Raw genomic sequence first — 143,591 nt, 5'->3', positions numbered from 1 at the left:
CCATTATCTGTGACAGATCCTGGAAGCAAGATTATAAGGTGAGCTTTTCAAATAATCTTTTTTTTATATATATATATATATATATATTTTTTTTTTTAATAAATTTTTATTAATGTTAATGGGATGACATTAATAATTCAGGGTACATATATTCAAAGAAATCATGTCTAGTTTATCTTGTCATTAAATTATGTTGCATACCCCTCGCCCAGAGTCAGATTGTCCTCCGTCACCCTCTATCTAGTTCTCTCTGTGCCCCTCCCCCTCCCCCTAAATCTCTCCCTCCCTCCCTCCTGCGTCCTCCCTCCCCCACCCCTGGTAACCACCACACTCTTGTCCATGTCTCTTAGTCTCATTTTCATGTTCTCCAATGTATGGAATCATGTAGTTCTTGTTTTTTTCTGATTTACTTATTTCACTCCGTATAATGTTAACAAGATCCCACCATTTTGCTATAAATGATCTAATGTCATCATTTCTTATGGCTGAGTAGTATTCCATAGTGTATATGTGCCACATCTTCTTTATCCAATCTTCTATTGAAGGGCTTTTTGGTTGTTTCCATGTCTTGGCCACTGTGAACAGTGCTGCAATGAACATGGGGCTACATGTGTCTTTACGTATCAATGATTCTGAGGTTTTGGGGTATATACCCAGTAGAGGGATTGCTGGATCATAAGGTAGTTCTATTTGCAGTTTTTTGAGGAACCACCATACTTTCCTCCATAGTGGTTGTACTACTTTACATTCCCACCAACAGTGTATGAGGGTTCCTTTTTCTCCACAGCCTCTCCAACATTTGTTATTACCCGTCTTGTTGATAATAGCTAATCTAACAGGTGTGAGGTGGTATCTTATTGTAGTTTTGATTTGCATTTCTCTAATAACTAATGAAGATGAGCATCTTTTCATATATCTGTTGGCCATTTGTATTTCTTCCTGGGAGAAGTGTCTGTTCATGTCCTCTTCCCATTTTTTTATTGGATTGTTTGTTTGTTTGTTGTTGAGTTTTATGAGTTCTTTGTAAATTTTGGATATTAGGCCCTTATCTGAGCTGTCGTTTGAAAATATCAGTTCCCATTTAGTTGGCTGTCTGTTTATTTTGATATCAGTTTCTCTTGCTGAGCAAAAACTTTTAATTCTGATGTAGTCCCATTCATTTATCTTTGCCTTCACTTCTCTTGCCATTGGAGTCAAGTTCATAAAATGTTCTTTAAAACCCAGGTCCCTGAGTTTAGTACCGATGTCTTCTTCTATGTACTTTATTGTTTCAGATCTTATATTTAGGTCTATGATCCATCAAATAATCTTTATACCCATTTCTAAAGCGCTTTTCAGAAACACAGCACTGATTTACATTTCCATCAGAAATATGTGACAGGGACTGTGTCACAGCATCCTTTCCTGCTTTGGGTATTTTTATTAATAAAAAAATTTGACATCTGGTTATTATCTTAGCAGGCAAAAGAAGAAGTTCACTGTCATTAGTATGTCCTTGATTACTAATGTAATTGAGATTTCATATTAATGGCTACTGCATTTTTCAATGACGTACTGGTTAATATCTTTGTTAATTGTTTCACAATTGGGCATATAGAATAATTATGGGATAGAAAAATCCAAGTGGTTTTCCTATTGATTTGTAAAATTTCCTGATACATTAGGGGAGTTGATGATAGCATCTTGGTCTTAATTTTTAGTTTGTTATACACATTTTTTTCTCTGTGTTAACATTTTTGTATCTAATGTTTTATAATATGTGTCAATTTATAATCCGGCCAATGTTTTTTCCAATAAATTAATTTTTATATTCAAAATTTGCTTACACTGTTACACCTAATTAATTTTCTAAAAGGTTTTAATTTGTTAAATTAAGAACTAAGACAAAATGCTTCGGAGGTGAACAAAAGCTACACAGTGATTTGCTGCTGGCCTTCCAAGTCCCTGCCAGAAATCTCTATTAGGCCTGTTTCCCTGGTCAAACTGACCATCTCATTAGGCTGCTCTGCATCTCGCCACATGGAAAGGTGCGGTGCATGTGTGGGTGGCAGGCTCTACTCACAGCGGTTTTATATTCCTGGTGTCAGCCCACCTACCCCACCTGGGCTCTGTTGGCATCCTTGTGGCTGTCACCTCACTGAGCACAGGGCTCTTAGAGAACACCCCTCCCACCTGAGCCTAGTCTTGGAGGGTTGCTTTGACAGGAGCAGGTCCTCAGTCACCACATGGGAGTAAATTGATTTGTGGAATCAACAATGGGCATACGAGTCAATTTGAGTCCATCTGCTTAGGATTTCAGTGCAGACACCATAAACAGTGCTTTGAAATAATGTATTGAGCTTGAAACTTGATTGAATGTGCTCCTTTTAAAAAGAACAAAAGCAGAAGGGTGAGAACAGTAGTACATCTTTGTTATAATTATGAATGTGCACAAGAGAAAACATGAAGTATAACAAAGTTCATCAACAATGAACATTGTATGTAATAGGGTAAAGAGATTTAGAAGTGAGTTTGAAGTCTGGGTTTTTGAAACAATGACTCTACTTTTTCCATGGCTATTTCCAGATGTACAACCTTTTATACACAAGGTCTGTATCTATCAGTAGACCTGAATTGCTTGATTTTAGTCAGTATAAAAATATTCTCTAATGAAAGTGCCATTGCCAAGGACAGTTTCCCAACTCTAATTTTCATTAGGTCTCAAGTTCTGCCATCATGAGTTCTATGTTCCTGAGGGCTTCCAGCAGCCTAAACCCTGCAGGGGGGACTAAACTGTGGAAATCACTCTTTCCAAGCTCACTGTTGGTGCGGGTAGAGGTGAGGGGATGCTCAGTGGCTTTGTTTACAAATGTTTATAGTCACAAACATGAAACTCTGTTTGGCCCAAGCCCATGGCTGATGTCCTCTCCTCTGTCATCCAGAACGACATAGCCCACTCATTCGTCTCCAAGGAGAAGTTCATGGAGAAGACTCAGGGCTAGAGATGATCTACCTCAACACCAGGTGGCGTTGCTCCACACTGGTCAGTGGTCACGATCTGGCCGGGACACCCTAAGCTGCCTCCCCTCCAGCTACAGCCACTGTGCCTGGAAGGTCACTCTTGCTGGGACCTGAGTCAGAACCCATCAGAGAGTTCCTGCTCCCCTGAAGATGGGGAGATGGAGCTGGTCCTGTCTTGCTTCTTGGTGTGGAAGAAGGGGAGCCATTTTCCTGGGCTCAGGGACTGGAGCCTGTAGAACAACTCACGCAGGTACTCGCGGAACTTCTCGCCAACAAAAACATAAATAATGGGGTTGACACAGCAGTGCATGTAGGAGATCACGGCTGTCACTTTTATGGCCAGGGCTAGTTGGTCTTTGTGGTTACAGTAATTGACTGAAAGGACGTCGTCAAAAGCATAAATAGACAGAGTCAGATTGAAGGGTGTCCAAAAGAGGAAAAAGATGATCATGATGACAAAAATCAGACGCACGGCTTTGGACTTCCTCTCATTGGGCCGTCTGAGCAGAATCTTTATGATCCCCGTGTAGCAGACGATCATGATCACCAGAGGCAAGACCAGCCCCAGGATATTCAGTTTCAGAGCCAGAAACTCTCTCCAATGACTGTAGTATGTACGAGGGATAAATGAGGTGCAGATGTAATGACCTCTAATGCTCAGGGAATGTGTAAAGAAAACGTCTGGAATTGAAGTCAGGATGGCCAGGACCCAGCTGACTACGCTGGTGATGATACCAAATGTGACAGTCCGGACCCGAACGGCAAACACAGCATGGACGATGGCCAGGTACCTGTCGATGGTCAGCAGGATGATGAAGAAGATCTCGCTGTACCTACCTAAGTATAAAATCCCCGACAGCAACTTGCACATGACATTGCCGAACACCCAGTTATCTGTCCGATAGTGGTGAATCCGGAAGGGCAGCGTGAAGAGGAAGAGCAGGTCAGAAATGGCCAGGTTGAGGATGTAGATGTTGGTCATGTTCTTGAGCCTCTTGTGTTGCAAGAGGACCAGGACTATTAGGATGTTGCCGACCAGGCCAATGACAAATACCAGGGAGAACAAAGGTGGCAGCAGCCGAGCTCCTAAAGACCTTAAGGTTTCATATAGGCACAGGGTTGTATTCCCGTAGTTGACTTCTGTGGTCCCATCATAGTCCTTTGAAATGTTTGAAATTTCCATCCTCCTTTCTCCTGCGGGTCCAGGTAGATGGTTTTTGTATTTTCTTTGGTGGTAAAGGCAGGGGGCTCTGGACAACAGAGACAAGGCAGTTATTATATGGCATCAACCACATGACAACCGTTTATTGAGTCAAAAGTGCCGACTGTGAACCATGTACTGGGACACAACCTTGAACAACGGGGCCCCAGGTCTTCTTCACTGTCATGGAAATTGTACTTTAATGGGGGGGATGTAGGGGTGAGGGAGACAATAAACAAATGAGTGCACAAACCATGACGTCAAATCCTTTGGCAATGACTGTTGGGAAGGGAACATCTGGTGGATGGAGCACCCAGACAAAGGGAGAGCAACCTCATTCTTCATCACCAACGCTTCCCTCATGATTCCCACGGACCTGTCGTTGGACTCAGTGTTAAAGAATCCGGGAAGGGCACCATTTATGTCTCCCATTTTACACATGATGACAGAGAGTTTGACAGTAGTAGGACACATCTGGGACAATGAGAGCTGGAGCTCACATCCAGTGTGTATCATTCTCACGTGCACTCTTGAAACCACTTGAACTTTAGCCTCCAATCACAGAGCAGGGACCTTGCATTTGGAAGTGCACAGGAGGACATGGGAAAGGAATCTGTCCTGGCTGAGTGTCAAAAACTGACCAATGGATCTTAATGGCCTTTGGAGCTAAGAAGGTTCTATTTTTTTTTTTTTTTTTTTTTGTATATTTTTGAAATGAGAAACGGGGCGGTAGAGAGACAGACTCCCGCATGCACCTAATCAGGATCCACCTGGCAAGCCCATAAGAAGGCAATGCTCTGCCTATCTGGGGCTCTTGCTCCGCTGTAGCCAGAATCATTCTAGCGCAGCAGTTCTCAAACTGTGGGTCGCGACCCCGGCGGGGGTCGAACGACCAAAACACAGGGGTCGCCTAAAGGCATCGGAAAATACATATTTATTATACAATACATTTTTAAATACAATATGTATTTCTGACGGCTTTAGGCGACCCCTGTGTTTTGGTCATTCGACCCCCGCCGGGGTCGTGACCCACAGGTTGAGAACCGCTGTTCTAGCACCTTAGGTGGAGCCCATGGAGCCATCCTCTGCACCCAGGCCAACATTGGTACAATGGAATCCTGGCTATGGGAGGGGAAGAGAGAGATAGAGAGAGGAAAGGGTGGAGAAGCAGATGGGAGCTTCACCTGTGTGCCCTGACCAGAAATTGAACCCGGGACTTCCACAGGCCTGGTTGAGACTCTACCACTGAACCAATAGGCCAGGGATTAAGGAGGTTTTTTGCTGAAGTGACATAAGACACTTGGGGCACATGACTCTGTGTGGCCATTTGATCTATTTAGTTGTCACAAAGCCTAGAGGATGTTTCTATCACTTGGTTGTCAGGGGCAAGGATGTCCTACCATGCACAAATTATCCCCCCAAGCCCCAGTAGTGCTGCCACAGTGCAATCCTAGGAGGCCAACTCATTTCTTAGTTGAGAACAACGAGGCCACCAGAGTGGGCTCAGCCTGGCCCACGACACACAGCCCTAATGGGGTATAGGTAGGTCTGCAGACACTAAGTTGGCCCCTGGGACAGCTGTGAGGACTCTCGGGAAAGCCAGGATGCGTGAGTGGGTGACCTGGTGAGAAGAAGGGGGTTCTTGGGAGGACTGGCTCAGTACAGCCTGAAGCCATGCGGTGTTGCACATCCAGGTGGAAGCTGGAATTCTCAGAAATGAGCTCTGGAATAGTTTACCCAACGTTGCCTTGAAACAAATAAACACAAATGAGAAAGCACCACTAGATGGTTTGCTTTACATGACTTCCCACCCTAGCTATTCAGTCCTCTTTCAAATCCTTACTAAAGATGCCTCCCCTAAAGGAGCATGGGCTTTGGTGTAACCGACCAGCTGTGTGAACTTGAAGGAGTTCATCTCTCTCCCTGAGCCTCAGTCTCTCATGTGTTACGTGAGAAAGTATCAGTAACCTTGAGGGAGTACTGTAAGTAAGGTAGACAAAAGCCAGGACATTAGTAAACATCAGGGGAGCTCCTTACTTGAATCTACCCTTCCTTCAGGACTCTAGACACCCAGAATGTCCAGGCTCCCATCCTATTCTGGCTGATGTACCTGCCCCAAGATCCCCGCCAGGTCTCTCTGTAGTTAATCTAGAAAGGGAATTCTGCTGGATGATGGACAGGAGTGGGAGCTGCATTTTCAGATTTTCATTATGTTGCCGCCAGTTTGAAAGCTTTGATTTAGACACCGATCGTGTAGCAACACTTGCCTACATCATAATTCCCTTCGCCCCGGAGTCTCTGGGGCTCCTCCTTATGTACCGCTGCGTAAATGTTTCCTGCTGAGGAACTTATATTTCTGCAGTGGCCTTAGAAACTTAAGACCCACGACGGGGGATGTTGCACAACTCAGCTATGGCCCTATGGTTTCCTCCCAAATCCATTTCTCTGGGTCCTTCCTCCACCTCTGGCCTAGCCCTGTGACAGAGTAATCAGCACTCTTCCTGGAGAAACCCAGGCTGGACATCTGTAACAAAGCTGAGTGACAATTTCTGATTTCTGCAGCCATGGCCAGGGCCGGCGGATCAGCTGACAGTCAGCATCATGGGGACCACAGGGCTTAGAGACAAAGCAACAGGCAGCGGGAAGCACAAGGAGCAGCTCCTGCAACACTGACCCCGGGAGCCCCGTCTTTGGGGAAACTTTGATAAAAGAAAAGGCACGTAGAGTCAGCATCATCAGATGCCATTAAACAAAGTAGCCTCCATCCCCCTGGCCTCCTAGTCCATTCAATGGTTTTTCTACAGGTGCGCACCATGCAATAACAATTCTCCCCAATGGATCGGGGCTGGTGCGGGGACTTTAGGGAGAATCGAAGGACTATGTTGCAGCCAACCAGCCCACTATGCTGTCCTGTGTCTTTAGCATCTGCCCCAAGGTCATTACACAATGGTCAGTTATGGCCCTAAAGCCTGGGACCTTCCAGTGCCATCATGCTGCATCCGGGGAGTAGGTGAGCCTCTGAGCAGGGAGGGCCGTCTGTGCGGGTAAAGACACCAGACCTGAGGTTCGGGGCAGCTGGCTTTTCCTGGGTCATAAGAACCAATCGTGTGCATGTGTCCCCAACCCCACAGTCAGCATATTGGTAGCTTGAAATCCACCACATTGGGCATGTTTACATACAAATACAGCAACACTGGAAATCAGGGCTCGCTTTATAGGAAAGCCTGCTATGGAATTTTCAGGGAAGCCCATTATAAAATATCGAGTAGCACATCAATGCCCACCTGCCACCCCCCCTACTCTGAATAGCCTAAGAGCTGTCCTGCTGGTCAGAGTGAGAACAAAAAGGTCGATGAGTGACACAATGCCTGGTGGCAGGCTATGCACACTCCTTGGAATTTCTAATCTGGAAATGTGAGAACATCCAGATTTTGGGGCTGGGGAAACAGTTGAAGAAGATACCTCCAAGTAGCCCCAACCCCACTATTCTTAGAACAAAATTCTGCTTCCACTTTCTCTAGTAGGACAGAAAAAATGCATCCCAAGAGGTCACCAGGACCACTCCCTAAATTCAGAGGAGAAAATCCTACCTCTTCCAAAGTCAGCTCACAATGTGAGTTGGCGAATCCTTGGTTCTACTCTTCTTAAGAAGATAGTTGAGTTTCAAACCATCCCGCATCTGCAAAGACTTTTCTATTCCTAGCTCCCTCCTGCTACACCATGTATGATGTTCATTTCCATGCAGTTGATTTGCAAGTAATTTCCTCTTGAATAGCCTTCCACACAAAGTTGCTCTTGTTCCTTAATGCTCTGACAACTTTCTTAATCAGTCAGTCCCATCATTCAAGAAAGCTATTCTTTTTTAATAACAACAAAAAATGATTATTTCCCATCTGATTGCCCATCTTATAAATCCTCCCATTCTCAGCATTGCTACGCAGTTCACTGCCTTGCAGGTGCATGAAGGGGCCATCAGACGCACCGCGTGCACGGATTCATGCAGATTGTCCTCCATAGAAGCCAACTGGACAGAGAAGAGAAGTGCCACTTACTCTGGTGTGAAAGGATTTTGAGCACAAATTCTTTGTTTGTAGAATTTTTATAGTCTTTGTTTTCCAGGTTCAAGGTTTTGATGGAGTAGGAATTCTTTCATTTCCTGTGTAACCATGGAGACAGGACTCTAGGGATCTCAGTCATTCAGAATGCAAAGTGGAGGCAAATTCTTCTTTTTACATAGGTGAGTGTGCAGAAGTAGTAAGGACACCAAACACTGCCATGATGCTGAGTTCCACATAAACTATTTTCTGTGGTCACTTGGTGGCACTTCTCTCTGCGGGTTCTGTCTTAAGGGCATTGAGGGCAGGTAATGAGGTGGCGTTGTTTGGGGTGAGGGAGGTGGCAGTAAGGTGTTTTCCAGAACTTGTGGAGCCACTGAAGGCTGGGAATGGGAGGGGGACTGATGTAGGGCGGGAGGTCTCTGTGCTGGCGTGCCAGCCCATGCTAAGGACCCCTGACCCAATTTAGCTGAATGCTTAAGAGGAACTAGTTTATAGCTACAGCTGTAAGTGAAAAAGCTGAGGGTCCCAGCAGATCTAATCTTGCCAACAGAGGCAGGATGCGTTCCTTGTGCGTCAGCCTTGCAGATATTGCAGGAAGGTGGTTTATTCTCCTTAAAACTTTTGCTAAGGTATTGTACAAAAGTGCTGAAAAAATTGTAACCTTGTGGGGTTTCCCTTTAATACCCCTCTCCCCTTGGAGCTCATCGCTGTTTGTTGCTTTCTCAGTGCAGCAGACAGACCACTGGCCAGTGAATAAAGCTTCTCAAATTCAATCAATTTGGTGTTTGGTTCCGTTCAGTGCAGTTGCACCACAACAGTCTCTATGACAGTGAGCAGCCTGTTCTTTCTCTTTTTCATTTTTGCTTTCTTTCTCTTTCTTTATGTTTTTCTATCTTCCTGTCTATATTTCTTTTTTTTCATTATCTTTCTTATTCATTCTTATTTCTTCTAAAGATTGCAAGTAAAAGTGTTTAAAAGAGAATCTTGTATCCTCTGTTCTTCAATAACCTGCTAGTAACCCAGGGGGAAGCGGCAACTTCTCTTTGGCGCCCCTAGTCCTCCACTGTCACTGCTCACTGTCACTGCTCACTGTCCCTCTGGTCTCCCCCGTCTGCCCCAAACCCACAGAGCTGTTTGACACAGAGAAAACCGCAGCCCGGAGTGAATACAGGTCTGTAGAATGGAGCTTGCTGTCTCTCTGAGCCCAGGCTCCTGTCAAGATCAAATCCCAGCTCTCCCCTTGAGACCAGGGCAGATCACTAGCTTTCCTGTGTCCTGGCTCCCCCTCCATCAAATGAGAACACTGGATGCTTAGGCTCGTAGGAGGATGCACAAGGTCAGCTTGTATGAGTGTTGGGTACAGGAAAAATGTCTCATAAATGATGTTTATTCCGGTATTCCTCACAGTAGCCAACACCTGCTCTGTGCTGGTGTCTCTTTGGGTCCCACCTGCTTTTCTTTTAAAGGAGGACTGTGCTAACCCCTGTCACAGGCATGTTGTAAAGTACCATTCAGAAATCATATATGTGACCATGTTTGAAAATGTCCCTTCAGGCTCAGTTTCCTCATCTGTAAAAATGAAGACAATAGAGGAGGTGCCATCGTAGAATATCCCGTGACTCTGCTGGGTGGGGTCTCCTCCTTTGGCAGCCTGTCTACAGAGAGATGGCGGGAGAGAGAGGCAGGACGGGAACCAGATTGACAGCGATGGTTACGGGCCTGGAAACGTGCCACCTTGGTGCACAAAACAGGGCATGTGTGTACAGGGGTTAATGGGAAGGCACATCAGTGACGAGCCTTTCAAATCATTCCCATCACAGGTCTACCCTTTACTGACTTTGGGCTTGTTGTGTAAGCTCCCAAGTGTCTCTTTCCTCCTCTGTAAGGCAGGGTTATAATGCCAACGTTACAGAGACAACTAAAGGAAGATACAGACACACATATATGAATGAATGATTTGGTGTAGTGCTCAAGACATTAATGCTTCCTGTCCTAATGTGGGGTGTCCATTGAGGTGCAAATCGTGAGCCCGGATGCAGCTGCATGCAGTGAGTGTGCAGGGGTCCCAGGAAACACCACAGGGTAGGGGATAGTGGGACAAGAAAAGGAAGGAGCTGAAGATGAGAGCCACAGAGTCCCTGCCGCTGTGGGCAGCAGGGTTCTGCCTACTGGGAACGCAGGGGCCCTGCTGGGTCATCCACTTCAGGCCTGAGTTGTGAGGACACCAGGCAGTGTCCATGAAATCTGGACCTTTCCACACGGTTGAGGGTTGCTTCCTGTGCTATTCTGGCTTCCTGTCTGCCCTGCTCACCAGGCAGGGTGCCCCGTGTTTTCGGAGGGGCTGCAGCGTGTAGACGTGCATGCTGAGGGGCGTGCCCACAGGGTGATCAGGAGACTCAGATGCACGCCAGTGTTGGCACAGCTGAGCTCCCTGCCCCTCCCCCACTAGGGCACTCTGCCAAGTGGTCATCAGTCAGTCCTACCCCCAACAGGAAATGGAAGGTCTGTGTGTGTCTGCTTATCTGTTGTGCTTGGCTGGTGGGTTGGTTTCAGAGAGTGAGGCTACTTCCAAAAGTAAAACACCTCATGCACAAAGTCTGTGTCTGGTCCTCGACCTGAATGGTTTGATTTTATTGAATACAAAAAAATTCTCTAAAACAGAATTTCAATGCCAATGATAGCTCCCCAATTTTATTTCCCATTTGGTTCAAGTCCTTCCATCATGAGTTCTATGTTCCTTGTTTTTCCAGCAGCCTAAACCCTGTAGGTGGGCGTGGAGAGTTTGGTGGAGGCAGCTGCTGCCTCCTGATTGGCTCTGGGCTCTGAACCAAGTCAGCTGTGGAAATCCCAGCTTCTAAGCCCATTGGTGGTGGGGGTAGAGGTGAGGGGAGGCTCAGTGGTTTTTTTTTTTTTTACAAATGTTCACGTTCAGAAATGTGAAACCCTCATTGGGCCAAGCCCTTGGCTGGCACCCTTTATTATTTCGTCTGGAATTACCTGGCTCACTCATTCATCTCCAGGGAGAAGTTCACGAAAAACACTCAAGGCCCAGACGTGATCCACCTCAACCCCAGGTGGCGTCACTCCACACTGATCAGAGGTCACAATCTTGCCGGGACACTGAAGCTGTCTCCCCTCTAGACACCGTGTCTGGCAGGTCACACTTGCTGGGACCTGAGTCAGAACCCATCAGAGAGTTTCTGCTCCCCTGCGGATGGAGATGTGGAGCTGGCCCTGTCCTGGTTCTCGGTGTGGAAGAAGGGGAGCCGTTTCCCCGGTCTCAGGGACAGGAGCCAGTGGAACAGCTGATGGGGTACTCGTGGAACCTCTCGCCAACAAAGACGTACATGATGGGGTTGACACAGCAGTGCAGGTAGGCGATCAACTCTGTCACTTGAATGGCCAGGGATAATTGGTCTTTCTGCTTACAGAAATTGACTAAAAGGATGTCATCAAAAGCATAAATAGAAATAGTCAGATTGAAGGGCATACAAAAAAGAAAAAGCATGGTCATGATGACAAAAATCAGACGGACGGCTTTGGACTTCCTCTCATTGGGCCGTCTGAGCAGAATCTTGATGATCCCTGTGAGGCAGTCGATCATGATCACCAGAGGCTAGAACAGCCCCAGGACGCTCAGTTTCAGAGCCAGGATCCATTTCCACTGATTGCGATATTTAGGAGGGAAGTAAACGGTGCAGCTGTAATGATAGAACTCATCCTGGGACTCTGAAAAGTAAAGCCCGGGATGGCAGCCAGAATGGCAAGGACCCAGCTGACTAAGCTGGTTATGATACCAAATGTGACGGTCCGGACCCGCAGGGCAAACACAGCATGGACGATGGCCAGGTACCTGTCCATGGTCAGCAGGATGATGAAGAAGATCTCGCTGTACAGACCTACGTAATAAAGCCCCGACAGCAACTTCCACGTGACACTGCCGAACACCCAGTTATCTTTCTGATGGTAATGAATCCATAAGGGCAATGTGAAGAGGAAGAGCAGGTCAGAAATGGCCAGGTTGAGCAGGTAGATGCTGGTCATGTTCTTGAGCCTCTTGTGTTGCAAGAGGACCAGGACCACCAGGATGTTTCCGACCAGGCCAGTGACAAACACCAGGGAGTACAAAAGGGGCAGCAGCTGAGCTGCAAAGGACCTCCAGTCTTCTTTCTGGCACAGGGTTGATTTCCTGTCCTCAAAATCTGTGGTCCTGTCATAGTCTATTATACTGGCTAGAATTTCAATCCTGCTTTCTCCCGTGGGTCCAGGAAAGAGATTTCTGTTTTTACTTTGCTGTTAGAGGCAGTGGGCTCTGAAAAATAGACAAGGCACAGATTATGTCTCAACCCCTTCACAACTGTTTATCGAGTGCCCACCGTGTACCATGTCCTTGGACCCAGTGTTGAGATAGGGTTCTCTCTGCGCTTATGGAAACTACAGTTTACTGTCGATTGGGGGTGGGATAACAATTAACTAATGAGTGAACCTAGCATGATATCAGATATTTTGGCAAAGAGGGCTGTGAAGGAAACTTCTGTGGATTGAGCTCCCAGACCTCACCACATTCTTCACCACCAATGGTTCCCTCGAGCTTCCTATAGACTTATCACTGATCTTAGTCTTAAACTATCCTGGAAGGTACAATTCACTTTTCCAATTTTAGAGGTGATGACACAGAAGTTCAGAGTGAGCGGGACACATATCCGGTGACAACCAAAGCTGAGGCTCAAACTCGGTGTGTACACTCTCACGCCTGTCCCTGAAACCACTCAAATGTCCTGCCTCCTATCACAGAGCTGTGACTTTGCCCTTGGTAGTTCACAGAAAGACATGGGAGTACAAATATTCTTAGCTGACAGTCTAATACTTACCAATGAACCTGCATGGCATTAGAGATTAATGGTGTTTTTGTTGGTGTGACATAGGGTACTGAGAATGTCACACTGTGTGGTCATGTGATCTTTTTGGATGTCACAAAGTCTAGTGGATGCTCCTGTGATTTGGTAGGCATGGGCACAGATGTGGTACATTGCAGAGATCATCTCACCAAAGCACAGTACTGCCACCACAGTCCAATTCTAGGAGGCCAGCCCATCCCTTAGTGGGGGACACTGAGGACACCAGAATGGGCTTGGCCTGGACCACGGTACTCGGTCCTGACAGGACACAGGCAGGTCTGCAGTAGCTCTGTCATGTCAGAGCAGGTCAGAAATGGTTAGTTTGAGGACGGAAATGTGGGTCATGTCCTTGAGCCTCTTGTATTATTGCTAGAGGACCAAGACCACCAGAATGTTGCCTCAGAGAGCTCTGAGGACTCAGGGGAAAGCCAGGCTGGGTGAGCGGATGACCTGGTGAGAAGAGGGGGGTTCTCAGGAGGAATGACTCAGAACAGCCTGAAGCCATGCAGTGTTGCTAATCCAGGTGGAAGCTGGAATGCTCAGAAATGAGCTCTGGAATAGTTTTACCCAACATTTCCTTGAAACAAACAAAGACAAACACAAACGAGAAAGCACCATTAGATAGCTTGCCCTACAGGACTCTGCACACCTGCTCTTCAGCCCTCTTTCCAATCCTTTCTGACCACTTATTGAGGACACTGCCCCAAAAGGAGCATGGGCTTTGGTGTAACCAACCAGCTGTGTGAACTTGAAGAAGTTCATCTCACTCCCTGAGCCTCAGTCTCTCTTCTGTAATGTGAGAAAGTATCCGTTACCCTGAAGGATTTCTGTAAGGTAAGGTATGAGAACAGCCAGCCCTGGCCCTTGCCAGGACACCAGTAAACATCAGCAGACCTCCTTCCTGGCATTACCCCTTCCCTGAGGACTCCAGCCACCAGGAATGTCCCAGTCTCCAATCCTATTCTGGCTGATGTCCCCTGTCCTCCATGTTCCCCGCCAGGTCTCTCTGTGGTTAATCTAGAAAGGGAATTCTGCTTGATGATGGACACAGCCGTGGGAACTGTATTTTTAGATTGTCACTATGTTGTCACCAATCTGAAAGCTTTGACTGAAACACCAGTCATGTAGCAGGACTTGCCTGCATCATAATTCCCTTCACCCCGGAGTCTCTGGTGCTCTTCCTTATGCTCCGCTGAGTGAATGTTTCCTGCTGAGAAACTGACATTTCTGCCGTGACTTTAGAAACTTAACGCCCATAAGGGATGGATGTTGGACACCTCAGCTAGGGCCCTATGGTTTCCTGCCAAATCCATTTCTCTTTTAGGGCTGGCGGATTAGTTGGCAGTCAGCATCATGGGGACCACAGGGTTTGAAGTGGAAGCAATAGGCAGCTGGAAACACAGGGGTGGCTCATGCAACACTGACCCTGGGAGCCCAGTCTTTCGGGAAACTTTGGCGAAGAAGAAGGCACGTTGATTGAGCATCGTCAGATGTCATTAGTGAAGTAACCTGCATCCCCCCTCTTACTCCATTCACTGTTTTTCCTATAGGTGGGCACCATGTAATAACAGTGTTCCCAAGGGATTGGGGCTGGGGCGGGTCCTTGACGGAGAAATCAAGGGCCATGTTGCAGCCAACCTGCCGGCCATGCTGTTGTCTGCCTCAAGAGTCTGCCCCAAGGTCATTGCCCAGAGGTCAGCTCTGGCCCTGGAGCCTGGAACCTTCCAGTGCCAACATGCTGCATCCTGGGAGGAGCTGAGCCTCTGAGCAGGGAGGGCAGTCTTTTCGGGTAAAGACACCAGGCCTGAGGTGTGGGGCTGCTGGCTTTTCCTAGTTCATAAGCACTAACCGGGCGCATGTGTCCCCAACCCCACAGTCAGCATATTGTTATCTTGAAATCCAACACAGTGGGCATATTTACATGCAAAATTAGCAACACTGGAAATCCGAGCTTTCTTTTCACAAAAGCCTGCTAGGAAATATTTAGGAGTACATCAATGCTCACCCACCTCCCTGCCAGTATGAATAGCCTAATAGCTGTCCTGCTGGTCAGAATGGGGACAAAAAGGTCAATGAGTGACATACAGCCTGTAGGCAGGCTATGCAAACTTCTGGGAATTTCTACGCTGGAAATGTGAGACTCTCCAGATTATTTGCCAGGAAGAAACAGTTAATGAAGATATTTTCAAGGAGCCTTAACCGCACTATTCTCAGAACAAAATTCTGCTTCCACTTTCTTTAGTAGGACAGAATAGATACATCGCAAAAGCTCACCAGGACAGCTCCCCCCATTTGGGAGTGAAGTTCTACCTCCTCCACAGTCAGCCAACAGTCTGAGTTTGTCAGTCCTTGGTTCTATTCTTCTTAAGAGGATGGTTCAGTTTCAAACCATCCCGCATCTGCAAAGACTTTTCTAATTCATAGCTTCCTTCTGCTACAATGACTTTATACGTCATGTATGATTTTCATTCACATGGGGGAAATTTTGCAAGTAATTTCCTCTTGAATTGCCTTCCACAGAAAGAAACTTTTGCCTCTTAATACTGAGCCTACTTATTAATCAGTCAGTAATGACCCATCATTTCAGACAGCTTCTCTTTTTAGCAAAATAAAAGCTTATTTCACATCTGATTACCCATCTCATAAATCCTCCTATTCTCAGCATTGCCATCTTGCTCACTGCCTGGCAGGTGCATCAAGGGTCATCAGACGCACTGCGTGCACGGATTCATGCAGACTGCCCTCCATAGAAGCTGACAGGACAGGAACGACAAGTGCAACTTACTCTGGTGTTGTTGTAAAGTACCGAATCCACAATTCCATGGGTTTTTCATACAGACACCAAGTCCAAATGAGTTTTGAAGAGTTTTATTAAAGAAGGAAATTTATTAAATGCTGGCCTCATATATCATACATGGGGCAGTCCCAAATCGTGTGTGAGTATAATATTCTAGGGACTGGTTATATACCCTTAATTATACATGGGCAGGGAAAAAGCCTGACATCACGACATAAGCTTATACCCTTTGTTTTCCCCTCTACTGGTTTGGGAAAATGATGAAGGTTGGGGGGATGGGACACAATTCATTAGCAAGTTTATAACATCTGTCTACAGGATTCATAAAAAGTTGCTTCTACATTTTAAAACTTACAAGGCAACACAATGGTAAAAATGTCACTTTACATATTAGAAGACATTCCTATATGTTCTAGTGTTCACTTGCTATTCCTTTGCCCAGAGATACATATATTAACTATATGCTTTCAGGAGGGAAGAAGTAGTTTCCATGGGGACAAATGCCTGTAAATGGCCCATTAATATAAGAAAAGTTTTAATTTAATCTTTCTTTGCCCACACCTGGCTAGTCACCCATTTCCCCACAGGTGTGGTGGAAGGTCAGAGAATCCAAGTCTCCTTCCCCTTTGCATTTAAAACGCACTGCCATCGGCCTTCTTGATTTTATGCTAATCACACAAGTACAAAAATCTCTCTGCATGCCTAGCTCAAATTAATAAAATATTCTGCAAGCTCCTTAAAATATTAATATTAATTCTGTAGCTTTGGTACCTTACAACAATCCCCTCTGGCTCTATTTCCTAAGTCAAATCCTTGACTTAATTTACTGAAGAGCATAAGGCTGTCGTCTAGGAATATTAACTTATAACATGGAACAGATATTTAACAGACAGCATTAAGAACAATACAGTTCACTAAAGAAACAAATATTACTACTTGATTCTCTCTATATTGTACAATCTTTTCAAATTTACATAAAACTAATTTGCTTTTAGAATAATTTACCTTTAGTTAGAATGTTTAATTTTAAAACTTTTAACCTTTGTGACAATCAAGTTGGCTTTCTTTTTACCCTAGCTTCCCCTTTCCCAAAGTCTGATTAAAAAGAGTCCTTAGTTTCTTCATACCTTCACTGTACATAGACCAACCAGCTTCCAGTTTGTGGTTGGAGGAAGGCATGCGTTCTATTTTGGCAGCAGTGGGAGTTGTCAGGATCATGGTATGTGGGCCTGTCCACATGGGAACTAGTCCCTGGGTAATGCACTGGATCTTTTAATAACGCTGGAAGCACCTCTTGGACAGTCTTTTGAACAGTTTGCTGAGTAACCTGTAAATCCTGCAAGTACTTAGGGAAGGGGTGGTTACGTTTCTTTTACTATTTGATTCATATAATTTACTTGCCCTGAACCTTTGGGTACAAAGTAAGTTCACATTAGTTTCTAATTAATATTGGGTTCTTTTTCTACTAGCTTTGAGGCTATGGACACAAATGAAGGTCCAATACTAGAATGGGCAAGCTAAACCTGGAAAGAACCATATATATAGAAATTTCCTAACAATCATCAATTATTTAATTAAAGTCTATTTCTAAATATTCTTAAATGTTTACCTGAGAAGATAAACTTTCTTCCCAGTTTTTAAATCTTTTCTAATTGGTATTGAATAAAGCTTTGGCAATAAGGGTCCCAAAACCCCATTGGTTCTGGGTGGCATCTATTCATTTAAATTATTATGTTCTGATTTTGAGGTAGACTGGAAGAATATATACAATTAATAAAAATACTATAACAAGCATCTTAATACAATAAAGTGACTAAATCCCATTAGACTTTTAAAGGAAACAAAGCTCTAACTAATATAACAGAATTTAAAATAAAATTCTTACGGTTACAAATGTTCTTAACATGTTAATGTAATTTCACTAAATCTATGTTGACACTATAACTGCTTTATATCATTTACAAATGTAACCTAATTTCTATTTCAGTCTGAGAAATATCCTAAAGAGCACGAGTCATACGTATTCAGAAAAAGTCCACAAGGCAGTTGAACTGTGGTCATATTTCTACACTTTGCAATTAGAGTCCAAGTTCTAATGACCAATGTTTCTAGCTGGAAATAGAAGCAGGTCCCAGCCTACAATAGGCATGGGGCATTGGGAAAAGAAGAATAAAGGAGACACTATACATTAAATAAAGCAACAGAAATCAGACTGTCATTACCCCTAGTAAAGATCTTCAAGGGATAAATAAAACTCAAATATTTAGGCAAGGCATAGGGAATGGCCCTCATGTTTACAAGAAATGAGTTTAGTTTTACCTGCTACTTGGAAGAAATACCTTAGGCTCATAAATGGTGTTGTGAGATGGGGCCAACCTTTAATTCTTGAGTGGCAGATCCCAGCAGGCTGGACAAGGTCAGGTCACAGGTAGCTGGAAAGGGCTGGAAGAGACTGAACCCTCCCTTCATGGAGCAAGGGGGCAGCTTGCATTTTTGTGTCCCTTTTCTTTTCACAGTAAAAGCATGTCCCCCGGTGGGGCAGAGAAGCCTGGCCTCAGCTCAATGACCTTTCTTTCTACTTTTGAATCAGCACCTTGACAGAATCCTATGAAGCCCCTTTGGGGTGCTGGAGCCTTTAAGGGTATAGGCCAAAAGCTGGTATTTTCCTGATCTCTTTTGGGCCTTAAGCCTTTTCTGTTTCTATTTTGGTCATTATTGACCTTAAAAGCCATGCTCACAAGATCTTGCTGAGGGACTTGAGAGCCCTTTTCTATCTATATAAACTCTTGGAAAATGACAAAAGCAGTGTTATTAGCTGAATTAAATCAAGAAAAACAGGTTATTGGTGTCTCCTTTAGAATTCCAGAGTCTCTTTGCTGCTGAATAACTCAGTACATTGGTATTCAAAAGAAATGTTAACAAAACCGTGATAAGATAGACTTGCAGGAGTTCCAGGACATGACTCTTTTCCTTATATTACCTCGCATTGAACAATATTGTTGCAAAATGACAATAACCTAAACATTACATAAAAAGACATTATTAATAATTCCTAATATTTAAACTAAGATTTCAATCTCACAAGGATATAAAACAGTAAAGAATTAGCAAAAGGCGTTTAAAATAACATATATATTTTAACCTGGAAAATATATATATATTGTGTGTCTGTAGAGTCATGGTGCACTTTTTACTGGTCACAGGAAAGCAACAGAAGACGATAGAAATGTGACTTCCCTCCCTGTGCTTGTTGCTAGGCAACAGCATGCACAGACTCACCCACTAGCTCCCACAATTGCAAACTATCCGATTGCTAAACAAACTCTTATTCCTCAGGATCCCAGACTTTCTCAGTTCCCGGAGTCCTTACGTCCCAGTAGTTTTCCTCAGTGCCTGGAGATAAAAGAAGAACTGAACTCTTCCCCTCAGGATGTCTTTAGATTCAAACAACTTAAGTGATCTTGTCTATAGATGCTTAAAAATACACATCTATTGAAAAAATGATATTTTATTTCATTTTTAAATAATCCATGCCAATGGGATATGTACGCCTGATGGGCAGATGTTGGAATCCATGGGACACTGTCCCCTCAGTTCCTGTTCCAGACTGATTGATCTCAAATCACCGGAAACCCGACTTTGCAGATACACGCCCACTTTGAAAGGATGCACCACAATCTAACATTGAAACTCTCCTACTTGTAGTTCTCAGGGTGTCCAGGAAATGTCAGGTTCAGTGTGGAGCCCTTAAAAATTGGAACTGGGAGTTCACTGTGGCCCCTGGGTGCCTTGGCACACAGTTTGGAAACCCTAACCTTATCTCACGTCATGTCTCTGATTAAACTCTGTGATGCACACATAATCCCATAGATATTTGGAGGTCTATTTTCTCCCTGTCTTTGTCTTCTTCATATATATTATAAAATATAAACCAGAAGATTCTGTATTTTTCCTTTTTTTTTAATATTAGCAATATAAGCATATTGACATGTCAATAAATTTTTTTAGAAGTCATTCATGTCGGTATCCTAGCTCATAATAAGAGTAGTTATTGAATTCTTCCTCGGTTATTGATCTTTCCAGATGTGCTGCTTTTTACCATTATCTGTGACAGATCCTGGAAGCAAGATTATAAGGTGAGCTTTTCAAATGATCTTGATACCCACTGCCAAAGCGCTTTTCAGAAACACAGCACTGATTTACATTTCCATCAGAAATATGTGACAGGGACTGTGTCGAAGCATCTTTACCTGCTTTGGGTATTTTCATTAATAAAAAAATTTGACATCTGGTTATTTTTTTAGCAGGGAAAAGAAGAGGTTCACTCTCATTAGCATGTCCTTGATTACTAATATAATTGAGATTTCATATTAATGGCTACTGCATTTTTCGATGACTTACTGGTTAATATCTTTGTTAATTGTTTGACAATTGGGCATATAGAATAATTATGGGATAGAAAAATCCAAGTTGTTTTCCTACTGATTTGTAAAATTTCCTGATACATTAGGGGAGTTGATGATAGCATCTTGGTCTTAATTTTTAGTTTGTTATATACAATTTCTCTCTGTGTTAACATTTTTGTATTTTATGTTTTATAATGTGTGTCAATTTATAAGCCAGCCAATTTCCTTTTCTTTTTTTTTTTATATAATTTTATTTTTTTAATGGGGTGACATCAATAAATCAGGATACATATATTCAAAGATAACAAGTCCAGGTTATCTTGTCGTTCAATTATGTTGCATACCCACCACCCAAAGTCAGATTGTCCTCTGTCACCTTCTATCTTGTTTTCTTTGTGCCCCTCCCCACCCCCTATCCTTCTCCCATTCCCCCCTCCCCCCCGTAACCACCACACTCTTATAAATGTCTCTTAGTTTCACTATTATGTCCCACCTACGTATGGAATAATACAGTTCCTGTTTTTTTCTGATTTACTTATTTCGCTTCGTATCATGTTATCAAGATCCCACCATTTTGCTGTAAATGTTCCGATGTCATCATTTCTTATGGCTGAGTAGTATTCCATAGTGTATATGTGCCACATCTTCTTTATCCAGTCATCTATTGATGGGCTTTTTGGTTGTTTCCATGTCCTGGCCACTGTGAACAATGCTGCAATAAACATGGGGCTGCATGTGTCTTTACGTATCAATGTTTCTGAGTTTTTGGGATATATACCCAGTAGAGGGATTGCTGGGTCATAAGGTAGTTCTATTTTCAGTTTTTTGAGGAACCACCATACTTTCTTCCATAATGCTTGTACTACTTTACATTCCCACCAACAGTGTATGAGGGTTCCTTTTTCTCCACAGCCTCTCCAACATTTGCTGTTACCTGACTTGCTAATAACAGCTAATCGAACAGGTGTGAGGTGGTATCTCATTGCCGTTTTGATTTGCATTTCTCTAATAGCTAAAGAAGATGAGCATCTTTTCATATATCTGTTGGCCATTTGTATTTCTTCCTGGGAGAAGTGTCTATTCATATCCTCTTCCCATTTTTTTATTGGATTGTTTGTTTGTTTGTTGTTGAGTTTTATGAGTTCTTTGTATATTTTGGATATTAGGCCCTTATCTGAGCTGTCGTTTGAAAAAATCATTTCCCATTTAGTTGGCTTTCTGTTTATTTTGTTATCAGTTTCTCTTGCTGAGCAAAAACTTCTTAGTCTGATGTAGTCCCATTCATTAATTTTTGCCTTCACTTCTCTTGCCATTGGATTCAAATTCATAAAATGCTCTTTAAAACCCAGGTCCCTGAGTTGAGTAACTATGTCTTCTTCTATGTACTTAATTGTTTCAGGTCTTATGTTTAGATCTTTGATCCATTTTGAGTTAATTTTTGTACAGGGGGAGAGACTGTAGTCCAGTTTCATTCTTTTGCATGTGGCTTTCCAGTTTTCCCAGCACCATTTATTGAAGAGGCTTTCTTTTCTCCATTGTGTGTTGTTGGCCCCTTTATCAAAAATTATTTGACTATATATATGTGGTTTTATTTCTGGACTTTCTATTCTGTTCCATTGGTCTGAGTGTCTATTTTTCTGCCAATACCATGCTGTTTTGATTGTCGTGGCCCTATAATAGAGTTTGAAGTCAGGTATTGTAATGCCCCCAGCTTCATTCTTTTTCTTTAGGATTGCTTTGGCTATTCGGGGTTTTTTATAGTTCCATATAAATCTGATGATTTTTTGCTCTATTTCTTTAAAAAATGTCATTGGAAGTTTGATGGGAATTGCATTAAATTTGTATATTGCTTTGGGTAATATAGCCATCTTGATTATATTTATTCTTCCTAGCCAAGAACAAGGTATATTCTTCCATCTCATTATATCTTTTTCGATTTCCCTTAACAATGGTTTATAGTTTTCATTATATAAGTCCTTTACATTCTTTGTTATGTTTATTCCTAAGTATTTTATTTTTTTGTTGCAATCGTGAAGGGGATTATTCTTTTGAGTTCCTTCTCAGTTGTTTCATTGTTGGCATATAGAAAGGCTATTGACTTCTGTATGTTAATTTTGTATCCTGCGACCTTACTGTATTGGCTTATTGTTTCTAGTAGTCTTTTTGTGGATTCTTTGGGGTTTTCGATGTATAGTATCATATCATCTGCAAAAAGTGATACCATTACTTCTTCTTTTCCGATATGGATGCCTTTTATTTCTTTGTCTTGTCTGATTGCTCTGGCTAGAACCTCTAGTACCACATTAAATAAGAGTGGAGAGAGTGGACAACCCTGTCTTGTTCCTGATTTAAGGGGGAAAGCCTTCAGTTTAGTGCCATTTAATATGATGTTAGCTGATGGTTTATCATATATGGCCTTTATCATGTTGAGATATTTTCCTTCTATACCCATTTTGTTGAGAGTCTTAAACATAAAATTGTGTTGTATTTTATCGAAAGCCTTTTCTGCGTCTATTGATAAGATCATGTGGTTTTTGTTCTTTGTTTTGTTGATATGGTGTATTACATTAACCGTTTTACGTATGTTGAACCATCCTTGAGATTCTGGGATGAATCCCACTTGATCATGATGTATTATTTTTTTAATATGTTGTTGTATTCGATTTGCTAGTATTTTGTTTAGTATTTTAGCATCTGTATTCATTAGAGATATTGGTCTGTAGTTTTCTTTTTTTGTGCCATCCTTGCCTGGTTTTGGTATGAGGGTTATGTTGGCTTCGTAAAATGTGTTTGGAAGTATTGCTTCTTCTTCAATTTTTTGGAAGATTTTGAGTAGAATAGGAACCAAGTCTTCTTTGAATGTTTGATAAAATTCGCTGGTATAGCCGTCAGGACCTGGACTTTTATTTTTGGGGAGGTTTTTAATGGTTTTTTCGATTTCTTCTCTACTGATAGGTCTGTTTAGGCTTTCTGCTTCTTCTTGACTCAGTCTAGGAAGGTTGTATTTTTCTAGGAATTTATCCATTTCTTCTAGGTTGTTGAATTTAGTGGCATAAAGTTTTTCATAGTATTCTACAATAATTCTTTGTATATCTATGGTGTCCATGGTGATTTCTCCTCTTTCATTTTGGATTTTGTTTATATGAGTTCTTTCTCTTTTTTCCTTGGTAAGTCTTGCCAAGGGTTTGTCAATTTTGTTGATCTTTTCAAAGAACCAGCTTCTTGTTCTATTAATTTTTTCTATAGTTTTTCTGTTCTCTAATTCATTTATTTCTGCTCTGATTTTTATTATCTCCTTTCTTCGGCTGGTTTTGGGTTGTCTTTGTTCTTCTTTTTCTAGTTCCTTAAGGTGGGAAGTTAAGTGGTTCACTTGGGCTCTCTCTTGTTTGTTCATATATGCCTGAAGTGATATGAACTTCCCTCTTATCACTGCTTTTGCTGCATCCCATAGATTCTGATATGTCGTATTGTCATTTTCATTAGTCTGTATATATCTTTTGATCTCTGCACTTATTTCTTCTTTGACCCATTCATTTTTTAAAAGTATGTTGTTTAGTTTCCACATTTTTGTGGGATTTTTTTCCTCTTTTTTGCAGTTGAATTCTAGTTTCAAGGCTTTATGATCAGAAAATATGCTTGGTACAACTTCAATTTTTCTGAATTTGCTGATGTTGTTTTTGTGGCCCAACATATGGTCAATTCTTGAGAATGATCCATGTACACTGGAGAAAAATGTATACTCAGTCACTTTGGGATGAAATGTCCTGTAGATGTCTATCATATCCAGGTGCTCTAGTGTTTTGTTTAAGGCCACTATGTCTTTGTTGATTCTCTGTTTGGATGACCGATCTAGAGCCGTCAGCGGTGTATTGAGGTCTCCAAGTATGATTGTATTTTTGTCAGTTTTTGTTTTAAGATCAATAAGTAGCTGTCTTATATATTTTGGTGCTCCTTGGTTTGGTGCATATATATTAAGAATTGTTATGTCTTCTTGATTCAGTGTCCCCTTAGCCATTATGAAATGGCCATTTTTGTCTCTGAGTACTTTTCCTGTCTTGTAGTCAGCATTATCCGATATGAGTATTGCTACACCTGCTTTTTTTTGGATGTTATTTGCTTGGAGTATTGTTTTCCAGCCTTTCACTTTGAATTTGTTTTTATCCTTGTTACTTAGATGAGTTTCCTGTAGGCAGCATACAGTTGGATTTTCTTTTTTAATCCATTCTGCTACTCTGTGCCTTTTTATTGGTGAGTTTAATCCGTTTACATTTAGTGTAATTATTGATACTTGTGTGTTCCCTATTGCCATTTTATATCTTGCTTTCTGTTAGTTTTGTGTCTTGTTTGATCCTTCTCTTTTGTTTTTCTATCTTTTGTTTTTATTTGGTTGTATTCCATACATCTTTCCACTGTTGCTATCTTTTTTATCTCATGTGCTTCTGTGGTGGTTTTTTCAATGGTAGTTACCTTTGAATAATGAAAAGGGTCCCTACCCTGTTCATTGTAGCGAACTATTTTGTGAGTACTTTTGCACTCCATCGTCCTTTGCTACTGTTAATCTCCATCTTCTCCCCCTCTTTCTTTTTGTTGTTGTCACAGTTTAAATTTGGTTTTATTGTGTTCTTCTTGGAGCTTTTACTTGTGGCTCTGTTTTTTTTTGTTCTTTGTATCTGATTGGAGAACCCCCTTTAGTAATTCCTGGAGTGGGGGTTTTCTGATGATAAATTCCCTCATCTTTTCTGTATCAGTGAATGTTTTTATTTCTCCTTCATATTTGAAGGATAGCTTTGATGGGTATAGTATTCGTGGCTGAAAGTTCCTCTCTTTCAGGACTTTAAATATTGGGGTCCACTCTCTTCTCGCTTGTAGAGTTTCTGCTGAGAAATCTGATGATAATCTAATGGGCCTTCCTTTATATGTTGTATTCTTCTTTTCCCTGGCTGCCTTGAGAATTTTTTTCTTTGCTGTTGGTTTGTGTCAATTTCATTATGATATGCCTTGGAGTAGGTTTGTTGGGGTTAAGAAAACTTGGAGTTCTGTTTGCTTCTTGAACTTGAGGCTTTAGTTCTTTCCATAGGCTTGGGAAGTTCTCATCTATTATTTGTTTGAGTATGTTCTCCATTCCATTTTCTCTCTCTTCTCCCTCTGATATACCTATTATTTTTATGTTATTCTTTTTGATGGAGTCAGATAATTCTTGTAGGGCTATCTCATTTTTTTTAATTTTTGAGTCTCTTTCTTCTTCTCTCTGTTGTGCCTCAAGTTGCTTGTCTTCTATTTCACTAATCCTCTCTTCTATCTGACCTGTTCTATTAGCTAAGCTTGTTACTTCGTTTTTCAGCTCGTGAATTGAGTTTTTCATCTCTGTTTGATTTGTTTTTATAGTTTCAATTTCCTTGGACATATATTCTTTGTGTTCATTGAGTTGTTTTCTGAGCTCCCTAAATTGCCTTTCTGTATTTTCTTGTATATCTCGGAGGATTTTTAGGATTTCTATCTTGAATTCTCTGTCATTTAGCTCCTAGGTTTCCAATATATTAAATTTTTTCTCCATAGATTTTTCCTCATCTAGCTGTGTTACCTCTCTTTCTTTTGTATCCATGATATTCGATTTTCTCTTCCTTAATGGCATCTGAGGGTGGTTTTGTTGATAGTATTAATGAGATTTAATAAAGAATAAAAAGTTTGAAAAATAATTTAAAAAAATCAGAGTTGTTTTTTTTAAAAAAAATTAATAATGAAATAAAGAAAAATAAAATAAAATAAAAATTAAAAAAAAAAAAAAAAGAAATTATTCCCCCCCTCCTTTTTTCCTCTCCTCTCCTCTCCCCTTTTTCTTGATAAAATCTTGTGGTGGACTGTGAATTATAACAAACAATGCCTGTGATGGAGGGCCTGAATTGGGGAAAAGTAATAAAGGGGCAAAAAAAAAAAAAAAAAAAAAAAAAAAAAAAAAAAGATAAGAAAGAAAAAATAAAAAAAAAAGGGCGTATGGACCCACAAAAAGCAAATAAGGAAAAAATTTGGGTCAAGAATAAAATGATTTGCTTTTAGGTGTTGGTTGTCTAAGAGTTATGATGAGAGGATTAAGAGGAAAATGGAAAAATGGGGGGACAAATTAAAAAATTACTATTGTATTTAGTGGAACAAGAACTAGATAATATGGAGAGCCAGGGATTGGAGCACTGCTAGTGAGTTAAAAAGGTGAAGTAAAAACCCCCCAAAATGCCACAAACATGAGTTTGAGTCCCAGATAAGATAATTTGTTTGTTATTGAGGTTTGAATGAGAGGAGATGTAAAGGAGAAAGGAAGAAACTAATATAGAGGGAGAAAAGAAAGAGAGAGAGAGAGAAAAAAAGAGGGAACCACTAAAAGAAGAAAAAAGAAAGGAGAGAGAGAGAGAGAGAGAGTTAAGGGTTTTGGAGTGCAACCCTCATAGAGAGAAAGGAAGAGAAGAGAAAAGATAATGGGAGATGTAACACTTATGGGTAGTGTAGTTCAAGGAGAGGAGAGAGTAAGACCGGTAGAGAGTTAATCGGCCAAATTGGAGGAGGAAAAAAAAAGTATCAAGAATGAAGATAAGAGAAACAAACGAACAAATATAATAAAATGGGATAGGTTATAAAGTCTGCAGATTATTCTTGATTTTGAGAGGTTATCTTCTTGCTTTTTCTTTTCTCTCCCTCTTCCTGGTCGGTGACTCTGTACCCCGGGTTTTGCCCCTTTGCCACGCTCAGGTGGAGGTTTGCAGTTGATAAGTCTCTATGGCAATGTCATGTATTGTGCTTTAGTCTCGTTGGCAGTCGAGGCTATTAGCATTTATAGGCTCCGACAGTGAGAGAGTCCGTGTTCCTGGAGCCTTTCTCCTAGTCTTTCCTTCCTCAATTAGTAGCCTGATAATCCAGCTATGGGGTTGCTGCTGCCTCTGCCTGGATAGTAAGAGGCTCAAAGAGCTGGCAACTCCCCACTCTATTTCCACTCAGCACAGGGCTCTGGGTAAGGCTCAGTCAGTCAGAGCTGCTAGCATAATCAGGCGGGCTTTCCGGCCATTCAAAGACCTCTGGCTCTGCCACTCTGTCCGGTAACACAAGCGGGCGCCCACTTCCGGGGCGCTTGGAGGAAACTCTCACTCACTGGCTGCGCGCGCAGACCAGGATATCCGGCCAGCAGTCTCACGCTCTGAGTGAAACCCCCAACCGCAGGGAAAAGTTGCAGCGTTGGAACTGAGTCTCGCTCCGTCCCCGTGCGCGGCTTTTGCAAGGCGCTGGGGCGGCCCGAGATTCCGCTTTGGCCCACACAAAGGCCCCTGACTCTGCCCCTCTGTGCGATAACACGGGCGCGCACTGCCGAGGCACTCGGAGGAATCGCTCACTCCTTATCTGCTCGCGCAAACCAGGATATGAGGCCGGCCACGTTTCCCTCTGAGTGAAACACCCTCCAGTACGGAAAATCTCCACCGTTGGAATTAGTTCTCACTCTCTCCCGTGCGTGGCTTTCCCAGGGCGCTGGGGCTGCCCAGAGACTCTGCCCTCGGCCCAAAGAAAGGCCTCTGACCCTGCCTCTCCGTGGGGCAACACGGGCACCCACTTCCGGGGCTTAGGAAGAAATCTCTTGCCCACTAACTGCGCACCAACCAGGAGACCGGGTAAAATGTCCGCGCCGCTTGTCTTTCTTTGTTTGGGTTTGGCGCGAGTGTTAGCTTGTATTGCCCGGGTTGCCACAGGATCAGATTTTCCTCGGCTTGGATCTCCGTGCCACAGCCTGGTTCGGCCGTTTGTGTCGCGGCCTGGATGTATTCACCCCCTTTGCCCGCCTCAGTTTCTATATTCACAGTTACCAGAGAAAGCCGCCCTGTTTAGGTTAGTGAGGAAGGCGGAGCATTTCTTACTCCCTATTTCCTTCGGGGTTTGGTTATATATTTAGCCAATTTTTCACTCAATCATACCTTTGGGTGTATTGCGAAGCATCTGGAAGCTCCAAGTATAGGTTTTTCTGTTTCTGGTTGAAGATCTTGTTGAGTTTTGGGGGAGATTTATCGGTATCGCTTCCTACCCCGCCATTACTCTGACGTCATCCCCAATTTCCTTTTCAATAAATTACTTTTTATATTGAAAATTTGCTTACACTGTTTCACCTAATTATTTTTCTAAAAGGTTTTAATTTGTTAAATTAAGAGCTAAGACAGAATGCTTTGGGGGTGAATAAAAGCTACACAGTGATTTGGTGCTGGCCTTCCAAGTCCCTGCCAGGAATCTCTATTAGGCCTGTTTCCCTGGTCAAAGTGACCATCTCATTAGGCTCCTTCACATCTCAGCACATGGAAGGATGCGGTGCATGTGTGGGTGGCAGGCTCTACTCACAGCAGTCTTATATCCCTGGTCTCAGCCTTACCCACCACACCCGGGCTCTGTTGGCATTCTTGCGGCTGTCACCTCACTGAGCACAGGGGTCTTAGAGAACACCCCTCTCACCTGAGCCTAGTTTTGGAGGGTTGCTTTGACGGGAGCAGGTCCTCAGTCACCACATGGGAGTGAACTGATTTGTGGAATCAACAATGGGCATACGAGTCAATTTGAGTCCATCTGCCGAGGATTTCAGTGCAGACACCATAAATAATGCTTTGAAATAATGTATTGAGCTTGAAACTTGATTGAATGTGCTCCTTTTAAAAACAACAAGAGCAGAAGGGTGAGAACAGTAGTACATCTTTGTTATAATCATGAACGTGCACAAGAGAAAACATAAAGTATAATAAAGTTCATCAACAATGAACGTTGTAGGTAATAGGGTAAAGAGATTTAGAAGTGAGTTTGAAGTCTGGGGTTTTGAAATAATGACTCTACTTTTTCCATGGCTATTTCCAGATGTACAACCTTTTATACACAAGGTCTGTATCTGGCACTAGACCTGAATTGCTTGATTTTAGTCAGTATAAAAATATTCTCTAATGAAAGTGCCATTGCCAAGGACAGTTTCCCAACTCTATTTTTCATTAGGTCTCAAGTTCTGCCATCATGAGTTCTATGTTCCTGAGGGCTTCCTGCAACCTAAACCCTGCAGGGGGGACTCAACTGTGGAAATTACTATTTCCATGCTCACTGGTGGTGCGGGTAGAGGTGAGGGGATGCTCAGTGGCTTTGTTTACAAATGTTTATAGTCACAAACCTGGAACTCTGTTTGGCTCAAGCCCATGGCTGACGCCCTCTCCTCCATCATCCAGAACTACCTAGCCGATTCATTTGTATCCAAGGATAAGTTCATGGAAAAGACTCAAGGGCCAGAGATGATCTACCTCAACACCAGGTGGCGTTGCTCCACACTGGTCAGTGGTCACAATCTGGCCGGGACACCCAAGCTGCCTCCAAACCAGCCATGGCCACTGTGCATGGCAGGTCACTCTGGCTGAGACCTGAGTTAGAACCCATCAGAGAGTTCCTGCTCCCCTGCAGATGGGGACATGGACCTGGCCTTGTCCTGGTTCTTGGTGTGGAAGAAGGGGAGCCATTTCCCCGGGCTCAGGGACTGGAGCCTGTAGAACAACTCACGTAGGTACTCGCGGAACTTCTTGCCAACAATAACATAAATAATGGGGTTGACACAACAGTGCATGTAGGAGATGACGGCTGTTACTTGAATGCCTAGGGCTAGTTGGTGATTGTGGTTACAGTAATTGACTTGAAGACCGTCTTCAAAAGCAGAAATAGAGCCCTGGCCGGTTGGCTCAGCGGTAGAGCGTCAGCCTAGCGTGCGGAGGACCCGGGTTTGATTCCCGGCCAGGGCACATAGGAGAAGCGCCCATTTGCCTCTCCACCCCTCCGCCGCGCTTTCCTCTCTGTCTCTCTCTTCCCCTCCCGCAGCCAAGGCTCCATTGGAGCAAAGATGGCCCAGGCGCTGGGCATGGCTCTGTGGCCTCTGCCTCAGGTGCTAGAGTGGCTCTGGTCGCAATATGGCGATGCCCAGGATGGGCAGAGCACTCCCCCTGGTGGGCAGAGCGTCGCCCCTGGTGGGCGTGCCGGGTGGATCCCGGTCGGGCGCATGCGGGAGTCTGTCTGACTGTCTCTCCCTGTTTCCAGCTTCAGAAAAAAAAAAAAAAAAAAAAAAAAAAAAAAAGCAGAAATAGATATAGTCAGATTGAAGGGCGTCCAAAAGAGAAAAAAGATGATCATGATGACAAAAATCAGACGGACGGCTTTGGACTTCCTCTCATTGGGCCGTCTGAGCAGAATCTTTATGATCCCCGTGTAGCAGACGATCATGATCACCAGAGGCAAGACCAGCCCCAGGATGATTTGTTTCAGAGCCAGGAACTTTATCCAATGACTGTAGTTTTTTAAAGGAATGAATGAGCGGCAGATGTAACGACTTTCAGAGTTCAGGGAATCTGTAAAGAAAAAGTCTGAAATTGAAGTTAGGAAGGCCAGGGCCCAGCTGACTACACTGGTGATGATACCAAATGTGACGGTCCGGACCCGAATGGCAAACACAGCATGGACGATGGCCAGGTATCTGTCGATGGTCAGCAGGATGATGAAGAAGATCTCGCTGTACAGACCTATAAAATAAAACCCCGACAGCAACTTGCACATGACATTGCCGAACACCCAGTTTTCTCTCCGATAGTAGTGGATCCGGAAGGGCAGCGTGAAGAGGAAAAGCAGGTCAGAAATGGCCAGGTTGAGCAGGTAGATGCTGGTCATGTTCTTGAGCCTCTTGTGTTGCGAGAGGACCAGGACCACCAGGATGTTGCCGACCAGGCCAATGAGAAATACCAGGGAGTACAAAGGGGGCAGCAGCTGCACTGGATAAACCTTACAATTTCATATAGGCACAGGGCGGTATTCCCGTAGTTGACTTCTGTGGTCCCATCAGAGTCCATTGAAATGTTTGAAATTTCCATTCCACTTTCTCCCACAGGTCCAGGTAGATGGTTTATGTATTTACTTTGCTGGTAAAGGCAGTGGGCTCTGGACAACAGAGACAAGGCAGTTATTATATGACATCAACCATATGACAACCGTTTATTGAGTGAAAAGTGCCAACTCTGAACCATATCCTGGAACACAACTTTGAACAAAGTGACCCCAGGTCTTCTTCACTGTCATGGAAATTGTACTTTAATGGGGGGGGGGGTGTAGGGGTGAGGGAGACAATAAACTAATGAGTGCACAAACCATGAAGTCAAATACTTTGGCAATGACTGTTGGGAAGGGAACATCTGGTGGATGGAGCACCCAGACAAAGGGAGAGCAACCTCTTTCTTCATCACCAACGCTTCCCTCATGATTCCCCCGGACCTGTCATTGGACTCAGTGTTAAAGAATCCGGGAGGGTACCGTTTACGTCTCCCATTTTATACATGATGACAGAGAAGTTCACAGTGGGTAGGACACATCTGGGACAATGAGAGCTGGAGCTCACATCCAGTGTGTATCATTCTCACGTCCACTCTTGAAACCACTTGAACTTTCAGCCTCCAGTCACAGAGCAGGGACCTTGCATTTGGAAGTGCACAGAGGACATGGTTGAGAAATCAGTCCTGGCTGAGTGTCAAAACTTACCAATGGATCTTAATGGCCTTTGGAGCTAAGAAGGTTCTGGGTTTTTTTTGTTTTTGTTTTTTTGGTATATTTCTGAAATGAGAAACAGGGCAGTAGAGAGACAGACTCCTGCATGTACCTAATCAGGATCCACCTGGCAAGGCCATAAGAAGGCAATGCTCTGCCTATCTGGGGCTCTTGCTCCATTGCAACCAGAATCATTCTAGCACCTTTGGTGGAAGCCATTGGGCATCCTCAGGACCCAGGCCAATATTGGTACAATGGAATCTTGGCTATGGGAGGGGAAGAGAGAGATAGAGAGAAAGGAGAGTGGAAAGGGTGGAGAAGCAGATGGGTACTTCTCCTGTGTGCCCTAGAAGGAATTGAACCGGGGACTTCCACATGCTTGGTCGAGACTCTACCATTTAGCCAATAGGCCAGGGATTAAGGAGATTCTTTGCTGAGGTGACATAAGACACTTGGGGCACATGACTCTGTGTGGCCATTTGATCTATTTAGTTGTCACAAAGCCTGGAGGACGGTTTTATCACTTGGTTGTCAGGGGCAAGGATGTCCTACAATGCACAAATTATCCCCCCAAAACCGCAGTATTGCTGCCACAGTGCAATCCTAGGAGGCCAACTCATTTCTTGGTTGAGAACAATGAGGCCACCAGAGTGGGTTCAGCCTGGCCCACGGCACACGGCCCTAATGGGGTATAGATAGGTCTGCAGACACTAAGTTGGCCTCCCGGGACAGCTGTGAGGACTCAAGGGAAAGGCAGGATGCATGAGCGGGTGACCTGGTGAGAAGAAGGGGATTCTCGGGAGGACTGGGTCAGAACAGCCTGAAGCCATGTGGTGTTGCACATCCAGGTGGAAGCCGGAATTCTCAGAAATGAACTCTGTAGTAGTTTACCCAACGTTGCCTTGAAACAAACAAACACAAATGAGAAAGCACCACTAGATGGTTTGCTTTGCATGACTCCCACCCTAGCTATTCAGTTCTCTTTCAAATCCTTACTAAAGATGCCTCCCCAAACGGAGCATGGGCTTTGGTGTAACCGACCAGCTCTGTGAACTTGAAGGAGTTCTTCTCTCTCCCTGAGCTTCAGTCTCTCATGTGTTATGTGAGAAAGTATCAGTAACCTTGAGGGAGTACTGTAAGTAAGGTATGACAAAAGCCAGGACATTAGTAAACATCAGGGGAGCTCTTACTTGAATCTACCCTTCCTTCAGGACTCTAGACACCCAGAATGTCCAGTCTCCCATCCTGTTCTGGCTGATGTCCCTGCCCCAAGTTCCCCGCCAGGTCTCTCTGTAGTTAATCTAGAAAGGGAATTCTGCTGGATGGTGTATAGTAGTGGGAGCTGCATTTTCAGATTTTCATTATGTTGCCACCAGTTTGAAAGCTTTGACTTAGACACCAATAGTGTAGCAACACTTGCCTACATCATAATTCCCTTCACCCCGGAGTCTCTGGGGCTCTTCCTTATGCACCGCTGCGTGAATGTTTCCTGCTGAGGAACTTATATTTCTGCAGTGGCCTTAGAAACTTAAGACCCATGAGGGGGGATGTTACACACCTCAGCTACGTCCCTAAGGTTGCCTCCCAAATCCATTTCTCTGGGTCACTCCTGCACTTCTGGCCTAGCCCTGTGACAGGAGTAATCAGCCCTCTTCCTGGGAAAACCCAGGCTGAACATCTGTAACAAAGCTGAGTGACGATTTCTGATCTCTGCAGCCACAGCCAGGGCCGGCGGGTCTGCTAACAGTCAGCATCATGGGGACCACAGGGCTTAGAGACAAAGCAACAGGCAGCTGAAAGCACAAGGAGCAGCTCGTGCAACACTGACTCAGGGAGCCCCGTCTTTGGGGAAACTTTGGCAGAAGGCACGTTAAGTCAGCATTGTGAGATGCCATTAAACAAAGTAACCTCCATCCCCCCGGTCTCCTACTCCATTCACTGTTTTCCCTACAGGTCGGCACCATGTAATAACCTGCTCCCCAAGGGATTGGGTCTGGGGTGGGGACTTTAAGGAGAAATGAAAGACCATGTTGCAGCCAACCAGCCCACTAAGCTGTCCTGTGTCTTTAGCATCTGCCCCAAGGTCTTTACACAATGGTCAGTTATGGCCCTAAAGCCTGGGACCTTCCAGTGCCATCATGCTGCATCCAGGGAGTAGGTGAGCCTCTGAGCAGGGAGGGCCGTCTGTGCGGGGAAAGACACCAGGCCTGAGGTGCGGGGCAGCTGGCTTTTCCTGGGTCATAAGAACCAATCATGTGCATGTGTCCCCAACCCCACAGTCAGCATATTGGTAGCTTGAAATGCACCACAGTGGGCACGTTTACATACAATTACAGCAACACTGGAAATTGGGGCTCTCTTTTCAGGAAAGCTGCTATGAAATTTTCAGGGAGGCCCATTATAAAATATCGAGCAGCACATCAATGCCCACCTGCCACTCCATCAGTCTGAATAGCCTAAGAGCTGTCCTTCCAGTCAGAGTGAGAACAAAAAGGTCGATGAGTGACATACAACCTGGTGGCAGGCTATATACACTCCTGGGAATTTCTACTCTGGAAATGTGAGACCCTCCAAATTCGGGGGCTGGGGAAACAGTTGAAGAAGGCACCTCCATGTACCCACAACCTCACTATTCTCAGAACAAAATTCTGCTTCCACTTTCTTTAGTAGGACAGAAAAAATGCATCCCAAGAGGTCACCAGGATATCTCCCTAAATTCAGGGAAGAAAATCCTACCTCTTCCATAGTCAGCTTACAATGTGAGTTGGTGAATCCTTGGTTCTACTCCTTTTAAGAAGATAGTTCAGTTTCAAACCATCCCGCATCTGCAAAGATTTTTCTATTCATAGCTCCTTCTTGCTACAATGACTTCACACACCATGTATGATTTTCATTTCCATGGAGTTGATTTGCAAGTAATTTCCTCTTGAATAGCCTTCCATGCAAAGTGGCTCTTGTTCCTTAATGCTCTGACACCTTTCTTAATCAGTCAGTCCCATCATTCAAGAAAGCTTTTCTTTTTTAATAATAACAACAAAAAACTTATTTCACATCTGATTGCCCATCTTATAAATCCTCCCATTCTCAGCATTGCTACGCAGTTCACTGCCTTGCAGCTGCATCAAGGGGCCAGCAGATGCACTGCGTGCACGGATTCTGCGTGTGCAGATTGTCCTCCACAGAAGCCGAGTGGACAGAGAAGAGAAGTGCCACTTACTCTGGTGTGAAAGGATTTTGTGCACAAATTCTTTGTTTGTAGAGTTTTTAGAGTCTTTGTTTTCCAGGTTCAAGGTCCTGATGGAGTAGGAAGTCTTTCATTTCCTGTGTAACCATGGAGACAGACTCTAGGGATCTCAGTCATTCAGAATGCAAAGTGGAGGCAAATTCTTCTTTCTACATAGGTGAGTGTGCAGGGGTAGAAACGACACCAAACATTGTCATGATGCTGAGTTCCATGTAAACATTTTTCTGTGGTCATTTGGTGGCACTTCTCTCTGCGGGATCTGTCTTAAGGGCATTGGGGGCAGGTAACGAGGTGGCATTGTTTGGGGTGAGGTGGGTGGCAAAGGTGTTTTCCAGAACTTGTGGAGCCACTGAAGGCTGGGAATGGGAGGGGCACTGATGTAGGGCGGGAGGTCTCTGTGCTGGCGTGCCAGCCCATGCTAAGGACCCCTGACCCTATTTAGCTGAATGCTTAAGAGGAACTAGTTTATAGCTACAGCTGTAAGTGAAAAAGCTGAGGACCCAGCAGATCTAATCTTGCCAACAGAAGCAGGATGCGTTCCTTGTGCGTCAGCCTTGCAGATATTGCAGGAAGGCGGTTTATTCTCCTTAAAACTTTTGCAAAGATATTGTACAAATGTGCTGAAAATATTGTAACCTTGTGGGATTTGCCTAGAAATACCCCTCTTCCCTTGGAGCTCATCGCTGTTTGTTGCTTTCTCAGTGCAATGTACAGACCACTGGCCAGTGAATAAAGCTTCCCAAATTCAATCAATATGGGCTCTGGTTCTGTTCAGTGCAGTTGCATCACAACATTTGGGGGCTCATCAGGGATGCACCAGATTTTTCTGGTGATCAGAACCTATTTGGGCCTTCAGGTGCCCCGCCTATGGGGAGATCTCTGAGAGACCTTCCTCAGCCCCACACAGAGGCAGCGCTCCATTGGACGTTGAGCCGCTCAGGATGTCACCAGTAAGCAACAGGGTCCAGACAGGTTGGGGCGCCCCTAGCGGGGTCGGCGGCCTTGCTGGATGCAGCATAACCTCCGGGACCCAATCCGGGCACAGGGCTGTAGCCAGTGATCTCAGGTTTGGTTGGTCAGTCAGGCTTATCCGCCACTCAGGTTTCAGGTTTGGTTTTTGTCTGGTTGTGCATTCTCTGGAGTGTTTGTCTAGTTGTCTTTCTCAGTCTAGACCTCATCAACTTCGTCAATATGGGTCAGTCTGCTTCTTGTGTTAAATGTATGCTGCTTGAATGTATTTTGAATAATATCTAGGACTTCAAGGAACGAACTGCGGATTACGGAGCTACTGTTAGCTCCGGGAGACAATGCATACTCTGTGCGAGGTAGACTGGCCAGTGCTCCCCCCAGGGGACTGGCCTTCCAAAGAATCTACTAAAATCTCTCTTACTTATCAGGTTCAATCAGTCATCTTCAGGGGTCCTGGACACCCTGACCAAATTCCGTATTCACATATTTGAATTGATGTTCTCACTGAGCAGTTAAAGTGACTCAAAGACTCCTCCCACACCTTTATTTGTCGACTCGATGGGATTAGGTGAATTCAGGGTTGTATAGAAAAGCTAATTTTAAAATTGTCTAAAGATACACCGAAAACTCTCTGAAATATAAATGGCCAACTCTAGAGCAGAATAGCCAAATCAAGAATTGCTAGACCCAGAGAAAGCTCAGGCAGGCGGTCTAGCACACTATCACCACGCACCCACCCGCAAATGGGTGGTGAGCCAGGATGCAGCCGAGTACGGCAGCAGAGGCTGCAGAGGTAGAGAAAGTAAAGGCAGCTGGGCTTCAGCTGGCTGCACGAGAAGTGGCGGAGAAAAGGAATAAAAATAGGAATGGCAGGCTCCCTTCACTGTTCCGGGCACCTGCCCCTCCCCCTTGAGCACCCGGCACCCTGACCAATTCCCTTTTATTGTATAAGAAAGAAACTTTTTTCTTTGCTCAAGGGCTGCGTTAAGTAATTAAGGCAAAAGATAATAGCGCAGTAAGCTAGAGGCACGCTACCACCACCTTGCTACAGCCTCCCCCCCTGCTTTGGCTCCAGGGAATTCCTGCCTCCTACCTAGAGTCAGACTCAGGAGATTTAGAGAATACTGCCCCTTCTAAACCCACTCCTTAAGACATAATAGTTAAGAGTTGTAAGAAAGGGTCCTCAGGGAATTAATTATAGGATTACTATGTCCCTGAGAAAATTGAAGAACTTATGTAAACTAGAATGCCCCACTGTTAGGAAAATGAGTTTGTAAAATATGAATTCTTTGAGTGTGCTACCCCGGCTCTTATATTGACTTAATGTTGTAAAGCACTGTAGGTCAAAAAAGAGAGGGTTAGCATCTCTTTGGCAGCTGGGTAGCCACGAAATAGTAACTGCATTTTGACCATTTTTTATTTTTCTCTGTAAATCAGTAGTTCATTAGGGATAGCAGTTTATAATCCTCTTATTGTAAATTGTGCTAAATTTGTACTAATAATGAGGCATATAGAATTGTATAGTCTGCCAAATACAAAGACTTCCTTTTTGTACCAAGGATCAGTTGTTATAGAAAAAATATTTTCTATGTTAGAAATGTATGTTATTTCAAGAGTCTTTTGTTAATTCTCCTTTTTATTTGCTATTTCATAGCCCTGTGATGTTGAAATCTTGGTTTGAATATCAGGGGATATGTAATGATTATTAATGTAATGACTCAGTATTGTTCAATGTTGGGTCACCAAACCCAGAGTGACAAATATTAATGTTGATTAGTTTAACAGTAAAATTCTCAACATAACAGGTAGAAAGGAGAAAAGAGAAAATAAATGACTAATTATATTAGCAGGGAACATTTCGGTTTTGTGTCCAGATAAAAGGGCTATAGCATGTGAACAGAAATCTGTCTCTCTTGAGCTTTTAGACATTATCTGTTAGGGTAAGTAAAGTTACAGCATAAATAAATAAGGTATGTTTTCTTAGAATGTAAAAGGGTTATAATTAAGTAGAGTGTAAGCTTTATTTGATGAAATATTAGTCCTTTCAGTTAGTACTTTTGACTAGATCTTTAGAACTTGAGGCATAGATGTAATAAGAAATAGTGTAAATTCTTTTTTCCAAGTGACTTATAGAATTAGAAAGCTCAGAATCCCCTTTCTTGGGGAAGCCTCAAGTCCTAACAGGACTGTTAGAATCTGTACCGCACATACACTGCCCCACTGAGGACAACCGAGACCATGTCAAAAAAGAAAAAGAACCATAAGTTTCTCTAAGGTGTCAGAAGTTATTCAGGATCCTCGAAAGACCCTTGCAGCTTTCTTAGACTATAGAAAGCTCACAGAGTCTATGCACCTCTAGACCTAGAGGCTCCAGAAGATACTAAGGCATTGAACTTAGCCTTTATATAGCATTCAGCTCTAGAAATTAAAAAGGAAATGTATTCTAAGTTTTTAAGAAGAAAAAACATTAGCTGCTAAAAATCTAAGCATTTTGGAAGGGACATTGCTCCTCCCTCACTCACATAAGTAACTCTGTTTGGCCCCTAAGATGGCCGGTTAGCCAAAGACAGGTAAGATTCCTGAAGGCAGGAACAACCTAAGCCAGGCACAGTCGAAGAGGAGCCATCAGGAGAAGGCTTAAGAACTAACAAAGGTGAGGCTCAAACCCTCGCCCCAGAGAATGCAAGAGACTGCTCCCCTGAAATAGTGGCCATAATCCACTGTCCAGAGCACCTAAAGAGGAGAACTCCATAGAAATTCTAGAAAAACCAAGCAGCTGATGGCACTACCAATAAAGTAGCCCTAAAAGCAATGGGATTTTTAGGAAATTTTAGTAACTTTACTAGAACCCAGGTTGTCAAAGGTTTTTTTTGCAACCAATTAGAAAAAGATTTTGCCGGTACAAAAGGAATGATTAAGAATAAGAAGAAATAATTAGAAAAGTCAGAATTAGAATCTAATGAAGAAGGCAGAATGTATGAGTGTTTAGTCTGCGCCCAGATAAATAGTAAGCAAAGTAAAGAAATTATAAAGAGAAACAGGCAGAGAGAAACTTTCCCAGGTGAACATTTAGAAATAGATTTTACTAAAGTAATTGACAGATAGGTAGAAGCCTTTTCTACTAGAAATGAGACTTCAGTAACAGTTGTTAAGAAATTGCTGTATGAAATGGTTTCCAGATTTAGCTTGCCCATTAATATTGGGTCTAATAATGAGCCTGCCTTTGTATCCAAGATCTCACAGCAAGTAGGAAAGGCACTCAATATTAATTAGAAATTACATTGTGCCCACAGGCCCCAAAGTTCAGGGCAGGTAAAACCCATGAATCGGATCATAAAGGAAACTAACTAAATTAATTTTGAAACCAGTAAAAAGTAGCCCACCTTACTCCCCTTAACCCTCCTTAGGGCAAGGTGCACCCCCTACAGGGAAGAATTCACTTATTTTGAAATAATGTTTAGGAGACCCCCACTTTTCCTACCGAAACTCGAGGAAGAAATAAAAGCTGAGTTAAGAGACCACTCCTTCCTTAAGTACTTACAGGGTCTACAGATGACTCAGTAGGCTGGCCAAAAGACTGTCCAAGTGACACCTCCAGCACTGCCAGGAGATCTGGTATATCCCATCCAGCCTGGGTAAAGACTCAGTCTGGGTAAGAAGTACATCACCCAAAGACTGACTTCAACGTGGACGGGTCCACCACAGCCGGTTGAAGCCTGCAGTCCCAACAGAATCACCCTCGTGGACAGCAGAGACTGACTCCGCCAACCCTTATAAGTTAAGTTGACCCTGAGAAGAACGGCATACCCAGCTGCAGCCACAAACCGGAAGCTGGCTAATACCTAGAGAAACTCACTGAGGACCTCCTTTTATTTGGACTTTGGGGAGGGAGAAAAACTAAGATCAAAGGAAAGCCAGAACAAGTTGTCTTAAGGGTTGATGCATGTACTGCTATGAGTCATACAGAGGGAGATATAAGTCCCTTTGCTAGAAGGGAAGATACAAGGTAAATGAAAAATATATATGCTTATACTTAACCTATAAATACTAGCTACTTAGAGGAAGGACATCTCCAAAAGGAAGAAAGCAAGGTGTTATGAAGCCACTTATCTCTTTAAAAGATAAGAAAGTTCATGAAAGTTGAGGGGTATGTAAGTTGCAGAAGGTTTGTACAGGTTATAACAGGGTTAGATAGGGAAGAAAAACGCAAGGAAGTAAGAAATTAGTATGAAAGTTTATTTTCCTCATCTCCTTGGCTCACTATGTTGCTTACTGCTCTTACCGGGCCCCTCATTTTACTTATAGTAGGAGTCCCCATTGGTCTGTGTATTATCAACTGCCTCTTGCAGTATGTACAAAAGAAGAATTCAAGCCTTAAAGCTTCTAGTATTAAGGGCACATTATCAGCCCATTCATACCGATAAGGAAACAATGATTTATTTTCCCGATAAAACCAGTGGGGAATGTGCTGTCATGCCAGCCCACCCTAAGGACCCCTGACCCAATTTAGCTGAACACTTAAGAGGAACTAGTTTATAGCTACAGCTGTAAGTAGAAAATTCTCACGGCCCCAGCAGATCTAATCTTGCCAACAGAGGCAGGATGCGTTCCTTGTGCATCAGCCTTGCAGATTTTGCAAGAAGGCAGTTTATACTCCTTAGAACAGTGTGTGCTTTTGCAAAGATATTGTACAAACATACTCAAAAAATTGTAACCTTGTGGGATTTCTCTATAAATACCCCTCTCCCCCGAGCTCATCACTGTTCGCTGCTTTCTGGGCACAGTGGTCGGACCACTGGCCAGTGAATAAAGCTTCTCAAATTCAATCAATTTGGGGTTTGGTTCCGTTCAGTGCAGTTGCACCACAACAGTCTCATTGCAGTGAGCAGCCTGTTCTTTCTCTTTTTCATTTTTTCTTTCTTTCTCTTTCTTTATGTTTTCCTTTCTTCCTCTCTATCTTTCTTATTTTTTCATTTTCTTTTTTATCCTTTATTATTTCTTCTAAAGATTGCAAGTAAAAGTGTTTAAACGAGAACCCTGGATCCTCTGTTCCTCCATAACCTGCTAGTAAACCAGGGTGAGGCGGCAACTTCTCTTTGGCACCCCTAGTCCTCCACTGTCACTGCTCACTGTCCTTCACTGTCACTGCTCACTGTCCTCCACTGTCACTGCTCACTTTCCCTCTCCTCTCCCCTGTCTGCCCCAAACCCACAGCACTGTTTCACACAGAGAAAACCCCAGCCCGGAGTGCATACAGGTCTGTAGAATGGAGCTTGCTGTCTCTCTGAGCCCAGGCTCCTGTGAAGATCAAATCCCAGCTCTCCACTTGAGACGGGGCAGATCACTAGCTTTCCTATGTCCTGGCTCCCCCTCCATCAAATGAGAACACTGGATGCTTAGGCTCGTAGGAGGATGCACAAGGTCAGCTTGTATGAGTGTTGGGAACATGAAAAATATCTCATAGATGATGTTTATTCCGGTTTTCCTCACAGTAGCCAACAACTGCTCTGTGCTGGTGCCTCTTTGGATCCCACCTGCTTTTCTGTAAACGAAGGACTGTGCTAACTTTTCTCACAGGCATGTTGTAAAGTACCATTCAGAAATCATATACATGACCATGCTTGAACATGTCCCTTCAGGCTCAGTTTTCTCATCTGTGAAAATGAAGACAATAGAGGAGGTGCCATCATGGAACAGCCCATGAGTCTGCTAGGTGGGGTCTCCCCCTTTGGCAGCCTGTCTATAGAGAGATGGTGGGAGAGAGGCAGGTAGGGAGCCAGATTGACAGCGATGGCTACAGGCCTGGAAACGTGCCACGTTGGTGTACAAAATAGGGCTAGTGTGTACAGGGGTTAATGGGAAGGCACATCAGTGACGAGCCTTTCAAATCATTCCCATCACAGGTCTACCCTTTACTGACTTTAGGCTTGTTGGGTAAGCTCCCAAGTGTCTCTTTCCTCCTCTGTAAGGCAGGGTTATAACGCCAACGTTATAGAGAGGACTGAAGGAAGATACAGACACACAGACATGAATGAGTGATTTGGTGCAGTGCTCAAGACATTAATGCTTCCTGTCCTAATGTGGGGTGTCCATTGAGGTGCAAACCATGAGCCTGGATGCAGGTGCACGCAGTGAGTGTGCAGGGGTCCCAGAAAACACCACAGGGGAGGGGATAGTGGGACAAGAGAAGAGAGGAGCTGAAGATGAGAGCCACAGAGTCCCTGCCGCTGTGGGCAGTAGGGTTCAGCCTACTGGGAACGCAGGGGCCCTGCTGGGTCATCTGACTTCAGGCCTGAGTTGTGAGGACACCAGGCAGTGTCCATGAAATCTGGACTTTTCCACACGATTGAGGGTTGCTTCCTGTGTTATTCTGGCTTCCTGTCTGCCCCCTCACCAGACACGGAGCCCCGTGTTGTCGGAGGGGCTGCAGCGTGTAGACGTGCATGCTGAGGGGCGTGCCCACGGGGTGATCAGGAGACTCAGATGCACGCCAGTGGTGGCACAACTGAGCTCCCTGCCCCTCCCCCACTAGGGCACTCTGCCAAGTGGACTTCAGTCAGCCCTACCCCGCAACAGGAAATGGAAGGTCTGTGTGTGTCTGCTTATCTGTTGTACTCGGCTGGTGGGTTGGTTTCAGAGAGTGAGGCTACTTCCAAAAGTAAAACACGTCATGCACAAGGTCTGTGTCTGGTCCTCGACCTGAATGGTTTGATTTTATTGAATACGAAAAAAATCTCTAAAACGGAATTTCAATGCCAATGACAGCTCCCCAATTTTATTACCCATTTGGTTCAAGTCCGTCCATCATGAGTTCTATGTTCTTCATTTTTTCCAGCAGCCTAAACCCTGTAGGTGGGCGTGGAGAGTTTGGTGGAGGCAGCTGCTGCCTCCTGATTGGCTCTGGGCTCTGAACCAAGTCAGCTGTGGAAATCCCAGTTTCTAAGCCCATTGGTGGTGGGGGTAGAGGTGAGGGGAGGCTCAGTGGTTTTGTTTACAAATGTTTATGTTCGGAAATGTGAAACCCTCATTGGGCCAAGCCCTTGGCTGCCACCCTTTATTCTTTCTTCTGGAATGACCTAGGTCACTCATTCATCTCCAGGGAGAAGTTCACGAAAAACACTCAAGACCCAGACGTGATCCACCTCAACCCCAGGTGGCGTCGCTCCACACTGATCAGAGGTCACAATCTTGCAGGACACTGAAGCTGTCTCCCCTCTAGACACCGTGTCTGGCAGGTCACACTTGCTGGGACCTGAGTCAGAACCCATCAGAGAGTTTCTGCTCCCCTGCGGATGGAGATGTGGAGCTGGCCCTGTCCTGGTTCTCGGTATGGAAGAAGGGGAGCCGTTTCCCCGGCCTCAGGGACAGAAGCCAGTGGAACAGCTGATGGGGGTACTCGTGGAACCTCTCGCCACCAAAGACGTAGATGATGGGGTTGACACAACAGTGCATGTAGGCGATCACCTCTGCCACTTGAATGGCCAGGGATAATTGGTCTTTCTGCTTACAGAAACTGACTAAAAGGATGTCATCAAAAGCATAAATAGAAATAGTCAGATTGAAGGGCATACAAAAAAGAAAAAACATGGTCATGATGACAAAAATCAGACGGACGGCTTTGGACTATCTCTCTTTGGGCCGTCTGAGCAGAATCTTGATGATCCCCGTGTAGCAGACGATCATGATCACCAGAGGCAAGACCAGCCCCAGGACGCTCAGTTTCAGAGCCAGGATCCATTTCCACTGATTGAGATATTCAGGAGGGAAATAAACGGTGCAGCTGTAATGATAGGACTCATCCTGGGACTCATCCCGTGATGGCAGCCTGGAGGGACAGGACCCAGCTGACTACGCTGGTGATGATACCAAATGTGACGGTCCGGACCCACAGGGCAAACACAGCATGGACGATGGCCAGGTACCTGTCGATGGTCAGCAGGATGATGAAGAAGATCTCGCTGTACAGACCTACATAATAAAGCACCCACAGCAACTTGCACATGACACTGCCGAACATCCAGTTATCTTTCTGATAGTAGAGAATCCAGAAGGGCAGCGTGAAGAGGAAGAGCAGGTCAGAAATGGCCAGGTTGAGCAGGTAGATGCTGGTCATGTTCTTGAGCCTCCTGTGTTGCAAGAGGACCAGGACCACCAGGATGTTGCCGACCAGGCCAATGACAAACACCAGGGAGTACAAAGGGGGCAGCAGCTGAGCTTCAAAGGACCTCCGGTCTTCATTCTGGCACAGGATTGACTCCTGTCCTCGCAATCTGTGGTCCTGTCATAGTCCACTGTAATGGCTGGAATTTCAATCCTGCTTTCTCCCGTGGGTCCAGGAAGGTGATTTGTTTTTTCTTTGCTGTTAGAGGCAGTGGGCTCTGAACAACAGACAAGGCAGAGATTATGTCTCAAACCCTTCCCAATTGTTTATCGAGTGCCCACCGTGTACCATGACCTTGGAACCAGTGTTGAGATAGGGTTCTCTCTGCCCTTATGGAAACTGTAGTTTACTGTAGGTTGGGGGTGGAAAAGACAATTAACAAATGAGTGAACCTAGCATAATATCAAATATTTTGGCAAAGAGGGCTATGAAGGAAACTTCTGTGGATGGAGCTCCCAGACAAGGGGAGACCTCACCACATTCTTCATCACCAACGCTTCCCTCATGCTTCCTATAGACTTAGCATTGATCTTAGTGTTAAACTATCCTGGAGGGTACAATTCACTTTTCCAATTTTAGAGGTGATGACACAGAAGTTCAGAGTGAGTGGGACACATATCCGGTGACAACCAGAGCTGAGGCTCAAACCCGGTGTGTACACTCTCACGCCTGTCCCTGAAACCACTCAAATGTCCTGCCTCCCATCACAGAGCTGTGACTTTGCCCTTGGGAGTTCGCAGAAAGACATGGGGAATAGAAATATTCATAGCTGACAGTCAAATACTTACCAATGAACCTGCATGGCATTAGAGATTAATAGTGTTTTTGTTGGTGTGACAAAGGGTACTGAGAATGTCACAGTGTGTTGCCGTTTGATCTTTTTGGATGTCACAAAGTCTAGTGGATGCTCCTGTGATTTGGTAGGCATGGGCACAGATGTGGTACATTGCAGAGATCATCTCACCAAAGCGCAGTACTGCCGCCACAGTCCACTTCTAGGAGGCCAGCCCATCCCTTCGTGGGGGACACTGAGGACACCAGAGTGGGCTTGGCCTGGCCCACGGTACTCGGTCCTGACAGGACACAGGCAGGTCTGCAGTAGCTCTGTCATGTCAGAGCAGGTCAGAAATGGCTAGTTTGAGGACATAAATGTGGGTCATGTCCTTGAGCCCCTTGTATTATTGCTAGAGGACCAAGACCACCAGGATGTTGCCTCAGAGAGCTCTGAAGACGCAGGAAAAAGCCAGGCTGGATAAGCGGGTGACCTGGTGAGAAGAAGTGGGTTCTCAGGAGGAATGACTCAGAACAGCTTGAGGCCATGCAGTGTTGCTCAACCAGGTGGAAGCTGGAATGCTCAGAAATGAGCTCAGGAATAGTTTTACCCAACATTTCCTTGAAACAAACAAAGACAAACACAAAGAAGAAAGCACCACTAGATGGCTTGCCTTACAGGACTCTGCACACCTGCTCTTCAGCCCTCTTTCCAATCCTTTCTGACCACTTACTGAAGACGCCTCCCCAAACGGAGCATGGGCTTTGGTGTAACCGACCAGCTGTGTGAACTTGAAAAAGTTCATCTCTCTCCCTGAGCCTCAGTCCCTCTTCTGTAATGTGAGAAAGTATCCATTACCCTGAAGGATTTCTGTAAGGTAAGCTATGAGAACAGCCAGCCCTGGCCCTTGCCAGGACACCAGTAAACATCAGGTGACCTCCTTCCTGGCATTACCCCTTCCCTGAGGAGTCCAGCCACCAGGAATGTCCGAGTCTCTAATCCTATTCTGGCTGATGTCCCCTTCCCTCCATGTTCCCAGCCAGGTCTCTCTGTAGTTAATCTATGAAGGGAATTCTGCTTGATGATGGACACAGCCGTGCAAACTGTATTTTCAGATTGTCACTGTGTTGTCACCAATCTGAAAGCTTTGACTGAATCACCAATCATGTAGCAGGACTTGCCTACATCATAATTCCCTTCACCCCGGAGTCTCTGGGGCTTTTCCTTATGCACCGCTGAGTGAATGTTTCCTGCTGAGAAACTTACATTTCCGCAGTGGCCTTAGAAACTTAAGGCCCATGAGGTGTGGATGTTGGACGCCTCAGCTAGGACCCTATGGTTTTCTGCCAAATCCATTTCTCTGGGTCACTTCTCCACCTCTGTCCTAGCCCTGTGACTGAGGAATCAGCCCTCTTTCGGGAAAAACCCAGGCTGGACATCAGAAACAGGGCGGAGTCGACAATTTCTGATCTCAGCAGCCACTTTTTAGGGCAGGAGAATCAGCTGGCAGTCAGCATCATGGGGACCACAGGTTTTGGAGTGGAAGCAATAGGCGGCTGGAAACACAGGGGTGGCTCATGCAACACTGACCCCGAGAGCCCAGTCTTTGGGGAAACTTAGGCAAAGGTGAAGACACGTTGAATCAGCATCGTCAGATGTCATTAGTGAAGTAACCTGCACCCCCCTGTCTCTTACTCAATTCACTGTTTTTCCTATAGGTGGGCACCATGTAAAAACTGCTGTCCAAGGGATTGGGGCTGGGGCAGGTCCTTGAAGGAGAATCCAAGGGCCATTTTGCAGCCAACCTGCCGGCCATGCTGTTGTCTGCCTCAAGAGTCTTCCCAAAGGTCATTGCCCTGATGTCAGCTCTGGCCCTGGAGCCTGGAACCTTTTAGTGCTAACATGCTGCATCCTGGGAGTAGCTGAGCCTCTCAGCAGGGAGCGCAGTCTGTGAGGATGAAGACACCAGGTCTGAGGTGCGGGGCAGCTGGCTTTTTCTGGTTCATAAGAACCAACCGTGCGCATGTGTCCCCAACCCCACAGTCGGCATATTGGTAGCTTGAAATCCACCACAGTGGGCATGTTTACATGCAAAATCAGCAACACTGGAAATCAGGGCTCTTTCTTCACAAAAGCCCGCTATGAAATATTTAGGAGCACATCAATTCTCACCCACCTCCCCGCCAGTACGAGTAGCCTAATAGCTGTCCTGCTGGTCAGAATGGGGACAAAAAGGTCAATGAGTGACACACAGCCTGTTGGCAGGCTATGCAAACTTCTGAGAATTTCTACTCTGGAAATGTGAGACTCTCCAGATTATTTGAGGGAGGAAACAGTTGAGGAAGATACCTCCAAGGAGCCTCAACCCCACTATTCTCAGAATAAAATTCTGCTTCCACTTTCTTTAGTCGGACAGAATGGATGCATCGCAAAAGCTCACCGGGACAGCTCCCCCCATTTGGGGGTGAAGTCCTACCTCCTCCACAGTCAGCCAACAGTCTGAGTTTGTGAGTCCTTTGTTCTGTTTCTCTTAAGAAGATGGTTCAGTTTCAAACCATCCCGCATCTGCAAAGACTTTTCTAATTCATAGCTTCCTTCTGCTACAATGACTTTATACACCATGTATGATTTTCATTCACATGGGGGAAATTTTGCAAGTAATTTCCTCTTGAATTGCCTTCCACAGAAAGAAACTTTTGCCTCTTAATACTGTGCCTACTTCTTAATCAGTCAGTAATGACCCATCATTTGAGACAGCTTCTCTTTTTAGCAAAATAAAAGCTTATTTCACATCTGATTACCCATCTCATAAATCCTCCCATTCTCAGCATTGCTATCTAGTTCACTGCCTGGCAGATGCACCAAGGGTCATCAGACGCACTGCGAGCTCAGATTCATTCAGACTGCCCTCCATAGAAGCTTTCAGGACAGAAACAACAAGTGCAACTTACTCTGGTGTTGTTGTAAAGTACCGAATCCACAATTCCACAGGTTTTTCGTAGAGACACCAAGTCCAAATGAGTTTTGAAGAGTTTTATTAAAGGAGAAAATTTATTAAATATGCTGGCCTCATATATAGTACACGGGGCAGTCCCAAATCGTGTGTGACTATAATATTCTAGGGGCTGGTTATATACCCTTAATTATACATGGACGGGAAAAAGCCTGACATCACGACATAAACTTATACCCTTTTTTTTCCCCTCTACTGGTTTTGGAAAAGAATAAAGGGTGGGGGGATGGGACACAATTCATTAGCAAGTTTATAACATCTGTCTACAGGATTCATAAAAAGACGCTTCTACACTTTAAAACTTACAAGACAACACAATGATAAAAATGTCACTTTACATATTCGAAGACATTCCTATATGTTCTAGTGTTCACTTGCTATTTCTTTGTCCAGAGATACATATATTAACTACATGCTTTCAGGAGGGAAGAAGTAGTTTCCATGGGGACAAATGCTTGTAAATTGCCCATTAATATAAGAAAAGGTTTAATTTAATCTTTCTCTGCCTGCACCTGGCTATTCACCCATTTCCTCACAGGTGTGGTGGAAGGTCAGAGAATCCAAGTCTCCTTCCCCTTTGCATTTAAAACGCACTGCCATCAGCCATCTTGATTTTATGCTAATCACACAAATACAAAGATCATTTACAAAATCTCTCTGCATGCCTAGCCCAAATTAATAAAATATTCTGCAAGCTTCTTAAAATATTAATATTGATTCTGTAGCTTTGGTACCTGACAACAGTCCCCTCTGGCTCTATTTCCTAAGTCAAATCCTTGACTTAATTTACTGAAGAGCATAAGGCTGTCATCTAGGAATATTAACTTATAACATGTAACAGATATTTAACAGACAGCATTAAGAACAATACAGTTCACTAAAGAAACAAATATTACTACTTGATTCTCTATAAATTGTACAATCTTTTTCAATTTACATAAAACTAATTGGCTTTTATAATAATTTACCTTTAGTTAGAATGTTTAATTTTAAAACTTTTAACCTTTGTGACAATTAAGTTGGCTTTCTTTTTACCCTAGCTTCCTCTTTCCGAAAGTCTGATTAAAAGGATTCCTTTGTTTCTTCATACATTCACCGGACATAGACCAACCAGCTTCCAGTTTGTGGTTGGAGGAAGGCATGCCTTCTATTTTGGCAGCAGTGGGAGTTGTCAGGATCATGGTATGTGGGCTTGCCCACGTGGGAACTAGTACCTGGGTGATGCCATGGATCGCTTAATAATGCCGGGAGCATCTCTTGGACAGTCTTTTTTTTTTTTTTTTGTATTTCTCTGAAGCTGGAAACGGGGAGAGACAGTCAGACAGACTCCCGCATGCGCCCGACTGGGATCCACCTGGCACTCCCACCAGGGGGCGATACTCTGCCCACCAGGGGGTGATGCTCTGCCCCTCCGAGGCATCGCTCTGTCGCAACCAGAGCCACTCTAGCGCCTGGGGCAGAGGCCAAGGAGCCATCCCCAGCGCCCGGGCCATTTTTGCTCCAATGGAGCCTCGGCTGCGGGACGGGAAGAGAGAGACAGGGAGGTTGAAGAGGGGGAGGGGGGAGAAGCAGATGGGCGCTTCTCCTATGTGCCCTGGCCGGGAATCGAACCCAGGACTTCTGCACGCCAGGCCAACACTCTACCACTGAGCCAACTGGCCAGGGCCTTGGACAGTCTTTTGAACAGTTTGCTGAGTAACCTGTAAATCCTGCAAGTACTCAGAAATATTACTAATTGATTCTTTATATATTGTACAATCTTTTTCAATTTACATAAAACTAATTGGCTTTTAGAATAATTTACCTTTAGTTAGAATGTTTAATTTTAAAACTTTTAACCTTTGTGACAATTAAGTTGGCTTTCTTTTTACCCTAATTTTCCCTTTCTCAAAGTCTGATTAAAGAGAGTCCTTTGTTTCTTCATACATTCATTGTACATAGACCAACCAGCTTCCAGTTTGTGGTTGGAGGAAGGCATGCGTTCTATTTTGGCAGCAGTGGGAGTTGTCAGGATCATGGTATGTGGGTCTGTCCACATGGGAACTAGTCCCTGGGTAATGCAAATCCTGCAAGTACTTAGGGAAGGGGTGGTTACGTTTCTTTTACTATTTGATTCATATAATTTACTTCCCCTAAACCTTTGGGTACAAAGTAACTTCAAATTAGTTTCTAATTAATACTGGGTTCCTTTCCTACTAGCTTTGAGGCTGTGGACACAAATGCAGGTCCAATACTAGAATGGGCAAGATAAACCTGGAAAGAACCATATATAGCAATTTCCTAACAATCGTCAATTATTTAATTAAAGTCTATTTCTAAATATTCTTAAATGTTTACCTGAGAATATAAACTTTCTTCCCAGTTTTTAAATCTTTTCTAATTGGTATTGAATAAAGCTTTGGCAATAAGGGTCCCAAAACCCCACTGGTTCTGGGTGGCATCTATTCATTTGAATTACTATGTTCTGATTTTGAGGCAGACTTGAAGAATATATACAATTAATAAAAATACTATAACAAGCGTCTTAATACAATAAAGTGACTAAAGCCTATGAGATTATTAAACGAAACAAAGTTCTAACTAATATAACAGAATTTAAAATAACATTCTTACGGTTACAAATGTTCTTAACATGTTAACGTAATTTCACTAAATCTATGTTGACACTATAACTGCTTTATATCATTTACAAATGTAACCTAATTTCTATTTCAGTCTGAGAAATATCCTAAAGAGCATGAGTCATACATATTCAGAAAAAGTCCACAAGGCACTGGAACTGTCGTCATATTTCTACACTTTGCAACTAGAGTCCAAGTCGTAATGACCAATGTTTCTAGCTGGAATGAGAAGCAGGTTCAAGTCTACAATAGGCATGGGGCATTGGGACAAGAAGAATAAAGGAGACATTATACATTAAATAAAGCAACAAAATCAGACTGTCATTACCCCTAGTAAAGATCTTCGAGGGATAAATAAAACTCAAATATTTAGGCAAGGCATAGTGAATGGCCCTCGTGTTTACAAGAAATGAGATTAGTTTTACCTCCTACTTGGAAGAAATACCTTAGGCTCATAAATGGTGTCGTGAGATGGGGCCAACCTTTAATTCTTGAGTGGCAGATCCCAGCAGGCTGGACAAGGTCAGGTCACAGGTAGCTGGAAAGGGCTGGAAGAGACTGAACCCTCCCTCCGTGGAGCAAGGGGGCAGCTTACATTTTTGTGTCCCTTTTCTTTTCACATCAAAGGCATGTTCCCCGGTGGGGGCCAGAAGCCAGGCAGGCCTCAGTTCAATGACCTTTCTTTCTACTCTTGAAGCAGGACCCTGATGGAATCCTATGAAGCCCCTTCAGGGTGCTGGAGCCTTTAAGGGTATAGGCCAAAAGCTGGCATTTTCCTGATCTCTTTTGGGCCTTATTAGCCTTTTCTGTTTCTATTTTGATCATTATAGACCTTAAAAGCCATGCTAAGAAGATCTCACTGAGGGACTTGAGAGCCCTTTTCTATCTATATAAACTCTTGGAAAAAGACAAAAGCAATGTTATTAGCTGTATTAAATCAAGAAAAACAGGTTTTTGGTGTCTCCTTTAGAATTCCAGAGTCTCTTTGCTGCTGAATAACTCAGTACATTAGTTTTCAAAAGAAATTTTAACAAAACCGTCATAAAATAGACTTGCCAGAGTTCCAGGATATGACTCTTTTCCTTGTACTATCTCGCATTGAACAATATTGTTGCAAAATGACAATAACCTAAACATTACATAAAAAGACATTATTAATAATTCCTAATATTTAAACTAAGATTTCAATCTCACAAGGCTATAAAACAGTAAAGAATTAACAAAAGGCCTTTGAAATAACATATACATTCTAACATGGAAAATATATATATATTGTGTGTCCGTAGAGTCATGGTGCACTTTTGACCGGTCACAGAAAAGCAACAAAAGACGATAGAAATGTCTTTTTATATCCTCCATGTGCTTGTTGCCAGGCAACAGCGTGCACAGACTCACCCACCAGCTCCCACAATTGCAAACTATCCAGTTGCTAAACACACTCTTATTCCTCAGGATCCCAGACTTTCTCAGTTCCTGGAGCCCTTACAGTCCCAGTACTTTTCCTCAGCGCCTGGAGACAAAAGAAGAACTGAACTCTTCCACTCAAGAAATCTTTAGATTCAAACAACTTAAGTGATCTTGTCTATAGATGCTTAAAAATACACATCTATTGAAAAAATAATATTTTATTTCATTTTTAAATAATGCATGCCAATGGGATATGTACGCAGGTGTGAAGATGTTGAAATTCATGGGACAATATCCTCTCAGTTCCTGTTCCACACTGATTTATCTCAAATCACCGGAAACCAGGCTTTGCAGAGACACGCCAGCTTTGAAAGTAATGCAGCACAAACTAACCTTGAAACTGTGAACTTTCTCCTACTTGTAGTTCCCAGGGTGTCCAGGAAATGTCAGGTGCAGTGTGGAGCCCTTAAAAATTGGAACTGGGAGTTCACTGTGACCCCTGGGTACCTCGGCACACAGTTTGGAAACCCTAGCCTTATCTCACGTCATGTCTCCGATTAAACTCTGAGTGATGCACACATAATCCCATAGAAATTTGGGTTTATTTTCTCCCTGTGTTTGTCTTCTTCATATATATTATAAAATATAAACCAGAAGATTCTGTATTTTTCTTTTTTATTTAATATTAATAATAGAAGCATATTCACATGTCAATAAATTTTTTTAGAAGTCATTCATGTTGGTATCCTAGCTCATAATAACAACAGTTATTGAACTCTTCCTCGGTTATTGATCTTTCCAGATGTGCTGCTTTTTACCATTATCTGTGACGGATGCTGGGAGCAAGATTATAAGGTGAGCTTTTCAAATGATCTTGATACCCATTGCCAAAGCGCTTTTCAGAAACACAGCACTGATTTACATTTCCATCAGAAATATGTGAAAGGGACTGTGTCACAGCATCCTTACCTGCTTAGGATATTTTCATTAATAAAAAAAAATTGACATCTGGTTATTATCTTAGCAGGCAAAAGAAGAGGATCACTGTCATTAGCATATTCTTGATTACTAATATAATTGAGATTTCATATTAATGGCTACTGCATTTTTCGATGACTTACTGGTTAATATCTTTGTTAATTTTTTGACAATTGGGCATATAGAATAATTATGGGATAGAAAAATCCAAGTGGTTTTCCTACTGATTTGTAAAATTTCCTGATACATTAGGGGAGCTGATGATAGCATCTTGGTCTGAATTTTTAGTTTGTTACATATCTTTTTTCTATGTGTTAACATTTTTTTATTTTATGTTTTATAATGTGTGTCAATTTATAAGGCGGGCAATTTCCTTTTCAATAAATTACTTTTTATATTCAAAATTTGCTTACACTGTTTCACCTAATTATTTTTCTAAAAGGTTTTCATTTGTGAAATTAAGAGCTAAGACAGAATGCTTTGGGGGTGAACAAAAGCTACACAGTGATTTGGTGCTGGCCTTCCAAGTCCCTGCCAGGAATCTCTATTAGGCCTGTTTCCCTAGTCAAACTGACCATCTCATTAGGCTCCTCCACATCACACACAGCACATGAAGGAGGCAATGCATGTGTGGGTGGCAGGCTCTACTCACAGCAGTTTTATATCCTGGTGTCAGCCCCACCCACACCACCCGGGCTCTGTTGGCATCCTTGTGGCTGTCACCTCACTGAGCACAGGGCTCTTAGAGAACACCCCTCCCACCTGAGCCTAGTCTCGGAGGGTTGCTTTGATGGGAGCAGGTCCTCAGTCACCATGTAGGAGTGAATTTATTTGTGGAATAAACAATGGGCATACGAGTCCATTTGAGTCCATCTGCCGAGGATTTCTGTGCAGACACCATAAACAATGCTTTGAAATAATGTATTGAGCTTGAAACTTGATTGAATGTGCTCCTTTTAAAAACAACAAGAGCAGAAGGGTGAGAATAGTAGTACATCTTTGTTATAATCATGAACGTGCACAAGAGAAAACATAAAGTATAACAAAGTTCATCAACAATGAACATTGTATCTAATAGGCTAAAGAGATTTAGAAGTGAGTTTGAAGTCTGGGGTTTTGAAACAATGACTCTACTTTTTCCATGGCTATTTTCAGATATACAACCTTTTATACACAAGGTCCGTATCTGGCACTAGACCTGAATTGCTTGATTTTAGTCAGTATAAAAATATTCTCTAATGAAAGTGCCATTGCCAAGGACAGTTTCCCAACTCTATTTTTCATTAGATCTCAAGTTCTGCCATCAGGAGTTCTATGTTCCTGAGGGCTTCCAGCAGCCTAAACCCTGCAGGGGAGACTCAACTGTGGAAATCACTGTTTCCAAGCTCACTGGTGATGCGGTTAGAGGTGAGGGGATGCTCAGTGGCTTTGTTTACAAATGTTTATAGTCACGAACCTGGAACTCTGTTTGGCTCAAGCCCATGGCTGACGCCCTCTCCTCCGTCATCCAGAACGACATAGCCCACTCATGCGTCTCCAAGGAGAAGTTCATGGAGAAGACTCAGGGCTAGAGATGATCTACCTCAACACCAGGTGGTGTTGCTGCACACTGGTCAGTGGTCACAGTCTGGCCAAGACACCCAAGCTGCCTCTTCCAGCTACAGCCACTGTGCCTGGAAGGTCACTCTTACTGGGACCTGAGTCAGAACCCGTCAGAGAGTTCCTGCTCCCCTGCAGATGGGGAAATGGAGTTGGCCCTGTCTTGCTTCTTGGTGTGGAAGAAGGGGAGCCATTTCCCCGGGCTCAGGGACTGGAGACTGTAGAACAACTCACGCAGGTACTCGCGGAACTTCTCGCCAACAAAAACATAAATAATGGGGTTGACACAGCAGTGCATGTAGGAGATCACGGCTGTCACTTCAATGGCCAGGACTAGTTGGTATTTGTGGTTGCAGTAATTGACTGAAAGAACATGTTCAAAAGCATAAATAGACAGAGTCAGATTGAAGGGCGTCCAAAAGAGAAAAAAGATGATCATGATGACAAAAATCAGACGCACGGCTTTGGACTTCCTCTCATTGGGCCGTCTGAGCAGAATCTTTATGATCCCCGTGTAGCAGACGATCATGATCACCAGAGGCAAGACCAGCCCCAGGATGTTCAGTTTCAGAGCCAGAAACTCTCTCCAATGACTGTAGTATGTACGAGGGATAAATGAGTTGCAGATGTAACGACCTTCAGCGCTCAGGGAATATGTAAAGAAAAAGTCTGGAATTGAAGTCAGGCTGGCCAGGACCCAGCTGACTACACTGGTGATGATACCAAATGTGACGGTCCGGATCCGAATGGCAAACACAGCATGGACGATGGCCAGGTACCTGTCGATGGTCAGCAGGATGATGAAGAAGAGCTCACTGTACCGACCTATGTAATAAAGCCCCGACAGCAACTTGCACATGACATTGCCAAACACCCAGTTTTCTTTCCAATAGTGGTGAATCCGGAAGGGCAGCGTGAAGAGGAAGAGCAGGTCAGAAATGGCCAGGTTGAGCAGGTAGATGGTGGTCATGTTCTTGAGCCTCTTGTGTTGCAAGAGGACCAGGACCACCAGGATGTTGCCAACCAGGCCAATGACAAATACCAGGAAGTACATGGGGGGCAGCAGCTGAGCTCTAAAAGACCTTACGGTTTCAAATAGGCACAGGGTTGTATTCCCGTAGTTGACTTCTGTGGTCCCATCATAGTCCATTGAAATGTTTGAAATTTCCATCCTGCTTTCTCCCACAGGTCCAGGCAGATGGTTTTTGTGTTTACTTTGGTGGTAAAGGCAGGGGGCTCTGGACAACAGAGACAAGGCAGTTATTATATGATATCAACCGCATGACAACCGTTTATTGAGTGAAAAGTGCCGACTGTGAACCATGTGCTGGGACACAACCTTGAACAAAGTGACCCCAGGTCTTCTTCACTGTCATGGAAATTATACTTTAATGGGGGAGATATAGGGGTGAGGGGGACAATAAACTAATGAGTGCACAAACCATGAAATCAAATGCTTTGGCAATGACTGTTGGGAAGGGAACGTCTGGTGGATGGAGCACCCAGACAAAGGGAGAGCAACCTCTTTCTTCATCACCAACGCTCCCCTCATGATTCCCACGGACCTGTCATTGGACTCAGTGTTAAAGAATCCAGGAAGGGCACCATTTACGTCTCCCATTTTACACATGATGACAGAAAAGTTCGCAGTGGGTAGGACACATCTGGGACAATGAGAGCTGGAGCTCACATCCAGTGTGTATCATTCTCACGTCCACTCTTGAAACCACTTGAACTTTCAGCCTCCAATCACTGAGCAGGGACCTTGCATTTGGAAGTGCACAGGAGGACGTGGTTAAGAAATCAGTCCTGGCTGAGTGTCAAAATCATACCATTGGATCTTAATGGCCTTTGGAGCTAAGAAAGTTCTATTTTTTTTCTATATTTCTGAAATGAGAAACGGGGTGGTAGAGAGACAGACTCCCACATGCACGTAATCAGGATCCACCTGGCAAGCCCATAAGAAGACAATACTCTGCCTATCTGGGGCTCTTGCTCTGTTGCAGCCAGAATCGTTCTAGCACCTTAGGTGCAGCCCATGGAGCCATCCTCTGCAACCAGGCCAACATTGGTACAATGGAATCCTGGCTATGGGAGGGGAAGAGAGAGATAGAGAGAGGAAAGGGTGGAGAAGCAGATGGGAGCTTCTCCTGTGTGCCCTGACCAGAAATTGAACCTGGGACTTCCACATGCCTGGTCGGGACTCTACCACTGAGCCAATAGGCCAGGGATTAAGGATATTCTTTGCTGAGGTGACATAAGACACTTGGGGCACATGACTCTGTGTGGCCATTTGATCTATTCAGTTGTCACAAAGCCTAGAGGATGTTTCTATCACTTGGTTGTCGGGGGCAAGGATGTCCTATAATGCACAAATTATCCCCCCAAGCCCCAGTAGTGCTGCCACAGTGCAATCCTAGGAGGCCAACTCATTTCTTAGTTGAGAACAACGAGGCCACCAGAGTGGGCTCAGCCTGGCCCACGGCACACGGCCCTAATGGGGTATAGGTAGGTCTGCAGACACTAAGTTGGCCTCCGGGACAGCTGTGAGGACTCAGGGGAAAGCCAGGATGCGTGAGCGGGTGACCTGGTGAGAAGAAGGGGGTTCTCGGGAGGACTGGCTCAGAACAGCCTGAAGCCATGCGGTGTTGCACATCCAGGTGGAAGCTGGGATTCTCAGAAATGAGCTCTGGAAGAGTTTACCCAACGTTGCCTTGAAACAAACAAGCACAAATGAGAAAGCACCACTAGATGGTTTGCTTTACATGACTCCCCACCCTAGCTATTCAGTCCTCTTTCGAATCCTTACTAAAGATGCCTTCCCAAACGGAGCATGGGCTTTGGTGTAACCGACTAGCTCTGTGAACTTGAAGGAGTTCATCTCTCTTCCTGAGCTTCAGTGTCTCATGTGGTATGTGAGAAAGTATCAGTAACCTTGAGGGAGTACTGTAAGTAAGGTATGACAAAAGCCAGCCCTGGCCCTTGCCAGGACATTAGTAAACATCAGGGGAGCTCCTTACTTGAATCTACCCTTCCTTCAGGACTCTAGACACCCAGAATGTCCAGTTTAAAATCCTATTCTGGCTGATGTCCCCTGCCCCAAGATCCCCCGCCAGGTCTCTCTGTGGTTAATCTAGAAAGGGAATTCTGCTGGATGATGTACAGTACTGGGAGCTCCATTTTCATATTTTCATTATGTTGCCACCAGTTTGAAAGCTTTGACTTAGACACCAATCGTGTAGCAGGACTTGCCTACATCATAATTCCCTTCACCCCGGAGTCTCTGGGGCTCTTCCTTATGCACCGCTGCGTGAATGTTTCCTGCTGAGAAACTTATATTTCTGCAGTGGCCTTAGAAACTTAAGACCCATGGGGAGGGATGTTGCACACCTCAGCTAGGGCCCTATGGTTTCCTCCCAAATCCATTTTTGTGGGTCCTCCCTCCACCTCTGGCCTAGCCCTGTGACAGAGTAATCAACCCTCTTCCTGGAGAAACCGGGGCTGGACATCTGTAACAAAGCTGAGTGACAATTTCTGATTTCTGCAGCCATGGCCAGGGCTGGCGGATCGACTAACAGTCAGCATCATGGGGAACACAGGGCTTAGAGACAAAGCAACAGGCAGCTGGAAGCACAAGGAGCAGCTCGTGCAACACTGACCTCGGGAGCCCCGTCTTTGGGGATACTTTGGCAAAGGAGAAGGCACGTTGAGTCAGCATCGTCAGATGCCATTAAACAAAGTGACCTCCATCCCCCTGGCCTACTAGTCCATTCGCTGGTTTCCCTACAGGTGGGCACCATGCAATAACACTATTCTCCAAAGGATTGGGGCTGTGGCGGGGACTTTAAGGAGAAACGAAGGACCATGTTGCAGCCAACCAGCCCACTATGCTGTCCTGTGTCTTTAGCATCTGCCCCAAGGTCATTACACAATGGTCAGTTATGGCCCTAAAGCCTGGGACCTTCCAGTGCCATCATGCTGCATCCAGGGAGTAGGTGAGCCTCTGAGCAGGGAGGGCCGTCTGTGCGGGGAAAGACACCAGGCCTGAGGTGCGGGACAGCTGGATTTTCATGGGTCATAAGAACCAATTGTGTGCATGTGTCCCCAACCCCACAGTCAGCATATTGGTAGCTTGAAATCCACCACATTGGGCATGTTTACATACAAATACAGAAACACTGGAAATCAAGGCTCGCTTTATAGGAAAGCCTGCTATGGAATTTTCAGGGAGGCCCATTATAAAATATCAAGCAGCACATCAATGCCCACCTGCCACCCCGCCAGACTGAGTAGCCTAAGAGCTGTCCTGCTGGTCAGAGCGGGAACAAAAAGGTCGATGAGTGACACAATGCCTGGTGGCAGGCTATGCACACTCTTTCAAATTTTACTCTGGAAACGTGAGACCCTCCAGATTTTGGGGCTGGGGAAACAGTTGAAGAGGATACCTCCAAGTAGCCCCAACCCCACTATTCTCAGAACAAAATTCTGCTTCCAATTTCTTTAGTAGGACAAAAAATGCATCCCAAGAGGTCACCAGGACCACTTTCTAAATTAAGGGATGGAAATCCTACCTCTTCCAAAGTCAGCTCACAATGTGAGTTGGCGAATCCTTGGTTCTACTCTTCTTAAGAAGATAGTTGAGTTTCAAACCATTCCGCATCTGCAAAGACTTTCTATTCCTAGCTCCCTCATGCTACACCGTGTAAGATTTTTATTTCCATGCAGTTGATTTGCAAGTAATTTCCTCTTGAATAGCCTTCCACAGAACGTAGCTCTTGTTCCTTAATGCTCTGACAACTTTCTTAATCAGTCAGTCCCATCATTCAAGAAAGCTTTTTTTTTTAAATAACAACAAAAAATGATTATTTCACATCTGACTGCCCATCATATAAATCCTTCCATTCTCAGCATTGCTACACAGTTCACTGCCTTGCCGGTGCATGAAGGGGCCATCAGATGCACCGCATGCACGGATTCATGCAGATTGTCCTCCACAGAAGCCAACTGGATGGAGAAGAGAAGTGTCACTTACTCTTGTGTGAAAGGATTTTGAGCACAAATTCTTTGTTTGTAGAATTTTTATAGTCTTTGTTTTCCAGGTTCAAGGTCCTGATGGAGTAGGAAGTCTTTCATTTCCTGTGTAACCATGGAGACAGGACTCTAGGGATCTCAGTCATTTAGAATGCAAAGTGGAGGCAAATTCTTCTTTTTACATAGGTGAGTGAGCAGAAGTAGTAAGGACACCAAATATTGCCATGATGCTGAGTTCCACGTAAACTTTTTTCTGTGATAATTTGGTGGCACTTCTCTCTGCGGGTCTGTCTTAAGGGCATTGGGGGCAGGTAATGAGGTGGCATTGTTTGGGGTGAGGGAGGTGGCAGTAAGGTGTTTTCCAGAACTTGTGGAGCCACTGAAGGCTGGGAATGGGAGGGGGACTGATGTAGGGCGGGAGGTCTCTGTGCTGGTGTGCTAGTCCATGCTAAGGATCCCTGACCCAATTTAGCTGAATGCTTAAGAGGAACTAGTTTATAGCTACAGTTGTAAGTAAAAAAGCTGAGGACCCAGCAGATCTAATCTTGCCAACAGAGGCAGGATGCGTTCCTTGTGCGTCAGCCTTGCAGATATTGCAGGAAGGCGGTTTATTCTCCTTAAAACTTTTGCAAAGATATTGTACAAATGTGCTGAAACAATTGTAACCTTGTGGGGTTTGCCTATAAATACCCCTGTCTCCTTGGAGCTCATCGCTGTTTGTTGCTTTCTCAGTGCAGCAGACAGACCACTGGCCAGTGAATAAAGCTTTCCAAATTCAATCAATTTGGGCTCTGGTTCTGTTCAGTCCAGTTGCATCACAACATTTGGGTTCTTATCAGGGATGTACCAGAATTTTCTGGTGATTGGAGCCTATTTGGGCCTTCAGGTGCCCTGCCTAGGGGGAGATCTCTGAGAGACCTGCCTCAGCCCCAGACAGAAGCAGTGCTCCATTGGACGTTGAGCGGCTCAGAATCTCACCAGTAAGCAACAGGGTCCAGACAGGTTGGGGCGCCCCAAGCAGGGTCGGCGGCCTTGCTGGATGCAGCATAACCTCCGGGACCCGATTCAGGCACAAGACGGTGGCCAGTGATCTCAGGTTTGGTTGGCCAGTCAGGTTTAGTTCGCCACTCAGGTTTCAGGTTTGGTTTTTGTCTAATTTGGTTTTTGTCTGGTTGTGCATTCTCTGGAGTGTTTGTCTAGTTGTCTTTCTCAGTCTAGACCTCATCAAGTCCATCAATATGGGCCAGTCAGTCTGCTTCTTGTGTTAAATGTATGCTGCTTGAATGTGTTTTGAATAAAACCCAAGACTTTAAGGAACGAGCTGCAGACTCCGGAGCTACTGTTAGCTCTGGGAGACTGCACACTCTGTGCAAGTCAGAATGGCCAGCGTTCCCCCCAGGGAACTGGCCTTCCAATGAATCTACTAAAATCTCTCTTACTTATCAGGTTCAATCAGTCATCTTCAGGGGTCCTGGACATCCTGACCAAATTCCATATACACATATTTGGATTGATGTTCTCACTGAGCAGCCAGAGTGGCTCAAAGACTCCTCCCACACCTCTATTTGTTGACTCCACGAGATCGGGTGAGTTCAGGGTGGTATAGAAAATCTAATTTTAAAATTGTCTAATGATACATTGAAAACTCTCTGGAAATTAAAATGGCCAACTCTAGAGCAGAGTAGCCAAATCAAGAATTGCTAGACCCAGAGAAAGCTCAGGCAGGCGGTCTAGCACACTATCACCGGGCACCCACCCGCAAATGGGTGGTGAGCCAGGATGCGGCCGAGTATGGCAACAGAGGCAGCAGAGTAGGGAAAGAAAAGGCAGGCGGGCTGCAGCTGGTTGCACAAGAAGTGGCAGGGAGAAGGAATAAAAATAGGAATGGCAGGCTCCCCTCACTGTTCCGGGCTCACCAGTTCCCTTATCTTTATTATATGCAGCTTCAGTGTCTGTTTGTCGCCAATAGCTTATTGGTTGTTTGCATAACTGTACTAGCCAATGGGGTGAAGTTGCCATGGCTGTACGCAAATTGAGCGGGTCAGGGGGAAGGTGAACATTTGTTTGCATTGGCAATCATCTGCTTTTGAAACAATTTAAGGCTGAACGGAAATTGAGCGTGTCAGGGGGAAGGTGAACATTTGTTTGCATTGGCAATCATCTGTTTTACATAAAAACTACGTCTTAATGTAATTTCTTTTAAGAATGCCTCCTAGAAAATACAGCACTGAAGAGGAGAGAAAAGGATCTAAAGCTGCACAAAAATGGCTTTCTCGACAAAAAGAAACCACTGAGCAGAGAAAGACAAGGCTTGCTTCAGTCGCAGAGCAAATGCATCTTTCTCGGCAAAATGAGACTGATGAGCATAGAGAAACAAGGCTTGCCTCAGATGCAAGACAAAAAAGCCTGTCTCGACAAAATGAGTCCCTTGAACAAAGGCAGGAGAGAAATGCAAAAAAAATGACAGAGTAATGCTGACCGAAACGCAAAAAAGATTAAAACAGTTTCAAACAGAGAAACTTTAATTTTTGAGCATTCCTCTGGTGACATGAATATTAAATGTGAACACTGTCAGTCCTTAAACTTCAAGTTAGCAACTAATCGATTTGACCGTGGCAAGAAAGGATTTTCTCAATGTTGCAAGTACGGAAACATTGTAGTTCCACTACTTGAGAATTATCTACCACTCTTGAATAAATTATTGACTAATCAGCATCCAAATAGCAAACAGTACATGGATAGCATTCGGTCCATTAATAGTTCGTTTGCTTTTGCATCCATGGGAAACAAACCAATTGACTTGCCTGGACCAGGACTTTATTGCTTTCGACTTCATGGTCAAGTTTACCATCAAACTGGAACTTTGCATCCTTCAATTGAAAAATAATGTCATAATGGCTGTCTTTGACTGGCTTTTCTAAAGATGAAATACATGTCATTCCAAGAATTGATTTGGCTCCATCTCAAACAGGGTTGCCATTTCAATTGAGACGTAGACAATTTCCTGTAAAACTTGACTTTGCTATGACCATCAATAAGTCTCAGGGCCAAACGCTTAAGCGTGTTGGCATTTTTTTACCTGAGCCTGCATTTGGACACAGTCAACTTTATGTTGCCTGTTCAAGAGTTCATGAAAGAATGGACGTAAAATTAAAAATAATTGATGGTCCTCTGCAAGGCGAGCTTAAAAATGATGGAAAGATTTACACAAGAAATGTTGTGTACAAAGAGATCTTTGACATGTGAATTAACATTTTATTATTTAAATCACCTTTATTTATTGAGCTAGGGGAGGCTCTTAGGAAATATACCACCAGTGGTTTCCTTCATTGCACTCTACTTTAAGCAATTAAGCAAGTAGAAGGGGGAAACCCCATGGGGCACTAAGCAAAGGGGAGTCCTCGCTGCCTGCCCTGGGTAATTCAGTTTGAATTAGCAGACACCTTTGCACAAATCATTTTAATTACAATTGATAATATCTAGAACAGACATTTCGTATGACCACCAGGCTTTCTAGTATTGTATAACAAAGAAACTTTTTTCTTTGCTCAAGGGCTGCGTCAAGTAATTAAGGCAAAAGATAACAGCAGAGTAAGCTAGAGGCATGCTACCACCACCTTTCTATAGCCCTCCCCCCCACCTCTGCTTTGGCTCCAGGGAATCCCTGCCTCCTACCTATAGCCAGACTCAAGGAGGAGATTTAGGGAATGCTGACCCTTCTAAACCCACTCCTTAAGCCATAATAGTCAAGAGTTGTAAGAAAGAGTCCTCTGTGAATTATAGGATTACTATTCCCTGAGAAAATGGAAGAACTTATGTAAACTAGAATACCCCACTGTTAGGAAAATGAGTTTATAAAATATGTGTTCTTTGAGTGTGCTACCTTGGCTCTTATATTGACTTAATGTTGTAAAGCACTATATGTCAAGAAAGAGAGGGTTAGCATCTCTTAGCCAGCTGGGTAGCAACAAAATAGTAACTGCATTTTGACCACTTTTTATTTTTCTCTGTAAATCAGTAGTTCATTAGGGATAGCAGTTTATAATCATCTTATTGTAAATTGTACTAAATTTGTACTAATAATAAGGCATATAGCATTGTATAGTCTGCCAAATACAAAGACATCCTTTTTGTACCAAGGATCTCTTGTTGTAGAAAAGATATTTTCTATGTTAGAAATGTATGTTATTTCAAGAGTCTTTTGTTAATTCTCTCTCTCTCTCTCTCTGTCTCTCTCTGTCTCTCTCTTTTTCTATTTCATAGCCCTGTGATATTGAAATCTTGGTTTGAATATTAGGGGATATGTAATGATTATTAATGTAATGATTCAGTATTGCTCAATGTTAGGTCACCAAACTCAGAGTGATAAATATTACTGTTGATTAGCTTAACAGTAAAATTCTCAACATAACAGGTAGAAAGGAGAACAGAGAAAATAAATGACTAATTGTAGTAGCAAGGAACATTTCAGTTTTGTGTCCAGATTAAAGGGCTTAAGGATGTGAACAGAAATCTGTTTCTCTTGAGCTTTTTAGACATTATCTGTTAGGGTATATAAAGTTACAGCATAAATAAATAAGGTATGTTTTCTTAGAATGTAAAAGGGTTATAATTAAGTAGAGTGTAAGCTTTATTTTATGAAATATTAGTCATTTCAGTTAGTACTTTTGACTAGCTCTTTAGAACTTGAGGCATAGATGTAATAAGAAATTGTTTAAATTCTTTTTTCCAGGTGACCTACACAATTAGAAAACTCAGAAACCCCTTTTCTCAGAAAAGCCTCAAGCCTTAACAGGACTGTTAGAATTTGTACAGTACATACACTGCCCCACTTAGGACGACCAAGACCACATCGAGAAAGAAAAAGAACCATAAGTTTGTCTAAGGTGTCAGAAGTTATTCGGGATCCTCGGAAGACCCTCGCAGCTTTCTTAGACTATAGAAAGCTCACAGAGTCTATGCACCTCTAGACCTAGAGGTGCCAGAAGATATAAGGCATTGAACTTAGCCTTTATATAGCATTCAGCTCTAGAAATTAGAAAGGAAATGTATTCTAAGTTTTGAAGAGGAAAAAACATACGCTGCTAAAAATCTAAGCATTTTGGAAGGGACATTGCTCCTCCCTCACTAACAAAAGTAAGTCTGTTTGGCCCCTAAGATGGTTGGTTAGCCAAAGACGGGTAAGATTCCTGAAGGCAGGAACAACCTAAGCCAGGCACAGTTGAAGAGGGGCCATCGGACAAGGCTTAAGAACTAACAAAGGTGAGGCTCAAACCCTCACCCCAGAGAATGCAAGAGACTTTTCCCCTGAAATAGTGGCCATCATTCACTGTCCAGAGCCCCTAAAGAGGGGGACTTTGAAGAAACTCTAGAAAAAACAAACAGCTGATGTTACTACCAATAAGGTAGCCCTAAAACCAGTGAGGTTTTTAGGTAATTTTAGTAACTTTACTAGAACCCAGGTTGCCAAGTTTTTTTTGTGTGTGTGTGTGTTTTGCAACCATTTAGAAAAAGATTTTGCCAGCAGGAAAGGGATGACTAAGAATAAGAAGAAATAGTTAGAAAAGTAAGAATTAGAATCTAATAAAGAAGGCAGAATGTCCAAGTGTTTAGTCTGTGCCCAAATAAATAGTAAGCAAAGTAAAGAAATTATAAAGAGAAACAGGCAGAGAGGAACTTTCCCAGGGGAACATTTAGAAATAGATTTTACTAAAGTAATGAACAGGTAGGTAGAAGCCTTTCCTACTAGAAATGAGACCACAATAACAGTTGTTAAGAAATTGCTGTATGAAATGGTTCCAAGATTTAGCTTGCGTATTATTATTGGGTCTAATAATGAGCCTGCCTTTGTATCCAAGATCTCACAGCTAGTAGGAAAGGCACTCAGTGTTAATTAGGAATTACATTGTGCCTACAGGCCCCAAAGTTCAGGGCAGGTAGAATCTATGAATGGGATCTTAAAGGAAACTTTATCTAAATTAGTTTTGAAACCAGTAAAAAGTAGCCCACCTTACTCCACTTAGCCCTCCTTAGGGTGAGGTGCACCCCCTACAGGGAAGAATTTACTTCTTTTGAAATAATGTTTAGGAGACACCCTCCCTTACCACCAAAACTTGGGAGAAGAAATAAAAGCTGAGTTAAGCGACCCTTCCTTTTTAAAGTACTTACAGGGTCTAAAGATGACTCAGTAGGCTGGCCAAAAGACTGTCTGAGGGACGTACAAAGGGGTCAGCAGCTGAGCTCCAAAAGACCTGAAGTCTTCATTCTGGCACAGGGTGGATTTTCTGTCCTCAAATTCTGTGGTCCTGTCCGAGTCCACTGTACTGGTTGGAATTTCCATCCTGCTTTCTCCCGTGGGTCCAGGAAGGTGGTTTCTGTATTCACTTTGCTGCTACAGGCAGTGGGCTCTGGACAACAGAGAGTAGGCAGAGGTTATGTCTCAATCCCTTCTCAACTGTTTACTGAGTGCCCACCGTGTACCATGTCCTGGAACCCAGTGTTGAGATAGGGTTCTCTCTGCCCGTGTGAAAACTGTAGTTTACTGTAGATTGGGGGTGCACCTAGCATGATTTCAAATATTTTGACAAAGAAGGCTGTGAAGGAAACTTCTGTGGATGGAGCTCCCAGACAAGGGGAGACCTCACCACATTCTTCACCACCAACGCTTCCCTCATGCTTCCTATAGACTTAGCATTGATCTTAGTGTTAAACTATCCTGGAGGGTACAATTCACTTTTCCCATTTTGGAGGCGATGACACAGAAGTTCAGAGTGAGCGGGACACATATCCAGTGACAATGAGAGCTGAAGCTCAAATTGGTGTGTACACTCTCACATCTGTCCCTGAAAGCACTCAAATGTCCTGCCTAATATCACAGAGTTGTGACTTTGCCCTTGGGAGATCAAAGAAAGACATGGGAGTAGAAATATTCTTAGCTGACAGTCAAATACTTACCAATGAACCTGCATGGCATTAGAGACTAAGTAGTGTTGGTGTGACAAAGGGTACTGAGAATGTGACACTGTGTGGCTATGTGATCTCTTTGGATGTCACAAAGTCCAGTGGATGCTCCTGTGATTTGGTAGGCATGGGCACAGATGTGGTACATTGCAGAGATCATCTCACCTAACCACAGTACTGCCGCCACAGTCCAATTCTAGGAGGCCATCCCATCCCTTAGTGGGGGACACTGAGGACACCAGAGTGGGCTTGGCCTGGACCACGGTACTCAGTCCTGACAGGACACAGGCAGGTCTGCAGTAGCTCTGTCATGTCAGAGCAGGTCAGAAATGGATAGTTTGAGGACATAGATGTGGGTCATGTCCTTGAGCCTCTTGTATTGTTAGTGGACCAAGACCACCAGGTTGTTGCCTCAGAGAGCTCTGAGGACTCAGGGGAAAGCCAGGCTGGGTAAGTGTGTGACCTGGTGAGAAGAAGCGGGTTCTCAGGAGGACTGGCTCAGAACAGCCTGAAGCCATGTGGTGTTGCTCAACCAGGTGAAAGATGGAATGCTCAGAAATGAGCTCTGGAATAGTTTTACCCAACATTTCCTTGAAACAAAGAAAGACAAACACAAACGAGAAAGCACCACTAGATGGCTTGCCTTACAGGACTCTGCACACCTGCTCTTCAGCCCTCTTTCCAATCCTTTCTGACCACTTACTTAAGATGCCTCGTCAAATGGAGCACGGGCTTTGGTGTAACCTACCGGCTGTGTGAACTTGAATAAGTTCATCTCTCTCCCTCAGTCCCTCTTCTGTAATGTGAGAAAGTATCCATTACCCTGAAGGATTTCTGTAAGGTAAGGTATGAGAACAGCCAGCCCTGGCCCTTGCCAGGACACCAGTAAACATCAGGTGACCTCATTCCTGGCATTACACCTTTCCTGAGGACTCCAGCCACCAGGAATGTCCCAGTCTCCAATCCTATTCTGGCTGATGTCCCCTGTCCTCCATGTTCCCCGCCAGGTCTCTCTGTGGTTAATCTAGAAAGGGAATTCTGCTTGATGATGGATACAGCCATGGGAGCTGCATTTTCCGATTGTCCCTATGTTGTCACCAATCTGAAAGCTTGGTAGGTGAGCCTCTGAGCAGGGAGGGCAGTCTGTGTGGTAAAGACACCAGGCCTGAGGTGCAGGGCAGCTGGCTTTTCCTGGTTCATAAGAACCAACCATGTGCATGTGTCCCCTACCCCTCAGTCAGCATATTGGTAGCTTGTAATCCACCACAGTGGGCATATTTACATGCAAAATCAGCTACACTGGAAATCAGGGCTCTCTTTTCACGAAAGCCCGCTATGGAATATTTAGGAGCACATCAATGCATACCCGCCTCCCGCAAGTTCGAATAGCCTAAGAGCTGTCCTGCTGGTCAGAATGGGGACGAAAAGTTTGATCAGTGACACATAGCCTATTGGCAGGCTATGCAAACTTCTGGGAATTTCTGCTCTGGAAATGTGAGACCCACCAGATTATTTGGGGGGAGGGAACAGTTGAAGAAGATACCTCCAAGTAGCCTCAACCCCACTATTCTCAGAACAAAATTCTACTTCCACATTCTTTACTAGGACAGAATGGATGCATCCCAAGAGGTCACTGGGACAGCTCCCCACATTCAGGGGATGAAATCTTACCTCCCCCACAGTCAGCCAACAGTCTGAGTTTGTGAGTCCTTGGTTCTATATTTCATAAAAAGATGGTTCAGTTTCAAACCATCCCACCTCTGCAAAGACTTTTCTAATTCATAGCTTCCTTCTGCTACAGTGACTTCACACACCATGTATAATTTTCATTCACATGGGGAAATTTTGCAAGTAATTTCCTCTTGAATAGCCTTCCATATAAAGAAACTTTTGCCTCTTAATACTGAGCCTACTTCTTAATCAGTCAGTAATGACCCATAATTCAAGACAGCTTCTCTTTTTTAGCAACATAAAGCTTATTTCACATCTAATTACCCATCTCATAAATCTTTCCATTCTCCGCATTGCCATCTAGTTCACTGCCTGGCAGGTGCGTCAAGAGGTCATCAGATGCACTGTGTGCACGGATTGATGCAGACTGCCCTCCAAAGAAGCCGACAGGACAGAGGAGACAAGTGCAACGTACTCAGGTGTCAAAGGATTCTTCCCACAAAGTCTTTGTTTCTAGAGCTGTGAGAGTCTTAGTTTTTAAGGTTCCAGGTCCTGATGCTGTAGGAAGTCTTTCAGTTCCTGTGTAATGATGGAGACAGGACGCTCGGGTTCTCTGTCATTCAGAATGACAGAAAGGAGGCAAATTCTTCTTTTTACATAGGTGAGTGTGCAGGAGTAGTAAGCACACCAAACATTTTCAGGATGCTGAGTTCCATGTAAACATTTTTCTGTGGCGAAGTGGCAGCACTTTTCTCTGCGGGTTTTGTCTTAAGGGGATTGGGGGAGGGCGAAGAGGTGGCGTTGTTTGGGGTGAGGGAGGTGACAGTAAGGTGTTCTCCAGAACTTGTGGAGCCACTGAAGGCTGGGAATGGGAGGGGGACTAATGCAGGGCTGGAGGTCTCGTGCTCAATGAGCAGCCTTTTCTTTCTCTTTCTTTTCTTCTTTTCTCTTTCTTTCTTTTTTCTTTCTTCCTTCCTTTCTTTCTCTCTTTTATTCCTTCTTTTTTTTCTTTTTCTTTAATTATTTTTATGTTTACAAGTGAAATTCTTTAAACTAGAACCCCGGGTCCTCTGTTCCTCAGAATGACCTGGCTAGTAAACCAGGGAGAGGCAGCAGCTTCTCTTTGGGGCCCCTAGTCCTCCACTCTCACTGCTCACTGTCCCTACTTCTCCCCTGTCTGTGTTCCCTCACTCCCCCAAACCACAAAGCTGTTTCATTCACATGTGCCTCCAGCCCGGAGTGAATACAGATCTGTAGAATGAAGTTTGCCGACTCTCTGAGACCAGGCTCCTGTTTTCTGCATCGTCAAACACAGTCCAGTTCAAACCCAGCTGTCTCCTTGAGACGGGGGCTGATCACTAGGTTTCCTATGTCCTGGCTCCCCCTCCATCAAATGAGAACACTGGATGCTTAGGCTCATAGGAGGATAAGCGAGGTCAGCTTGTATGAGTGTTGGAAACAAGAAAAATCTCTCATACATGATGTTTATTCCACTTTTCCCCACAACAGCCAACACCTGCTCTGTGCTTGTGTCTCTTTGGGTCCCACTTGCTTTTCTGTAGAACAGGACTGTGCTAACCTTTATCACAGGCATGTTGCAAAGTACCATTCAGAAATCATATACGTGACCATGCTTTGAACATTTCCCTTCAGGCTCAGTTTTCTCATCTGTGAAAATGAAGACAATAGAGGAGGTCCCATCATGGAACATCCCGTGAGTCTGCTGGGTGGGGTCTCCCTCCTTTAGCAGCCTGTCTATAGAGAGATGGTGGGAGAGAGAGGCAAGGAGGTAACCAGATTGACAGCAATGGCTACAGGCTGGAAACGTACCGCCTTTGTATGGACAGCAGGTCAAGAGGCACACATGAGTGACGTGTCTCTCACATGTGACAGTCCTGAACCCATACTAGGTCTACATTATAGTGACTTTGGACATACCATTTAAGCTCCCAAGTCTATTTCCTTTTCTGTATGGCAAAATTAATAATGCCACCTTTATGGAGAGGACTCAAGTTAGATACATACACACCCATGAGTGAATGATTTGGTGTATTGCTCGAGACACTGAGCACTGTCTTAATGTGAGGTCTCTCTCAAGGTGCAAACCATGAACACAATGCAGGCGCACACAGTGAGTCTTCAGGGGTCCCAGGAAACACGGCAGAGGGCGCAACATGGGACAGGACTAGGAAGAAGCTGGTGATGAGAGTCACAGAGTCCCCTCCACTGTGGACAGCAAGGTTTGGTCCTCCTGGGAACACAGAGGCCCCGCAGGGTCATTCAACTTCAGGACTGAGTGGTGAGGACACCAGGCAGTGTCCATGAAATCTGGACCTGCCCACAGCTGGTAGAGAGCTGCTTCCTGTGCTATTCTGGCTTCCCGTCTGGGAGCCCTGTGTTGTCGGAGGGGCTGCAGCGTGTCAACGTGCATGCTGAGGGGCGTGCCCACGGGGTGCTCAGGAGACTCAGATGCACGCCAGTGTTGGCACAGCTGAGCTCCCTGCCCCTCCCCCACTAGGGCACTCTGCCAAGTGGACATCAGTCAGTCCTACCCCGCAACAGGAAATGGAAGGTCTGTGTGTGTCTCCTTATCTGTCATACTTGTTGGGTGTCAATTCCAGAGAACAAAGCTTGTGACACCTGCCTCTTCCTTGATCATGTGTACAGTAAGAGACATGGCTACTACCTGTGATCCTTGGCCAGCTTTCCAGCTCTGCTCTAGGCTCCTGTGGCCCCCACGACACAGACAGGACATGCCAGGCACATACACTTGTTCACTTCACTTGTATTTATTGAGTACCCATGACATGCCAGGCACTATAAGTGATAGGGATGTAGCAGTGACCGAGAGAGACTGATACAGTTCTTCATGTACCCACGGCTTAGTCAGCCTCACAGACTATTAAGCAAGTCACTACATCAGTGGTAGTCAACCTGGTCCCTACCACCCACTAGTGGGTGCTCCAGCTTTTATGGTGGGCGGTAGCGGAGCAACCGAAATATAAATAAAAAGATAGATTTAACTATAGTAAGTTGTTTTATAAAGACTTATTCTGCCAAACTTAGTGAATATCCGATATAAAGTACTTGGTAAGTAATTATTATTATATGCTTTAACTTGCTGTAACTCTGCTTTATGAATTTTATAAAGTATAGTTACTTCTCTACTTTATAAATCACCATTACTGTGGGACCGGTGGGCGGTTAGAAAATGTTACTACTAACAGAGATAGTAAAGTGGGCATAAGGTATACAAAGGTTGACTACCCCTGCTCTACAGTGAGGAACAATGAATGTCATGGCCGGGGGATACCCTGGTCCAGGGATGAACGCCCCTGGATAGGGGGACACGGAACTATCTACAGCAGGGTTTCTCGGTGTTGGGACTCTAGAGTAGCAACATCGACACCCCCTGGAACTTGCAAGTAATGCGAATTCTGGGGTCCCTTTAAAACCTACTGAATCAGATGTTCTGGCTTTAACAGGACCTCCTCATGATTCCGATACACGCTCACGTTTGGGATCTAGACTTTCACTGGGCCTTTGTCTCAGGCTCTGAGTGATCTCTCCCCGGGAAAGCTGGGCTGGCCTGCATGAGAGCGGGAAGACGTCTTGTGCTTATAGCTGGAGGGCTAAACAAGCTGCTGCTCAGTGGGCTGTCCCCTCCCCGATTCCACACTCCGTCCCCTAGGGCGTCAATGGTGAGAGGCCTGTGCACACTCATGCATATGCACACACACACACACACACACACAGCTTTTGTACTTTTTATTTTTAACACAGGTGGGGCATATGATACACATTGTTCGGGGCATCAAAGTAATGCAGGGAAATGCAGTTCCCGGAGCCCTTAAGGTCCCAGTACTTTTCCTCAGTGACCAGAGGGCAAAGGAAGTACCGAACTGTTCCCCTCATAAGTGTTTAGGTTCAAACTACTGAAATGATTTTGTCTATAGCTGCTTGAAAATACATAATCCCATAGAATTTTGCAGTCTATTTTCTCCCTGTCTTTGTCTTCTGCATATATATTATAAAATATGAATCAGAAGATTTTGTATTTTTCTTTTTTAACATTAACAAAATAAGGATTTTCATGTCAATAAATTTTTTAGAAGTCATTTGTGCCTGTATCCTAGCTCATACTTATAGCAGTTATTTAACTCTTCCTCGGTTATCGAACTTTCCAGATGTGCTGCATGTTACCATTATCTGTGACGATTCTTGGACAGAGGACGACCAGATGTACTTTCTAAATGATCTTTACTGTCGTTAGCATTTCTTTGATTACTAATTGAGATTTCATATTAATGGCTACTGCATTTCTTCTATGACCTGTCTGTTAATATCTTTGTTAATTTTTTGACAATTGGGAATACAGAATAATTATGGGATAGAAAAATCCAAGTGGTTTTTCCTACTGATTTATAAAATATCCTGATACATTAGAGTAGTTGACATAACATCTTGTTCTTAATTTTTAGTTTGTTACATACATTTTTTTTCTGTGTTAACATTTTTGTATTTTATATTTTATAATGTGTGTCAATTTACAAACCGGCCAAGTTCTTTTCAAGTAAATTACTTTTTATATTCAACATTTGCTTACACTGTTTCACTAAATTATTTAAAAAAGGTTTTAATTTGTTATAAATTAAAAGCTAAGACAGAATGCTTTGGGGGTGAACAAAAGCTGCACAGTGATTGGTGCTGGTCTTCTGAGTCCCTGCCAGGAATCTCTAATAGGCCTGTTTCCCTGGTCAAACTGACCACCTCATTAGGCTCCTCCCCATCACGGCACATGGAAGGAAGTGGTGCATGTGTGGGTGGCAGGCTCTACTCACAGCAGTCTTATATCCCTGGTCTCAGCCCACCCACCCCACCCGGGCTCTGTTGGCATCCCTGGGGCTGTCACCTCACTGAGCACAGGGCTCTTGGAGAACGCCCCTCCCACCTGCACCTGTGTCTCCCAGGGTTGCTTTGATGGGAGCAGGTCCTCAGTCACCACGTGGGAGTGAATTGATTTGTGCAAGCACCATGGGAACACGAGTCAATCTGAGTGCGTCTGTGCCGTGGATTTCAGTGCCGACACCATAAACAATGCTCAGAAATAATGTATGGAGCCGGAAATGTGATTGAACGTGTTCCTAGTTAAAAACAACAAGAGCAGAGGCTGAGAACAGTAGTACATCTCTGTTATAATCATGAACGTGCACAAGAGAAAACGTAAACTAATAAAAAGTTCATAAAAAATGTACATTGTATGTAATGGGGTAGAGGGATTTAGATGTGATTTTGATTTCCGGGGTTTTGAAATAATGATTCTTTTTTTTCCATGACCATTTCCAGATGTACAACCTTTTATACACAAGGTGTGTGTCTGGCCATTGGCCTGAACTGTTTGATTTTAGTAAGTATAAAAATTTTCTCTAATGAAAGTTCCATTGCCAAGGACAGTTTCCCAATTCTATTTTTCATTAGGTCTCAAGTTCTGCCATCATGAGTTCTGTGTTCCTCAGGGCTTCCAGCAGCCTGAACACTGCAGGGGGGTGACTCAACTAATCATTGTTTCCAAGTTCACTGGTGGTGGGGGTACAGGTGAGGGGATGCTCAGTGGCCTTGTTTACAAATGTTCATGGACACAAATCTGGAACTCTACTTGGCCCAAGCCCTTGGCTGATGCCCTCTGTTCCATCTTCCAGAATGACCTAGCTCACTCATTCATCTCCTTGGAGAAGTTCACGGAGAAGACTCAAGGCCCAGAGGTGATCCACCTCAACCCCAGGTGGCATAGCTCCAGGCGAGTCAGTGGTCACTATCTGGCAGAAACATCCAAGATTGCTCCCCACCAGCCACGACCACTGTGCATGGCAGGTCACTCTGGCTGAGACCTGAGTCAGAACCCATCAGAGAGTTACTGCTCCCCTGAGGAGGGGGACATGGAGCTGGCCCTGTCCTGGTTCTCGGTGTGGAAGAAGGGGAGCCATTTCGACAGGCTTAGGGACAGGAAGCTGTGGAACAACTCACGTAGGTACTCGCGGTACTTCTCGCCAACAAAGACATAGAGGACAGGGTTGACACAGCAGTGCATGTAGGAGATCACCTGTGTCACTTGAACAGCCAGGAATAGCTGTTTGCTCTGCTCACAGTTCATGTTCAAAAAACTTTCTTTAAAAATAGAAATAAACAAGAACAGATTGAAGGGCGTCCAAAAGAGTAAATAGATGATCATGATGACAATAATCAGACGAATGGCTTTGGACTTCCTCTCATTGGGCCGTCTGAGCAGAATCTTTATGATCCCCGTGTAGCAGACGATCATGATCACCAGAGGCAAGACCAGCTCCAGGATGTTCAGTGTCAGAGGCTGGGACTGGATCCATTTTATGTCAGAATTAGAACGGATAAAGTAGATGCAGATGTTTCTACCTTCATACCACATGGAAAACTTGAAGTAAAACTCTGGAATTGAAGTCAGGAAGGCCAGGACCCAGCTGACTACGCTGGTGATGATACCAAATGTGACGGTCCGGACCCGCAGGGCAAACACAGCATGGACGATGGCCAGGTACCTGTCGATGGTCAGCAGGATGATGAAGAAGACCTCGCTGTACAGACCTACGTAATAAAGCCCCGACAGCAACTTGCACATGACATTGCCGAACACCCAGTTATCTTTCCGATAGTAGTGAATCCAGAAGGGTAGTGTGAAGAGGAAGAGCAGGTCAGAAAGGGCCAGGTTGAGGACGTAGATGTTTGTAATGTCCTTGAGCCTTTTATGTTGCAAGAGGACCAGAACCACCAGGAAGTTGCCAACCAGGCCAATGACAAACACCAGGGAGTACAAAGGGGGCAGCAGCTGAGCTCTAAAAGACCTTACAGTTTCATATTGGCATGGGGTTGTGTTCAGTGAGTTGGATTCTGTGGTCCGGTCATAGTCCATTGAAATGTTTGAAATTTCCATCCTGCTTTCTTCCGCGGGTCCAGGTAGATGGTTTATGTATTTACTTTGCTGGTAAAAGCAGTGGGCTCTGGACAACAGAGACAAGGCAGTTATTATATGACATCAACCACTTGACAGCTGTTTATTGAGTGAAAATTGCCGACTGTGAACCATGTCCTGGGACACAACCTTGAACGAAGTGGGCCCAGGTGTTCTTTACTGTCATGGAAATTGTAGTTCAATGAGGGGTGCGTCCGATGTGGGGGAGACAATAAACAAATGAGTGCACAAACCATGACGTCAAACACTTTGGCAATGACTGTGGGGAAGGGAACATCTGGTGGATGGAGCACCCAGACAAAGGGAGAGCAACCTCATTCTTCATCACCAACACTTCCCTCATGATTCCCACGGACCTGTCATTGGACTCAGTGTTAAAGAATTTGGGAGGGCACCATTTGTCTCCCATTTTAGACATGATGACAGAGAAGTTCACAGTGGGTAGGACACATCTGGTAAAATGAGAACTGGAGCTCAAATCCAGTGTGTATCATTCTCACATCCACTCTTGAAACTACTTGAACTTTCAACCTCCAATCACAGACCTGCGACCTTGCATATGAAAGTCCATGAGGATACGTGAAAGGAAGCAGTCCTGGCTGAGTTTCAAAAACTTACAAGGTATCTTCATGGCCTTTGGAGCTAAGAAGGCAGTTTTTTTGTTTTATATTTTTCTGAAGTGAGAAGCAGGGAGCAGAGAGACAGACTCCTGCATGTGACCCGACTCGGATCCACCTGGCAATCCCACTAAGGGGCAATGCTCTGTTGCTGCCAGAGCCATTCTAGCACTTGTGGCAGAGGCCATGGAGCCATCCTCAGTGCCCGGGGCCAACCTTGCTTTAATGGAGCCTTGAGTGTCATAGGGGAAGAGAGAAATAGAGAGAAAAAGAGGGGGAAGGACGGAGAAGGAGATGGGCACTTTTCCTATGCACCCTGACTGGGAATCGAACCCAGGATTTTTATATGCCAGGGCTATGCTCTACTACTGAGCCAACTGGCCAGGACTTACAAAGGTTCTTTGCTGAGTTGACATAGGACACTGGGGGCACATGACTCTGTGTGGTCATTTAATCTTTTTTAGTTCTCACAAAGCCTAGAGATGTTCCAATCATTTGGTTGTCCTGCAGTGCACCAATTATCCCCCAAACCTCAGTAGTGCTGCCACAGTGCAATCCTAGGAGGCGAACAAATCCCTTAGTTGAGGACACTGAGGACAGCAGAGCGGGCTCAGACTGGCCCACGGCACACATCCTTATGGGGCCCAGGCTGGACTATAGTAACTGTGTCAGACTCCTGGGACAGCTGTGAGGACTCAGGGGAAAGCCAGGCTGGGTGAGCAGGTGACCTGGTGAGAAGAAGGGGGTTCTCGGGAGAAATGACTCAGAATATCCTGAAGCCATGTGGTGTTGCACAACCAGGTAGAAGCTGGAATTCTCAGAAGTGAGCTCTGAAATAGTTTACTTAACGTTGTCTTGAAACAAACACAAACACAGAAGAGAAAGCACCACTAGGTGGCTTGCCTTACAGGACTCTGCACACCTGCTCTTCAGCCCTCTTTCCAATCCTTTCTGACCACTTACTGAAGACGCCTCCCCAAACGGAGCATGGGCTTTGGTGTAACCGACCAGCTGTGTGAACTTGAAGGAGTTCATCTCTCTCCCTGAGCCTCAGTCCCTCTTCTGTAATGTGAGAAAGTATCCGTTATGTAGGAAGATTTCTGTGAGATAAAGTATGAAAAAAACCGGTTCTGGCCTTTGGCAGAACATCAGTAAATGTCAGGGGACATCCTGCACTGCAAGGATGAGGACTCCAGCCACCAGAAATGTCCCAGTCTCCAATCCTATTCTGGCTGATGTCCCCTGCCCCAGAGTTCTCCCGCCAGGTCTCTCTGTGGTTAATCTAGAAAGGGAATTCTGCTTGATGATGGACACAGCCATGGGAGCTGCATTTTCAGATTGTCACTATGTTGTCACCAATCTGAAAGCTTTGATTCAAACAGCAATCATGTAGCAAGACTTGCCTACATCATAATTTTCTTCACCCCGAAGTCTCTGGGGCTCTTCCTTATGCACCGCTGCGTGAATGTTTCCTGCTGAGAAACTTACATTTCTGCAGTGGCTTCAGAAACTTCAGGCCAACAGTGGGGGGGCTGGATGTTGGACGACTCAGCTAGGGCCCTATTATTTTCTGCCAAATTCATTTCTTTGGATCACTTCTCCACCTCTGGCCTAGCCCTGTGACTGAGGAATCAGCCCTCTTCCTGGAGAAACCAGGGCTGGACATCACTAACAAAGCCAGGTTGACAACTTCTAATTTATGCTGCCACGGCCAGGGCCGGCGGATCGACTAGCAGTCAGCACAATGGCGACCACAGGGTTTGGAGAGGAAGCAACAGGCAGCTGGAAGCACAGGAGCAGCTCGGGCAACACTGACCCTGGGAGCCCCATCTTTGGGGAAACTTTGGCAGAGGAGAAGGCACCTTGAGTCAGCATCGTCAGATGCCATTAAACAAAGTAACCTGCATCACCCCTGCCTTCTAATCCATTCACTGTTTTCCCTAGAGGTGGGCACCACGCAATAACACTGCTCCCCAAAGGACTGGGGCTGGGGCGGGGCCTTGAAGGATAAACCAAGGGCCATGGTGCAGCCAACCTGCCGGCCATGCTGTCCATCTGCCCCCAGGTCATTGCACAGTGGTCAGCTCTGGGCCTGGAACCTGGGACCTTCCAGTGCCAACATGCTGCATCCTGGGAGTAGGGGAGCCTCTGAGCAGGGAGGGCCGTCTGTGCGGTAAAGACACCGGGCCTGAGGTGCGGGGCAGCTGGCTGTTCCTGGTTCATAAGAACGAATCGTGCCCATGTGTCCCCAACCCCACAGTCAGCATATTGGTAGCTTGAAATCCACCACAGTGGGCATGTTTACATGTAAAATCAGCTACACTGGAAATCAGGGCTCTCTCTTCAGGAAAGCTGCTATGCAATTTTCAGGGAAGCCCATTTTAAAATATTGAGCAGCACATCAATGCCCACCTGCTACCCCGCCAGTCTCAATAGCCTAAGAGCTGTCCTGCTGGTCAGAGTGAGAACAAAAGGTCGATGAGTGACACAATGCCTGGTGGCAGGCTATGCACACTCCTGGGAATTTCTACTCTGGAAATTTGAGACCCTCCATTTTGGGGCTAGGGAAACTGTTGAAGAAGATACCTCCAAATAGCCCCTACCCCATTATTATGAGAATAAAATTCTACCTCCACTTATTTAGTAGGAGAGAAAGGATGCATCCCAAGAGGTCACCAGGACATCTCCCTGACTTTAGGGGAAAAATCCTACCTCTTTGAAAGTCAAGCCACAGTGTGAGTTGGTGAATCCTTGGTTCTAGTCTTCTTAAGAAGATAGTTGAGTTTCAAACCGTCCCGCATCTGCAAAGACTTTTATATTCCTAGCCCCCTCCTGCTACACCATGTATGATTTTCATTTCCATGCAGTTGATTTGCAAGTAATTTCCTCTTGAATAGCCTTCCACACAAAGTGGCTCTTGTTCCTTAGTGCTCTGACAACTTTCTTAATCAGTCTTATCATTCAAGAAAGCTACTCTTTTTTAATAACAACAAAAAAGCTTATTTCACATCTGACTGCCCATCTTATAAACCCTCCCATTCTCAGCATTGCTACACAGTTCGGTGCCTTGCAGGTGCGTCAAGGGGCCATCAGACGCACTGTGTGCACAGATTCACCCAGATGACCCTCCACAGAAGCCGACAGGACAGAGAAACAAGTGCCACTTACTCTGGTGTCAAAGGATTCTGTTCACAAAGTCTTTGTAGAGTTTTTAGAGTCTTTGTTTTCCAGGTTCAAGGTCCTGATGCTGTGGGAAGTCTTTCACTTCCTGTGTTACATGGAGACAGGACTCTAGGGATCTCAGTCATGCAGAATGCAAAGAAGGAGGGAAATTCTTCTTTTTACGTAGGTGAGTGTGGAGGAGCAGTAAGGACACTAAACACTGCCATGATGCTGAGTTTCACGTAAACTTTTTTCCGTGGTCATTCGGTGGCACTTCTCTCTGTGGGCTCTGTCTTAAGGGCATTGGGGGAGGGTGATGAGGTGGTGTTGTTTGGGGTGAGGGAGGTGGCAGTCAGGTGTTCCCCAGAACTTGTGCAGCAACAGAAGACTGGGAATGGGAGGGGGACTGATGCAGAGAGGGGGGGTCTCTGTGCTGACATCCAGCCTATGCTAAGTACACCCCTGACCCAATTTAGCTCAACACTTAAGAGGAACTAGTTTATAGCTACAGCTGTAAGTAGAAAATTCTCACAGCCCCAGCAGATCTAATCTTGCCAACAGAAGCAGGATGCGTTCCTTGTGCGTCAGCCTTGCAGATATTGCAGGAAGGTGGTTTATTCTCCTTAGAACCGTGTGTACTTTTGCAAAGATATTGTATATACAAACGTGCTGAAAAAATTGTAACCTTGTGGGTTTTCCTGTAAATAACCCTCTCTCCCCGAGCTCACCGATGTTCATTGCTTTCTCAGCGCAGCAGACAGACCACTGGCCTGTGAATAAAGTTTTCCAAATTCAATCAGTTTGGGCTCTGGATCCATTCAGTGCGATTGAACCACAACATTTGGGGGCTCGTCCTGGATGCACCAGACTTGACTGGTGATCGGAGCCTATTTGGGCCTTCAGGTGCCCTGCCTAGGGGGAGATCTCTGAGCTATGTTCCTCAGCCCCAGGCAGATAGGTGGCACTCAACTGGACGTTGAACAGCTCAGTATCTCAGCGGTAAGCAACAGGGTCCGGACAGGTTGGGGCGCACCCAGTGGTGTTGGCGGCCTTGCTGGACGCAGCATAACCTCCGGGACCCGATCTGGGCACACAGAGGTGGCCAGTGATCTCAGGTTTGGTTGGCCAGTCAGGTTTAACTGGCCAGTCAGGTTTCAGGTTTGGTTTTTGTCTAGTTTGGTTTTTGTCTGGTTGTGCATTCTCTGGAGTGTTTGTCTAGTTGTCTTTCTCAGTCTAGACCTCATCAAGTCCGTCAATATGGGTCAGGCTGCTTCTTGTGCTAAGTGTATGCCACTTGAATGCTTTTTGAATAATTTCCAGGACTTTAAGGAACGAGCTGCGGACTACAGAGCAATCGTTAGCTCCAGGAACTATGCACACTCTGGGCGAGGTAGAGTGGCCAGCGCTCCCCTCAGGGAACTGGCCTTCCAAGGGAACTACTAAAATCTCTCTTACTTATCTGGTTCAACCAGTCATCTTCAGGCATCCTGGACACCCCGACCAAATTCTGTGTATACAGATTTGGATTGATGTTCTCACTGAGCAGCCAAAGTGGCTCAAGGATGCCTCCTGTTGTAAGGTACCAAAAAGCTGAAAATTGATATTGATATTCTGGGAGGGAAAGTCAGGCTTTCCTATCAGGCTTTCCTGTCCTGTCTCTCCTTTAGGGAGGGGAAGGAGAAGAATGTAGAAGTTTCTGGCTTGCAAGAACAATGGGTCATTCAGTTTTAAATCTAAGGTAAAGGTTAAAGGACAAACATCTTCTCCTTCAATAGGAGGCAGAATTTACATACCATCTTGCATTGATGGTAATTCTTCCCCCCTTCCTGGAATCTTGAGAGTAAAATATCTCTAGGCTAATGAGGGAAGAGGAACCCTGAAAGATTTGTAAACATCTTTGATTGTGTTACCTTGGAAAGTCTTAATGTTTCTGTGTATCCCCTAAACAAATGTTGTCAGCTTGTGCAGTAACATCATGCTCTCCCCCGCCCATGTGTGATCAACGGTATATAAGCAGCCCCTGAACTATTTTTGAGGCTTGCACACAATTTGGGTCTGTTGCACTTTGTCCGCAATATGCGGCCAGCATATTTAATAAATCTCCTCCTTTAATAAAACTCTTAAAAACTCATCTGGACATGGTGTCTCTAGGAGAACCTGCGGAATTAAAGATTGGGTACTTTATAACACTGTCACGCCTCCATTTGGAGACCAGATGAGATCGGGTGAGTTCAGGGTAGTTTAGAAAAATCTACTTTTAAAATTGTCTAAAGATACATTGAAAACTCTCTGGAAATTAAAATGGCCAACTTTAGAGCAGAATAGTCAAATCAAGAATTGCTAGACCCAGAGAAAGCACAGGCAGGCGGTCTAGCACACAATCACCACACACCCACCTGCAAGCAGGTGGCATAGCCAGGATGTGGCCAAGTACAGCAGCAGAGTTAGGGAAAGTAAAGGCAGGCGGGCTGCAGCTGGCTGCATGAGAAGTGGTGGAGAGAAGAAATAAAAAGAAGGATGGCAGCCTCCCCTCACAGTTCTGGCACCTTCCCCTCTCCCTCGGACACCTGGAATCCCAGGCACCCTGACCAATTTCCCTATATTGTTTAACAAAGAAACCTCTTTCTTGGCTCAAGGGCTGCGCCAAGTAATTAAGGCAAAAGAAAACAGCGCAGTAAGCCAGAGGCACACTACCACCACCTTGCAATAGCCCCCCCCCCACTTTCACTCCAGGGAATCCCTGCCTCCTACCTAGAGCCAGACCCGAGGAGAAGATTTAGGGAATACTGCCCCTTCTAAACCCACCCCTTTAGTTATAATACTCAGGAGTTGTAAGAAAGGGTCCTCAGGGAATTATAGGATTCTTATGTCCCTGAGGAAATTGAGGACCTAATGTAAACTAGAATACCCCACTGTTAGGAAAATGAGTTTGTAAAATACGTATTCTTTGAGTTTGCTACCCCAGCTCTTATATTGACTTAATGTTGTAAAGCACTGTAGGTCAAGAAAGAGAGGGTTAGCATCTCTTTGCCAGCTGGGTAGCCACGAAATAATAACAGCATTTTGATCATTCCTTATTTTTCTCTGTAAATCACTAGTTCATTAGGGATAGTAGTTTATAATCCTCTTATTGTAAATTGTACTAAATTTATACTGATAATAAGGCATATAGAATTGTATATCTGCCAAATACAAAGACTTGCTTTTTGTACCAAGGATCTGTTATTGTAGAAAAAATATTTTCTATGTTAGAAATGTATGTTATTTCAAGAGTATTTTGTTAATTCTCCTTTTTATTTGCTATTTCATAGCCCTGTGATGTTGAAATGTTGTTTTGAATATTAGGGGATATGTAATGATTACTAATGTACTGATTCAGTATTATTCAATGTTGGGTCACTAAACCCAGAGTGACAAATATTAGTGTTGATTAGTTTGACAGTAAAATTCTCAACATAACAGGTAGAAAGGAGAACAGAGAAAATAAATGACTAATTGTAGTAGCAGGGAACATTTCAGTTTTGTGTCCAGATTAAAGGGCTAGAATGTGAACAGAAATCTGTTTCTCTTGAGCTTTTTAGACATTATCTGTTAGGGTGCATAAAGTTATAGCATAAATAAGGTATGTTTTCTTAGAATATAAAAGGGTTATAATTAAGTAGAGTGTAAGCTTTATTTTATGAAATATTAGTCATTTCAGTTAGTACTTTTGACTAGATCTTTAGAACTTGAGGCAGAGATGTAATAAGAAATAGTTTAAACTCTTTTTTCCAGGTGATCTATAGAATTAGAAAGCTCAGAATCCCCTTTCTTGGGGAAGCTTCAAGTCCTAACAGGACTGTTAGAATCTGTACCGCACATACCTGCCCCACTGAGGACAACCGAGACCACGTCGAGAAAGAAAAAGAACCATAAGTTTGTCTAAGGTGTCAGAAGTTATTCAAGATTCTCAGAAGACTCCCGCAGCTTTCTAGACTATAGAAACCTCACAGAGTTTAAGTACCTCTAGACCTAGAGGCTCCAGAAGATACTAAGGCATTGAACTTAGCCTTTATATAGCATTCAGCTCTAGAAATTAGAAAGGAAATGTATTCTAAGTTTTTAAAAGGTAGAAACATAAGCTGCTAAAAATCTAAGTATTTTGGAAGGGACATTGCTCCTCCCTAACTCACATAAGTAACTCTGTTTGGCCCCTAAGATAGCTAGTTAGGCAAAGACGGGTAAGATTCCTGAAGGCAGGAACAACCTAAGCCAGGCACAGTTGAAGAGGGGCCATCGGAGAAGGCTTAAGAACTAACAAAGGTGAGGTTCAAACCCTCACCCCAGAGAATGCAAGAGACTGCTCCCCTGAAATAGTGGCCATCATCCACTATCCAGAGCCCCTAAAGAGAAACTCTAGAAAAACCAAGCAGCTGATGACACTACCAATAAGGTAGCCCTAAAACCAGTGAGGTTTTTAGGAAATTTTAGTAACTTTACTAGAACCCAGGTTGCCAAAGTTTTTTTGCAACCAATTAGAAAAAGATTTTTCCAGTAGGAAAGGGATGACTAAGAATAAGAAGAAATAATTAGAAAAGTCAGAATTAGTATCTAATAAAGAAGGCAGAATGTCCGAGTGTTTAGTCTGTGCCCAAATGAATACTAAGCAAAGTAAAGAAATTATAAAGAGAAACAGGGAGGGAGGAACTTTCCCAGGTGAACTTTTAGAAATAGATTTTACTAAAGTAATGGACAGGTAGGTAGAACCTTTCCTACTAGAAATGAGACTGCAATAACAGTTGTTTAAAAATTGCTTTATGATATGGTTCCCAGATTTATTGTAGTTTACCCATTAATATTGGGTCTAATAATGAGCCTGCCTTTGTATCCAATATCTCACAGCTGGTAGGAAAGGCACTCAATATTAATTACAAATTACATTGTGCCTACAGGCCCCAAAGTTCAGGGCAGGTAGAACCCATGAATCGTATCATAAAGGAAACTTTAACTAAATTAGTTTTGAAACCAGTAAAAAGTAGCCCACCTTACTCCCCTTAGCCCTCCTTAGGGCAAGGTGTACCACCTACAGGGAAGAATTAACTTCTTTTAAAATAATGTTTAGGGCCCTGGCCGGTTGGCTCAGCAGTAGAGTATCAGCCTGGCGTGCGGAGGACCGGGGTTCAATTCCCAGCCAGGGCACATAGGAGAAGCGCCCATTTGCTTCTCCACCCCACCCCACCCTCATTCCTCTCTGTCTCTCTCTTCCCCTCCCGCAGCCAAGGCTCCATTGGAGCAAAGATGGCCCGGGCGCTGGGGATGGCTCCTTGGCCTCTGCCCCAGGCGCTAGAGTGGCTCTGGTCACGACAGAGCGACGCCCCGGAGGGGCAGAGCATCGCCCCCTGGTGGGCAGAGCGTCGCCCCTGGTGGGCGTGCCGGGTGGATCCCAGTCGGGCGCATGCGGGAATCTGTCTGACTGTCTCTCCCCGTTTCCAGCTTCAGAAAAATACAAAAAAAAAAAATGTTTAGGAGACCCCACTCATCCTACCGAAGCTCGAGAAAGAAATAAAAGCTGAGTTAAGCGACCACTCCTTCTTTAAGTACTTACAGGGTCTACAGATGACTCAGTAGGCTGGCCAAAAGACTGTCCAAGGGACACCTCCAGCACTGCCAGGAGATCTGGTATATCAGGTCCAGCCTGGGTAAAGACTCAGTCTGGGTAAGAAGTACACCACCCAAAGACTGACTTCAATGTGAACAGGTCCACCACAGCCAGATGAAGCCTGCAGTCCCAGCAGAGTCACCCTCATGGACAGCGGAGACTGACCCCGCCAACCCTTATAAGTTGACCCTGAGAAGAACGGCATACCCAGCTCCAGCCACAAACCGGAAGCTGGCTGGTCTATGCACGGCTAATACCTAGAGAAACTCACGGAGGACCTCCTTTTATTTGGACTTTGGGGAGGGAGAAAAACTAAGATCAAAGGAAAGCCAGAACAAGTTGTCTTAAGTGTTGATGCATGTACTGCTATGAGTCATACAGAAGGGAGATATAAGTCCCTTTGCGAGAAGGGAAGATACAAGGTAAATGAAAAATATATATGCTTATACTTAACCTATAAATACTAGCTACTTAGAGGAAGGACATCTCCAAAAGGAAGAAAGCAAGGTGTTATGAAGCCACTTATCTCTTTAAAAGATAAGAAAGTTCATGAAAGTTGAGGGTTATGTAAGTTGCAGAAGGTTTGTACAGGTTATAGCAGGGTTAGATAGGGAAGAAAAACGCAAGGAAGTAAGAAATTAGTATGAAAGTTTATTCTCCTCATCTCTTAGGCTCACTATGTTGCTTACTGCTCTTACCGGGCCCCTTATTTTACTTATAGTAGGGTCACCATTGGTCTGTGTATTATTAACTGCCTCACGCAGTACGTACAAAAAAAGAATTCAAGCCGTAAAGCTTCTAGTATTAAGGGCACATTATCAGCCCATTCATACCGATAAGGAAACAATGATTTGTTTTTCCGATAAAACCAGTGGGGAATGTGCTGTCATGCCAGCCCACCCTAAGGACCCCTGACCCAATTTAGCTGAACACTTAAGAGGAACTAGTTTATAGCTACAGCTGTAAGTAGAAAATTCTCACGGCCCCAGCAGATCTAATCTTGCCAACAGAGGCAGGATGCGTTCCTTGTGCATCAGCCTTGCAGATATTGCAGGAAGGCGGTTTATTCTCCTTAGAACAGTGTGTGCTTTTGCAAAGATACTGTACAAACATGCTGAAAAAATTGTAATGTTGTAGGATTTCTTTATAAATACCCCTCTCCCCCGAGCTCATCACTGTTCACTGCTTTCTGGGCACAGTGAATGGATCACTGACCAATAAATAAAGCTTTCCAAATTCAATGAATTTGGGGTTTGGTTCTGTTCAGTGCAGTTGCACCACAACAGTCTCGTTGCAGTGAGCAGCCTGTTCTTTCTCTTTCATTTTTTCTTTCTTCCTCTTTCTTTATGTTTTTCTTTCTTCCTTTCTATCTTTCTTTTTTTTCATTTTATTTCCTATCATTTATTATTTCTTCTACAGATTGCAAGTAAAAGTGTTTAAACGAGAATCCTGTGTCCTCTGTTCCTCAATAACCTGGCTAATAAACCAGGGGGAGGCGGCAACTTCTCTTTGGCGCCCCTAGTCCTCTATTGTCACTGCTCACTGTCCCTCTGGTCTCCCCTGTCTGCCCCAAACCCACACAGCTGTTTCACACAGAGAAAACCCCAGCCCGGAGTGCATACAGGTCTGTAGAATGGAGCTTGCTGTCTCTCTGAGCCCAGGCTCCTGTGAAGATCAAACCCCAGCTCTCCCCTTGAGACCAGGGCAGATCACTAGCTTTCCTATGTCCTGGCTCCCCCTCCATCAAATGAGAACACTGGATGCTTAGGCTCGTAGGAGGATAAGCGAGGTCAGCTTGTATGAGTGTTGGAAACAAGAAAAATCTCTCATACATGATGTTTATTCCACTTTTCCCCACAACAGCCAACACCTGCTCTGTGCTTGTGTCTCTTTGGGTCCCACTTGCTTTTCTGTAGAACAGGACTGTGCTAACCTTTATCACAGGCATGTTGCAAAGTACCATTCAGAAATCATATACGTGACCATGCTTTGAACATTTCCCTTCAGGCTCAGTTTTCTCATCTGTGAAAATGAAGACAATAGAGGAGGTCCCATCATGGAACATCCCGTGAGTCTGCTGGGTGGGGTCTCCCTCCTTTAGCAGCCTGTCTATAGAGAGATGGTGGGAGAGAGAGGCAAGGAGGTAACCAGATTGACAGCAATGGCTACAGGCTGGAAACGTACCGCCTTTGTATGGACAGCAGGTCGAGAGGCACACATGAGTGACGTGTCTCTCACATGTGACAGTCCTGAACCCATACTAGGTCTACATTATAGTGACTTTGGACATATCATTTAAGCTCCCAAGTCTATTTCCTTTTCTGTATGGCAAGATTAATAATGCCACCTTTATGGAGAGGACTCAAGTTAGATACATACACACCCATGAGTGAATGATTTGGTGTATTGCTCGAGACACTGAGCACTGTCTTAATGTGAGGTCTCTCTCAAGGTGCAAACCATGAACACGATGCAGGCGCACACAGTGAGTCTGCAGGGGTCCCAGGAAACACGGCAGAGGGCGCAACATGGGACAGGACTAGGAAGAAGCTGGTGATGAGAGTCACAGAGTCCCCTCCACTGTGGACAGCAAGGTTTGGTCCTCCTGGGAACACAGAGGCCCCGCAGGGTCATTCAACTTCAGGACTGAGTGGTGAGGACACCAGGCAGTGTCCATGAAATCTGGACCTGCCCACAGCTGGTAGAGAGCTGCTTTCTGTGCTATTCTGGCTTCCCGTCTGGGAGCCCCGTGTTGTAGGAGGGGCTGCAGCGTGTCAACGTGCATGCTGAGGGGGTGCTCAGGAGACTCAGATGCACGCCAGTGTTGGCACAGCTGAGCTCCCTGCCCCTCCCCCACTAGGGCACTCTGCCAAGTGGACATCAGTCAGCCCTACCCCGCAACAGGAAATGGAAGGTCTGTGTGTGTCTCCTTATCTGTCATACTTGTTGGGTGTCAATTCCAGAGAACAAAGCTTGTGACACCTGCCTCTTCCTTGATCATGTGTACAGTAAGAGACATGGTTACTACCTGTGATCCTTGGCCAGCTTTCCAGCTCTGCTCTAGGCTTCTGTGGCCCCCACGACACAGACAGGACATGCCAGGCACATACACTTGTTCACTTCACTTGTATTTATTGAGTACCCATGACATGCCAGGCACTATAAGTGATAGGGATGTAGCTGTGACCGAGAGAGACTGATACACTTCTTCAGGTGCCCACGGCTTAGTCAGCCTCACAGACTATTAAGCAAGTCACTACATCAGTGGTAGTCAACCTGGTCCCTACCGCCACCAGTGGGTGCTCCAGCTTTTATGGTGGGCGGTAGTGGAGCAACCGAAATATAAATAAAAAGATAGATTTAACTATGGTAAGTTGTTTTATAAAGACTTATTCTGCCAAACAGCGAAAATTCGTCATAAAGAACATGGTAAGTATTATTATTATATTCTTTCATTGCTGTAACTCTGCTTTATAAATTTTAGAAAGTTACTTCCCTACTTTATAAATCACCATTACTGTGGAACCGGTGGGCGGTTAGAAAATGTTACTACTGACAGAGATAGTAAAGTGGGCGGTAGGTATACAAAGGTTCACTATCCCTGCTCTACAGTGAGGAACAATAAATGTCATGGCCGGGGGATACCCTGGTCCAGGGATGAACGCCCCTGGATAGGAGGGACACGGAACTATCTACAGCAGGGTTTCTCGAAGCTAAGACTCTAGAGCAGCAACATCAATACCCCCCAGAACTTTCAAGTAATGCGAATTCTGGGGTCCCTTTTCAAACCTACTGAATCAGATGTTCTGGCTTTAACAGGACCTCCTTGTGATTCCGATACATGCTCACGTTTGGGATCTAGACTTTCACTGGGCCTTTGTCTCAGGCCCTGAGTGATCTCTCCCTGGGAGAGCTGGGCTGGCCCGCATGTGTGCGGGAAGACGTCTTGTGCTTATAGCTGGAGGCCTAAACAAGCTGCTGCTCAGTGGGCTGTCCCCTCCCCGATACCACACTCCGTCCCCTAGGGCGTCAATGGTGAGAGGCCTGTGCACACTTGTGCATATGCACACACACACACACACACACACACACACACACACACACACACACAGCTTTTGTACTTTTTATTTTTAACACAAGTGGGGCATATGATACACATTGTTCGGGACATCAAAGTAATGCAGGGAAATGCAGTTCCCAGAGCCCTTAAGGTCCCAGTACTTTTCCTCAGTGACCAGAGGGCAAAGGAAGAACCCAACTGTTCCCCTCATAAGTGTTTAGGTTCAAACTACTGAAATGATTTTGTCTATAGCTGCTTGAAAATACATAATCCCATAGAATTTTGCAGTCTATTTTCTCCCTGTCTTTGTCTTCTGCACATATATTATAAAATATGAATCAGAAGATTTTGTATTTTTCTTTTTTAACATTAACAAAATAAGGATTTTCATGTCAATAAATTTTTTAGAAGTCATTTGTGCCTGTATCCTAGCTCATACTTATAGCAGTTATTTAACTCTTCCTCGGTTATCGAACTTCCCAGATGTGGTGCATGTTACCATTATCTGTGACGATTCTTAGACAGAGGATGACCAGATGTACTTTCTGAATGATCTTTACTGTCGTTAGCATTTCTTTGATTACTAATTGAGATTTCATATTAATGGCTACTGCATTTCTTCTATGACCTGTCTGTTAACATCTTTGTTAATTTTTTGACAACTGGGCATACAGAATAATTATGGGATAGAAAAATCCAAGTGGTTTTTCCTACTGATTTATAAAATATCCTGATACATTAGAGTAGTTGACATAACATCTTGTTCTTAATTTTTAGTTTGTTACATACATTTTTTTTCTGTGTTAACATTTTTGTATTTTATATTTTATAATGTGTGTCAATTTACAAACCGGCCAAGTTCTTTTCAAGTAAATTACTTTTTATATTCAACATTTGCTTACACTGTTTCACTAAATTATTTTTCTAAAAGGTTTTAATTTGTTATAAATTAAAAGCTAAGACAGAATGCTTTGGGGGTGAACAAAAGCTGCACAGTGATTGGTGCTGGTCTTCTGAGTCCCTGCCAGGAATCTCTAATAGGCCTGTTTCCCTGGTCAAACTGACCACCTCATTAGGCTGCTCCCCATCACAGCACATGGAAGGAAGTGGTGCATGTGTGAGTGGCAGGCTCTACTCACAGCGGTCTTATATCCCTGGTCTCAGCCCACCCACCCCACCCGGGCTCTGTTGGCATCCCTGGGGCTGTCACCTCACTGAGCACAGGGCTCTTGGAGAACGCCCCTCCCACCTGCACCCGTGTCTCCCAGGGTTGCTTTGACGGGAGCAGGTCCTCATTCACCACGTGGGAGTGAATTGATTTGTGCAAGCACCATGGGGACACGAGTCAATCTGAGTGCGTCTGTGCCGTGGATTTCAGTGCCGACACCATAAACAATGCTCTGAAATAATGTATGGAGCCGGAAATGTGATTGAACGTGTTCCTAGTTAAAAACAACAAGAGCAGAAGGCTGAGAATAGTAGTACATTTCTGTTATAATCATGAATGTGCACAAGAGAAAATGTAAACTAATAAAAAGTTCATCAAAAATGTACATTGTATGTAATGGGGTAGAGGGATTTAGATGTGATTTTGATTCCGGGGTTTTGAAATAATGATTCTTTTTTTTCCATGACCATTTCCAGATGTACAACCTTTTATACACAAGGTGTGTGTCTGGCCATTGGCCTGAACTGTTTGATTTTAGTCAGTATAAAAATTTTCTCTAATAAAAGTTCCATTGCCAAGGACAGTTTCCCAACTCCATTTTCCATTAGGTCTCAAGTTCTGCCATCATGAGTTCTGTGTTCCTCAGGGCTTCCAGCAGCCTGAACCCTGCAGGGGGGTGACTCAACTAATCATTGTTTCCAAGTTCACTGGTGGTGGGGGTACAGGTGAGGGGATGCTCAGTGGCCTTGTTTACAAATGTTCATGGACACAAATCTGGAACTCTACTTGACCCAAGCCCTTGGCTGGCGCCCTCTGTTCCATCTTCCAGAATGACCTAGCTCACTCATTCATCTCCTTGGAGAAGTTCACGGAGAAGATTCAAGGCCCAGAGGTGATCCACCTCAACCCCAGGTGGCATCGCTTCAGGCTGGTCAGTGGTCACTATCTGGCAGAAACATCCAAGATTGCTCCCCACCAGCCACGACCACTGTGCATGGCAGGTCACTCTGGCTGAGACCTGAGTCAGAACCCATCAGAGAGTTACTGCTCCCCTGAGGATGGGGACATGGAGCTGGCCCTGTCCTGGTTCTCAGTGTGGAAGAAGGGGAGCCATTTCGACAGGCTTAGGGACAGGGAGCTGTGGAACAACTCACGTAGGTACTCGCGGTACTTCTCGCCAACAAAGACATAGAGGACAGGGTTGACACAGCAGTGCATGTAGGAGATCACCTCTGACACTTGAACAGCCAGGAATAGCTGTTTGCTCTGCTCACAGTTCATGTTCTTAAAAGTGCCTTCAAAAAGAGAGATAAACAAGAACAGATTGAAGGGCGTCCAAAAGAGTAAATAGATGATCATGATGACAATAATCAGACGAATGGCTTTGGACTTCCTCTCATTGGGCCGTCTGAGCAGAATCTTTATGATCCCCGTGTAGCAGACGATCATGATCACCAGAGGCAAGACCAGCTCCAGGATTTTCAGTGTCAGAGGCTGGGACTGGATCCATTTTATGTCAGAATTAGAAATGATAAAGTAGACGCAGATGTTTCTACCTTCATACCACACGGAAAACTTGAAGTAAAACTCTGGAATTGAAGTCAGGAAGGCCAGGACCCAGCTGACTACGCTGGTGATGATACCAAATGTGACGGTCCGGACCCGCAGGGCTAACACAGCATGGACGATGGCCAGGTACCTGTCGATGGTCAGCAGGATGATGAAGAAGACCTCACTGTACAGACCTACGTAATAAAGCCCCGACAGCAACTTGCACATGACATTGCCGAACACCCAGTTATCTTTCCGATACTGGTGAATCCAGAAGGGCAGCGTGAAGAGGAAGAGCAGGTCAGAAATGGCCAGGTTGAGGACGTAGATGTTTGTAATGTCCTTGAGCCTTTTATGTTGCAAGAGGACCAGAACCACCAGGAAGTTGCCAACCAGGCCAATGACAAACACCAGGGAGTACAAAGGGGGCAGCAGCTGAGCTCTAAAAGACCTTACAGTTTCATATTGGCATGGGGTTGTGTTCAGTGAGTTGGATTCTGTGGTCCGGTCATAGTCCATTGAAATGTTTGAAATTTCCATCCTGCTTTCTTCCGCGGGTCCAGGTAGATGGTTTATGTATTTACTTTGCTGGTAAAAGCAGTGGGCTCTGGACAACAGAGACAAGGCAGTTATTATATGACATCAACCACTTGACAGCTGTTTATTGAGTGAAAATTGCCGACTGTGAACCAAGTCCTGGGACACAACCTTGAACGAAGTGGGCCCAGGTGTTCTTTACTGTCATGGAAATTGTAGTTCAATGAGGGGTGCGTCCGATGTGGGGGAGACAATAAACAAATGAGTGCACAAACCATGACGTCAAACACTTTGGCAATGACTGTGGGGAAGGGAACATCTGGTGGATGGAGCACCCAGACAAAGGGAGAGCAACCTCATTCTTCATCACCAACGCTTCCCTCATGATTCCCACGGACCTGTCATTGGACTCAGTGTTAAAGAATTTGGGAGGGCACCATTTGTCTCCCATTTTAGACATGATGACAGAGAAGTTCACAGTGGGTAGGACACATCTGGTAAAATGAGAACTGGAGCTCAAATCCAGTGTGTATCATTCTCACATCCACTCTTGAAACTACTTGAACTTTCAACCTCCAATCACAGACCTGCGACCTTGCATATGAAAGTCCATGAGGATACGTGAAAGGAAGCAGTCCTGGCTGAGTTTCAAAAACTTACAAGGTATCTTCATGGCCTTTGGAGCTAAGAAGGCAGTTTTTTTGTTTTATATTTTTCTGAAGTGAGAAGCAGGGAGCAGAGAGACAGACTCCTGCATGTGACCCGACTCGGATCCACCTGGCAATCCCACTAAGGGGCAATGCTCTGTTGCTGCCAGAGCCATTCTAGCACTTGTGGCAGAGGCCATGGAGCCATCCTCAGTGCCCGGGGCCAACCTTGCTTTAATGGAGCCTTGAGTGTCATAGGGGAAGAGAGAAATAGAGAGAAAAAGAGGGGGAAGGACGGAGAAGGAGATGGGCACTTTTCCTATGCACCCTGACTGGGAATCGAACCCAGGATTTTTATATGCCAGGGCTATGCTCTACTACTGAGCCAACTGGCCAGGACTTACAAAGGTTCTTTGCTGAGTTGACATAGGACACTGGGGGCACATGACTCTGTGTGGTCATTTAATCTTTTTTAGTTCTCACAAAGCCTAGAGATGTTCCAATCATTTGGTTATCCTGCAGTGCACCAATTATCCCCCAAACCTCAGTAGTGCTGCCACAGTGCAATCCTAGGAGGCGAACAAATCCCTTAGTTGAGGACACGGAGGACAGCAGAGCGGGCTCAGACTGGCCCACGGCACACATCCTTATGGGGCCCAGGCAGGACTATAGTAACTGTCAGACTCCTGGGACAGCTGTGAGGACTCAGGGGAAAGCCAGGCTGGGTGAGCAGGTGACCTAGTGAGAAGAAGGGGGTTCTCGGGAGAAATGACTCAGAATATCCTGAAGCCATGTGGTGTTGCACAACCAGGTAGAAGCTGGAATTCTCAGAAGTGAGCTCTGAAATAGTTTACTTAACGTTGTCTTGAAACAAACACAAACACAGAAGAGAAAGCACCACTAGGTGGCTTGCCTTACAGGACTCTGCACACCTGCTCTTCAGCCCTCTTTCCAGTCCTTTCTGACCACTTACTGAGGACGCCTCCCCAAACGGAGCATGGGCTTTGGTGTAACCGACCAGCTGTGTGAACTTGAAGGAGTTCATCTCTCTCCCTGAGCCTCAGTCTCTCTTCTGTAATGTGAGAAAGTATCCGTTATGTAGGAAGATTTCTGTGAGGTAAAGTATGAAAAAAGCCGGTTCTGGCCTTTGGCAGAACATCAGTAAATGTCAGGGGACATCCTACACTGCAAGGATTTTTCCCTGAGGACTCCAGCCACCAGGAATGTCTGAGTCTCCAATCCCATTCTGGCTGATGTCCCCTGCCCCAGAGTTCTCCCGCCAGGTCTCTCTGTGGTTAATCTAGAAAGGGAATTCTGCTGGATGATGGACACAGCCGTGGGAGGTGCATTTTCAGATTGTCACTATGTTGTCACCAATCTGAAAGCTTTGATTCAAACAGCAATCATGTAGCAAGACTTGCCTACATCATAATTTTCTTCACCCCGAAGTCTCTGGGGCTCTTCCTTATGCACCACTGCGTGAATGTTTCCTGCTGAGAAACTTACATTTCTGCAGTGGCCTTAGAAACTTCAGGCCAATAGTGGGGGGGCTGGATGTTGGACGACTCAGCTAGGGCATTATTATTTTCTGCCAAATTCATTTCTTTGGATCACTTCTCCACCTCTGGCCTAGCCCTGTGACTGAGGAATCAGCCCTCTTCCTGGAGAAACCAGGGCTGGACATCACTAACAAAGCCAGGTTGACAACTTCTAATTTATGCTGCCACGGCCAGGGCCGGCGGATCGACTAGCAGTCAGCACAATGGCGACCACAGGGTTTGGAGAGGAAGCAACAGGCGGCTGGAAGCACAGGAGCAGCTCGGGCAACACTGACCCTGGGAGCCCCGTCTTTGGGGAAACTTTGGCAGAGGAGAAGGCACCTTGAGTCAGCATTGTCAGATGCCATTAAACAAAGTAACCTGCATCCCCCCTGCCTTCTAATCCATTCACTGTTTTCCCTAGAGGTGGGCACCATGTAATAACACTGCTCCCCAAAGGACTGGGGCTGGGGCGGGGCCTTGAAGGATAAACCAAGGGCATGTTGCAGCCAACCTGCCGGCCATGCTGTCCATCTGCCCCCAGGTCGTTGCACAGTGGTCAGCTATGGCCCTGGAGCCTGGAACCTTCCAGTGCCAACATGCTCTATCCTGAGAGTAGGGGAGCCTCTGAGCAGGGAGGGCCGTCTGTGCGGTAAAGACACCAGGCCTGAGGTGCGGGGCAGCTGGCTGTTCCTGGTTCATAAGAACGAATCGTGCCCATGTGTCCCCAACCCCACAGTCAGCATATTGGTAGCTTGAAATCCACCACAGTGGGCATGTTTACATGTAAAATCAGCTACACTGGAAATCAGGGCTCTCTCTTCAGGAAAGCTGCTATGCAATTTTCAGGGAAGCCCATTTTAAAATATTGAGCAGCACATCAATGCCCACCTGCCACCCCGCCACTCTCAATAGCCTAAGAGCTGTCCTGCTGGTCAGAGTGAGAACAAAAGGTCGATGAGTGACACAATGCCTGGTGGCAGGCTATGCACACTCCTGGGAATTTCTACTCTGGAAATTTGAGACCCTCCATTTTGGGGCTAGGGAAACTGTTGAAGAAGATACCTCCAAATAGCCCCTACCCCATTATTATGAGAATAAAATTCTACCTCCACTTATTTAGTAGGAGAGAAAGGATGCATCCCAAGAGGTCACCAGGACATCTCCCTGACTTTAGGGGAAAAATCCTACCTCTTTGAAAGTCAAGCCACAGTGTGAGTTGGTGAATCCTTGGTTCTAGTCTTCTTAAGAAGATAGTTGAGTTTCAAACCATCCCGCATCTGCAAAGACTTTTATATTCCTAGCCCCCTCCTGCTACACCATGTATGATTTTCATTTCCATGCAGTTGATTTGCAAGTAATTTCCTCTTGAATAGCCTTCCACACAAAGTGGCTCTTGTTCCTTAATGCTCTGACAACTTTCTTAGTCAGTCTTATCATTCAAGAAAGCTACTCTTTTTTAATAACAACAAAAAAGCTTATTTCACATCTGACTGCCCATCTTATAAACCCTCCCATTCTCAGCATTGCTACACAGTTTGGTGCCTTGCAGGTGCGTCAAGGGACCATCAGAAGCACTGTGTGCACGGATTCACCCAGATGACCCTCCACAGAAGCCGACAGGACAGAGAAACAAGTGCCACTTACTCTGGTGTCAAAGGATTCTGTTCACAAAGTCTTTGTTTGTAGAGTTTTTAGAGTCTTTGTTTTCCAGGTTCAAGGTCCTGATGCTGTAGGAAGTCTTTCACTTCCTGTGTTACATGGAGACAGGACTCTAGGGATCTCAGTCATGCAGAATGCAAAGAAGGAGGGAAATTCTTCTTTTTACGTAGGTGAGTGTGGAGGAGCAGTAAGGACACTAAACACTGCCATGATGCTGAGTTTCACGTAAACTTTTTTCCGTGGTCATTTGGTGGCACTTCTCTCTGTGGGCTCTGTCTTAAGGGCATTGGGGGAGGGTGATGAGGTGGTGTTGTTTGGGGTGAGGGAGGTGGCAGTCAGGTGTTCCCCAGAACTTGTGCAGCAACAGAAGACTGGGAATGGGAGGGGGACTGATGCAGAGAGGGGGGGTCTCTGTGCTGACATCCAGCCTATGCTAAGGACCCCTGACCCAATTTAGCTCAACACTTAAGAGGAACTAGTTTATAGCTACAGCTGTAAGTAGAAAATTCTCACAGCCCCAGCAGATCTAATCTTGCCAACAGAGGCAGGATGCGTTCCTTGTGCATCAGCCTTGCAGATATTGCAGGAAGGCGGTTTATTCTCCTGAGAACCGTGTGTACTTTTGCAAAGATATTGTATATACAAACGTTTTGAAAAAATTGTAACCTTGTGGGTTTTCCTGTAAATAACCCTCTCTCCCCGAGCTCACCGATGTTCATTGCTTTCTCAGCGCAGCAGACAGACCACTGGCCTGTGAATAAAGTTTTCCAAATTCAATCAGTTTGGGCTCTGGATCCATTCAGTGCGATTGAACCACAACATTTGGGGACTCGTCCTGGATGCACCAGACTTGACTGATGATCGGAGCCTATTTGGGCCTTCAGGTGCCCTGCCTAGGGGGAGATCTCTGAGCTATGTTCCTCAGCCCCAGGCAGATAGGTGGCACTCAACTGGACGTTGAGCAGCTCAGTATCTCAGCGGTAAGCAACAGGGTCCGGACAGGTTGGAGCGCACCCAGTGGTGTTGGCGGCCTTGCTGGATGCAGCATAACCTCCGGGACCCGATCTGGGCACATGATAGTGGCCAGTGATCTCCGGTTTGGTTGGCCAGTCAGGTTTAACTGGCCAGTCAGGTTTCAGGTTTGGTTTTTGTCTAGTTTGGTTTTTGTCTGGTTGTGCATTCTCTGGAGTGTTTGTCTAGTTGTCTTTCTCAGTCTAGACCTCATGAAGTCTGTCAATATGGGTCAGGCTGCTTCTTGTGCTAAGTGTATGCCACTTGAATGCTTTTTGAATAATTTCCAGGACTTCAAGGAACGAGCTGCGGACTACAGAGCAACCATTAGCTCCGGGAACTGTGCACACTCTGGGCGAGGTAGAGTGGCCAGCGCTCCCCTCAGGGAACTGGCCTTCCAAGGGAACTACTAAAATCTCTCTTACTTATCTGGTTCAACCAGTCATCTTCAGGCATCCTGGACACCCCGACCAAATTCTGTGTATACAGATTTGGATTGATGTTCTCACTGAGCAGCCAAAGTGGCTCAAGGATGCCTCCTGTTGTAAGGTACCAAAGAGCTGGAAATTGATATTGATATTCTGGGAGGGAAAGTCAGGCTTTCCTATCAGGCTTTCCTGTCCTGTCCCTCCTTTAGGGAGGGGAAGGAGAAGAATGTAGAAGTTTCTGGCTTGCAAGAACAATGGGTCATTCAGTTTTAAATCTAAGGTAAAGGTTAAAGGAGAAATGTCTTCTCCTTCAATAGGAGGCAGAATTTACATACCATCTTGCATTGATGGTAATTCTTCCCCCCTTCCTGGAATCTTGAGAGTAAAATATCTCTAGGCTAATGAGGGAAGAGGAACCCTGAAAGATTTGTAAACATCTTTGATTGTGTTACCTTGGAAAGTCTTAATGTATCTGTGTATCCCCTAAACAAATGTTGTCAGCTTGTGCAGTAACATCATACTCTCCCCCGCCCATGTGTGATCAACGGTATATAAGCAGTCCCTGAACTATTTTTGAGGCTTGCACACAATTTGGGTCTGTTGCACTGTGTCCGCAATATGCGGCCAGCATATTTAATAAATCTCCTCCTTTAATAAAACTCTTAAAAACTCATCTGGACATGGTGTCTCTAGGAGAACCTGCGGAATTAAAGATTGGGTACTTTATAACACTGTCACGCCTCCATTTGGAGACCAGATGAGATCGGGTGAGTTCAGGGTAGTTTAGAAAAATCTACTTTTAAAATTGTCTAAAGATACATTGAAAACTCTCTGGAAATTAAAATGGCCAACTTTAGAGCAGAATAGTCAAATCAAGAATTGCTAGACCCAGAGAAAGCACAGGCAGGCGGTCTAGCACACAATCACCACACACCCACCTGCAAGCAGGTGGCATAGCCAGGATGTGGCCAAGTACAGCAGCAGAGTTAGGGAAAGTAAAGGCAGGCGGGCTGCAGCTGGCTGCATGAGAAGTGGTGGAGAGAAGAAATAAAAAGAAGGATGGCAGCCTCCCCTCACAGTTCTGGCACCTTCCCCTCTCCCTCGGACACCTGGAATCCCAGGCACCCTGACCAATTTCCCTATATTGTTTAACAAAGAAACCTCTTTCTTGGCTCAAGGGCTGCGCCAAGTAATTAAGGCAAAATAAAACAGCGCAGTAAGCCAGAGGCACACTACCACCACCTTGCAATAGCCCTCCCCCCACTTTCACTCCAGGGAATCCCTGCCTCCTACCTAGAGCCAGACCCGAGGAGAAGATTTAGGGAATGCTGCCCCTTCTAAACCCACCCCTTTAGTTATAATACTCAGGAGTTGTAAGAAAGGGTCCTCAGGGAATTATAGGATTCTTATGTCCCTGAGGAAATTGAGGACCTAATGTAAACTAGAATACCCCACCCACTGTTAGGAAAATGAGTTTGTAAAATACGTATTCTTTGAGTTTGCTACCCCAGCTCTTATATTGACTTAATGTTGTAAAGCACTGTAGGTCAAGAAAGAGAGGGTTAGCATCTCTTTGCCAGCTGGGTAGCCACGAAATAATAACAGCATTTTGATCATTCCTTATTTTTCTCTGTAAATCACTAGTTCATTAGGGATAGTAGTTTATAATCCTCTTATTGTAAATTGTACTAAATTTATACTGATAATAAGGCATATAGAATTGTATATCTGCCAAATACAAAGACTTGCTTTTTGTACCAAGGATCTGTTATTGTAGAAAAAATATTTTCTATGTTAGAAATGTATGTTATTTCAAGAGTATTTTGTTAATTCTCCTTTTTATTTGCTATTTCATAGCCCTGTGATGTTGAAATGTTGTTTTGAATATTAGGGGATATGTAATGATTACTAATGTACTGATTCAGTATTATTCAATGTTGGGTCACTAAACCCAGAGTGACAAATATTAGTGTTGATTAGTTTGACAGTAAAATTCTCAACATAACAGGTAGAAAGGAGAACAGAGAAAATAAATGACTAATTGTAGTAGCAGGGAACATTTCAGTTTTGTGTCCAGATTAAAGGGCTAGAATGTGAACAGAAATCTGTTTCGCTTGAGCTTTTTAGACATTATCTGTTAGGGTGCATAAAGTTATAGCATAAATAAGGTATGTTTTCTTAGAATGTAAAAGAGTTAAATTAAGTAGAGTGTAAGCTTTATTTTATGAAATATTAGTCATTTCAGTTAGTACTTTTGACTAGATCTTTAGAACTTGAGGCAGAGATGTAATAAGAAATAGTTTAAACTCTTTTTTCCAGGTGATCTATAGAATTAGAAAGCTCAGAATCCCCTTTCTTGGGGAAGCTTCAAGTCCTAACAGGACTGTTAGAATCTGTACCGCACATACCTGCCCCACTGAGGACAACCGAGACCACGTCGAGAAAGAAAAAGAACCATAAGTTTGTCTAAGGTGTCAGAAGTTATTCAAGATTCTCAGAAGACTCCGCAGCTTTCTAGACTATAGAAACCTCACAGAGTTTAAGTACCTCTAGACCTAGAGGCTCCAGAAGATACTAAGGCATTGAACTTAGCCTTTATATAGCATTCAGCTCTAGAAATTAGAAAGGAAATGTATTCTAAGTTTTTAAAAGGTAGAAACATAAGGTGCTAAAAATCTAAGTATTTTGGAAGGGACATTGCTCCTCCCTAACTCACATAAGTAACTCTGTTTGGCCCCTAAGATAGCTAGTTAGGCAAAGACGGGTAAGATTCCTGAAGGCAGGAAGAACCTAAGGCAGGCACAGTTGAAGAGGGGCCATCGGAGAAGGCTTAAGAACTAACAAAGGTGAGGTTCAAACCTCGCCCCAGAGAATGGAAGAGACTGCTCCCCTGAAATAGTGGCCATCATCCACTGTCCAGAGCCCCCAAAGAGGAGAACTCCATAGAAACTCTAGAAAAACCAAGCAGCTGATGGTACTACCAATAAAGTAGCCCTAAAACCAGTGGGTTTTTTAGGAAATTTTAGTAACTTTACTAGAACCCAGGTTGCCAAAAGTTTTTTTACAACCATTTTGAAAAAGATGTCCCTTTGCCAGCAGGAAAGGGACGAGTAAGAATAAGAAGAAATAATTAGAAAAGTCAGAATTAGAATCTAATGAAGAAGGCAGAATGTATGAGTGTTTAGTCTGTGCCCAAATAAATAGTAAACAAAGTAAAGAAATTATAAAGAGAAACAGGCAGAGAGGAACTTTCCCAGGGGAACATTTAGAAATAGAGTTTACTAAAATAATTGACAGGTAGGTAGAAGCCTTTCCTACTAGAAATGAGACCGCAGTAACAGTTTTTAAGAAATTGCTTTATGAAGTGGTTCCCAGATTTAGTAGTTTATCCATTAATATCGGGTCTAATAATGAGCCTGCCTTTGTATCCAATATCTCACAGCTGGTAGGAAAGGCACTCAATATTAATTACAAATTACATTGTGCCTACAGGCCCCAAAGTTCAGGGCAGGTAGAACCCATGAATCGTATCATAAAGGAAACTTTAACTAAATTAGTTTTGAAACCAGTAAAAAGTAGCCCACCTTACTCCCCTTAGCCCTCCTTAGGGCAAGGTGTACCACCTACAGGGAAGAATTAACTTCTTTTAAAATAATGTTTAGGGCCCTGGCCGGTTGGCTCAGCAGTAGAGCATCAGCCTGGCATGCGGAGGACCCGGGTTCAATTCCCGGCCAGGGCACATAGGAGAAGCGCCCATTTGCTTCTCCACCCCACCCCACCCTCATTCCTCTCTGTCTCTCTCTTCCCCTCCCGCAGCCAATGCTCCATTGGAGCAAAGATGGCCCAGGCGCTGGGGATGGCTCCTTGGCCTCTGCCCCAGGCGCTAGAGTGGCTCTGGTCACGACAGAGCGACGCCCCGGAGGGGCAGAGCATCGCCCCCTGGTGGGCAGAGCGTCGCCCCTGGTGGGTGTGCCGGGTGGATCCCAGTCGGGCGCATGCGGGAGTCTGTCTGACTGTCTCTCCCCATTTCCAGCTTCAGAAAAATACAAAAAAAAAAAAAAATGTTTAGGAGACCCCACCCTTCCTACCGAAACTCGAGGAAGAAATAAAAGCTAACTTAAGTGATCACTCCTTCCTTAAGTACTTACAGGGTCTACAGATGACTCAGTAGGCTGGCCAAAAGACTGTCCAAGTGACACCTCCAGCACTGCCAGGAGATCTGGTATATCCCGTCCAGCCTGGGTAAAGACTCAGTCTGGGTAAAGAAGTACAACACGCAAAGACTGACTTCAACGTGGACGGGTCCACCACAACCAGTTGAAGCCTGCAGTCCCAGCAGAGTCACCCTCATGGACAGTGGAGACTGACCCCGCCAACCCTTATAAGTTGACCCTGAGAAGAACGGCATACCCAGCTCCAGCCACAAACTGGAAGCTGGCTGGTCTATGCGCAGCTAATACCTAGAGAAACTCACTGAGGACCTCCTTTTAATTGGACTTTGGGGAGGGAGAAAAACTAAGGTCAAAGGAAAGCCAGAACAAGTTGTCTTAAGTGTTGATGCATGTACTGCTTTGAGTCATACAGAAGGGAGATATAAGTCCCTTTGCGAGAAGGGAAGCTACAAGGTAAATGAAAAATATATATGCTTATACTTAACCTATAAATACTAGCTACTTAGAGGAAGGACATCTCCAAAAGGAAGAAAGCAAGGTGTTATGAAGCCACTTATCTCTTTAAAAGATAAGAAAGTTCATGAAAGTTGAGGGGTATGTAAGTTGCAGAAGGTTTGTACAGGTTATAACAGGGTTAGATAGGGAAGAAAAACGCAAGGAAGTAAGAAATTAGTATGAAAGTTTATTCTCCTCATCTCCTTGGCTCACTATGCTGCTTACTGCTCTTACTGGGCACCTTATACTTATAGTAGGAGTCACCATTGGTCTGTGTATTATCAACTGCCTCACGCAGTACGTACAAAAAAAGAATTCAAGCCATAAAGCTTCTAGTATTAAGGGCACATTATCAGCCCATTCATACCGATAAGGAAATAATGATTTGTTTTCCCGATAAAACCAGTGGGGAATGTGCTGTCATGCCAGCCCACCCTAAGGACCCCTGACCCAATTTAGCTGAACTCTTAAGAGGAACTAGTTTATAGCTACAGCTGTAAGTAGAAAATTCTCACGGCCCCAGCAGATATAATCTTGCCAACAGAGGCAGAATGCGTTCCTTGTGCATCAGCCTTGCAGATATTGCAGGAAGGCGGTTTATTCTCCTTAGAACTGTGTGCTTTTGCAAAGATATTGTACAAAACTACTCAAAAAATTGTAACCTTGTGGGTTTTGCCTATAAATACCCCTCTCCCCCCAAGCTCATCATTGTTTGTTGCTTTCTTGGTGCAGTGGACAGACCACTGGCCAGTGAATAAAGCTTCCCAAATTCAATCAATTTGAGCTCTGGTTCCATTCAGTAAATTGTACCGCAGCAGTCTCATTGTCAGTGAGCAGTGTTTTCTTTCTCTTTTCCATTTTTTCTTTCTTTCTCCTTCTTTATAACTTTCTTCTTTTCTGTCTTTATTTTTTTTTTATTATTCTTTTTTTTTTTTTTAGTTTCTTTTTTTTTAAATTTATTTATTTATTCATTTTAGAGAGGAGAGGGAGAGAGAGAGAGAGAGAGAGAGAGGAGAGACAGAGAGAGAAGGGGGGAGGAGCTGGAAGCATCAACTCCCATATGTGCCTTGACCAGGCATACCCAGGGTTTTGAACCGGCGACCTCAGCATTTCCAGGTCGATGCTTTATCCACTGCGCCACCACAGGTCAGGCTTCTTTATTATTCTTATCGTTTATTATTTCTTCTAAAGATTGCAAGTAAAAGTGTTTAAACTAGAACCCTGTGTCCTCTGTTCCTCAATAATCTGGTTAGTAAACCAGGGGGAGGTGGCAACTTCTCTTTGGCACCCCTTGTCCTCCACTGTCACTGCTCACTGTCCCTCTCTTCTCCCCTGTCTGCCCCAAACCAATAGAGCTGTTTTACACAGAGAAAACCCCAGCCCGGAGTGCATACAGGTCTGTAGGATGGAGTTTGCCATCTCTCTGAGCCCAGGTTCCTGTTGTCTGCATCGTCCAACACAGGCCAAGTTCAAGTCCTAGCTCTCCCCTTGAAACGGGGGCAGATCACTAGCTTTTCTTTGTCCTGCATCCCCCTCCATCAAATGAGAACACTAGGTGCTTAGGCTCATAGGAGGATAAGCGAGGTCAGCTTGTATGAGCTTCTGCAAGAAGAAAAATGAGTCATAAATTATGCTTATTCTGCTTTTCCTTACAACAGCCAATATCTGCTTGGTGCTGGAATCTCCCTGGGTCCCACCTGCTTTTCTATAAAATGAGGACTGTGCTAACCCCTCTCGCAGGCATGTTGTAAAGTATCATTCAGAAATCATATACATGACCATGCTTTGAACATTTCCCTTCAGGCTCAGTTTTCTCATCTGTGAAAATGAAGACAATAGAGGAAGTGTCATTGTGGAACATCCCATGAGTCTGCTGGGTGAGGTCTCCCCACTTTGGCAGCTTGTCTATAGAGAGATAGTGGCAGGGAGAGGCAGGAAGGGAACCAGATTGACAGCGATGGCTACAGGCTTGGGAACGTGCCGCACCCCTTTGTACAGAAAACAGGACATGTATGTGTAGGGGGCAGTGGGAGGCACATCAGTGATGAGCCTTTCAAATCATTCCCATCTCAGGTCTACCCTTTACTGACTTTGGGCTTGTTGTGTAAGTCCCAAGCATCTCTTTCCTCTTCTGTAAGGCAGGGTTATAATGCCAACGTTATAGAGAGGACTAAAGGAAGATACATTCACACACACATGAATGAATGATTTGGTGCATTGCTCAAGACATTTAAGCTGCCTGTCTTTTTTTTTTTTTAAACAGAGAAATTTATATTTATTTCAGCATTATTTATAATAGTATACTGTAATTGTACAAACTAACAACATGTCCAATAATAAGTGATTGGTCAAATCAGTTAAGGTATATCCACACACCAGCATAGTATAACTAATACATTGATGGGGACAGAGATTACTTGGACATTTTGTTTGTTTGTTTCTTTGTTTGTTTACTTCAGCTCTCTCTTGTTTGTTCATATAGGCCTGTAGTGATATGAACTTCCCTCTTTTTTTTTTCTTTTCTTTTTTTTTTTTTTTGTACTTTTCTGAAGTTGGAAACAAGGAGGCAGTCTGACAGACTCCCGCATGCGCCCCACCAGGATCCACCTGGCATGCCCACCAGGGGGTGATGCTCTGCCCATCTGGGGCATTGCTCTGTCGCAACCAGAGCCATTCTAGCACCTGATGCAGAGGCCATGGAGCCATCCTCAGCTCCTGGGCGAACTCTGCTCCAATGGAGCCTTGGTTGCAGGAGGGGAAGAGAGAGAGAGAGAGGAAAGAGAGGGGGGAGGGAGGGGGGTGGAGAAGCAGATGGGCGCATCTCCTGTGTGCCCTGACTGGGAATCGAACCCGGGACTCCTGCAAACCAGACCGACGCTCTACCACTGAGCCAACCGGCCAGGGCCTGAACTTCTCTCTTATTACTGCTTTTGCTGCATCCCAGAGATTCTGATATGTCGTATTGTTACAATATTTTTGTTTGACTGCATGTATCATTTTTTAATGATTTTTATTTATTATATTTACATAGATTCTACTGTTGCCCCAAATGCATCCCTCTTCCATCGTATTTTCCTCAAAATCTCCCTTACCCCCCTCCCTATAGCTCCCTCCTCCCTTCCCTTCAGGTTTATCCCATCCAATCATCCCCTTTCTCTCTGTCCTCTTTTCCTCTGGTCCCTTTGATCTCTCCTCTGTCTCAATTCCATTTCTCAGTTGTCATTGTTCAATGGATTCCTCAAATGAGGTTATATGATATTTTTCTTTTTCTGCCTGGCTTATTTCACTTAACATAATATTTTCCAGGTCCCTCCATGTTGTTGCAAAAGGTAAGATTTCCTCCTTTTTCATGGTCCCATAGTATTCCATTGTATATATGTACCAATGCTTTTTAATCCACTCGTCCACTGATGGACACTTGGGCTGTTTCCAGATCTTTGCTATTGTGAACAATGCTGCCATAAACATAGGGTGCATTTCTCCTTTTGAAACAGTGCTATGGTGTTCTTGGGGTATATTCCTAAAAGTGGAATAGTTGGGTCAAAAGGCAGTTTGATTTCTAATTTTTTGAGGAATCTCCATACTGTTTTCTGCAGTGGCTGCATCAGTCTGCATTCCCACCGGCAGTGCAGGATGGTTCCCTTTTCTCCACATCCTCACCAGCACTTATTCTATATTGTTTTGTTGATGAGCACCATTCTGACTGGTGTGAGGTGATATGTCATTGTGATTTTAATTTGCATTTCTCTAGTGATTAGTGATGTTGAGCATTTTTTCATATGCATATTGGCCATCTCTATGTCCTCTTTGGAGAATTGTCTATTCATTTGTTTTGCCCACTTTTTGATTGGATTGTTTATCTTCCTGGTGTTGAGTTTTACAAGTTCTTTATAAATTTTGGTTATTAACCCCTTATCAGACGTGTTTGTTGAATATGTTCTCCCATTGTGTAGTTTGTCTTTTTATTCTGTTCTTTTGTCTTTAGCTGTGCAAAAGCTTTTTAGTTTGATATAGTTTCATTTGTTTATCCTGTCTTTTATTTCCCTTGCCTGTGGAGATAAATTAATAAATATATTGCTGCAGGAGATGTAGGAGAGTTTACTGCCTATGTTTTCTTCTAAGATGCTTATGCTTTCACGACTTACATTTAAGTCTTTTATCCATTTTGAGTTTATTTTTGTGAGTGGTGTAAGTTGGTGGTCTAGTTTCATTTTTTTGCAGATAGCTGTCCAAGTTTCCCAACACCATTTGTTGAAGAGGCTGTCTTTACTCCATTGTATGCTCTTATTTCCTTTGTCAAATATCAGTTGTCCATAATGGTGTGGGTTTATTTCTGGGTTCCCTGTTCTGTTCCATTGATCTATATGCCTGTTCTTATGTCAGTACCAAGCTGTTTTGAGTACAATAGCCTTGTAGAACTTGATATCCTGAAGTGTGATACCTCCAACTTTATTCTTCCTTTTCAAGATTGCTGAGGCTATTCGTGTTCTTTTTTGGTTCCATATAAATTTTTAAAATATGTGTTCTATATCTTTGATGTATATCATTGGTATTTTAATTAGTATTGCATTGAATTTATAAATTGCTTTGGGTAATATAGACATTTTAATGATGTTTATTCTTCCTAACCATGAGCACGGTATATGCTTCCACTTGTTTGTATCTTCCTTGATTTCTTTTATCCGTGTTTTCTAATTTTCCCGAGTACATGTCTTTAATCTCCTTGGTTAAATTTACTTCTAGGTACTTTATTTTTTTGGTTGCAATAGTGAAGGGGATTGCTTCCTTAATTTCTCTTTCTGACAGTTCATTGTTGGTGTATAAAATGCCTCTGATTTCTGAGTATTAATTTTATATCCTGCCACCTTGCTGATTTTATTTATCAGGTCGAGTTGTTTTTTGACTGAGATTTTAGGGTTTTCTATATACAATATCATATCATCTGCAGTAAGGATAATTTTTCTTCTCCTTTTCTAATTTGGATGTCTTTTATTTCTTCTTCTTGTCTGATTGCTGTGGCTAGGACTTTGCCTGGTTTTGTAGTCAGAATTATGCTTGCCTCATAAAAGGAGCTTGGAAGTCTTCCTTCCTCTTGAATTTTTTAAATAGGCTTAGAAGGATAGAAGTTAGTTCTTCTTTGAATATTTGGTAGAAGGCATCGGTCCCTGGGCTTTTGTTTGTTGGGAGTTTTTGATAACTGTTTTGATCTCATTTGTTGTAATTGGTCTGTTTAGGTTTTCTGATTCTTCCAGATTGATTTTTAAAAGATTATATGTTTCAAGAAATTTTTCCATTTCATCTAAGTTGTCTAATTTTTTTTGGCATATAGTTCTTCATAGTATTTTCTTACAATATTTTGTATTTCTGTTGTGTTGGTTGTTATTTCTTCACTCTAATTTCTAATTTTATTTATTTGAGTCCTCTCTCTTTTTTCTTGGTGAGTCTGGCTAAAGGTTCCTCGATGTTGTTTACCTTTTCAAAGAATCAGCTCCTGGTTTTATTAATCCTCTGCATTGTTTCTTTGATCACATTGTTAATCATTTGTTATTTAATAACATGCTTTTTAGTTTACAAGTGTTTGAGTATTTTTCAGTTTTTCTGTTGTGGTTTATTTCTAGTTTCATGCCATTGTGACCAGAGAAAATGCTTGATATGATTTCAGTCTTCTTAAATTTGTTGAGACCGCTTTTGTGCCCTAACATGTGGTCTATCCTAGAGAATGTACCATGAGCACTTGAAAAGATGTATATTCTGCTGCTTTAGGGTAAAAGGTTCTGAAGATATCTATTAAATCGAGTTGATCTAGTATGTCCTTTAAGTCTGCTGTTTCTTTGTTAATTTTCTTTCTTGAGGATCTATCTAGTGATGTTAATGGGGTATTGAAATCCCCTACTATTATAGTATTGTTGTTGATCTCGCCTTTTATATCCACCAAAGTCTGCTTTATATATTTAGGTGCTCCTATCTTAGGTGCATAGATATTAATAATGGTTATATCTTTCTGTTGAATTGCTCCCTTTATCATTATGTAGTGACCTTCTTTATCTCTAACTATGGTCTTTGTTTTCAAGTCCATTTTGTCTGATATAAGTATTGCTACCCCAGCTTTTTTTTTCATTTACATTTGCATGAAATATTTTTTCCACCCTTTTATCTTCAGTCTATGTGCATCTTTTGTTTTAAGGTGTGTCTCCTGTAAGCAGCATATGAACGGGTCCTGTTTTCTTATCCACGCAGCTACCCTATGTCTTTTTTTATTTTATTTATTTATTCCGAAGCTGGAAACGGGGAGTCACTAAGACAGACTCCCTTATGCGCCTGACCAGGATCCACCCGGCATGCCCACCAGGGGGTGACGCTCTGCCCATCTGGGCGCGTCGCTCTGCCGCAATCAGAGCCATTCTAGCACCTGAGGCAAAGGCCACAGAGCCATCCTCAGCGTCCGGGCAAACTTTGCTCCAGTGGAGCCTTGGCTGTGGGAGGGGAAGAGAGAGAGAGAGAGGAAGAAGAGAGGGAGGGGTGGAGAAGCAGATGTGCGCTTCTCCTGTGTGCCCTGGCAGGAATTGAATTTGGGACTCCTGCACGCCAGGCCGACGCTCTACCACTGAGCCAACCAGCCAGGGCATACCCTATGTCTTTTGATTGGATCATTTAATCCATTTACATTTAAGATTATTATTGATATATAGTTGTTTATTGCCATTTTATTCTTTAAAGCTGTATTCCTCTTTTGCTCTATTATTTTCACCCTTGATCTGTTTACAACAGGCCCCTTAACATTTCTTGCAGCCTTGATTTGGCTTTAGTGAATTTCTTGAGGGTTTTTTTTCTGCGAAGCTTTTTATTTCTTCTTAAATTTTAAATGATAGCCTTACTGGATAAAGTGGACTTGGTTGTAGGCTCTTGTTTGACATTACTTGAATATTTCTTGCCATTCCCTTCTGGCCTCAAGTGTTTTTGTTGAGAAGTCGAATGTCATCCTTATGGGGGCTCCTTTATAGGTGATAGTTTTTTTTTCTCTAGCAGCTTTTAATATTTTCTCTTTATCACTTAGCTTTGGTATTTTAATTATGATGTGTCTTAGTGTAGATTTCTTTGGGTTTCTCTTTAATGGAGTTCTCTGTGCTTCTTGAACTTCTGAAATTTTTTTCCTGCATCAATTTAGGAAAGTTTTCAGCTATAATCTGATTGAACAAAGTCTCTATGCCTTGTTCTTTCTCTTCTTCTTCAGGAAGCCTTATGATGCGAATGTTATTTCTCTTCATGTTGTCACAGTACTTTCTTAGAGTTTCCTCAGACTTTTTGAGTCCTTTTTTTTTTTCTGCTCTGCTTCCGTGCCTTTATCTTGTCCTCTAACTCACTGATTCAACCTCAGGTTCATTTATCCTGCTTTTAATTCCTTCCATTGTGGTCTTAATTTCTGATATTGTCTTTGTCATTTCTGACTGATTCTTTTTTTTATTATTTCAATGTTCTTTTTTATATTTGCTATCTAGTTAGGTGTTTGTAATGACCATCTATTGTTGTTCTAAGATCTTTGAGCATTTGAAAAATTGTTATTTTAAACTCTGCATCCAATAATTTGGTTGTATCTGACTCATTCAGGTCCTTTTCTGGGAATTTCTCTTGATTCATTTGGGTTACATTTCTCTGCCTTCTCATTATGTCTGTTTAGAAGAAGGTTTTGGCCACTGAAGTCCAATGGGTGCGGCCTTTGTGTTCCCTAGGTGTGGTCTGTCTGCAGGCCCACCTCCCCCTCTACTGCTGCCTAGGGCATTCGGGTGTGGGTGCGGCTGTCATGGCGGTTTCTGCCTCTCCTCCACAGGAGCGGATGTGTTCAAATGCTTGGGTCTACAAGCCTCAGCCAACTTCAGCCTTTGCCCCACCCCCACAAGTGGGGTTATGTGCCCTGTCCCGCCGCAAGCCTCTGCACCACAGGCAGGGGTGAGCACCTTTGCTTAGCTGTGGGTCTCCGCTTGTTCCCGGGCTCCCGCCCCACCACTGTGGAAGCAGCTGGCTCGCGCATTGTGCCGCAAGCCTCGGCTCCGCAGGCTAGTTGGGCTGCGTGCATATTCTCAGTCGTGGGTCTCTGCCTGTTCTCAGGCTTCTGCCCGTCCCTGTGGGAGGATCGGGCTCACATGTCAGGCCGCAAGCATCGGCTCCGCGGGCTGGGTGAGGCTGCATGCTCTGGCATCCTTACTCAGCAGTGGGTGTCCACCCATTCTGGGGCTTCCACCATTCCCCTGCAGGCAGGATTCCAGGGGGGCCTGCAGCTGGACTGGACCACTATCGTGCTGGGCAAGACTGAGCTTACGCCTGGGCCTCAGTAGTTGTGGGCTGGCTTCCACCCTCGCCGAGAAAACCGTGCTTTGGCGTCCTGCTGCTGCCCGCCCTCCGGTGAGCCCTCAGACATGTGGGTGGGGTGCTGCACGTCAGACCCTAGCACTCAATGCTGTATTCCTTAAGGCTCCCTCCTTCTAATTGACTCTGCTCTGAGTGTTGGGGGAGAGCTTGCTTGGCTAGTGTCCTGCTTCCCTTTGCTGGTATTGCTGGTTCCAGGGGAAATATTCATTTCAGATTTGGGGAGTGACTCAGCCCAGGGGTTAGGGTGGCTGTCCCTCAAAGTGTTTCTCCCTGTACCTCCTAGATTACACTCTCTTCCCACTGCTCCAGTCCTCTCCTTTCTCCCCATCCTCTGGAGCCCAGGGCAAGAGGTTGTGAAAGAGGTTTTCTGCATGGTCCCTTTAAAAAGAATCCTGGGTCTGAGAAAAATGTCTCTGTCTCACAAACAGTATTCTGTCTTGTTTCTAGGTAAATACTATCTATATGCCTCTTCTAGGCTCTGGGGAGGCAGGCTGGGGCTTTGTTCCTGGGGCTCAGGACCCTCCTGTATCCACTAAACTCACTTCCTGCCCTGCAAGTCTCTCCCAGCTGTTGTTCACACTGGGGAGCTGGGCTGTCCTCTCTGCATTTCTGCTTTTCCTACCAGTCTCAGTGTGGCTTCTTCAGTGTTCCTTGGTTGAAGAGTCCTCTTAGTTTAGTCCAAAGTTGGTTTTTCCAGATGATGGTTCTTAAAATTAGGTTGTAATCCGCTTTGGTTCTGGGAGCTGGAAGTTGGTATATTTGCCTACTCCATCACCATCTTGTCTTCTCTTAAGCTGCCTGTCTTAATATGGGGTGTCCATCGAAGTGCAAACCATGAGCCCCAGATGCAGGTGCACACAGTGAGTCTGGAGGGGTCCTAGGACACACCACAGGGGAAGGGATAGAGGGAAGGAAAGCAAAGTTGCTGGTGGGTAGAGCCACAGAGTCCCTGGCTCTGTGGGCAGCAGCATTCTGTCTTACTAGGAGCTCAGAGGCCCTTCAGGGTCATTCGTCTTTAGGACTGAGTGGTGAGGACACTAGGCAGTGTCCATAAAATCTGTACCTGCCCACAGCTGGTGGAGGGCTGCTTCTTGAACTATTCTGGCTTCCCGTCAGCCTCGCTCACCAGGCAGGGAGGCCTGTGTTGTTGGAGAGGCTGCAGCGTGTAGACGTGCATGCTGAGGGGTGTGCCCACGGGGTGTTCAGGAGACTCAGATGCACGTGAGTGTTGGCACAGCTGAGCTCCCTACCCCTTCTCCAATAGGCACTCTGCCAAGTGGACATCAGTCAGCCTTACCCTGCAATAGGAAATAGAAGGTCTGTGTATGTCTGGTTATCTGTCGTACTTCACTGGCAGGTCAGTTTCTGAGAGTGAGGCTACTTCCAAAAGTAAAATACCTCATGCACAAGGTCTGTGTCTGGTCATCTACCTGAATGGTTTGATTTTATTTAATACAAGAAAATTCTCTATAAGGGGATTTCAATGCCAATGACAGTTCCCCAATTCTATTTTCCATTTGGTTCAAGTCCTTCCATCATAAGTTCTATGTTCTTTGTTTTTTCCAGTAGCCTAAACCCTAAAGAGGGATGCAGAGACAGCTGCTGCCTCCTGATTGGCTCTGGGCTCTGAACCAAGTCAACTGTAAAAATCCCAGTTTCTAAGCCCATTGGTGGTGGGGGGGGGGAGCCTCAGTGGATTTGTTTACAAATGGTCATGGTCACAAATCTGAAACTCTCTTTGGGCCAAGCCCTTGGCTAGCACCCTTTATTCTTTCTTCCAGAATGATCTAGTTCACTCATTCATCTCCAGGGAGAAGTTTACGGAGAAGACTCAAGCCCCAGAGGTGATTCACCTCAACCTCAGGTGGGGTCGCTCCACACTGGTCAGTGGTCACAATCTGGCTGAGACACCCAAGCTGCCTCCCCTCCGGCCACCGTGCCTGCAGGACACTTGCTGGGCCCTGAATCAAAACCATCAGAGAGTTCCTGCTCCCCTGTGCAGGGGGACATGGAGCTGGCCCCGTCCTGGTTCTTCGTGTGGAAGAAGGGGAGACATTTCCCCGGCCTCAGGGAGAGGAGTCTATGGAACAGCTGACGCAGGTACACGCGGAACCTCTCACCAACAAAGATGTAGATGATGGGGTTGACACAGCAGTGCATGTAGGAGATCACCTCTGTCACCTGAAAGGTCAGGGTTAGTTGGTCATTTTGGTTACATGAATTGACTGAAAGGACGTCTTCAAAAACATAAATAGACATAGATTGAAGGGCATCCAATAGAGAAAAAAACATGATCACGATGACAAAAATCAGACGGATGGCTTTGGACTTCCTCTCATTGGGCCGTCTGACCAGAATCTTTATAATCCCCGTGTAGCAGACGATCATGATCACCAGAGGTAAGGCCAGCCTTAGATGTTCAGTTTCAGAGCCAGGATTCATTTCCACTGATTGTGGTATTCAGGAGGGAAATGAACATTGCAGCTGATACAAATGAACTCATCCTGGGACTCAAAAAAGTAAAAGCCTGGGATAGCAGCCAGTAGGGCCAGAACCCAGCTGACTACGCTGGCAATGATACCAAATGTGACAGTCTGGGCCCACAGGGCAAACACAGCATGGACGATGGCCAGGTACCTGTCAATGGTCAGCAGAATGATAAAGAAGATCTCACTGTACTGACCTACATAATAAAGCACCCACAGCAACTTGCACATGACATTGCCGAACACCCAGTTATCTTTCTGATAGTGAATCCAGAAGGACAGCGTGAAGCGGAAGAACAGGTCAGAATAGGCCAGGTTGAGCAGGTAGATGCTGGTCATGTTCTTGAGCCTCTTGTGTTGCAAGAGGACCAGGACCACCAGGATGTTGCCGACCAGGCCAATGACAAATACCAGGGAGTACAAAGGGGGCAGCAGCTGAGCTCCAAAAGACCTCAAGTCTTCATTCTTGCACAGGATTGATTTGCTGTCCTCAAATTCTGTGGTCTTGTCCCAGTTCATTATACTGGTTGGAATTCCCATCCTGCTTTCTACCGTGGGTCTTGGAAGGTGGTTTCTGTATTCACTTTGCTGTTACAGGCAGTGGGCTCTGGACAACAGAGACAAGGCAGAGACTATGTTTCAACCCCTTCACAGCTGTTTACTGAGTGCCCACTGTGTACCACGTCTTGGGACCCAGTGTTGAGCTAGGGGGTTCCAGGGCCTCTCTGCCCTTGTGGAAACTGCAGTTTACTACAGATTGGGGTTGGGGAAGACAATTAACAAATGAGTGCACCTAGCATGATTTCAAATATTTTCGCAAAGAGGGCTGTGAAGGAAACTTCTGCGGATGGAGCACCCAGACAAGGGGAGACCTCACCACATTCTTCACCACCAACGCTTCCCTCATGCTTCCTATAGACTTAGCATTGATCTTAGTGTTAAACTATCCTGGGGGGTACAATTCACTTTTCCCATTTTAGAGGTGATGACACAGAAGTTCAGAGTGAGCGGGACACATATCCGGTGACAACCAGAGCTGAGGCTCAAACCCGGTGTGTACACTCTCACGCCTGTCCCTGAAACCACTCAAATGTCCTGCCTCCAATCACAGAGCTGTGACTTTGCCCTTGGGAGTTCGCAGAAAGACATGAGAGTGGAAATATTTGTAGCTGATAATCAAATACTTACCAATAAATTGTCATGGTTTTGGGGGCTTAAAATGTCTGGGTTGGTGTAACATAGTGTACTGGGCAAGTGACACTGTGTGGCCATGTGATCTTTTTGGATGTCACAAAGTCTAGTGGATGCTCCTGTGATTTGGTAGGCATGGGCACAGATGTGGTACATTGCAAATATCATCTCACCAAACCGCAGTACTGCCACCACAGTCCACTTCTAGGAGGCCATCCCATCCCTTAGTGGGGGACACTGAGGACACCAGAGTGGGCTCAGCCTGGCCCATGGTACTCGGTCCTGACAGGGCATAGGCAGGTCTCAGTAGCTCTGTCATGTCAGAGCAGGTCAGAAATGGCTAGTTTGAGGACATAGATGTGGGTCATGTCCTTGAGCCTCTTGTATTATTGTTAGTGGACCAAGACCACCAAGATGTTCCCTCAGAGAGCTGTGTGGACTCAGGGGAAAGCCAGGCTGGGTGAGCGGGTGACCTGGTGAGAAGAAGGGGGTTCTCAGGAGGAATGGCTCAGTACAGGCTGAAGCCATGCAGTGTTGCTCAACCAGGTGGAAGCTAAAATTCTCAGATATGAGCTCTGGAATAGTTTTACCCAACGTAGCCCTGAAACAAACAAACACAAACACAAACGAGAAAGCACCACTAGATGGCTTGCCTTACAGGACTCTGCACACCTGCTCTTCAGCCCTCTTTCCAATCCTTTCTGACCACTTACTGAAGACACCTCCCCAAACAGAGCGTGGGCTTTGGTGTAACCGACCAGCTGTGTGAACTTGAAGGAGTTCATCTCTCTCCCTGAGCCTCAGTCTCTCTTCTGTAATGTGAGAAAGTATCCGTTACCCTGAAGGATTTCTGTAAGGTAAGGTATGAGAACAGCCAGCCCTGGCCCTTGCCAGGACAGCAGTACACATCAGCGGACCTCCTTCCTGGCATTACCCCTTCCCTGAGGACTCCAGCCACCAGGAATGTCCGAGTCTCCAATCCTATTCTGGACGATGTTCCCTGTCCTCCATGTTCCCCAGCCAGGTCTCTCTAGAAAGGGAATTCTTCTTGATGATGGACACAGCCATGGGAACTGCGTTTTCAGATTGTCACTATGTTGTCACCAATCTGAAAGCTTTGACTGAAACACCAGTCATGTAGCAGGACTTGCCTACAGCATAATTCCCTTCAACCCCGAGTCTCTGGTGCTCTTCCTTATGCACCGCTGCATGAATGTTTCTTGCTGAGAACCTTACATTTCTGCAGTGGCCTTAGAAATACAAGGACCATGGGGGGTGGGATGAATTTTGGACACCTCAGCTAGGGCACTATGGTTTCCTGCCAAATCCTCCACATCTCGCCTAGCCTTGACTGAATAATAAGCCTTATTCCTGAAGATACCGGGCTGGACATCAGAAACAAAGCCAAGGTGACAATTTCTGATTTCTGCTGCCACTACTGGGACCAGCGTATTGGCTGGCAGTCAGCATCATGGGGACCACAGGGTACAGAGTAGAAGCAACAGGCAGCTGGAAGCACAGGAGCGGCTTGTGCAACACTGACCCCGGGAGCCCCGTGTTTGGGGAAACTTTGGCAAAGTTGAAGGCACGTAGAGCCAGCATTGTCAGATGCCATTAAAGAAAGTAGCCTCCATCCCCCTGACCTCCTACTCCTTTCACTGTTTTCCCTACATGTGGTCACCATGCAATAACCCTGCTCCCCAAAGGATTGAGGCTGGGGTGGGGCCGTGAAGGATAAACCAAGGGCACGTTGCAGCCGCCTGCCGGCCATGCTGTTGTCTGCCTCAAGAGTCTGCCCCAAGGTTATTGCACAGTGGTCAGCTCTGGCTCTGGAGCCTGGAACAGTCCAGTGCCAACATGCTCCATCCTGGGAGTAGGTGAGTCTCTGAGCAGGAAGGGCAGTCTGTGAGGTAAAGGCACCAAGCCTGAGGGGTGTGGCAGCTGTCTAATCTATTTCATAAGAACCAACCGTGTGCACGTGTCCCCCAACTTCACAGTCAGCATATTGGTAGCTTGAAATCAACCGCAGTGGGCATGTGTATAAGCAAAATCAACAACACTGGAAATCAGGGCTCTCTCTTCAGGAAAGCCCACTATGGAATATTTAGCAGCTCATCAATCAATGCTCCCCTCACTTCCCCATGAGTCTGAATAGCCTAAGAGCTGTTCTGCTGCTCAGAGTGGAGACCAAAGAGGTCGCTGAGTGACACACAGCCTGGTGGCGGGCTATGCACACTTCTGGGAATTCAACTCCAGCAATCTAAGACTCTCCAGAGTTGAGGGGGGAACAGTTGAGGTTCAGACCTCCACGTTGCTCCAAAATTTCTCTATTCTCAAAAAAAGTTCTGCTGTGTTTTTGTTGGTTCGCCAGAACTGATGCATTCTAAGAGGTCACCTGGCCACCTCCCTGCCTTCAGAGAGTGGAATCCTACCTCCTCCAAGCAAGCCCGCGGTCTGCATCTGAGGGTTCTTAGTTCTAGTCTTCTTAAGAAGTTAGTTCTTTTTCAAACCATGCTGTATCTGCAAAGACTTTCCTAATTTATATCTCCTTCATGCTACAATAACTTCATACAACATGTATGATTTCATTTTCATGTGGGAAACTTTGCAAGTATTTCCTCTTGAATTGAAAGTGCCTCTCATCTCTTCATAACACCAGACTTTCTTCGTGAGTCACTAACAACACCATTTAAGAAAACGTCCTTTTTTAAGCATAAAATAAAAGCCTGTATCACATCTGACTGCCCATCTTATAAATCCTCCCATTCTCAGCACTGCTACACGGTTCACTGCCTTGCAGGTGCGTCAAGGGGCCATCAGACGCACTGCGTGCACGGATTTACCGGGATAGCCCTCAACAGGAGCCGACAGGACAGAGAAGACAAGTGCCACTTACTCTGCTGTCACGGGATTCTGTCCACGAAGTCTTTGCTTTTAGAGCTATTAGCGTCTTTGTTTACAAGATTCCAGATCCTGATGGAGTAGGAAGTCCTTCACTTGATAATGAGGACAGGACTCTGTTATTCAGGATGACAAAAAGGAGACAAATTCTTCTCACTATGCAGCTGGGTGTGCACAAATAGCCACAATGTCTACCAGTGGCCAATTCCTGGAGGCTGAGTTCACTCTAAGGACTTTTCTCTGGTCATTTGATGGCACTTCTGCTGGGGAGCTCTGTTTCTAGGGAACTGGGTGCAGGGGGCAAAGTAGGGTGTGGCAGGTGGGCATGAGTTGTTCCCAGAACTTGTGTAGCTGCTGAGCTGGGAATGGGGAGCAGTGACTGCTGCGGGTGTGGTCAGTGAGCAGCTTTCTCTCTCTCTCTCTCTCTTTTTCTATTTCTCTTTTTCTATTTCTCTTTTTCTTTCTTTCTCTCTCTCTCTTTTCCTTCTTCTCTCCCTCTCTGTCTCTCTTCTCCATCCTTTCTTTCTTCCTTTCTTCTTTCCCTTTTTTTATTTTTAATATAAGGAGTTGAAGGTTTTATACCAGAACTCTGGGTCCTTTGTTTTCCAAAACAAACAGACTCACAAACCAGGGAGAGGCGGCAGCTTCTCTTTGGCGCCCTTAGTCCTCCTCTTCTGATGCTCACTGTCCCCCTCTTCTCCCCTGTCTGTGCCCCATCTTTCCCCAAACCCCACAGTGCTGTTTTCCCTACAGCACCCTCCTGCCTGGAGGGAATGCAGGTCGGTCCAATGGGTTGTGGCCTGTCCTCTGAGCCGAGGCTCCTGTTTTCTGCATCGTCCAACACAGGCCAAGTTCAGATCCCAGCCCTCCACTGAGACGTGGGCAGATCACCAGCTTTTCTAAGTCAAGTGATTTAGAAATCATAAATGTAGACACTTGAAACAATGTCAACACAAAAAATTAAAAATAAATATTAAAAACAAAACACCATAATTGTGGACATTCTTTGAAAATGTCACTTGTCCCTCAGAGGTGGATTTCTCGGCAGGCGCACTGAGCATGCAGCGTGGGCCCCCACCTCTGAAGGGCCTGGAAAACCCCAACCTTACTCTTTTTTCTAATGTAAGTGGCCAATATTTTCCTTTTTGCCCAAGGTGTGGGCACAGAGGACCTTCATCCGCCTTAATGTCATGGCCTAAGGAACACACTGGTCCAGGGATGAACGCCCCTGGAGTAGGAGGGACACGGAACTATCTACAGCAGGGTTCCTCATAGTTTAGACACTAAAGCGGCAACATCGACACCTCCCGAAACTTGCAAGTAATGTGAATTCTAGGGTCCCATTTCACACCTACTGAATCAGATGTTCTGGCTTTAATAGGACCTCCATGTCATTCTGAAGCATGTTCAAGTTTGGGAACCATGGATCTAGACTTTCACTGGGCCTTTCCCTCCAGGCCCTGAGTGACCTCTCCCCGGGAGAGCTGGGCTGGCCCACATGTGAGTGGGAAGACGTCTTGTGCTTATAGCTGGAGGCCTAAACAAGCTGCTGCTCAGTGGGCTGTCCCCTCCCCCATACCACCCCCATCCCCTAGGGCTTCATGGTGAGAGGCCTGTGCACACACATGAACACACACACACACACACAGAAGCACACACACAGCTTTTGTACTTTTTATTTTTAACACAGGTGGGGCATGTGATACACATTGTTCTTCGGGGCATCAAAGTAATGCAGGGAAATGCAGTTCCCGGAGCCCTTAAGGTCCCAGTACTTTTCCTCAGCGACCAGAGGGCAAAGGAAGAACCGAACTGTTCCCCTCATAAGTGTTTCCATTCAAACAACTGCAGTGATTTTGTGTATAGCTGCTTGAAAATACACATAAATTAAAAAAATAATAATAATATTGTTTCATTTTATATAATCCATGCCAATGGGATATGTATGCCTGGTGGCAGATGTTGGAATCCGTGGGAACACTGTCCCCTCAGTTCCTGTTCCACACTGATTTATCTAAACCACCGGGAACCCGGCTTTGCAGAGACACGCCCACTTTGAAAGGAATGCACCACAATCTAATATTGAAACTGTGAACTTTCTCCCACTTGTGGTTCCCGGGGTGTCCAGGAAATGTCAGGTGCAATGTGGAGCCCTTAAAATGGGAACTGGGAGTTTACTGTGGCCCCGGGTGCCTCGGCACACAGTTTGGAAACCCAAGCCTTATCTCATGTCATGTCTCTGATTAAACTCTGAGTGATACACACATAATCTCATAGAATTTGGGGTCTATTTTCTCTCTCTCTTTGTCTTCTGCGTATATATTACTAGGTATGAAACAGAAGATACCGTATTTTTATTTTTTATTTAATATTAACAATATAAGCATATTCACATGTCAATAAATTTTTTTAGAAGTCATTCACGTCTGTATCCTATCTCATACTTACAGTACTTAATTAACCCTTCCACAGTTATCAAACTTTCCAGATGTGCTGAATTTTACCATTATCTATGACAATTCCTGGGAGCAAGATAATTAGGTGACCTTTTTTTTTTTCTTTTTTTTCCACTGTGCTACCCACTTCAGTGCCTGCAGCCGATGGGCAGAGGCCAGGCAATGGTTCAGGGCCATAGTTTGCTCTGGATGGGGCACTATGAGAGACCCAGGGGGACATTAGGCGAACTTTTTAAATGATCTTGGTACCCATTTTCAAAGCGCTTTTTAGAAACACAGCACTGATTTACATTTCCATCAGAAATACGTAATAGGGACTGGGTCGCCTCATCCTTACCTGCTTTGGATATTTTCAGAAACAAAATTACATGACATCTGGTGATCATCTTAACAGGCTAAAGAAGAGGTTCACCGTCATTAGCATGTCCTTGATTACTAATGTAATTGAGATTTCATATTAATGGCTATAGCATTTCTCTTTGACTTATTGGTTAATATCTTTGTTAATTGTTTGACAATTGGGCATATAGAATAATTATGGGATAGAAAAATTTAAGTGGTTTTCCTACTGATTTGTAAAATACCCTGATATATTAAATGGGGAGTTGACAATAGCATCTTGGTCTTCATTTTTAGTTTGTTACATACATGTTTTTTCTGTTAACATTTTTGTATTTTATGTTTTATAACGTGTGTCGATTTATAAGCAGGCCAATTTACTTTCAGTAAAATATTTTTCATATTCAAAATTTGCTTACACTATTATACCTAATTGTTTTTTCAAATAGGAATTATATTTGCTAAATTAGGAGCTAAGACAGAATGCTTTGGGGGGTTGAACCAAAGCTACAAAGTGATTTGCTGCTGGCCTTCCAAGCCCCTGCCAGGCATTTTAATTGGGCCTCTTTCCCTGATCAAACTGACCATCTCACTTGACACCTGCCCCATCACAGCACATGGAAGGATGCGGTGCATGTGTGGGTACAGGCTCTACTCACAGTGGTCTTATATCCCTGGTCTCAGCCTCACCCACCCCTCCCGGGCTCTGTTGGCATCCCTGGGGCTGTCACCTCACTGAGCACAGGGCTCTTGGAGAACGCCCCTCCCACCTGCACCCGTGTCCCCCAGGGTTGCTTTGACGGGAGCAGGTCCTCAGTCACCACGTGGGAGTGAATTGATTTGTGCAAGCACCATGGGGACACGAGTCAATCTGAGTGCGTCTGTGCCATGGATTTCAGTGCCGACACCATAAACAATGCTTTGTAATAATGTATGGAGCTGGAAAAGCGATTGAATGTGATCCTACTTTTAAACAACCAGGTCAGAAGGGTGAGAACAGTAGTACATCTCTGTTATAATCATGAGTGCGCACAACAGAAAACAAAGTAAAAGAAAGTTCATCAAAAATGTACATTGTATGTAATGGGGTAGAGGGATTTAGGGGTGATTTTGATATCTGGGGTTTTGAAATAAATGACTCTTCCTTTTCCATGGCTATTTCTATATGTACAATCTTTTATTCAGAAGGTCTGGGTCAGGCCCTTGGTCTGAATTGTTTTATTTTATTGTGTAAAAAATTTCTCTAATTAAAGTTCTATTGCGAAGGAAGGTTTATCTATTCTATTTTCCATTAGATTTTAAGTTCTGCCATCATGAGCTCTATGTTCTTCAGGACTTCCAGCAGCCTGAACCCTGGCGGGGGGGGGGGGGGGGGAGTGACAGGTAGAGGCCGCTGCTGGCTCCTGATTGGCTCCTGACTTTGAGCCGAGTCAACTGTGGAAATCACTGTTTCCAAGTTCACTGGTGGTGGCAGTAGAGATGAGGGGATGCTCAGTGGCTTTGTTTATAAATCTGAAACCTTATTTGCCCAAGCCCTTGGCTGGCGCCCATTGTTCTGTCTTCTGGAATGAGCTAGTTCACTCATTCATCTCCCGGGAGAAGCTCACAGGAGACACTCAAGCCCCAGAGGTGATCTACCTCAACCCCAGGTGGCGTTGCTCCACACTGATCAGTGGTCACAATCGAGCCGGGACACTGAAGCTGCCTCCCCTCCAGCCACCGTGCCTGGCAGGTCACTCTTGCTGGGAGCTGAGTCAGAACCCATTAGAGCAGGGGTCTCCAAACTTTTTACACAGGGGGCCAGTTCACTGTCCCTCAGACCATTGGAGGGCTGCCAAATACAGTGGTCCTCTCACTGACCACCAATGAAAGAGGTGCCCCTTCCAGAAGTGCAGTGGGGGCTGGATAAATGGCCTCAGGGGGCCGCATTGCGGACTGCGGGCCATAGTTTGGGGACGCCTGCAGAGAGTTCCTGCTCCGCTGAGGATGGGGACATGGAGCTGGCCCTGTCCCGGTTCTCGGTGTGGAAGAAGGGGAGCCATATCACCTGACTCAGGGACAGGAGCCTGTGGCACAGCTGACGCAGGTATTGACAGAACTTCTCGCCAACAAAGACGTAGATGATGGGGTTGACACAGCAGTGCATGTAGGCGATCACCTCTGTCACCTGAATGGCCAGGGCTAGTTGGTCTTTCTGGTTACAGGAACTGACTGAAAGGACGTCTTCAAATGCAGAAATAGACTTAGTCAGATTGAAGGGCATCCAAAAGAGAAGAAAGATGATCATGATGACAAAAATCAGACGGACGGCTTTGGATTTCCTCTCATTGGGCCGTCTGAGCAGAATCTTCATGATCCCCGTGTAGCAGACGATCATGATCACCAGAGGCAAGACCAGCCCCAGGATGTTCAGTTTCAGAGGCGTCAACCATATCCAATGTTTGTAGTTATAAGAAATATTGAAGCTGCAGATATAACCACCTCCATACCTCTGGGAATTCATAAAGTAAAACTCTGGAATAGAAGTTAGGAAGGCCAGGACCCAGCTGACTACGCTGGTGATGATACCAAATGTGACGGTCCGGACCCGCAGGGCAAACACAGCATGGACGATGGCCAGGTACCTGTCGATGGTCAGCAGGATGATGAAGAAGATCTCGCTGTACAGACTTACATAATAAAGCCCTGACACCAACTTGCACATGACATTGCCAAACACCCAGTTTGCTTTCAAAGTGTAGTGAATCCAGAAGACCAGCGTGAAGAGGAAGAGCAGGTCAGAAATGGCCAGGTTGAGGACGTAGATGTTGGTCATGTTCTTGAGCCTCTTGTGTTGCAGGAGGACCAGGACCACCAGGATGTTGCCGACCAGGCCAATGACAAATACCAGGGAGTACAAAGGGGGCAGCACGTGAACTCCAAAAGACCTTACAGTTTCATATAGGCACAGGGTGGTATTCCCGTAGTTGACTTCTGTGGTCCCCTCATAGTCCATTGAAATGTTGGAAAGTTCCATCCTGCTTTCTGCCGCGGGTCCAGGTAGATGGTTTCTGTATTTATTTGCTGGTAAAGGCAGTGGGCTCTGGACAACAGAGACAAGGCAGTTATTATATGACATCAACCACATGACAACCGTTTATTGAGTGAAAAGTGCCCACTTGTAACCACGTGCTGGGACACAACCTTGAACAAAGTGGCCCCAGGTCTTCTTCACTGTCATGGAAATTGTAGTTCAATCGCGGGGGGTACAGGGGTGAGGGAGACAATAAACTAATGAGTGCACAAACCATGAAGTCAAATACTTTGGCAATGACTGTTGGGAGGGCACCATTTATGTCTCTCATTTTAGAGGTGATGACAGAGAAGGTCGCAGTGGGTAGGACACATCTGGTGACAATGAGAGCTGGAGCTCACATCCAGTGTGTATCATTCTCACGTCCACTCTTGAAACCACTTGAACTTTCAGCCTCCAATCACAGAGCAGGGACCTTGCATTTGGAAGTGCACAGGAGGACATGGGAAAGGAATCCGTCCTGGCTGAGATTCAAAAACTTGCTAATGGATCTTCATTTGGAACTCAGAAGGTTCTATGTTTTTTGTTTGTTTGTTTTGGTTTTGTATATTTCTGAAGTGAGAATCGGGGCAGCAGAGAGACAGACTCCCACATGTGCCTAATCAGGATCCACATGGTAAGCCCATAAGAGGGCGATGCTATGCCCATCTGCAGCCCTTGGTCTGTTGCAACCAGAACCGTTCTAGCACCTGCGGTGGAGGCCATGGAGCCATCCTCAGCACCTGCGGCAACTTTGCTCCAATGGAGCCTTAGCTACAGGAGGGGAAGAGAGAGACAGAGAGAAAGGAGAGAGGGAAGAGTGGAGAAGCAGATGGTAGCTTCTACTGTGTGCCCTGGCTGGGAATCAAACCCGGGACTTCCACATGCCAGGCCAGGGCTCTACCACTGAGCCAACCAACCAGAGCTTATGGAAGGTCTTTGCTTAGGTGACATAGGACACTTGGGGCACATGACTCTGTGTGGCCATTTGATCTATTTAGTTGTCACAGAGCCTAGAGGATGTTTCTATCATTCGGTTGTCAGGGGAAAGGATGTCCTACAATGCACAAATTATTCCCCCCAAACCCTAGAAGTGCTGCCACAGTGCAATTCTAGGAGGCCACCTATCCCTTAGTTGAGGGCACCAAGGCCACCAGTGTGGGCTCAGCCTAGCCCACATCACTCAACCCTAATGGGACACAGGCAGGTTGACAGAAACTCTGTCAGCCTCCTGGGACAGCTGTGAGGACTCAGGGGAGAGCCAGGCTGGGTGAGCGGGTGACCTGGTGAGAAGAAGGGGGTTCTCGGGAGGACTGGCTCAGAACAGCCTGAAGCCATGCGGTGTTGCACAACCAGGTGGAAGCTGGAATTCTCAGAAAGGAGCTCTGAAATAGTTTAGCCAATGTTGCCGTGAAACAAACAAGCACAAACACAGAAGAGAAAGCACCACTAGGTGGCTTGCCCTACAGGACTCTGCACACCTGCTCTTCGCCCTCTTTCCAATCCTTTCTGACCACTTACTGAAGACGCCTCCCCAAACGGAGCATGGGCTTTGGTGTAACCGGCCAGCTGTGTGAACTTGAAGAAGTTCATCTCTCTTCCTGATGCTCAGTCCTTCTTCTGTAATGTGAGAAAGTATCAGTTACCTTGAAGGATTTCTGTAAGGTCAGGTATGACAAAAGCCAGCGCTTGCCCTTGCCAGGACATTAGTAAACATCAGGGGAACTCCTTCCTGGCATTACCCCTTCCCTGAGGGCTCTAGCCACCAGGAATATCCCAGTCTTCAATTTTATTCTGGCTGATGTACCCTGTCCCCAAGATCCCCTGCCAGGTGTCTCTGTGGTTAATCTAGAAAGGGAATTCTGCTTGATGATAGACACAGCTGTGGGAACTGCATTTTCAGATTTTCATTATGTTGTCACCAATCTGAAAGCTTTGACTGAAACATTAATCATGTAGCAGGACTTGCCTACGTCAAAATTCTTTCCACTCCGGAGTCTCTGGTGCTCTTCCTTACGCATTCGTCATGAATATTTCATGCAGAGAAACTTCCATTTCTGCTGTGGCCTTAGAAACTTAAGGCCCATGGGGGAGGGGGGGTTGGATGTTGGACACCTCAGCTAGGGCCCTATTATTTCCTACCAAATGCATTTCTCTGGGTCACTCATCCACTGCAGGCCTAGCCCTATAACTAATAGCCCTCTTCCTGGATAAACCCAGGCTGAACATCTGTAACAAAGCTGAGCTGACAATTTCTGATTTCTGCTGCCACTGCTGGGACCAGTGAATCAGCTGGCAGTCAGCATCATGGGGACCACAAGGTTTAGAGTGGAAACAACAGGCAGCTGGAAGTACAAGGAGAGGCTCGTGCAACACTGACCCCGGCAGCCCAGTTTTGGGAAACGTTGGAAAACGTGAAGGCATGTTGAGTCAGCATCGTCAGATGCCATTAAACAAAGTAACCTGCATTTCTCTGACCTCTTACTCCATTCACTGTTTTCCCTACAGGTGGGCACCTTGCAATAACACTGCTCCCCAAGGGACTGGGGCTGGGGCGGGGCCTCGAAGGAGAATCCAATGGCCATGTTTCATGCAACTAGCCATTCTTGTTGTCGTCTGTCTCAAGAGTCTCCCCCAAGGTCATAGCACTATGGTCAGCTCTGCTCCTGTAGCCTGGAACCTTCTAGTGCCAACATGCTCCAGCCTGGTATTAGGTTAGTCTCTGAGCAGGGAGGGCAGTCTGTGTGGTAAAGACACCAGGCCTGAGGTGCTTGGCAGGGGCTTTTCCTGGGTCATAAGAACCAATCGTTTCCATCTGTCCCCAACCCCACAGTCAGCATATTGGTAGCTTGAAATCCACCACAGTGGGCATGTTTACACGCAAAATCAGCAACACTGGAAATCAGGGCTCTCTCTTCAGGAAAGCCCACTATGGAATTTTCAGGGAGGCCCATTATAAAATATTTAGCAGCAAATCAATGCTCACCCACCACCCTGCCAGTCTGAATAGCCTAAGAGCTGTCCTACTGGTCACAATGAGGACAAAAAAGTCGATGAGTGACACACAGTCTGGTGGGAGGCTATGCACACTCCTGGGAATTTCTGCTCTGGACATGTGAGATCCACCAGATTATTTTGGGGACTGGGGAACAGTTGAATAGATACCTCCAAGTTGCCTCAACCCCACTATTCTCAGAGAAAAATTCTGCTGCCACTTTCTTAATTAGGACAGAATGGATACAACCCAATAGGTCACATGGCCAGCTCTCTGCCTTCAGGGGATAATATCCTACCTTCTCCAAAGTCAGCTCGCAGTCTGTGTTTTAGGATCCTTGGTTCTAGTTTTCTTAAGAAGTTGTTTTAGTTTCAAACCTTCCTGCATCTGCAAGGACTTGTCTAATTCAAAGCTCCCTCCTACTACAATGACTTCACACACCATGTATGATTTTCCTTCACATGGGGAAACTTTGCAAGTAATTTTCTCTAAAATGGCCTTCCAAGAAAGTGCTTCTTGTCCCTTAATGTTGCGCCAACTTTCTTAATCAGTCAGTCCCATTATTCTCTTTCTTAACATCAACAACAACAACAACAACAAAAGCTTATTTCACATCTGATTGCCCATCTTATAAATCCTCCCATTCTCAGCATTGCTACGCAGTTCACTGCCTTGCAGGTGCGTCAAGGGGCCATCAGACGCACTGCGTGCACGGATTCACCCGGATGACCCTCCACAGAAGCCGACAGGAGAGAAAAGACAAGTGCCACTTACTCTGCTGTCAAAGGATTCTGTCCACGAAGTCTTTGTTTGTAGAGTTTTTAGAGTCTTTGATTTCAGTGTTCAAGGTCCTGATGTTGTAGGAAACCTTTCACTTCCTGTGTAACAATACAGCCAGGACACCAGGGATCTCAGTCACTGAGGATGCAAAGAAGGAGGCAAATTCCTCTTTTTACAGGTGAGTGTGCGGGAGCAGTAAGGACACCAAACATTTCCTGGACGCTGAGTTCCATGTAAATGTTTTCCTGTGGTCACTTGGCGGCACTTCTCTCTGCGGGCTCTGTCTTAAGGGCATTGCGGGAGGGCAATGAGGTGGTGTTGTTTGGGGTGAGGTAGGTGGCAGTCAGGTGTTCCCCAGAACTTGTGGAGCCACTGAAGGCTGGAAATGGGAGGGGGACTGATTTAGGGAGGAGGGGTCTCCTTTTCAGTGAGCAGCCTTTTCCCTTCCTTCCTTCCTTCCATCCTTCCTTCCTTCCTTCCTTCCTTCCTTCCTTCCTTCCTTCCTTCCTCCCTCCCTCCCTCCCTCCCTCCCTTCCTCCCTCCCTTCCTCCCTCCCTCCCTCCCTCCCTTCCTTCCTTCCTTCCTTCCTTCCTTCCTTCCTTCCTTCCTTCCTTCCTTTTTTTCTTTCTTTCATTCTTTCTTTCCTTCTTTTTTTTCTTTTTCTTTCTCTTCTTTCTTTTTTTTAAGATTGCAAGTGAAAGTGTTTAAACTGGAACCATGGGGCCTCTGTTCCTAATAACCTGGCTCAGAGGTCCCCAAACTACAGCCAGTGGACCGCATGCGGCCCCCTGAGGCCATTTATCTGGCCCCGCCGCACTTCCGGAAGGGGCACCTCTTTCATTGGTGGTCAGTGAGAGGAGCTCAGCATCCTGTGCTCCTGGAGCACTGTGTGTGGGGGTGCCGCAAAGCGCAGCGTCGCTCAGTTACAGTACTACTTCCGGTGATGCAGGACGCACGAGTCATGGCTCCGGAAGCGGGTCATATCACTTGTTAGGGCTAGCAGTGACAAATATGGAACCAGACATTGACCATCTCACTAGCCAAAAGCAGGCCCATAGTTCCCATTGAAATACTGGTCAGTTTGTTGATTTAAATTTACTTGTTCTTTATTTTAAATATTGTATGTGTTCCCGTATTGTTTTTTTACTTTAAAATAAGATATGTGCAGCGTGCATAGGAATTTATTCATAGTTTTTTTTATAGTCCGGCCCTCCAATGGTCTGAGGGACAGTGAACTGGCCCCCTGTGTATAAAGTTTGGAGACCCCTGACCTAGCTAGTAAACCAGGGGGAGGTGGCAGCTTCTCTTTGGCGCCCCTAGTCCTCCACTGTCACTGCTCACTGTCCCTACTTCTCCCCTGTCTGTGCGCCCCTCACTCCCCCAAACCACAGAGCTGTTTCATCCAGAGGAGCCTCCAGCCCAGAGTGAATACAGGTCTGTAGGATGGAGTTTGCCGTCTCTCTGAGCCCAGGCTCCTGTTTTCTGCATCGTCCAACACAGGCCAAGTTCAAATCCCAGCTCTCTTCTTGAGACCGGGGCTGATCACTAGCTTTCCTATGTCCTGGCTCCCCCTCCATCAAATGAGAACACTGGATGCTTAGGCTCATAGGAGGATGTGTGAGGTCAGCTTGTATGAGCGTCTGGGACAAGAAAAATGTCTCATAAATGATGCTTATTCCGCTTTTCCCCACAACAGCCAACACCTGCTCTGTGCTGGTGTCTCTTTGGGTCCCACCTACTTTTCTGTAAAACTTGGAGTCTGCTAACCTTTCTCACAGGCATGTTGCAAAGTGCCATTCAGAAATCATATAGGGGACCATGCTTTGAACATTTCCCTTCGGGCTCAGTTTCCTCTTCTGTGAAAATGAAGACAATAGAGGAGGTCCCATCATGGAACATCCCGTGAGTCTGCTGGGTGAGGTCTCCCCCTTTGGCAGCCTGTCTGTAGAGAGATGGCGGGAGAGAGAGGCAGGAAGGGAACCAGATTGACAGCAACGGGTACAGGCCTGAGAACATGGCGTCTTTGTACGAACAGCAGGTTGAGGGGTGCACATTAGTGACGTGTCTCTCACATGTGACAGTCCTGCATCCCATCCCAGGTCTACCCTTTACTGACTTTGGACATGTTATTTAAGCTCCCAAGTGTCTATTTCCTCTTCTGTAAGGCAAGGTTAATAATGCCAAATTTATGGAGAGGACTCAAGTTAGATACACATACACACCCATGAATGAATGATTTGGTGCAGTGTTTGAGATATTAAGCACTGTCCTAATGTGCGGTCTCCCTCCCAGTTGCAAACCATGAGCCACGGATGCAGGTATATGCAGTGAGTCTGCAGAGGTCCCTGGAAACAGTGCTGGGGAGAGGATAGTGGAACAGGAATAGGAAGGATCTGGTGAGGAGAGTCACTGAGCACCTGCAGCTGTGGGCAGCGGGGTTCAGTCCTACTGGGAAATCCATGGTCACTACCTGTGATTGTTGACAGGCTGTCCAACTCTGCTCTAGGCTTCTGTGGCCCCCACGACACAGAGCGGACATGCCAGGCACATATACTTGTTCACCTCACTTATATTACTGATTACTATGACGTCCAGGCACTGTCAGGTACTGGGGATATAGCGGTGACAGGGAGAGACAGACATCGTTCTTCAGGTGCCCACGGGGTAGCCAGGCTCACAGACTATTAAGCAAGTCCTACAGAAGGAACAATGTCATGGCCTGGAAAGTACCCTGGGCCAGGGAAGGTGCAGCTGGGGAGGGAGGGGGTGAGGGAGCCTGTAGAGCAGGGGTCTCAAAGCTAAGATATCAGAGCAGCATCACACCGCCGGGAACACGCCATGATGCAAATTCCCATTCCACACCTACTGAATCAGACGTTCTGGCTTTACCGTGTGCGCCTGTCATTCCGATGCTCGCTCACATTTGGGAAGCAGGGATCTAGACTTTCACTGGCCTTTGTCTCCAGGCCCTGAGTGATCTCTCCCCGGGAGAGCTGGGCTGGCCCACACGTGAGCAGGAAGACATCTATGCTTATAGCTGGAGGCCTAAACAAGCTGCTGCTCAGTGGGTTGTCCCCTCCCCGATGCCACACCCCGTCCCCTAGGGCTTCATGGTGAGAGGCCTGTGAGCGTGCACGCACACACACATACACAGAGCTTTTCAACTTATTTTTAACACAGGTGGGGCACGTGATATAAATTGATTTGGACACTGAAGTAATGCAAGAGAATCACTGAAGTGTGACAGTGTTTCAAAGAAAATGCACTGACATTTCGTTTTCAGGAAAACTTTGAAAGAAGTAAAAATAAAACAAAGGGCCGCTCTGGGGCACGGGCTCTTCACTGACATCAGCTATGAGATCCCCGTGGCTACTTGTGGCATCCACACGGTGTGAGCCGCAGGTTTCCAGGAGGGGAGAGGCAGAGGCTGGGGCTCCCTGGGGGAGTGAGCAGGAGGCGGTCCAGAGGGATGGGCCTGGGTCCTGTGGGGAGGGGTCTGAGCCATTAGCACGACTGACAGGCCCTATCGCAGGGTCTTGTAGCTACCATTGTTTTAACCACGCGTTTCTGTTAATGAAAAGTGAAGCTCACACAGATGTCACGCAGGTGATCCTGGCATTTAAGTGCCCGTCCTTGGAAGCTTGTGCTTGACTGTACGCTGAGTCAATTCCCAAATGGAAATTTCAACCTCAGTATATTTGGGGGCTTCCTGACCTTGACCATCTCCCAGTCTCCCTGCTCTGGGCATGTGGCCCCCCCACTATGGAAATCTACCAACATTTTGGTTCCCAAATGGTGTCGAGATCCTTGTTCTTCACTGGCACCACACCCTCATTCTAGAATGCTCTTCCCAACTCGTTCTATTCTGAAACATCTTCTTATCTTATTCTTTCCCTCTCTTTCCTCAACATTTCCCCATCTCTTTTCTTCCCTCTCCCTACTCTTTCTTCATTTCCTTCTTTTCACAAAGAATAGTTTTGCTCATGATGTGCTTGTTTAAATATATTGGTAGCACTCAAGGAGTGCACAGTGAAAATAAGCCTCACGCTTCCTGGGGCTTCTGTCCAGTGTCAGCCTAGTGGGCCTGGACTGACATTTCCCAGAATCCCTTGCCTGCAGGGGCCAGGTGAGTGTCCACTGTAAGGAGTAATTAGGAGTCATTTGTAAGGGTGAAGCAACAGTGTTGTGTTCAGAAGATGGAAATGGTGCTAGGTCCTGTGGTCCTCCATGCACTGATGTCACCTACTGGCTCCCGCTGCTGGAGTTGGGCAGCACTTGGACCCACAGTGCCTGCCGGTTCCGCTGCTGCCCAGAGTCTGGGGTCAGGAGTCCAAGCATCAGCATGGGGAAAGGGCAGGTTCCGTTCACGTCACTCTCCTTTCTACTGACACCTTCTACTTTGTCCTTGCTGTCGTCTGTATCTAGTGCCCTTCCTAAGTGCTCACTTGGCTGACCTCTAGAGACTTCCCTCCTTGTGCAATTGGCCAGACAACAGCGTGCACAGACTCACCCACCAGCTCCCACAATTGCAAACTATCCAGTTGCTAAACACACTCTTATTCCTCAGGATCCCAGACTTTCTCAGTTCCCGGAGCCCTTACGGTCCCAGTACTTTTCCTCAGCGCCCGGAGACAAAAGAAGAACCGAACTCTTCCCCTCAGGAAGTCTTTAGATTCAAACAACTTAAGTGATCTTGTCTATAGATGCTTAAAAATACACATCTATTGAAAAAATAATATTTTATTTCATTTTTAAATAATCCATGCCAATGGGATATGTACTCCTGCTGGGAATCCGTGGGTCACTGTCCCCTCAGTTCCTGTTCCACACTGATTTATCTCAAATCACTGGAAACCCGACTTTGCAGAGACACACCCACTTTGAAAGGAATGCACCACAAACTAACCTTGAAACTCTGAACTTTCTCCTACTTGTAGTTCCCAGGGAGTCCAGGAAATATCAGGTGCAGTGTGGAGCCCTTAAAAATTGGAACTGTGGCCAGGGCCAGTTGGCTCAGTGGTAGAGCATCGGCCTGGTGTGCGGGGGACCCGGGTTCGATTACCAGCCAGGGCACATAGGAGAAGCGCCCATTTGCTTCTCCACCCCCCCCCCTCCTTCCTCTCTGTCTCTCTCTTCCCCTCCCGCAGCCAAGGCTCCTTTGGAGCAAAGATGGCCCGGGTGCTGGGGATGGCTCCTTGGCCTCTGCCCCAGTTGCTAGAGTAGCTCTGGTTGCAGCAGAGCGACGCCCCAGAGGGGCAGAGCATCGCCCCTGGTGGGCGTGCCGGGTGGATCCCGGTCGGGCGCATGCGGGAGTCTGTCTGACTGTCTCTCCCTGTTTCCAGCTTCAGAAAAATACAAAAAAAAAAAAAAAAAAAATGGAACTGTGAGTTCACTGTGGCCCCTGGGTGCCTCAGCACACAGTTTGGAAACCCTAGCCTTATCTCACATCATGTCTCTGATTAAACTCTGTGATACACACATAATCCCATAGACATTTGGATTTATTTTATCCCTGTGTTTGTCTTCTTCATATATATTATAAAATATAAACCAGAAAATTCTGTATTTTTCTTTTTTATTTAATATTAACAATATAAGCATATTCACATGTCAATAAATTTTTTTAGAAGTCATTCATGTCGGTATCCTACCTCATAATAAGAGTAGTTATTGAACTCTTCCTCGGTTATCGATCTTTCCAGATGTGCTGCTGTTTCCCATTATCTGTGACAGATCCTGGGAGCAGGATTATAAGGTGAGCTTTTCAAATGATCTCGGTACCCATTGCCAAATCCCTTTTCAGAAACACAGCACTGATTTACATTTCCATCAGAAATATGTGACAGGGACTGTGTCGCAGCATCCTTACCTGCTTTGGATATTTTCATTAATTAAAAAAATTGACATCTGGTTATTATCTTAGCAGGCAAAAGAAGAGGTTCACTGTCATTAGCATGTCCTTGATTACTAATGTAATTGAGATTTCATATTAATGGCTACTGCATTTTTCGATGACTTATTGGTTAATATCTTTGTTAATTGTTTGACAATTGGGCATACAGAATAATTATGGGATAGAAAAATCCAAGTGGTTTTCCTACTGATTTGTAAAATTTCCTGATATATTAGGGGAGTTGATGATAGCATCTTGGTCTTAATTTTTAGTTTGTTACATATCTTTTTTCTCTGTGTTAACATTTTTGTATTTTATGTTTTATAATGTGTGTGGATTTATAAGCCGGGCAATTTCCTTTTCAATAAATTACTTTTTATATTGAAAATTTGCTTACACTGTTTCACCTAATTATTTTTCTAAAAGGTTTTAATTTCTTAAATTAAGAGCTAAGACAGAATGCTTTGGGGTGAACAAAAGCTACACAATGATTTGGTGCTGGCCTTCCAAGTCCCTGCCAGGAACCTCTATTAGGCCTGTTTCCCTGGTCAAACTGACCATCTCATTAGGCTCCTTCACATCTCGGCACATGGAAGGATGCGTTGCATGTGTGGGTGGCAGGCTCTACTCACAGTGGTCTTATATCCCTGGTGTCAGCCCCACCCACCACATCCGGGCTCTGTTGGCATTCTTGTGGCTGTCACATCACTGAGCACAGGGCTCTTAGAGAACACCCCTCCCACCTGAGCCTAGTCTTGGAGGGTTGCTTTGATGGGAGCAGGTCCTCAGTCACCACGTGGGAGTGAATTGTTTTGTGGAATAAACAATGGGCATACGAGTCAATTTGAGTCCATCTGCCTACAATTTCAGTGCCGACACCATAAACAATGCTTTGAAATAATGTATTGAGCTTGAAACTTGATTGAGTGTACTCCTTTTAAAAACAACAAGAGCAGAAGGGTGAGAATAGTAGTACATCTCTGTTATAATCATGAACGTGCACAAGAGAAAACATAAAGTATAACAAAGTTCATCAACAATGAACATTGTATGTAATAGGGTAAAGAGATTTAGAAGTGAGTTTGAAGTCTGGGGTTTTGAAACAATGACTCTACTTTTTCCATGGCTGTTTCCAGATGTACAACCTTTTATACACAAGGTCTGTATCTGCCACTAGACCTGAATTGCTTGATTTTACTCAGTATAAAAATATTCTCTAATGAAAGTGCCATTGCCAAGGACAGTTTCACAACTCTATTTTTCATTAGGTCTCAAGTTCTGCCATCATGAGTTCTATGTTCCTGAGGGCTTCCAGCAACCTAAACTCTGAAGGGGAAACTAAACTGTGGAAATCACTGTTTCCAAGCTCACTGGTGGTGCGGGTTGACATGAGGGGATGCTCAGTGGCTTTGTTTACAAATGTTTATAGTCACGAACCTGAAACTCTGTTTGACTCAAGCCCATGGGGACGCCCTCTTCTCCATCATCCAGAACGACATAGCCCACTTATTCGTCTCCAAGGAGAAGTTCATGGAGAAGACTCAAGGACCAGAGATTATCTACCTCAATACCAGGTGGCGTTGCTCCACACTGGTCAGTGGTCACGATCTGGCCGGGACACCCAAGCTGCCTCCCCTCCAGCTACAGCCACTGTGCCTGGAAGGTCACTCTTGCTGGGACCTGAGTCAGAACCCGTGAGAGAGTTCCTGCTCCCCTGCAGATGGGGACATGGAGATGGCCCTGTCCTGGTTCTTGGTGTGGAAGAAGGGGAGCCATTTCCCTGGGCTCAGGGACTGGAGACTGTAGAACAACTCACGCAGGTACTCGCGGAACTTCTCGCCAACAAAAACATAAATAATGGGGTTGACACAGCAGTGCATGTACGAGATCACGGCTGTCACTTCAATGGCCAGGGCTAGTTGGTCTTTGTGGTTACGGTAATTGACTGAAAGGACGTGTTCAAATGCATAAATAGACAGAGTCAGATTGAAGGGCGTCCAAAAGAGAAAAAATATGATCATGATGACAAAAATCAGACGGAAGGCTTTGGACTTCCTCTCATTGGGTCGTCTGAGCAGAATCTTTATGATCCCCGTGTAGCAGACGATCATGATCACCAGAGGCAAGACCAGCCCCAGGATGTTCAGTTTCAGAGCCAGAAACTCTCTCCAATGACTGTAGTAAGTACGAGGGATAAATGAGGTGCAGATGTAATGACCTTCAGTGCTCAGAGATTGTGTAAAGAAATAGTCTGGAATTGAAGTCAGGCTGGCCAGGACCCAGCTGACTACGCTGGTGATGATACCAAATGTGACAGTCCGGACCCGCAGGGCAAACACAGCATGGACGATGGCCAGGTACCTGTCGATGGTCAGCAGAATGATGAAGAAGATCTCGCTGTACAGACCTACGTAATAAAGCCCCAACAGCAACTTGCACATGACCTCGCCGAACACCCAGTTATCTTTCCAATAGTGGTGAATCCAGAAGGGCAGCGTGAAGAGGAAGAGTAGGTCAGAAAGTGCCAGGTTGAGAACGTAGATGTTTGTAATGGCCTTGAGCCTCTTGTGTTGCAAGAGGACCAGGACCACCAGGATGTTGCCGACCAGGCCAATGACAAACACCAGGGAATACAAAAGGGTCAGCAGCTGAGCTCTAAAAGACCTTAAAGGTTCATATTGGCACGAGGTTTTGTTCAATGAGTTGGATTCTGTGGTCCCCTCATAGTCCATTGAAATGTTGGAAATTTCCATCCTGCTTTCTTCCGCGGGTCCAGGAAGATGGTTTCTGTATTTATTTGCTGGTAAAGGCAGTGGGCTCTGGACAACAGAGACAAGGCAGTTATTATATGACATCAACCACTTGACAGCTGTTTATTGAGTGAAAATTGCCAACTGTGAACCATGTCCTGGGACACAACCTTGAACAAAGTGACCCCAGGTGTTCTTTACAGTCATGGAAATTGTAGTTCAATGAGGGGTGCGTCTAATGTAGGGGAGACAATAAACAAATGAGTGCACAAACCATGAAGTCAAATATTTTGGCAATGACTGTTGGGAAGGGAACGTCTGGTGGATGGAGCACCCAGACAAAGGGAGAGCAACCACATTCTTCATCACCAATGCTTCCCTCATGATTCCCACAGACCTGTCGTTGGACTCAGTGTTAAAGAATCCAGGAAGGGCATCATTTATGTCTCCCATTTTACACATGATGACAGAATAGTTCGCAGTGGGTAGGACACATCTGGGACAATGAGAGCTGGAGCTCACATCCAGTGTGTATCATTCTCACGTCCACTCTTGAAACCACTTGAACTTTCAGCCTCCAATCACAGAGCAGGGACCTTGCATTTGGAAGTGCACAGGAGGACATGGTTGAGAAATCAGTCCTGGCTGAGTGCCAAAAACTTACCAATGGATCTTAATGGCCTTTGGAGCTAAGAAGGTTCTATTTTTTTTTTTTTTTTTTTTTTTTATATTTCTGAAATGAGAAACGGGGCAGTAGAGAGACAGACTCCCGCATGCACCTAATCAGGATCCACCTGGCAAGCCCATAAGAAGGCAATGCTCTGCCTATCTGGGGCTCTTGCTCTGCTGCAACCAGAATCATTCTAGGACAGTGGTTCTCAACCTGTGGGTCACGACCCCAACGTAGGTCGAATGACCAAAACACAGGGGTTGCCTAAAGCCATCGAAAAATACATATATTTTTTGTTTTGTATTTTTCTGAAGCTGGAAACACGGAGGCAGTCAGACAGACTCCTGCCTGCACACGGGATTTACCCGGCATGCCCACCAGGGGGCGATGCTCTGCCCATCCGGGGCATCGCTCTGTCGCAACCAGAGCCACTCTAGCACCTGGGGCAGATCCAAGGAGCCATCCCCAGCGCCCGGGTCATCTTTTGCTCCAATGGAGCCTCGGCTGCAGGAGGGGAAGAGAGAGACAGAGAGGAAGGAGAGGGGGAGGGGTGGAGAAGCAGATGGGCGCTTCTCCTGTGTGCCCCGGCCAGGAATCAAACCTGGGAATCCTGCACGCCAGGCCGACGCTCTACCACTGAGCCAACCGGCCAGGGCCAATACATATTTATTATACAGTACATTTTTAAATAAAATATGTATTTTCGATGGCTTTAGGCGACCCCTGTGTTTTGGTCGTTTGACCTCCACCGGGGGCGCGACCCACAGGTTGAGAACCGCTGTTCTAGCACCTTAGGTGGAGCCCATGGAGCCATCTCTGCACCCAGGCCAACATTGGTACAATGGAATCCTGGCTATGGGAGGGGAAGAGAGAGATAGAGAGAGGAAAGGGTGGAGAAGCAGATGGGAGCTTCTTCTGTGTACCCTGACCAGGAATTGAACCCGGGACTTCCACATGCCTGGTTGAGACTCTACCACTGAGCCAATAGGCCAGGGATTAAGGAGGTTCTTTGCTGAGGTGACATAAGACACTTGGGGCACATGACTCTGTGGCCATTTGATCTATTTAGTTGTCACAAAGCCTAGAGGATGTTTCTATTACTTGGTTGTCAGGGGCAAGGATGTCCTACAATGCACAAATTATCCCCCCAAACCCCAGTAGTGCTGCCACAGTGCAATCCTAGGAGGCCAACTCATTTCTTAGTTGAGAACAACGAGGCCACCAGAGTGGGCTCAGCCTGACCCACGGCACACGGCCATAATCGGGTATAGTTAGGTCTGCAGAAACTAAGTTGTCCTCCAAGGACTGCTGTAGGACTCAGAGGAAAGCCAGGATGCATGAGCGGGTGACCTGGTGAGAAGAAGGGGGTTCTCGGGAGGACTGACTCAGAACAGCCTGAAGCCATGCGGTGTTGCACATCCAGGTGGAAGCTGGGATTCTCAGAAATGAGCTCTGGAATAGTTTACCCAACGTTGCCTTTAAACAAACAAACACAAATGAGAAAGCACCACTAGATGGTTTGCTTTACATGACTCCCCACCCTTGCTATTCAATCCTCTTTCAAATCCTTACTAAAGATGCCTCCCCTAAAGGAGCATGGGCTTTGGTGTAACCGACCAGCTCTGTGACCTTGAAGGAGTTCATCTCTCTCCCTGAGCCTCAGTCTCTCATGTGGTATGTGAGAAAGTATCAGTAACCTTGAGGGAGTACTGTAAGTAAGGTATGACAAAAGCCAGGACATTAGTAAACATCAGGGGAGCTCCTTACTTGAATCTACCCTTCCTTCAGGACTGAAGACACCCAGAACGTCCAGTCTCCCATCCTGTTCTGGCTGATGTACCTGCCCCAAGTTCCCCGCCAGGTCTCCCTGTAGTTAATCTAGAAAGGGAATTCTGCTGGATGGTGTATAGTAGTGGGAGCTGCATTTTCAGATTTTCATTATGTTGCCACCAGTTTGAAAGCTTTAACTTAGACAACAATAGTGTAGCAGGACTTGCCTACATCATAATTTCCTTCACCCCAGAGTCTCTGGGGCTCTTCCTTATGCACCGCTGCGTGAATGTTTCCTGCTGATAAACTTACATTTCTGCCATGACTTTAGAAATTTAAGACCCACAGGGTGGCGGGGGGGGGGGGGGGGATTTCAGAAACCTCAGCTAGGGCACTATGGTTTCCTGCCAAATCCATTTCTCTGGGTCCCCCCTCCACCTCTGGCCTAGCCCTGTGACAGAGTAATCAGCCCTCTTCCTGGAGAAACCCAGGCTGGACATCTGTAACAAAGCTGAGTGACCATTTCTGATTTATGCAGCCACGGCCAGGGCGGGCAGATCGGCTGACAGTCAGCAGCATGGGGACCACAGGGTTTAGAGACAAAGGAACAGGCAGCTGGAAGCACAGGAGCAGCTCGTGCAACACTGACCCCGGGAGCCCCGTCTTTGGGGAAACTCTGGCAGAGGAGAAGGCACGTAGAGTCAGCATCGTCAGATGACATTAAACAAAGTAGCCTCCATCCCCCCGGCCTCCTAGTCCATTCACTGTTTTCCCTACAGGTGGGCCCCATGTAATAACACTGCTCCCCAACGGATTGGGGCTGTGGCGGGGATTTTAAGCAGAAACGAAGGACCATGTTGCAGCCAACCAGCCCACTATGCTGTCCTGTGTCTTTAGCTTCTGCCCCAAGGTCATTACACAATGGTCAGTTATGGCCCTAAAGCCTGGGACCTTCCAGTGCCATCATGCTGCATCCAGGGAGTAGGTGAGCCTCTCAGCAGGGAGGTCAGTCTGTGCGGGGAAAGACACCAGGCCTGAGGTGCGGGGCAGCTGGCTTTTTCTGGGTCATAAGAACCAATCATGTGCATGTGTCCCCAACCCCACAGTCAGCATATTGGTAGCTTGAAATCCACCACATTGGGCATATTTACATACAAATACAGCAACATTGGAAATCAGGGCTAGCTTTATAGAAAAGCCTGCTATGGAATTTTCAGGGAAGCCCATTATAAAATATCAAGCAGCACATCAATGCCCACCTGCCACACCGCCAGTCTGAATAGCCTAAGAGCTGTCCTGCTGGGCAGAGCGGAAACAAAAAGGTCGATGAGTGACACAATGCCTGGTGGCAGGCAATGCACACTCCTTGGAATTTCTACTCTGGAAATGTGAAACCCTCCAGATTTTGGGGCTGGGGAAACAGTTGAAGAAGATACCTCCAAGTAGCCCCAACCCCACTATTCTCAGAACAAAATTCTGCTTCCACTTTCTCTAGTAGGACAGAAAAAATGCATCCCAAGAGGTCACCAGGACCACTTTCTAAATTCAGGGGAGGAAATCCTACCTCTTCCATAGTCAGCTCACAATGTGAGTTGGTGAATCCTTGGTTCTACTCTTCTTAAGAAGATAGTTGAGTTTCAAACCATCCCGCATCTGCAAAGACTTTTCTATTCATAGCTCCCTCCTGCTACACCATGTATGATGTTCATTTCCATGCAGTTGATTTGCAAGTAATTTACTCTTGAATAGCCTTCCACACAGAGTGGCTCTTGTCCTTAATGCTCTGACAACTTTCTTAATCAGTCAGTCCCATCATTCAAGAAAGCTTTTCTTTTTTAATAACAACAAAAAATGATTATTTCCCATCTGATTGCCCATCTTATAAATCCTCCCATTCTCAGCATTGCTACGCAGTTCACTGCCTTGCAGGTGCATGAAGGGGCCATCAGACACACCGCGTGCACAGATTCATGCAGATTGTCCTCCACAGAAGCCAACTGGACAGAGAAGAGAAGTGTCACTTTGGTGTGAAAGGATTTTGTGCACAAATTCTTTGTAGAGTTTTTAGAGTCTTTATTTTCCAGGTTCAAGGTACTGATGGAGTAGGAAGTCTTTCATTTCCTGTGTAACCATGGAGACAGGACTCTAGGGATCTCAGTCATTCAGAATGCAAAGTGGAGGCAAATTCTTCTTTTTACATAGGTGAGTGTGCAGAAGTAGTAAGGACACCAAACACTGCCATGATGCTGAGTTCCACATAAACTTTTTTTGGTGGTAATTTGGTGGCACTTCTCTCTGCGGGTTCTGTCTTAAGGGCATTGGGGGCAGGTAATGAGGTGGCGTTGTTTGGGGTGAGGTATGTGGCAGTAAGGTGTTTTCCAGAACTTGTGGAGCCACTGAAGGCTGGGAATGGGTGGGGGACTGATGTAGGGCGGGAGGTCTCTGTGCTGGCGCGCCAGCCCATGCTAAGGACCCCTGACCCAATTTAGCTGAATGCTTAAGAGGAACTAGTTTATAGCTACAGCTGTAAGTGAAAAAACTGAGGACCCAGCAGATCTAATCTTGCCAACAGAGGCAGGATGCGTTCCTTGTGCGTCAGCCTTGTAGATATTGCAGGAAGGCGGTTTATTCTCCTTAAAACTTTTGGAAAGATATTGTACAAATGTGCTGAAAAAAATTGTAACCTTGTGGGGTTTGCCTATAATCCCCCCCTCCCCTTGAAGCTCATCGCTGTTTGTTGCTTTCTCAGTGCAGCAGACAGACCACTGGCCAGTGAATAAAGCTTTCCAAATTTAATCAATTTGGTCTCTGGTTCTGTTCAGTCCAGTTGCATCACAACAGTTGGGTGCTCATCAGAGATGTACCAGAGTTTTCTGGTGATCGGAGCCTATTTGGGCCTTCAGGTGCCCTGCCTAGGGGGAGATCTCTGAGAGACCTGCCTCAGCCCCAGACAGAGGCGGCGCTCCATTGGACATTGAGCCGCTCAGGATCTCACTGGTAAGCAACAGGGTCCATACAGGTGGGGCGCCCCTAGCTGGGGTCAGCGGCATTGCTGGACGCAGCATAACCTCCGGACCCGATCCGGGCACAGGGCGGTGGCCAGTGATCTCAGGTTTGGTTGGCCAGTCAGGTTTAGTCCGCCACTCAGGTTTCAGGTTTGGTTTTTGTCTAGTTTGGTTTTTGTCTGGTTGTGCATTCTCTGGAGTGTTTGTCTAGTTGTGTTTCTCAGTCTAGACCTCATCAAGTCCGTCAATATGGGTCAGTCTGCTTCTTGTGTTAAATGTACGCTGCTTGAATGTGTTTCGAATAATGCCCAGGACTTTCAGGAACGAGCTGCGGACTACGGAGCTATGTTAGCTCCAGGTTACCCTGTGTGAGTTAGAATGGTCAGTGCTCCCCCCTAGGGAACTGGCCTTCCAATGAATCTACTAAAATCTCTCTTACTTATCAGGTTCAATCAGTCATCTTCAGGGGTCCTGGACACCCTGACCAAATTCCATATACACATATTTGGATTGATGTTCTCACTGAGCAGCCAGAGTGGCTCAAAGACTCCTCCCACACCTCTATTTGTTGACTCCACGAGATCGGGCGAGTTCAGGGTGGTATAGAAAATTTAATTTTAAAATTGTCTAATGATACATCAAAAACTCACTTGGAAATTAAAATGGCCAACTCTAGAGCAGAATAGCCAAATCAAGAATTGCTAGACCCAGAGAAAGCTTAGGCAGGCGGTCTAGCACACTATCACCGGGCACCCACCCGCAAATGGGTGGTGAGCCAGGATGCGGCCGAGTATGGCAACAGAGGCAGCAGAGTAGGGAAAGAAAAGGCAGGCGGGCTGCAGCTGGTTGCATAAGAAGTGGCAGGGAGAAGGAATAAAAATAGGAATGGCAGGCTCCCCTCACTGTTCCGGGCTCACCAGTTCCCTTATCTTTATTATATGCGGCTTAAGTGTCTGTTTGTCGCCGATAGCTTATTGGTTGCTTGCATAACTGTACTAGCCAATGGGGTGAAGTTGCCACGGCTGAACGCAAATTGAGTGGGTCAGGGGGAAGGTGAACATTTGTTTGCATTGGCAATCATCTGCTTTTGAAACAATTTAAGGCTGAACGCAAATTGAGCGTGTCATGGGGAAGGTGAACATTTGTTTGCATTGGCAATCATCTGTTTTACATAAAAACTACGTCTTAATGTAATTTCTTTTAAGAATGCCTCCTAGAAAATACAGCACTGACGAGGAGAGAAAAAGAGCTAAAGCTGCACAAAAATGGCTTTCTCGACAAAAAGAAACCACTGAGCAGAGAAAGACAAGGCTTGCTTCAGTCGCAGAGCAAATGCGTCTTTCTCGGCAAAATGAGACTGATGAGCATAGAGAAAGAAGGCTTGCCTCAGATGCATGACAAAAAATCCTGTCTCAACAAAATGAGTCCCTTGAACAAAGGCAGGAGAGAAATGCAAAAAAAACGACAGAGTAATGCTGACCGAAACACAAAAAAGATTAAAACAGTTTCAAACAGAGAAACTTTAATTTTTGAGCATTCCTCTGGTGACATGAATATTAAATGTGAATACTGTCAGTCCTTAAACTTCAAGTTAGAAACTAATCGATTTGACCGTGGCAAGAAAGGATTTTCTCAATGTTGCAAGTACGGAAACATTGTAGTTCCACTAATTGAGAATTATCTACCACTCTTGAATAAATTATTGACTAATCAGCATCCAAATAGCAAACAGTACATGGATAGCATTCGATCCATTAATAGTTCATTTGCTTTTGCATCCATGGGAAACAAACCAATTTTCTTGCCTGGACCAGGACTTTATTGCTTTCGACTTCATGGTCAAGTTTACCATCAAACTGGAACTTTGCATCCTTCAATTAAAAAATAATGTCATAATAGCTCCTCTAAAGGTGAAATATATGTCATTCCAAGAATTGATTTGGCTCCATCTCAAACGGGGTTGCCATTTCAATTGAGACGTAGACAATTTCCTGTAAAACTTGACTTTGTTATGACCATCAATAAGTCTCAGGGCCAAACGCTTAAGCGTTTTGGCATTTTTTTATCTGAGCCTGCATTTGGACACAGTCAACTTTATGTTGCCTGTTCAAGAGTTCATGAAAGAACGGAAGTAAAATTAAAAATAATTGATGGTCCTCTGCAAGGCGAGCTTAAAAATGATGGAAAGATCTACACAAGAAATGTTGTGTACAAAGAGATCTTTGACATGGGAATTAACATTTTATTATTTAAATCACCTTTATTTATTGAGCTAGCGGTGGCTCTTAAGAAATGTACCGCCAGTGGTTTCCTTCATTGCACTCTACTTTAAGCAATTAAGCAAGTAGAAGGGGGAAACCCCGTGGGGCAGTAAGCAAAGGGGCGTCCTCACCGCCTGCCCTGGGTAATTCAGTTTGAATTAGCAGACACCTTTGCACAAATCATTTTAATTACAATTTATAATATCTAGAACAGCGGTCATTTCGTATGACCGCCAGGCTTTCTAGTATATATATATATATATATATATATATATATATATATATATATATATACATTAACTACATGCTTTCAGGAGGGGAGAGGTAGTTTCCATGGGGACAAATGCCTGTAAATGACCCATTAATATAAGAAAAGGTTAAATTTAATCTTTCTCTGCCTGCACCTGGCTATTCACCCATTTCCCCACAGGTGTGGTGGAAGGTCAGAGAATCCAAGTCTCCTTCCCCTTTGCATTTACAACACACTGCCATCCACCATCTTGATTTTATGCTAATCACACAAATACAAAGATCATTTACAAAATCTCTCTGCATGCCTAGCCCAAATTAGTAAAATATTCTTCAAGCTTCTTAAAATATTCATATTAATTCTGTAGCTTTGGTACCTGACAACAGTCCCC

At 45.0% G+C, this 143,591-nt stretch overlaps 8 protein-coding genes and 2 pseudogenes across 8 annotated transcripts; all 10 read right to left on the bottom strand.

The window, feature by feature from the left end:
- Positions 1 to 3,115: 3,115 nt before the first annotated feature.
- On the bottom strand, positions 3,116 to 7,876 carry LOC136382289 (C-C chemokine receptor type 1-like). Its single transcript, XM_066351388.1, has 2 exons — positions 7,792 to 7,876; positions 3,116 to 4,248 (listed from the first exon to the last, which is right to left on the bottom strand). Exon 2 carries the CDS (start codon positions 4,181 to 4,183, stop codon positions 3,116 to 3,118), a length of 1,068 nt encoding a protein of 355 aa, XP_066207485.1. The 5' UTR covers positions 4,184 to 4,248; positions 7,792 to 7,876.
- A 3,562-nt stretch (positions 7,877 to 11,438) lies between these two features.
- LOC136381815 (C-C chemokine receptor type 1-like) lies at positions 11,439 to 13,919 on the bottom strand (annotated as a pseudogene).
- Positions 13,920 to 29,775: 15,856 nt separating this feature from the next.
- LOC136382469 (C-C chemokine receptor type 1-like) lies at positions 29,776 to 31,258 on the bottom strand. Its single transcript, XM_066351754.1, is given in 3 exon segments — positions 29,776 to 30,069; positions 30,474 to 31,168; positions 31,171 to 31,258. Coding segments are annotated over 3 exon segments (1,077 nt in total).
- A 12,137-nt stretch (positions 31,259 to 43,395) lies between these two features.
- LOC136381814 (C-C chemokine receptor type 1-like) lies at positions 43,396 to 44,805 on the bottom strand (annotated as a pseudogene).
- A 9,987-nt stretch (positions 44,806 to 54,792) lies between these two features.
- LOC136382350 (C-C chemokine receptor type 1-like) lies at positions 54,793 to 55,860 on the bottom strand. The gene has a single exon (XM_066351507.1). It carries the CDS (start codon positions 55,858 to 55,860, stop codon positions 54,793 to 54,795), a length of 1,068 nt encoding a protein of 355 aa, XP_066207604.1.
- An 18,402-nt stretch (positions 55,861 to 74,262) lies between these two features.
- LOC136382302 (C-C chemokine receptor type 1-like) lies at positions 74,263 to 75,312 on the bottom strand. Its single transcript, XM_066351416.1, has one exon. It carries the CDS (start codon positions 75,310 to 75,312, stop codon positions 74,263 to 74,265), a length of 1,050 nt encoding a protein of 349 aa, XP_066207513.1.
- Positions 75,313 to 91,037: 15,725 nt separating this feature from the next.
- On the bottom strand, positions 91,038 to 92,087 carry LOC136382353 (C-C chemokine receptor type 1-like). Its single transcript, XM_066351509.1, has one exon. The coding sequence runs from the start codon at positions 92,085 to 92,087 to the stop codon at positions 91,038 to 91,040; it is 1,050 nt and encodes a 349-aa protein (XP_066207606.1).
- Positions 92,088 to 112,285: 20,198 nt separating this feature from the next.
- On the bottom strand, positions 112,286 to 113,406 carry LOC136381813 (C-C chemokine receptor type 1-like). The gene is given in 2 exon segments (XM_066350345.1): positions 112,286 to 112,818; positions 112,821 to 113,406. Coding segments are annotated over 2 exon segments (1,119 nt in total).
- Positions 113,407 to 121,689: 8,283 nt separating this feature from the next.
- On the bottom strand, positions 121,690 to 122,790 carry LOC136381812 (C-C chemokine receptor type 1-like). The gene has a single exon (XM_066350344.1). The coding sequence runs from the start codon at positions 122,788 to 122,790 to the stop codon at positions 121,690 to 121,692; it is 1,101 nt and encodes a 366-aa protein (XP_066206441.1).
- Positions 122,791 to 134,179: 11,389 nt separating this feature from the next.
- Positions 134,180 to 135,247, bottom strand: LOC136382602 (C-C chemokine receptor type 1-like). Its single transcript, XM_066352086.1, has one exon. It carries the CDS (start codon positions 135,245 to 135,247, stop codon positions 134,180 to 134,182), a length of 1,068 nt encoding a protein of 355 aa, XP_066208183.1.
- Between the last annotated feature and the right edge of the window lie 8,344 nt (positions 135,248 to 143,591).

The sequence above is a fragment of the Saccopteryx leptura genome, chromosome 10 (genome assembly GCF_036850995.1).
Source record: "Saccopteryx leptura isolate mSacLep1 chromosome 10, mSacLep1_pri_phased_curated, whole genome shotgun sequence".
Classification (NCBI taxonomy): domain Eukaryota; kingdom Metazoa; phylum Chordata; class Mammalia; order Chiroptera; family Emballonuridae; genus Saccopteryx; species Saccopteryx leptura.
The sequence above is the reverse complement of the archived record's forward strand: the minus strand, read 5'-3'. Positions and strand labels throughout refer to the sequence as shown.

Bases quoted from the DNA above. Each gene is read 5' to 3' on its own strand.
- LOC136382353 (XM_066351509.1), bottom strand. From the start codon at position 92,087: ATGGAAATTTCAAACATTTCAATGGACTATGACCGGACCACAGAATCC.
- LOC136382289 (XM_066351388.1), bottom strand. From the start codon at position 4,183: ATGGAAATTTCAAACATTTCAAAGGACTATGATGGGACCACAGAAGTC.
- LOC136382350 (XM_066351507.1), bottom strand. From the start codon at position 55,860: ATGGAAATTTCAAACATTTCAATGGACTATGATGGGACCACAGAAGTC.
- LOC136382602 (XM_066352086.1), bottom strand. From the start codon at position 135,247: ATGGAAATTTCCAACATTTCAATGGACTATGAGGGGACCACAGAATCC.
- LOC136381812 (XM_066350344.1), bottom strand. From the start codon at position 122,790: ATGGAACTTTCCAACATTTCAATGGACTATGAGGGGACCACAGAAGTC.
- LOC136382302 (XM_066351416.1), bottom strand. From the start codon at position 75,312: ATGGAAATTTCAAACATTTCAATGGACTATGACCGGACCACAGAATCC.